Source organism: Pezoporus occidentalis, unplaced genomic scaffold (genome assembly GCF_034315485.1).
Source record: "Pezoporus occidentalis ecotype Australia unplaced genomic scaffold, CSIRO_AGI_Poc_V1 ctg23, whole genome shotgun sequence".
NCBI lineage: Eukaryota > Metazoa > Chordata > Aves > Psittaciformes > Psittacidae > Pezoporus > Pezoporus occidentalis.
The window spans coordinates 1,605,696-1,749,035 of NW_026914180.1; the positions used below are offsets into that span (position 1 = coordinate 1,605,696).

General features: G+C 46.2%; 2 protein-coding genes across 6 annotated transcripts; both read right to left on the reverse strand.

Moving 5' to 3' along the window:
- Positions 1–212: 212 nt before the first annotated feature.
- Positions 213–8,670, reverse strand: LOC134165043 (solute carrier family 22 member 13-like). Of its 4 annotated transcripts, XM_062621379.1 has the most exons (10): positions 6,425–8,665; positions 5,136–5,239; positions 4,235–4,389; positions 3,949–4,117; positions 3,472–3,592; positions 2,873–2,967; positions 2,172–2,386; positions 1,311–1,419; positions 965–1,189; positions 213–848 (listed from the first exon to the last, which is right to left on the reverse strand). In XM_062621379.1, the coding sequence occupies exons 1-10, from the start codon at positions 6,794–6,796 to the stop codon at positions 755–757; spliced, it is 1,659 nt and encodes a 552-aa protein (XP_062477363.1). In that variant the 5' UTR covers positions 6,797–8,665; the 3' UTR covers positions 213–754. The 4 variants fall into 4 exon arrangements, 3 of the variants coding, with proteins under 3 accessions (XP_062477363.1, XP_062477365.1, XP_062477364.1); XR_009965344.1 differs by lacking the exon at positions 1,311–1,419 and having other exon boundaries at positions 745–848; positions 965–1,185; positions 6,425–8,670; XM_062621380.1 differs by lacking the exon at positions 213–848 and having other exon boundaries at positions 983–1,185; positions 6,425–8,669.
- A 14,374-nt stretch (positions 8,671–23,044) lies between these two features.
- XIRP1 (xin actin binding repeat containing 1) lies at positions 23,045–56,983 on the reverse strand. Of its 2 annotated transcripts, XM_062621382.1 has the most exons (8): positions 56,875–56,983; positions 55,380–55,516; positions 54,049–54,103; positions 52,190–52,600; positions 51,734–51,815; positions 34,830–34,990; positions 33,248–33,301; positions 23,045–31,629 (listed from the first exon to the last, which is right to left on the reverse strand). In XM_062621382.1, exons 2-8 carry the CDS (start codon positions 55,505–55,507, stop codon positions 23,992–23,994), a joined length of 8,529 nt encoding a protein of 2,842 aa, XP_062477366.1. In that variant the 5' UTR covers positions 55,508–55,516; positions 56,875–56,983; the 3' UTR covers positions 23,045–23,991. The 2 variants fall into 2 exon arrangements, with proteins under 2 accessions (XP_062477366.1, XP_062477368.1); XM_062621384.1 differs by lacking the exons at positions 33,248–33,301; positions 34,830–34,990; positions 51,734–51,815; ... (2 more) ...; positions 55,380–55,516; positions 56,875–56,983 and adding an exon at positions 31,769–32,393.
- Positions 56,984–143,340: the final 86,357 nt, after the last annotated feature.

Consider the following 143,340-nt stretch of genomic DNA (forward strand, 5'->3'; position numbering starts at 1 on the left):
TAGAGAAAAGCAATATAAATCATCCATCTGAAGACTTGGAAATAAAAAAGTCCTAATTGAACTCAGTCATTCTGCTCTGTTTCTGCATTGTTTGTGGCTGATGGAAACAAAACACGTTTCCATCTGCGTGCTAAATTACAGACTTGCAATTTCTGTGTAGAAAACACTCCAGAGCCAATAGCAGTTACAAAGGCCAACTGTGAAACAGTAGGAAAAAAAGTCAACACCATTTATTATTCACATATTGCATTACAAGTGTCTCTTATCAAACTCGGAGTATAATTTATACTATTCATGTAGAAACTCAACTTCAACACCACATAGAAAGAAAAGCTAAATACGTGTGTGACAGGGTTGCAGTGACATCCTGATCAAATGTGGAGGCTCGGACCGACGACCCGAGCGACTAGTGCAGGAGGGACACAGCCCGGCACTCGCTTGCCCAGTACTACCACTCTACTGGCGATTCTTTATTGCTGTAAAACACGACAGGGATGGTTCCACGGGTACCAGTTTGCAAAGGACTGGGAGACACATCGGGAGGACTCACGCAGCCAGGCATAACAGACTGGGCTTCAGAAACAGGCTGAAGTGCATTGTTTCCAAACACAGAGTGACACACATCTCCTCTCCCTCTGATCACAAATACTTTGTTGATCATCTGAAAGGCCAGTTTCTGGACAGCAATGCCTCATAGGTCTGCTTCGAGAAAGATTGGATTAGACAAGACCTTTAGTATGTGCCTGTCCATTCATCACTTGCTCTCCGAGAACTTGTAGTTGTTCTTCTCCAAGTCTGCTCCAGCCTTGGTGGTGTCTGTCTTGGACAAAGTTTCCAGACTCCTGTTACTGAAGACAAGAAGGAGAGAGGAAGAGATGATGTGGTTTCCATCCTGGTTTCTGACCTATTTCCTTTGCCTTAAATGTGCACCTCTGGCCTTACAGTCAGAGCTCCAAGTACCCACCTCATCTGGGGAGTTGCCCCCTTGATATCCTCCAGCCCCATGTCATCCGCCAGGTCAGTGCCACGGGTCTCTGGCAGCAGGAAGCAGAGCAGCCCCACCACCACGGAGACACTGCCGAAGACGGCCATGGGGATGGCCTGGTGGTACTGCTTCAGCAGCAGCATCAAGGGCGCCATGATCCCCGATAGCCGTGCCGACATCGAGCACAGCCCCACACCGGTCTGCCTGGGGAGCGAGGGGCAGTGCAAGGGGAGGGCAGGGGGCACCATGGGCTCAGCCATGGGAACAAGTGGGCACTGCCACCAGCCATGGCAGGGGGAGGCTCTGGTGCATGGGGAAACCTCACCTGATGACCGTGGGGAAGAGCTCTGCGGAGTAGACATAAGAGGTGGAGAAGGCGGCTGTGGCTGTAAGCTTGCCGATGGTGGCCAGGACGGTGGTCACCACGGGCTGGTCTGAAGGGAGGAGGAGAGACCTACATTGTGATCTCCATGGATAAGGTTTGGTTGGGAAGAAAATTCTCTGCAGTGGGATTTATTAGGGCAGCCCTTTCTAATGGGCTTACCAAGCAAATCTACCACCTAACCCATTGAAAATCATTCCTAGCACACCCTTATCTGGAAAGTACCATTTGCACAACTGACAAAGAGAATCCTGACAATGGGAATTTTCTAAATCTGCAACTGAATTAAGCCACTGAGCGACTACAGGTCTTCAGGGAGTGCTCAGTTGGAAATATCACATTCATGAGATTTAAAGCATAATACAGCCCCTCTCTTTCCTTCAGCATTATTCACAGCGCTAGCACAGCAACAAGGGTGAGGGTATAGAATGTGGCAATGTGTAGGCAGAAACAGGTAAGGGTGAGGGGGGCATTTGCTTTCATCTTTGTCTAAAGAAGGGAGACATGGTGGCTTTTAAAACTCCTCCTCTGCTACAGCCTCCTGAGAGGAAGTGGTAGTGTCTATAGTGGTTGGCGGTGTATAATGGACGCTGCCTGCCAAGGGCCAGGAGCTGTGGAAGGACTAGGCATAGCTCTGAAGGAAGAGAAAGCCATGCAGAGAGGAAGCCAGCACACTGGGGGCTCAGCCCCTGTTAGTGATTGTGGGTCTGTGGCCAGCCGGGCTGGGAAGATGGATCTGAACCAGGACAGAGCTGGCTGGGGCTCTGCCTGGCTGTGCTCTTGGGAAGTGAAGAAGTTGTTCACCTTCAGGGATGCCAGTGATGACGAGACACATCAGGCCAGACAGCAGCAGGAGAACGGCCTGGGTTTTGTTCCTCCCAAACCACTGCAGCAGGAAAATGCAGGAAACTCGAGCTGGTAACTCTACCCCTCCAAAGGCAAGCTGTGTCAGGTAGACGTTCAGACCAAAACCTGACACATTAAGGCTCAGCCCATAGTAGACAAGGCTGTCTGCAAACCTGAAATTAAAGTGGAATAGAACATGTAGCCAGGTGTATTTTCTAGGGGTTTATCCTCAGAAACAAGGGGGGTCAGACCATACATAATGCATTCAAACTCCCAGAAATCTCTGTCTTCTAGTCACCATCTGTGACAATTCTGTGGGACATAATTACATGAGATAAAACAATATAGATCCCCACATGGTCAGTAACTTTTACAATGCACCCACAACTTCTGTGGGGACAGAAAAATACCCCAAGTCCTAGGGGTAGCCAAAACCTCCAGCCTTTCTCACAAAACCCACAGAATTGTGAACAATCAGCTTCTCCCCATGCCAGACGAGGTAGATCTGGTTCAGTATGGGGAGACAGAAAGACGGCAGATGAACACAAAGTCATAAATGTGACCCCAAAAATCAAATGAAGTGAATTTACAGTTCTTGTCAACCCTTAATCTCTTTTTCCCTTAGAAGCTTGGGAAGAGAGGACCAGGACACATCTTACCAGGTGCAGGTCATGATTAAAGTCACCTTCCGCAGGTGCTTCTTCCGAAAGAGATCCAGAGTGCTTCCAGGCTTGGGCTGAGCCTCGGGCTTCAGCTGCCAGATGCAGAAAGGCAGAGTCAGAGCAGGCAAAGGAAACCCCTGGCGGGCTCCTCTCCATCTGCAGCCAAAGGAAAGCCCCAGTGGGACACGCCTGTGACCCTGATCTGCTCTGGGAGGGCAGGAGGCTCACTGGGGCTGGGCTCCTGTGCCTGTGCTCTGCGTGCCCAGTGCACTGCTTTGGTGAGCAAGAGGTTCCTGGGCACGAACATCTCCGAAGTGCAGGGCTTTGGGGTGGGCAAGGAGGTGACCCCCTTCGGGCATTTGTGCATGGGAAACCACAGACTGAACAGAGACCTCGTGCTCGTCACCAACAGCAGCTGAGCCTCTTCCCCAGCCTTGTGTTGGTGCAGCGCAGCTGAAGCTGGAGTCACCCCCATCCATCCCCAAATCACCTCCAGTGGCCATGGAAGGGTGTCCACGGCATAAACATGGAAGGGTGTCCAGGGCTGCTACAAACACAAGCGCAGAGGAAAGCAGCTCTGCAGCCCCTGCAGGTACCTGCTCCAGGAGCTCCGGTGGGAGGGTGCGCTTGTTGATGGATGCTGCCTTCTGAAGGACCTTCTTAGCTTCTTCTATCCTGCCTTTTATCACCAGCCACCGAGCGGATTCTGGGAGCACCCTGCCAAGGGGATGAAATGCAGAGATGCTGCTGAGACCTGCTGGGTTTTCCCACAGCCCACCTCCCTGTTACCACATCCTGCAAGAAATGGGCATTACATGTGATGGATAGGGTCTAAACACCTTCTTGTGTCAGGTTTTCCAGGCCTACCTACATTTTGGCCCAAAATGCCATATTTGAAGACCTGAATCAAAGCAATGTTCCAAGGAGATGTGCTGAGGTCTGCAGAAGTCCCTTCATCACCTGTACTCTAATGGGGAAGACCCAGCCTGCTCCTGAGCTGATACCTCCTCACTGCCACCCTTCACACCTGCTGCTCTCATGTCTTCAGGAAGTTCTGCCCTGCTCCTGCTTACCAGATGTAGAAGAAAAGAGCAAACACAGGAGCAGATCCTGCAATCTGCAGCAGCCTCCAGTTGCGAATACCATAACCCAAGCCAGGGACAATCATCTGACCGATGGCGAAGCAGCAGTGAGTAATAAGCACTGCTTTTGACCGATGGGAGACACCGACCCATTCTGTAGCTGAGAAGAAGAACAAAAGCTTAGGGTCACCCTTTTCAAAACGTGAAGCACTCTCTTTTGTTATTGCATCTTGCGAGGCCACGTCTTTCTGCCTCAGGGCAAGAGCACCCTACTCACCCAGCGCCAAGGCAATAATCATAATTCCTGCCTCCACAGCTCCCACGACACATCTGAAGGCCATGTACACATAGAAATGAGGCACAAAGGCAGTTCCTACACCAAACAAGCCACGGATGAGCATGCAGATCAGAAATACAGGCTGACGGCCTATTCTGTGGAAGAAGAGGGGAGAGACAGTTGGCATCTAGAGAGATCCCATGGGGATGTGTGGAATACAAAGTTATTTAAGAACCATTTGCACCAGAGGAGATTTGACATCCATGTGAGCAAAACTCCTTTTATGTTCCCAGACATAACTGGCAAAAAAAAAAAACGGACATCTCTACTTTAGAACCACCGCAGTGCTAGCAAAGGCAAAGGTAATGATGTAAAAGGAACCAGCCCTTGAAGGACCCCCAAGTCCTCTCTCTTGAGAACTGAAATGGACTGTGTTGTTGGTTCCCCTATGAGGCACCCTGCACACATGCTGTGCCTTTCTCCCTTCCATGTCCCCTGTGTGTCCATGCCCTCTAAGGAGCTGAGAACTTTGGTCCAGGTCACCATAAGCTGAGCAGAGCAACAGGAAAGAGAGAAACATAGTCTGGTTGACATAGGTGTATGTGGGTCCAACTCTGTGCCAGAATTCAGGTTTCTGGGGTTCCTGGAGACACTCTTGGGTAGCTAAGACACCTGTTGGGGCTAGAAGTGTGATTCCTGAGGGATTCCCTCATAAGGCTGTATCTGCTTCCTTCCCTTTTCAGCCCTCAGACATCTACAGACATATCAGGTGGCCGCAGACACCCTTGCTCAGGCAAGGTGGGAGTAGTTCATGCTCAAGTGCATGGACATCCTGAACAGTTAACTGGCCTGTCCCTGGGTGCCAGGCAATAACTCTGAGAAGGTGTCTGTGTTTCCTTACCTGTCACTCAGTGGCCCGAAGATGATGGATCCTAGGAGAAGCCCCAGCATGTAGATGGACTGGGAGATGTCATTCAGGTCCTTCCTGTCACACACCAGGTCAAACTGGAGGAAGAAAACACAGCAGCTTTTGCTCTTGACAAATTCCAGCTGCTTTCTGAGGGTTGGCAGCCCTTCAGGTCCATGGTGGATCCAGGAGGTGGGTGCCTGAGCTCTTGCTCCAGCCCTTGGGAGCAGAGAACCCACCGACAAAGACATAAACCTCCATGGTGTTTACATAGAACACAGACCAGTGGTGGGACAAGCGTATGAGGTTCTCAGCCTGCCTCTTCATTGTGGTGCACATCTCTCGTGTGCTGGGACCTGTAGGACTCCCCTCCAGCCTGGGAATCCTCAAGGGATCTTCCTGGTTGGCAAGTTTTGCTTAAAGTATGACCTTGGGGCAAGAGTCCTGGTAGCTTTCCATCTGGCTGCTAAGGCAGGGCAGGGTGGAAGGAGGAGTGAGGGCAGTGTTGTTTTCTCTCATAAGGGAGGACTGGTGCAGGAGTGGGAAGGGATGCAACAGCTGCTGAGAAGCCTCTGAGAAGCTGGATGTGAAATGGCCACAGTGCTCCAGGGACCCCAAGGAGACTTTGTAAATGCCAGAGGCTGGCCTCTCTCCTCTGGTTTCAGCTCAGGAGAAGGAACTCGTGAGGAAATCCTGGAGCTGGGCATGAGGAAAGAAGGGAGGGAGGGAGATGAGGGAAGGTGAGACAGGAACAGATGTCCAGAGAGGGAAGAGTTGGGGATGTTGACAGACAGATCCTTTGCTCAACTGTCTGGTCTATGGAATGTCTTGTAACAGCCCTCAGTGTCTCTGAAGGCCCCAGAAATATCAATGACAAGCCCTTGGAAGGCAAATATCTTCCATGGAAAAGGTGATGTAACCAGGTCATGAAGTAAGGGAAATTGTGGCAGGGAGACTCAGAATGTCACTCCAGGCAAGATACATCATGGGTTCAAGGGCCCGGTTACTGGAAAGGGGAGGGATGGTGGGCAGAGCATGCGTTAGACTCACACCCCCATGACCTCTGCCTAAGGTCCCCCTGTGCATCTACATCATGGTCCTTCTGCAACGACCTCCCAGTTATTAAAGCTGCAGTCTGTGTGATAGAGCCAAGGTCCCCCAGTGCCTGGTGTAAATCTCAGTCTGACTGCACCATAGCTGGCATTGGCTTACCAAACTACAGGACAATATATGCCCACCCTTTCCCTTCCACATCCCCGGCACATCAAAAGGTGATTACAGACCTCGGTCAGCAGGGACGGTGCTTGTGCTGAGGGGTACACCCAGCCACTGCTGCACTTCTCTGTGGCATTCAGGCCATAAGCCACAATGGAGTCGAGGTCCCAGTCCACCGGCGAGTACATGGAGCACTGCTCGTATGCCCCATCCGCATCCCGGGGCAGGGTGAGGTTCAGCTGCTCTTCCTCTGTCAGGTTGGGGCCAATGGCACGGATCCAGCTGGTGTTGCAGTGATGAGGCTCATCCAGAACCATGAACACTTGGCCAATCATTTGGAAAGGATTAAGAAGTAGGGCGATGGAGATGAGTAGTACCAGAAATTTCTGATACAGCCCAAACTCCCCCAGAGCACTTATGAAGTCTCCAGACTCAGTCATGGTGACTACATCTGTGGACAGGCTGCACTAGGGCACATTGCTTAAATAGGCAAATATTAATGTTTAAACTATGGAAGCACTAAACCCCTAATCAGGTGTGATAAATTTAGCACTTGTATCAACACATTTATCTGCTAAGATGGTACACTGCAGTCTTCCTGGGTGTACTTTGTCACCAGCCCTTCCCTCCCTGTTCTTGATGTTAGAACAAAGGTACCAGAGCATTGCCAGTCTTGCGAGCAGCACGGGGACAGCTTGTCTTACCCCAGCTCAGACTGTCTTCCCAGGCCTCCTAAAAGCAACTGTGATGCAGTGCAAGGCTTTTTCCTGAGATGTGGAGTTGTGACTCTGCAAGCGAGGGCTGATTTTCCTAAGTGTGGTAAAGCAAACGGAGTAAATTTGCTGCTCTCATTAATGGCATAATGGATACATAGCCCATTCTGGAGACTGTAGGAATACGAAGCAGAAAAGCACTTCTCTGGGCCAGGAAATACCGCTGGTACTCAAGCAGACTTCATCTTGACAGCTGTGTCCCAAGATGTCAGTTTTAATTTGCCCTATGTAGAAACTTTGGTTAGTCTTAAAACTGGACCTAAACTACCGTGTTTTGAGGAGAATCCTAAAATAGGTTTGGCTTAGAGAGTACCCTTAAGAAAAGCAAAGCACGTTATGCACACAGACATACAAGAGCACACAGGATTTGGGGATAAGAAATGACACCAGCTTGGCTTTGTTCAAGGTTCTGATGTCACTTGAAAAGCAGATTGACCTGATTTCTGCTGCACATCTGAGCTGCTGCCTGGACAGCCTCCCAGAGTGGTTTGAGTCTTTATTCATGGAAACTGGAAAGCCAGATTGTTCTCAGTGTATGAAATTCCGTGTGCGATTTGTCAAAGGTGTCCTGACTGCTTTCACCAGAGCTATAAGGACACTGTTCTGCTCACTTCGTGTCTTCTCTCAATTTTTTTGCCCTTCAGTCTCAGCACAGATAGTATGTCTGAGCCTGCAGCAAAGTTACCGAAGGATCACACAAGTCTGGGTTGGTGTTTCATGAATGGGTATGGTAATGGTGTGCTCATCAAAGTGCAGAGAGGGGTATAAGATAGGATCTTAAAACATTACTCCCTAACCTGTGGTGGGAGAGGGAGGTCATGCTGATTAATGTCATTGGGAGTAAAGGAAGAAAGGAGTAAAGTTTACTTGAAGTTGTGCAAATGCACACCAGTGATGTGCACATGTCATGTGTTTGCATCACATAACTAAACATATCACTGGGCTCTGGATCCACATCCTTGGATGAGAGAACTTGCTATTATTCAGAGGCATGCCTTGAATAACAAGTTGAGCTAAACAACCTCCAGAGGTTCCATTTACCCTAAAACCACCTCTGACCATGTTGTGGGATGACTTGGCCAAGGAGATCCACTGTGGCAGAAACATTTTGGCCCTGTCCTGATGAACAGGGAGTAGGTGCCCTTTCCATCAGCGTGCAACAAAGCTGAAGTCTTCCAGCTTACCCCATTGCATATGGCTCATGTTTTTCCCCTCCCACTCCTCAGTCACTGTCATGTCCTGTGGAAAAGACGTCAGATTCTGGCTGCAAAAACTCCCAGGTGGTGACCCAGACATGACTGCAGCCTCATGCGAAAATGCAGATGTGACTTCTTGAGGGTGTTATTCCTGATGTTAGCAGACAGACTCTTCTGAAGCCTTGGGAAAGCTTCAGTTGTTTGTAAACTCTGTCACCCTAAGATGACATTTCTTCTAAAAAGACATTGTTCTTATGACTGTCTTCATCATCTGGGCCTGAGTGGGTCAATCCTGCATGGTGGAGCTATCTATTTAGAGAGCAGACTTTGGCCTCTTCAGGAACCTGCTTAGAAAGGTTCCATGGGATATAGCCCTAGAGGGCAGGGGGGCCGGCCCAAGTCTGTTGGTTGATATTCAAGGATCACCTACTACAAGCTCAGGAGTGTTGCATCGCAACTAGAAGGAAGTGCAGCAGGAGGGCCTGGAGACCTCCTTGGATGGATAAGGAGCTGCTGAGGAAACTTCAAGGGAAAAAAGAGGCTTATAATAAGTGGAAGCAAGGACAGGTGCCCTGGGAAGAATACAGGGGCATTGTCCAGGAAGCTAGGGACCAGGTTAGGAAAGCTAAGGCCCAGTTAGAATTAAACTTGGCTAGGGATGTTAAGGATAACAGGAAGGGATTCTATAGGTACACTGCAAATAAAAGACAGACTAAGAGCAACATGGGCCCTCTCTGGAAGCTATTGGGAGAACTGGCTACCCTGGATTTGGAGAAGGCTGAGGTTCTGAATGACTTCTTTGCCTCAGTCTTCACTGGCAAAGGCTCTGACCACACCACCCAGGTCTTGGAAGGCAGATGCAGGGACTGTGAGAATGAAGACCTCGGGCCCACTGTAGGAGAGGATCTGGTTAGAGACCATCTTAGGAACTTGAACATTCCCAAGTTCATGGGTCCTGATGAAATCCATCCGCGGGTCCTGAAGGAGCTGGCAAATGAAGTTGCTAAGCCGCTGGCCATCATGTTTGAGAAATCATGGTAGTCAGGTGAAGTTCCTGACAACTGGAAAAAGGGAAATATAACCCCCATTTTCAAGAAGGGGAAAATGGATGACCCAGGGAATTACAGACCAGTCACTCTCACCTCTGGGCCTGGCAAAATCTTATAGCGGATTCTCCTGGAAGGCATGCTAAGGCACATGAAAATCAACAAGGTGCTTGGTGACAGCCAGCATGGCTTCACTAAGGGGAAATCCTGCCTGACCAATTTGGTGGCCTTCTATGATGGGCTACAGAACTGATGGACGGGGTAGAGCAGTTGATGGCATCTACCTGGACTTGTGCAAAGCGTTCGACACTGTCCCACACGACATCCTTGTCTCTAAATTGGAGAGACATCAATTTGATGGATGGACCACTGGGTGGATAAAGAACTGGCTGGATGGCCGCACGCAAAGAGTTGTGGTCAATGGCTCAATGTCCAGCTGGAGACCAGTAACGAGTGGTGTCCCTCAGGGATTGGTGTTGGGACCGGTCTTGCTCAACATCTTCGTCGCTGACATGGACAGTGGGATTGAGTGCGCCCTCAGCAAGTTTGCCGATGACACCAAGCTGTGTGGTTCGGTTGATACCCTGGAGAGAAGGAATGCCATCCAGAGGGACCTTGACATACTTGTGAGGTGGGCTGATGAAGTTTAACCATGCCAAGTGCAAGGTCCTACACCTGGATCAAAGCAATCCCAGGCACAGCTGCAGGTTGGGCAAAGAAGAGATTCAGAGCAGCCCTGAGGAGAAGGACTTGGGGGTGTTGGTTGATGAGAAAATGAACATGAGCCGGCTTCAGTGTGCGCTTGCAGCCCAGAAAGCCAATTGTATCCTGCGCTGCATCAAAAGAAGCGTGACCAGCAGGTCGAAGGAGGTGATCCTGCCCCTCTACTCTGCTCTTCTGAGACCTCATTTGGAGTATTGTGTGCAGTTCTGGTGCTCTCAACATAAAAAGGACATGGAACTGTTGGAACAAGTCCAGAGAAGGGCCACGAGGATGATCAGAGGACTGGAGCACCTCCTGTATGAAGATAGGCTGAGAAAGTTGGGGCTGTTCAGCCTGGAGAAGAGAAGGCTGCATGGAGACCTCATAGCAGCCTTCCAGTATCTGAAGGGGGCTTATAAGGATGCTGGAGAGGGACTCTTCATTAGAGACTGTAGTGATAGGACAAGGGGTAATGGGTTAAAACTTGAACAGGGGAAGTTTCGATTGGATATAAGGAGGAAATTCTTTCCTGTTAGGGTGGTGAGGTACTGGAATGGGTTGCCCAGGGAAGTTGTGAATGCTCCATCCCTGTCGGTGTTCAAGGCCAGGTTGGACAGAGCCTTGGGTGAGGTGTCCCTGCCCATGGCAGAGGGGTTGGAACTAGATGATCTTATGGTCCTTTCCAACCCTAATTATTCTATGATTCTATGATTCTATCTCAGGGACAAAGGCTGGGTCAGCCCTGTAAAATTCTGTTTCCTGGAGCCCCACTGCTAGAGTTTCTGTTTGTATTTCCCTTTCTCCAACAGTATTACCCTGGTGGACTATTAACACTTGAAAAAACTCTTGAAAATGGAAAAGCCTCTATCAGAGGGCATGAGAAATCATCAGGTCTCAGGAAAGACCTGGATGGACAGCTGGAAAGCCTGTACATCGATGTACAAATGTCAAGGACTAAGGGGAACGGAGAGGGAGCATCCAAGAGAGTAGTGCAGAAAGAGAAGCCATTTCTTGTGGAGTGAGGTATCAATGCCTAGTTAATGACTTGGCTTTTATCTTACATAGCTCTGGACATTAGGAGTGACTGTGGTTGGAGACCCATTTAAACACCTGTATGTTAGGGTAATTGCGGCTAGAACAGATTTGTATCCACCAGCTGTGGTGCTCCTGCATTTTCCCTCTTCCTCTGAGTGCTGGCAGATACTCAGAGTATCTGCCAACCTTTCCCACCACTTCAGTGAAAGGTGCTTGACCCCTGAAAGTCTTGAGGTCTGTCCTGGGTTCAGCAGTAGCAGTCATTTTTCTCCTTCTTAGTAGCTGGCGCAGTGCTGTGGTTTTGACTTTCAGCCTGAGAACAACACTGGTAACACTGATGTTTTTAGTTGTTGCTCAATAATATTTGCTCTGACCAAGGACTTTGTGAGTCTCATGCTCTGCCAGGGAGGAGGGGAAGCTGGGAGGAAGCAGAGACAGGACACCTGACCCAAACTAGCCAAAGAGGTATTCCATAACATAGCACATCATGCCCAGTATGTAAACTGGGGGCAGTTACCCAGAAGGGCTAGATCACTGCTCTGGTCAGTCTGGGTATTGGTCAGTGGGTGGTGAGCGGTTGTATTCTCTTCCCTTGTTATTCCCCTTATCATTGTTAATATTGGTGGTGGCAGCAGTGATTTGTGTTATACCTTAGTTACTGGACTGTTCTGATCTTAACCCGTGGGAGTTGCATTCTTTCAATTCTCCTCCACATCCCTCTGGGAGTGAGGGGAGGAAGCGGGAGGGAGGGGTAGTGAGCAAGCAGCTGCGTGGTTCTGGGTTGCCGACTGGGCTTAAACCATGAGGAGGTCTCATTTCTCCATCTCTAAGTTCAGCTTGACCATGTTTCAGGGAGGGCTGTGAGTTGACAGCACTTTTGTCACAAGTCTCACGCCCCATCCCAAGGTGAGACCAACTTCAGCATCTAAGGAATCATGAAACTTTGAAGTTTCATGACACCTCTCTTGTCCCTGATTTGTGTTGACTGAGCAGTCTTCCTGCACAGATGCAGTCATTAAGCAGCTTAATTCCTCCAGCAGATCAGACAGAGCCAGGGTTATTTTGGAACTGGGGAGGCAGGGAGGTTGTTTTTAATTTTTTTTTTTTCATTTAAAAAATCAATTATATTAACTTTTTCACCTTTTTTTTTTTGTCTTTTTTTTTTTAACAGACAGCTGATTAAAACAGAGGAAATTATATGCTCCACGATCCTTTTCATAATACAGGTGTTCTCGCTTTGGCCCTCTGAGGCTTCTGGTGAGCTTGTTTATTATTTATCATTAGTATAATAGTTAACTCCTATAACAATTTTGTTTTGGCAGCAAAGAACAGTCAGGGACGGTCAGAGTGCAACCATACAGGGAGAGTATGTAGAAATGTCCCCACACCCCAAGACTTTGAGATACGTGGGTTCCCTTTCCTCCTCTGCCTTTCTGACTGTGTGACCTTGGCAAAGTAATTCCACTTATCTTTGCTCATCATTGTAAAATGAGGCTAATGATGGCACTCTTCTATGTGAAGCAGTTTTGTAGTCTATTGAAGTCAAAATATAATGGAGTGAGGTATCATTATTGAGGGTAGGCAAAACACCCACTAAAAAGGCGTCTGATTCATCATGGGTTGGATTTATCTCTGGATGTACAAATGTAGTTGTCTATATGTGAAATAGATACCTAAGGTTGCACTGTAGTTAGTGAAGATGGATTGACACAGTCTAGAGAGCTGCTAGCTATTTGAATGTAGTTGTCTGTTCTAGGGTGGGCTGAATCACTCCCCAGACTGTACTTACTAATTCTCCATTGACTCTGATGTGGGCTTAAGCATCTGATATCTCTATAGCAAACACCTAAACTCTAATATTGCAGACACCTAAACCTGATTTGGAGACAAATCTTCATCCTGCAGCCTCAGCCTATTTGAGTTTGCGTTTTACTCATGCACTTGTGGCCAAGGATTTGGTTCCCTCCTGCTAATAACATTCTCTTCTTGTTTGGGTTTCTAGTGCTTGATTAGCTTGTTGCTCACAGCTCACGGCTTGCTGGTTGGACCTCTTCAGGGGTCTGTCTCCCCTCTGCCATGTAGACTGTGGCCATGCAGACATCCTCTGAGGCACCTTGATTATATGGAAGATCCCTTCTGCAGAAGACCTCTGGGTGCAGGGAATGGAGTGCTGATTAGTTTCTCCTTGGAGGTTCCTCACAGTAAAGCCATTTCTTGTAATGTTCTGTTTTGGGAACTGAGCACTGACCCACTATGACCAAGAGGGATATCATAAGTTTAGCTCCTTAAGTCATTAATAGATCAGCCTATGCCCAACTGAATTTGTCTTGTGCCAGAGGAGTGGGGGATTTCTAAACTGGTTTCATGAACCAATTTTTGTCCTATATCAGCTAACTTGTGCTGCAGAGGTGGGTGTTTCTTTTAGTCTTTTTTTCCAACTATATAAAGAACTCCTGGTCTAAAGGGCCATCACTTAACATGTTCAGGTCTTCAGAAGAGAGATTTCCATAACCTTCTTCAAATCCTGATGGTTTTTTGCTCCTGTCCAGTTTTTTAGGAGCCTCCTGGACCATTTTGGTTAAATCAACACAAAAAGGGTCAAAGATACCCCGAGTACAGGTTTCAGAAGCATGATTGGTCAACATGTGCGTTAGGGGAAAATTATCTTCCTGCATAGGGAGATGCTTGTTTGTTGAGCTTTCAGCACTGAGACTCCATCCAAATGTATCTTCTGCAGCCTTTGGAGCCTGGCACTGTGGATCCAGCTGCTGCAGTAGTGCACAGCTCTGGATCCCTTCTGGGTCTTTAATATTAATCTCACTCTGTCCAGCAGGAAGCAGGGGACTAGAGGTGTCCCACAGCACCAGTGGGGCATTTGTTTCTGCTGAGATTTCCTGGCATAATTCTGAAGGATTCAGATCAAAGCAAGGTGGATTTCCTGCCTCTGAATTTTGCAAGTCTGAATTTTGGATTTCACTTGCTTTGCAGGGAAAATCTTGTCTTCCAGGAAAGAACAAATTATTGTCCTCCAGGAAAACGTCATTGCGTAATTGAAACTCAGCTTCCTTGTGTAACTTTTCTGAATTGCCTGGTGGAAAAAATATCCCATCTTCTATCACTGTGTCCTGGACATCCAAACTCAACAGGTGCTGAATTTCTAGTACATCAGCATCATGATAATTCTCTTCCCTGATGACATTTTTGCTGTTATCAGCTGTAGCCATGAGCTCTGCAGGAGGATGTAGGGGGTTTGTTCCACCTTCTGAGGTTACTGCAGCTTCTTTCTGATTCTCCTGTGCTGGCATGAGAGAGGGCCGGCAGCTGTCCCATTCCCCCTGAACTTGACTGTTTGAAGACAGTTGGTCATGAATGTCAAGTTCAGTTCTCTCACGTTTATCATTGCATGAAATGCTTGTGCCAGGAGCTGACAGTAGAATGTCAGTCTCCTTGCCCTCAGTAGAGTCTAAGGAGCCTCCACAGCTCTCCTGGATATGTTTATGGAAGACCTCCATCTCTCCTGGCTGTGGCAGCTGATCGTTCTTGGAGGTCTTTTGTTTTGCTTGGCTGGAGGGGCTGAGGAGGTTCTGGGGCTTTTCTGGCCTCTTATCGGTATCTGTTTGTTCTGAAGATCTTGCAGGTTTTTCTTGTTGGGTTTGCTTCTTATCTGAGGAGTAACCAAACAGAGTGACAAGGGCTGATTGCGGCTTAGTGTGTTTCCTTTGGGCTGTTGTTTGTTTTCGGGGAGTGTTGCCTTTGTTTTCAGCGCCAAAAAGCCTAGTGAAGGGGGTTTCCTGAAGCTTGAAACCTTTACCCAGCATCTCTCTGCAGGCTTGACTGTTTCTGGTCTCTTTGCTTTGAGTACCAGACCTTGACGTATGCAGAGTGCTTTCCACTGGGAGTTTTAGATCCGCTTTCTCTTCACCCACTGAATGACCTTTGGATTTGTCCAAGGTTATATTCAGTTTGTAAGAGTCTGAAGTCTTGTCTGGTTGCTCAGCAATGTGAATGTTTCCACTAAGAACTTCACTGGGATCCTTTGACTTGGAGTTGTTGGCTTCATCATGTGAGGGCCAAGTGGCACAGGTTCCTTTACAGTCTGCTGATACTGGAAAATCGTTGCCAGGTGATTTTGTATCATGTCTCAAAATATCCTCAGGAGGGTTTGTTATCAGTGAGCCACATGTGACCTGAAGTTCTGTTTCCTGGGGCACACTGTGGTCATCTGTCTCATCTGGCAAACCAGAGAGTCCGCTCTTCTCTGCTTTGCTTTCCTGAGATGTATGCTCAGGACTGGGCTCTTCCAGAAGCCCTGATGTATCTATTGTTTTTACTTCTTGTGTCTTCTCAGATTCTGCCCCTTTGCTCTCAACTTCAGGAAAATTGCTTATGCCGGATGGCTGCGTATTTTCCCCCAAAGTTACTGCTCTCTGTTTTCCTGGGAACTCGGTGTTTGTCTTTGATTTCTCATTCACAAGCTCAGTGATTTCAGGTGTTACACTCAGCCATCCTGGCTCCAGAGAGCCAGAAGATATGTAAGGGGTCCTTGAGACACCAGAGGGGCAATGGGCTTCTTCAGCTTCATTGTCAGATGGATCAGCACCCTCGACTGCACATTTTAGCTCTGTATTTGTGTTGTTTCTGGTTTTGGGCACTCCTGGCACACAGACGGGCTGTAGGTTGTTCATTATCTCTCCAAGGGGATGCTTGTTTCCTGGCGTGGCCATGGTCAGTTCAGGCTTGTCATCTGTCATTGCAGACATTGTGCCTCCTTCGTTGGGTGTGCTTAGAGACCCACAGACCTCATTTTCCTTCACTGGGAGCTCTGCAGCAGAGAGGATGAAGGCCCCTGTGCCCCCCAGGTACCTCCAATTGGTGGGTTTAGTGCTTTGACATGTGGTATGGTGGGCAAGAAGGGAGCCACGAGGCAAGGATTTCACAGGCTCCAGGACTAGAGGAGAGGAGGCAGAGGCAGGTCCTCTCTTCCACTTGAATTTGCCCTGCTGGATCTCAGCTACTCGCTGGGACACCTTGCCCCCTCGCTTCCCTTCAGGCACATCCCCATCCCCACTCTTTTCACCATCTCTCTGTTCTCCAGTCTTGGGCCAGGAACACACGTGCTCTCTTTCCTTGGTATAGGTGATACCAGGTAAGAAGCTTCCCTTCTCCACTGCTGCCCCTGCTGCTGATTTTCCCTCCTGACCCCTGAGCATCATCCTGCCTGCCCGGCTGCCCACAGCCTGGTAGGTTTGCAGGCTTAGTGCAGGCTTTTTCCAGGAACATGCTCCCATTCCCGCTTTTCCATCTGCAGCCAACAAAGCTGTCTCTGAAGGTGGCCAGCCCCTTCTGAGCTTATTCCCCAAGAGGTCAGACCTGCTGTTCAGCTCTTGCCTGTGCTCAGCCAGCCGCAAGCCACACCGTGCATTGAAGGATGTGGGTTTCTCTCTTGTTTCAGTCTTCTTTTTGGCCCTATTGTACCAGTCCTGGGGCTGTGGTCCTCTGCCTACCATCGCCACTCGCTGAATCTGATGGTCTCCTAGCTGGTGCTCCAGCCTTTCCATCTCACTTCTGCTTTTGGCTCCAGTCATCTGCTTGTAGTGGACTTGGCAGTAAAACGTCCCATGGAGGGCAGCATAGTTTTGCAAGCTGGAAAACACACATTGGCATAGCTGTTAGTGGCTATGTGGGAGGGAATCTGTAGTGCTGCAAAACTGTTTTTCTGTGGAAACTGCTGGGAAAAGGAGGGGGTTTGAAGAATGAAACCTTTCAAAAGTAGCGTCGGTTTTCTGAGGATATGTTTGATTTCTCCTTCAAAAGCCAAAACACGTGAAAAATTAAACATTTCCTTTCAATACCTCTGGGAGCTGTAGCCCAGGTTATGCGCAATCCCTTTCTCATTTATGGGCCAGGCTTCATACCAGCACTTCATCTTTCCCCATGTATACACAGCATAGACATATGGGTAAAACTGCACAGGCCTCCCTTGATACAACAACTGCATGATGGAGAAAGTGTCTGTACAGCCTGGGGGCAAAGAGGATGGCAAACAGCCTTGCAGAAAAGGACCAGGCTGTCTTGGTGACCAAAAACAATCCAGCAGTGTGCTTTGTGCCAGGGAAGCCAGCTGCATCCTAGACTGCATTAGCAAGAGCCCAGCCAACTGGTCAGGAGAAGTGACCGTCCCTCTTCATTTGGCACTTGCAAGACCATCTGTAGAGAACTTTTCCCCATTTTGGGCTCTTCAGTGCAAAGAAACTATTGACATGCTGAAAGGAGTCCAGCAAAGGGCCACCAAGGCAGTCAGGTCACCTGAGGAGAGGCTGAGAGCTGGGATGGCTAGGTGTCATAAGGAGAAAGTTAAGAGGGGGGAACTCATTGCTGTGTCTATTTTATGGGAGGTTATAGAGAAGATAGGGCTAGAGTGCTCTTGGAGGTATGTCCTGGTTTCAGCTGTAACAGTCATTTTTCTCCTTCCTACTAGCTGGTGAAGTGCTGTGTTTTGGCTTTAGTCTGAGAACAGTTCTGATAACACACTGATGTTTTAGCTGTTGCTAAGTAGTGCTTACTCTGATCAAGGACTTTTCAGTTTCATGCTCTGCTGATGAGGAGGGGCACCAGAAGCCAGGAGGAAGCAGAGACAGGACACCTGACCCAAACAAGCCAAAGGGGTATTCCATAACACAGCACGTCATGTCCAGTATATAAATAGGGGGAAATTGACCAGGAGTCCCCAGCTGCTGCTTAGGGATGGGATGGGTATCAGTCAGCAGGTGGCGAGCAACTGTATTGTGTGTCATTTGTGTTTTACTGTTTTCCCTCTTAGTTTTATATTCTCTCCCCTTGTTATTTCCCTTAGTAGTAGTAGTAGTAGTAACAGTAGTAGTAGCAGCAGTGGGTTTGTGTTATACCTTAGCCACTGCGCTGTTCTTATCTCAGCCTTTGGGAGTTACATTCTTCTAGTTCTCCTCCCCATTGCCCCATGAACAGAAGGTAGAAGGGGGAACAGTGAGCAAAGGTCTGTGTGGTTCTGAGTTACTGGTTGGGCTTAAACCACAACAAGGTGGACAGTGCTGAAATATAAGAAAAAACCTTTGCACTTGTGGTCAGATCTTGAAAGAGGTGCCCCAATTGAGAGGCTATGGAATCTCCATCCTTGGAGCCATTGACACCCCTCCTTGACATGTTCCTGAGCTACTTTCCTTCCTTGGACCTGCAGGGGCTGGGTGGAGTCTTCCCGAGGTACCTTCCAACCTACCTGACTCCACAAACATGTGAGGCACGCAAATGACTCCTCCAATAAATTCCATATCAGCATTCCCAAATTGTAAATATTTCTTTTATTGTCAGCTCACCCTTACTCCACCATGCAGATTCCTGACCTACAGGTGTCTACAAGCTTGAGGTGAGAAGTCTTGGATGACTTCACTCCTACAGTCTCCATCTCCGTGGTAAAGAGGGAGACTGTATGAGGGAAACTGTCTGACCTTCTTCATTTCCTGAAGTCTGCCCTGTTGGAACTAGCCTTGGACTACTGTGATGGAAACTACTTGGACATCCCTTAAAAATAAATGCACATGGGTCCTACCACTCACCTCAGCTTCCTCCTGCAGACCTGGCAGCAGAAACAGGAGTGGTGCACACAGACTTTGTCAGTGACAACACGCTCCATGGAGTAGACAGGCTGCAGGCATGAGGCACACACTTCTTTCAACATGGGCTGAAGAAGGAGAAAGAGAAGTTAAATAACTCTGAATCATGACCACCTGGAAATGCATCTGCAAGATAATTTGCTGAATCTTCCACTTGTGTTGGATTTTCTTGTTGATGCTCTTTTGCAGATCTGCTGTGAGAGTTCAGATCCCTGTCTGACTCAATTTACTCGTCATATTGGACAGGTCAGCATTAATTTTCAGTCAGGACAGAAAGACAAGACACCCTTGGACCCCCGATGAGAGAAATTATTCATTTGCTTGAGACCAAACAATTCACTCAGTTGAATCATTTAAAAGCTGTGAGTGAGGTAAGAAGCATTGTTCAGAGGCTCTGATTCAGAAACCTTGGCTGGGAACTCCTGAAATCACTGGTATCGTTACGGCTTCTCACACAGACCATACAGTACAAACCCTAAAGAGACAGCAATTCTCACTGTTAAAGCTTCCACAGCTCCATAAACCTGGTGGTTTACTACACTATGTTTACTCTGTGGATGTATTTTATTTTTTGACCTGATTCCTCAAACACCACTTTATATGAAGAGCCCAGGGAATCGCTCTGAAAGCATTGCCAATACTAGCTATTTTGTTGGTGGAGAGAGAAAGAGAATAAAGAGGTTTGGACATCAGCCTAGCTGCAGAAATAGCTCCAGGCTGTCTGCATGGTCAAATAATATAGAGCATGCTAGTTGCAATGTGGGTATCTCTGTGCACTCCTTTTCACTGTGGTCTGAAGCAGGGGCTCAGCTCATGAGTCCTTCTGCAAGTCAAGTCTGTCCAAACCCCCAAAAGGAGTGCATCTGAGCCTAACCTAACTCTGACTGGCCAGGTCAGTGCTCTGGGTACTGATACGCCCTCACTGAGGGCATCTCTGACCCTTTGTTTGGGTAATTTGCCAGAATTTCACTGATGCTCATTGGTACTCTCTGATCCCTCTGACTTTTTGGTCAATATGTGTTCACACTGGTTTGCAGTGTTGTCAGTAAAGAGGAAAGGCAAGGTTACCTTCTGCTCTTACGTGGATTGGGCTGATGGCCAGATTTTAGCTTTGACCAGAGGAAACAGGTTGCCCAGAGAAGCTGTGGCTGTCCCATCCCTGGCAGTGTTCAAGGCCAGGCTGGACGGGGCTTGGAGCAACCTGGTCTCGTGGAAGGTGTCTCTGCCCATGGCAGAGCAAGTTGGAAGTAGATGATCTTTAAGGTCCCTTCCAACCTAAACCTGTGGTTCTGTGACTATATGAAATGTGAAAGGTGTTCATATATCTCAAGAGATGAGTTGACAAGGGAACAAAAACCTCTATTTTTATTTGCAACAGGCACCTGAAGGACCATATTTTTAAAATTACCTTCATTTTGGCTGAACATATCAGTAATGTTGTCATCTTCGTTTTCCTACGGCCACACTTTGAAGAAGAGTTTGATGTCTTCTGTTTTCTTCCCCTTTTCTAGAGGGAAGTATACATACAACCCCCCTGTCTTTCCTTCAGTCTGCAGTGATCTTAGCAGACATCTGCCAGCCCAGTCCTCTAGAGAGGGGAGACCATAAATCTGCAAGTGTCTATGTATGTAATGGGTGTCTAAATTTCCCATACATTCAGCAGTGGTCCAGTTAAGGGAATCTAGAAGGTGATACATTTATGCTAAAACAAGCCCCTGTATTTGGACAAAATCAGTCAGGCAGGCAAGATTAACTTCATCAATGTGACTACACAACTGTGCTAATGTCAATGAGAGGGAAGTACTGGTGAAGGTGAAGCAAAAACTTGCTTTCATGTAAAGATAAGATAGATTCTTCAAGTGGAAAATGGTAGCAGAAGCCAGATGGAAAGTGATGCCATGTTAGTAGGTTACTCCAGGAGAAACTGAAGCTCTGCACCTTCGGCATGGACGTCATTTCACTGGAGGAAACGAGCAGGCTATCTGGCAAGGAGCAGTGAGTGGTGATAGCTGTATGAATGCAGCATCATCTGTGATGATGGAGCAGTGCCAGCCTTGGTGATAATAAATCTCGGCCAATGGATCAACTTTGCTGTATCTAGCAGTAGAGATCATGGCTATGTCTAGATACTCTGGCAGGCACTTCTTCTGACAGTGACGAGCTCTACAGCATGAAAGTGTTTGTGTTGGCAGAGAAGAGAGTAACTGTTGACGTGTCTTTGTTGTATAAAAAAGTAAATGTTTTGCTTTAATCATGACCAAGGAAGGAAGCAGAGCTGTTTAACAAACAAGCAAGATCTTTCTACTTAGCTAGGAATGAATGTATGTACTCCTGGAATGTGTTTCCAAAGTGAGATAATCTGTTACAGGGGATGCAGGTCTCTTTCATCAGGAGATTTATTTTAAGCGCATACTGTCTGATGCATAGCAAATACTCTTGCTCTTCAGAGGTATTTTTATCAGCCCCAGGAACAAGCCTTCCTAATGGTTTGGAAGATAGGGAAATGATTAGCAGCAATTGAATGCCACTGTGGGCAAGGAAGTTGCCTAAAGACCTCTCTGAAAAGCAGTTGCAAAGTGTTCCTGGAAGGCTCTTCTAGCACACTGCTTATTATTGCTATGCTGAAAGTTGCAGCTGCCTTAGTTTATCAGTTGTTGCCTTTTTTTCTCTAGGTGAATTAAAATCTTTATAGTATGAGGGGTCACACAAAATCACCCAAAGCTTTCTGACCTGAGTATCCTCAGAGAGACCAGTGGCTGAAATGGAGCTGGCAAGGGTAGTATTTGATGTAGGCCCTTCAAATGTGGCATATTTCATGTCTACTGATGCAAGAGAACCAGATCTGTAACTGAATTTGTCCTTTGACCACTCAAGGAGGTACAGTAAGACAAGGCCATCTGTCCACTCTCTATTGGTCCAGGTAATTCTTCCAGCCAGTTTGCACTCAAAAACATCTACCTAGGACTGTGTATGAATGCAGAGACCCACTAGGGCAAAGGATGGTGAACAATGTTATATCTTGTATCTAAATATCACAGAGAAAACTATGATAACTCATTAGGGATTTGAAAGTTTGTGTGTGCTTTACTGGTTTATTATTGCAAGGTCTGAAGCACAAGAGAGTATGAGCTGATCCCTTAGCTTGTATTTGAGTTTCAAATCTTTGTATTTGTTTTTTTTCTCCAGACCTTTCAGTGTTTCAGGGAGCCATGTATGGTGCTGAAATAGTGCAGCATCTGTCCCACCATGATATTTCAGCTCCTGGCTGACAGAAAAACCACAAAAGAAACATATCTCAAATGATCTTAGCCTCATAAATGGCTCATTGATACATTTATAAATGCTGTAAAACCAGAAACCCAAACAATAAGAACAGTATTTTTAAGCACTGGCTGTGCCTGATATTTGGGTTGAGTTCTTGTGGAATAATTTCTATTGCACAAGCTGCCTCTTTGCAGCTTAGTAAAACTGCCCTGCAGCTGTCCATATAGAGAAATGAAACAAGCATGTGTTATGGACACCCTGAAGCAAGCCAAGATGAGAAACAAACAAGGGTAAGAAAGCAGTATTGAAAAAAAGATTGAAGAGGAGCTCCAGATTAGGTAACTGTTCCTTGTTTCTGCAATTGGTCCTAGGAAAACCATTGGGAAGGTCTAAATGAAACCAGATGCACTCAGTTTATGGCGATCTGCTCTTCTACCTCAACCTATGGTGCATTTCCTTTGAACTGAAAACAGTGTTATTACTCTTCTTCTGGCATGTCTTATTTTCAAATTATGGGGTCCTAGAGACAAACCAATGAGCTCTGGGTATGTACCTGTGTTTTGGGGAAACAGAACTCCTATCTGGCCTACAACACCTTGAACAATGTGTTGCGTGATGCAAGTTGGTATCTATGTAAAAACCTAGCTAGGGACTCGGGCTCCTCCTTGTAAGGCTTATGGAGGCACAACACCTCAGCATGCCACATGGAAGAAGTGGGTGCAGGCAAGTGTTCACGCCTTTCTTGGTGGCATGAACGTACTACACAGTCCCCACACACTTACACAGGGTCCTGGTTTGAGTGGTGTATATCACCCTCAAATCAACTCAGTTTTAAGACAAGGATACGAACACTGCTTGCTGTAGAGCTGATAATCCACCCACATTGTAAAGAAAATGTAGACTAAATCCCTCCAGTGATTTAGAGTGCTCTCAATATGTGATTCAACTGCTTCACTGAGGGATGATTTCTAGGTACTGTGAAAGGAAACAAGCATTCAACAAAAGAAACTCAACTAGACCAAGGTATTTTTAGAGGTAATGTTTACCTTCAGAATGCAGCAATAGAAGTTAAAAAAACCCAACAATCAAACCACAAATTATCTAAATTCTTCAGTTTAAAATGTACAAAACAAAGTCATAATAAAAAGAAAATTGCTTTACAAAGTCTCAAAAGGAATTTAAACAGTAAACATGTAGGAAAGCATGGAAAATCTAAAATAAGAGATTTGTATATTTTGAATAATAAATTACAATTCTAAAAACAGAGGAAAGCAGTAACCATTCTGACTCAAATAAGTAACCTTTCATAGCATCTTTCTTTGGGGGAACAGTACTGATAATAGCTGTAGGTCTTGGCTTTTTCAGTAGCATCTGGTACTTTCCAGGAACTGAAAAAAGCCCCTAATAAATACCTTCCCCAACCCCAATAAATTACAGCGATTTGAGATTATTTTTTTTCCTTTTAACTAAGATAAAACCAATCCAACCCACCCATCAATATGAGCATGTGTATATATGTGTGTTTAGGATGCCCTTCTTAGGAAGATAATATAAAGGTGTCCGTTTGCTAATGACCAGATTGGTTCTTTGATTGATCCTACCTATCCTTTCTTCTTCATTAGTTCAGAGAAGCCTGATACAACACTGCTCCCACCCCACCCCCTGGCCCCAACACTCTAGGGGGAAGAAGCTACCCGAAGGTGCTAATGGATGGATTTTTCCCTTGTGCTTCTAACAGTGTCAGGGCTCTGGGTTATGGTGCAGCACCAAGTCTGTTGGTTTGGCCAGGTGAAGGCTGTTTTCCTTCAGTGTCAAGGCAGACTGCATTTGTCCTGTCTGTATGCGAATGCCAAGACGATGATCCTGAGAAGTCCTTAGATTAATCCCTGTGTGTAATGTGGATAAACCAGGAGATGTTTTTTATAGTGGACTTTCTTTCTTGTCTTAAACAGTTCTCTTCTCTCCAGAATCTCTTATTTCTTTGGTTTGGAGTTGCCAAAGGTGACAAAGACCACTCCTGGCTCCTGAAAACTGCCATTGGTGTGGAAGTCTTCGCCTGGGCTCTTCAAGTACCTCCGAAACACAGGTGAGGCAGATACCTCATACTGGGGATGAGAGACTACATCACACGTGGAAGATGTTTGTGTCTCAGATTGCTTGGTGACTGTGGTGGATGAAGTGATGATTTTGTTTCCAAACTGGTCCATTTCCTCATACTGCTCCATGACAGTCCGAGTGGCTCCATAGAGCTTGGACCCATCGGGCCCTGTCTGCAGCTCCAGGATGCTTTTCTGCCTCCGTGGATTTTGTGGGCTTGGGACATTCAGGGAGGAGTAGTCTGAAAAGCCTCCTTTCATCCCACAGTGGCAGCTGCCTTTGGAGGTATCCAGAGGGGACCTCTCTTTGTCACTCATTGCGTGGTTAACATTGCCAAGGGTGTGCTCTTTCACTGAGGTCAACCCAGCACTTTTTTGGACAGGCTCTGGACTCTTTTCTTCTGCTGATGGTTGGCTGAAGGAGTTAAAGCTGTCCTGAGAAAAAGCTTCCCTTTTTCCTGGAGTGTCAGGACAGTCTGGTGAAGGGACATCCCGGGGGAAACATGCTGTCTTGGGTGATTCTGCTGGTTTCCTGGCAGCAGACTCGATGGTGATGTAGGAAGGTGAGGATGGAGAGCTGACACGAGATTGAACTAGCCGAGGGACCTCTAGCTCTGTCTTGGTTACCTCAGTCTTTTCTGCCACCTTTGCATCTTCCATAGATGCTGCTTCCCCTGTCCCCAGTGTGACTCCCTCCTGCTTGGCTTTGCTTGAGACAATACTGATTTTACGGATATTGCTGCTGCTCATAGAGTTTTGGGTGCTCCCCAGAGACTCCTTGAACAGCCCTGAGAGCCCAGCGATGTCTGACTCAGACTTGAGACTAGAGACAGAATAAAGAACTTTTCTAATGGCCTCCTCAATGTCCTGCAGCCGGGCAAGTGTCAGCTCCTTCAGGTGGATAATCTCAGCACTTGCTCGTTCCAGGTCCCCGAAAACCAGATCCACTGAGGACACACCATCAGCGTCCTCCTTTGCCAGTGTATCAACCCTGTCCTGTTGCTTGGCCTGATGGGCCTTCTGACGAACAACCCAGTCAGGGACCTTCTCAAAGAAGCTCTTCAGAGCTTTCACGTCCACTTTGCTTGTCTCCTCCTCAAACTCCTTCACCCGAGTCAAGATCTCTTGCAGCTGCTCCTGTCTCCTGAGGTTCTCAAAGATCTCCATAGCCTCCTTGACATTGCCTTTCATGATCTCCTCTTTGTGTACTGACAGTCTCTTCCGACGTTCATCTTCTGTTTCTCTCTTGTTTTTCTCTCTCATAACAACCACTGGCTTCTCCTGGGCAGGTGCCTCTGCTTCTCCACCAGGACATTTAAATTGCTCATTATTCCCCTGATGTTGTTTCTCAAAGGAGTTCATTGTCTGCTGATGGAAGGACATTGAATGACACGTTTGCCTCCTCTCACTCACCTGCTGCACAACTCTCTGACTATCCCATGATCCATAAGAATTAGACACACTTTCTCTTTCCACCTTGGATGAGGAATTTTGTGCAATGTCAACCCCTCTCTTTGGAAAAGTGGTGTGACCCACAGGGGAGGTGCTTGGCTCAGTCTGTCCTGGCACATTAAGTGGCTGTGCTCTACCAGGACAGCTTGGATGTGATCCTGAAAAGCACCCGTTCTTGTCTTGGCACAGCTCTGTATGCCTCCGAACCACCTCACCTGGACATCTTGGAGCTGCTGCTTTCCCACTCATCATGCCCTGCTCGACTTCAGAACTAAGTACTCCATTTTTTGCTGGCTTTAAAGTCTTAACACTGACTGATTCCACCTTTCCTTGTTTTGCTTTGCTGGCCTTGTACCTTTCCTCTGCAATTTGAAGAGGGGTTTTTGGCAGCTTTCTTTCAGGGCTCATACCCTGATCTGTGACAGACTTGTTCACAGATGTCTCCAAAGTGCAGCTCTTTGCCTGAATCTCTGCATGGTTTGATTGTTCATGTACTTCCATGCAGCTTAATCCCAGTTCCATGAGGGGAGGCTTTGGCTTGATGATCTCCCTCAGGCCTGCAGGCTTTGGAGGCAAGGGTGGAGGGCTCAGTTTGGTTGATCTGCTTGTGCAGTTACTTGCAGAGGCAGAATGTGCCTCGTGTACGAGGTGCTCAGGTTTTGGAGGGGGGACAGGTTTTTTCCCGGGTGGGGCAGTAATTTCTGGTTTTGGAGGAGTCCTGGGCTTCTCTGTAGGACTCTGATCAGTGGGTTTGCAGGACAGAGAAGGGAGAGCATGAGAAGAGGTCTGAAGTGGTGCAGAACATCCTGGGGCTTCATCTTTGCTGGTTGGTAGTGGAAGGGCACCTTCTCTTGTTGCTTTGGTTGAGGGTGGGCAATGCTCTGCTTTCATCACAGCAACTGAGGGAGGAGGAGGAGGAAAGTCATTATCAGTCTGTGACCCTGAAGCCACTACAGCAGTCTGGTTACTAATGACTTGAGTCTCATTTTTCTTTTTACACACAGAATAGGACTGCCCTGCATTTCTGTATATCATAGCGGCTTTAAAATCCCCTTTGGAGACATTAACGTTAGACTTTTCCAATGACTGAAGTGTGGCTTTTAAATTACCTCGGACAACATCCTCCTTTTCTACCAGGCGCTGTTCAGTGGCGGCACTTTGCAGTGCTCTGATAGCTGTCTGTACATCCCCTCTGATAATAACATCTCTTTCTTCTTGCACTGATTGCTCTTTGTAATCAGACTCAACAAAAGGGTTTATATAGGTTTTCACGGGTGTGGCAGTATAAAGGCCATCCTTAATGCTAAAATCTCTGCTAGGCACAACTTGGATTTCCTGGCTCAATAGTTGTCCTCCCTTTACTTCCTTTGAAGCACTGACCTTTTTGTGTGATGCTATGCTCTTCTGAGACACACTTGTGTCAGTCTTGGATGACTCCTGGACTCTAGTGGTGGTGGTTCTGGTGGCAGTGCTGGTGCTCTCCTGCGTGGTGGATGCAGAATCTTGTTGGTGTACGGCTGATTGAAGGGTCACTGTACCCTGTGTGCTGGCTGCCTGCTGCCTGCAGGCCATGTGGACCTCCTCCTTGTTCCTCTGTAGCTTGCTCTGGACATGGTGTTGAATGTTTTTTGCTTCTGCTGTTGCTATCCTCAGGCTCTGCATTGCAGTCTGAAGATCACACCCAAGGGCCTTTTCTTCTGGCTGCATCTGGCTGGCTCCCCCAGTCACCAAACTCTGCTGTTTCCCGGGCACTTCTCCTCCTTGAGCTGTGACTTGGGTTGGAAATTTGCCTTGCGTCATAGCTTTGGTTTCCTTCAAATTGGCAGTGGTGGCTTCTTCTTTCTCTGCCTTCTTGCTGACATCTGCAAGCCTTTGGATTGACTTTGTAGTCACTTTAAGCCCTCCTGACAGAATTTCTTCTTTTCCCATCACTGTGGGCAGGGGCTTCCCAAGGCATTGCACAGTGGTGCCTGTCACACCTGCCGCATCCACAACATCTCTCTCTAATGCACCCTCTTTACCCATGCTTTCACATGTGAATACCTTTTTTGCTCCCTCCATAGCCCCTGCCTCACCCTTTGCAATTACTTTCTCTATTTGTTCTTTATTTGGTAAGATATGTATATTAGCCCCCTGCACAACCCATGGGACACTCTCATCTGCCCCCTCCTCTGCTTGGGAAGAGATGAGAGATTGTATCTCTGACTGCTGCTGGAGATTCCTCAGGTAGTCTAGATCTCCCTTCTCAATGCAGCTCGCAAAAAGCTGGACATTTCCTTTCTCATTGTCCTCCCGCTTAATGGTTGCTGTTGCTTTCTGCTCTTGAGAAGAAGCAAGCAGGTTCCCTATTGTTGACTTCACATCCCCCTTGACAACTTTCTGATGGATAAAATGGAACTGGAGGGAGTAGAGAGTCATCTTCACTGATCCTGATTTTGTCTCTTGTAACACCATCCCCTTTTTGATGGAAGCATCTTGACTGAGGAGACCCTGTAAAGCCTTAGCTACATTTCCACTCAAGTCCTCTTCACCTTCACTCTGGTCCAGTAGCTGCAATGGGCTAACTTTGATCTTGCCTCCTCTGTCCTCCTCCACCAGTACACTCTGTGCTTCCACATTGGTTCTGTGCAGGAGCTGCAGCATGATCCTTTGCAAATGGCCTCCCACAATCTCCTCTTTCAGGATCTCTGGAGCACCTGGGCTGCTGAGCTGGTACTTCACCATCTTCACACTTTGCATATCATTGGCTTCAATGAGGATCCCATTATGCTGAATAGCCTGGCAAGTGCAGAGCATTTCTAAAGTCTCCTTCATGGTCTTTTCTTTCAGTTCTGTTTCTATGCTACCTCCAGAAGCACTAAATTGATCCAAAGGTGTGCTCTCAAAAAGCCACGTTGTACTTTTCACATCTGCGTGAGGGATAGCTTCTTGGGCCCCGGCACTGACCATCAACTCTGGATCTTTAAGGGTGTCCATTGGTTGGGTTTCAAACAACCAGGTGCAGCGTTTTACGTCCCCTTTCTGGTTGTCTTCCCTCTGCACTGTGCTGACAGATGAGCTTCTCTCCGCGTCCCCATATAGAGAGTCCACAGGCTGGTTTTCAAAAAGCCAAGTGGATGTCCTCACATCACCCCGCTGAACGTCACTGACACTGACCATCCTCACATACTTCTTCTGGCCCACTTGCTGGGACTCAAAGAGCTGTTTGTTGGACTGAACATCTCCCTTCTGCACATCATCTACTGTTCTGGGCACAGACTTCTTTCCCCCTGAGAAGGAGTCAAGGGGCTCCGTCTCAAACCTCCACCGGGCAGCCTGGACATCTCCTTTCTTGATGTCCTCTTGGGTGACAGCCCTAATCACAAACACCTCTTCTCCCTTCTTGATCTGATCCAAGGGCTTAGTTTCAAACAACCATCGGGCACCTTTCACATCACCTTTCATGATTTCTTCTTTCTGCACTGAGGTGACCTCATGGTATCCTCCCTCTTTGTCCTGTATAGCATATAAGGGTTGGCTTTCAAAGAGCATCGTACAGGACTTGACATTAGCTTTGCTCATAGTGTCTTTCTGGATCTTCTGGAGCTCTGTCTCATCCACTTTATCATGGATTTGGTCAAGGGAATAGGTCTCAAATACGAACCTTTTACCTCCAGCCTTGATATCCTTCTCTGGAGGGATTTCCTGGATACCCTCAGTGCTGTCCTTCAGGGAGTCCATGGGGTAGTTCTCAAAGAGCCAAGTGAACTTATGCACAGATCCAGCTTCAATTGTCCCATCATTCTTTGGGGATGTTGGTTTCTTGGCTGCATCCAAGGGCTTAGCTTCAAAGAACTCCTTCACTCTGGACACTTCTCCAGACTGTATCTCCACACGACTGGAGTACCGCATGTTTTTTTTCTGATCAGCTTCACCAGCAACAATGCTGCCCAAGGGTTCAGTCTCAAATAGGTGCCGGACAGTTTTGACATCAACTCCTTGTAATTCCTCCTGACTGTATGCCTTACTGACTTGTAAATACTGCTCCTCTTGGCCTTTCAGGGAGTCCAGGGGCTGAGTCTCAAACATCCATGTGTATGACTTCACATCAGCTTGGGGCACACTGCCATCCTCCTCCTTTTTCTTTTCATCCTTCTCATACAGAGTGTGGATGGGCTGGGTCTCAAAAAGCCACCTGCAGGTCTTCACATCCCCCCTCTGGGAGATCTCCCGCTTCACCGGGGGATGCCCCTCACCTTTCGTGGCTTGGTCATGAATGACATCCATAGGCTGAGTTTCAAAGAGCCACTTGGCTGTTCTGACATCACCAGACATCACCTCCTGTTTTGTGATCCCCCTTATTATATCCACTTTCTTGATGCTTTCATCAAATTGGTCCAGGGGCTTGGTTTCAAACATCCATTTGTAGTTCTTGACATCACCACTGATAATTTGCTCTCTGCTTACAGAGGTGACTTCATGGAAATTGCCAAAGCTATCCTTGATGGCATACAGAGGTGTTGTCTCAAATAGAATTTGGTTGGCTTTGACGTTGCCAGCTGGAATCTTCTCCTCTTCTTTTGTGACAGGTTCAGCATCGGCCTGCTTAATGCTGTCTAAGGGAAAAGTCTCAAAGAGAGTCTTGAAAGACTTCACATCCCCTTTCACTACCTCTTCCATGCTGGTGGCTGGAATTTCTTCTTCAAATGACTTGGAGATGCTGCCAAGGGGACAGGTCTCAAAGACATGTTTTCTTTGCTTCACATCTCCCTTCTCCTCTGCTGAAAGCTCTACTTTCTTTAAACGTCCCACTTCAAAATTGTCTTTCAGGGTTTCCATTGGCTGGGTTTCGAATAGCCAGAGTGTAGATTTTACATCACCTCCAATGACTTGTTCTTTGGCTACAATGCTTTCAGACGCTTCTCCTTTCAGAGAATCAAGAGTCTGGGTCTCAAAGAGCAGTCGCTGCTTGCTGACATCTGCCCCTGTGACAAAATCTGTTGAAGCCTTGAAATCCTGTTCTTCAACAGTGATTTCTCTGATGGCATCCAGAGGCTGAGTTTCAAATATCCACCTTGCTCCACTGACATCTGGCCTTCCAATTTCTTCCAACGAAATCCCACGGATTATTTGCACTTTGGAAGTGTCCTTGTTGATGGTATCCAAAGGCTGAGTCTCAAACAGCCAGCGAGCAGTTCTGACTGCATTGCTTTGAATTTCCTCTCGGCAGACAGACTTGATTTCATGGATGTTTCCAGTTTGGTCTCTGATGGCACAGAGAGGTTCTGTTTGGAAGAGCCTGACAGTCTTCTTAACATCACCTTTTAGCTCCTGGATTTCTGACTTCAGTTGTAGGATGCTCTTCTCCTCCACTGAGCAGCAGCGTCCTATAGCATCTAAGGACTGTGCTTCAAAGAGCTGTCTGGCACCTTTCACATCACCTCCCTGGACAGGCTCCTTGAGAACTGCCTCCTGCACTTCGGTTTCATCTGAATACAGTTTGTTCAATGAATCTAGCGGCTGGGTTTCAAACAGCCACCGGGCAGTGTGCACATCCCCTCTGGCAAGGTCTGTTTCTGATTCCTTGGCTGATGTTGACAGGCTGTCTCCATTGATTGCCTGGCTTTCAAACTTCAGGGAAGTATTTTTCACATCCCCACTGAGAATGACCTCTTCTTCTGTCAGCTTCTTTGTGGCTTGATGGTCCCCAATGGAATCAAGTGCCCAGTTCTCAAAAATCCAGCGCATGGACTGAACCTCTCCTGGAAGGACTTTGTCTAGGTTCACAGATGCCTGGGTGTTAGGATCTTCAGTATTAAGCATTTCTGCCAGGTCCTCAGTCACAGCTTCTTCCAAATTCTTCCTGAGCTCAGGATGCATGTGTCTGTAAAGCCTCTTTAGCTCATTGACTTGACGCTGCTGGTAGAACTTGGAGAAAGCTTGCTTTGGAGGAGGCACGGGGAGTGAGCTGAGATCCTGACTCCCTGGAGCGATGACCTGGACTGAGCCAAGGGTGGGAGGGGGAGGTAAATCATCTTCCATTTTCTTGATGGCTACTTTAGACGATTTCTGAGCTTCTGACATCTTTAGGGAAACAGTTTTAAACGTCAGCATCATCTCTTACCCTCCTTCTCCCCCCCAACTCCAAGGTTGTTAATAGTGAGAATGACAAAGGAAAAAGCCAGCCAACATGGGAAATCCATGCACCTACTAAGCTCCATACCTTTGGTTCAGTAGCACACAGCACTCCAAATCATCACACCACAGCACAAGCTCCAGGCACGGTGTTAGCTCCGGTTCCACAGCAACACTCTCTAAAGCAAGGTCTCTAATCCAGGCATGTGCAGTGGTTAGTCTACAGTCCCCAGGATTCTGTCCAGCTACAGGATAACAGAGGTGCCTAGTTTGGACTGCATCAACAACAGAGAGTGACCACAAGAGTTACATGAAGAAGGCTGTCTTAGAGTAGCTAGCTAAAAGTTAACTTCTCCCTCCTGCTCCAAAATATCCAGGGCAATGTGAGGACCTGTACAGAGTCTGGGAACATAGGACATGTGTGCGCGAGAAAGCCAAGGAGCTATTTGTGAAGAGGTCTTAAGAAGGAAATGAGGAGGGAACCAAAAAAAAAATGTTGAGCTGAGCTGCTGAGGACAACCTATTTTTGGGTAGTGAGCTAGCTTGATGCACTTTTGGTAGCACCATGGCCTGCCCACTGCACAGAAGTGAGGGCCTGGGGAAGGATGTTTGTCTGATTAATGATTTCTTCTGTTGGACTACTCCACGTCATCATTTGCAGAAGAATAGATGCACAGTTACACAATCAGAGACTTAAATAAAGCTCTTTAGACCTTCAGATTTGTACAGGCATGGAGCTAAGGTTTACATCTGCTGGAATTAGGAGGCCAAATTCTGTGCTGATAGGAGGAAAAAGCAAGGCTGAGGGACCAGAAGTTAGAGTAACACCTATAGCTGGGGGCCAGCAAAAGTTACACCTGTTTAGACTTAGTCCTCCTGAGCTCAGCTGAAATCCACAGCAGTGCTGGTGCAGAAGTGAACAGAGCGTGCAGTCACGATGGGGTGAATTGTGGTTGTTCAGCCTACCTTTGAGACTCACTTTCTGCATTTTTTTTTTTACCACCTCCTTAGCTTGGGAAGCCTGGGAGCTGAACTGAATACCTACAACCTGCCTGGCTTGGCATTTGTGCAAAGGGAAGGTAGCCCAGGCCTATAATCATTATCTAAAAGAGACTGTAATCCTGGTGGCTTTCCTTTCAGTAAACAAATCTGCTGACCCTTGTCATGCCTGTGGAATTACGTCTGTAGAGTTATGCCTGGAATATTATTAGTTGTTGCTCAAAGCAATAGCGCACGGTGTTATTTCACTCTGTTACATGCAGATTGTTCCAGCTAAAAATAAGTATTGAACATTAGTAAAAAACACCTCCCAGAATACCAAAATCAGCATGTTTTGCAGCAAATGTAAAATGCAGATATTTCACGTGAGACAACATAACTTTGAATGCGCTTTTTTTGGGATTGCTTTTGCATTGCTTCTGAACGTGGGAAAGAGCGGCAGAGCAGCTGATAGCTATATTCAGTATGAAAGCACTCCTCACTGCCTTGTATGGGGATTTAAATCACACCTCACTGCAGTCCACAAATATTTGGTTAGATAACGGTGCTTATCTTGAACATTTCTTACCTTGCTTTTTTTCTGTGTGTGGGGAGGGTGATTGGAGTTGTCCTTCACAGTACTCTGGAAAAGACATGAGGAGAAATGCCATCAAACTGCATAGGGAGACAAGTTATCTGTACATATATATGTGTGTGTATATATATATATTTATTATATATATGTGTATATGTCAGCTACAGAGACCTGAAAACCATTACAGGTGAGTGTTTTCTTTCTGGTTCTCTGGCAGTCCTGTGCTGTTGGGAAAACCAATCTTATTCCAAATTGATGGGAAATATTTCTTTCCAAAAGTCTCAGCCAACAAACAAAACCCCAAACACATTTGTTCAGACTGGGGGGGGGGGTTGAACAATGCAAGCACTGATTTCTCCAAAGTTTGATTTAGCCCATATTTTTGTTTATACTCCAATATTATAAAAATAAAACCAATCTACATTTGTAATTGCTTTATGGATTGTGTAATTCTGTGTTTTGACACAGCTTTTTTTTTCCTTAGGCTTCTAACCAGTTGTAATTTTCCCATTACAGTCTCCACTCATTTGTTTTCAACTGGGACTGCTTTAGTCTGGACTCCTCCAGTCCAGAGCCATGATATGTGCTCGAGAGACTGCATCTCTGGTCAGGGACGCTGCAAGAGATTGAGTGGGAGGGAGCATGGATGTGCCTGCAGGAAAGGTCCTGACGTGAAATCACATCCCATGTTACTCCTGTATCGTTAGTGGAGCTGGCAAAATGGGAAAAATGTAGCTCAGTGTCTCATAACCCTTATAATGTGAATTATTATGATCCAGTGATCAGCCTGGAGGGGGTGATTAAATCCCTGGATCCCAGAACAAGAGCTATAAACAGGAACAAAAGGAAGTTGCACTGTGAAGTTATGCCTGAGTGGGACATATATGGACATAAGTATGTGTGTGTGCTGGAATGGGTTTAGCATGGAGATGTATATGCTGCCCTGTGCTGAATATTTCTTCCATGGATGTGAGTGTGTAAATATATACATGCAAATAATGTGGAAATCTTATGTATTAATAAACTGTTTGGATGGGCTAGTGGACGTAGACATTTGTGTGTGTTTGCTACATGTACATGTGTGCCTACATATGTGTGTGTCTATATATATGCAGCTTATCATAAATCATAACATCATAAAATCAGCTAGGTTGGAAAAGACCTTTAAGATCATGGTGTCCAACTGTTATTGCTAAGTCCACCACTAACCATGTCACTTAAATCATAAATACAGTGCAAGTATTTTTGTTGCTCTTTATTTGAGGGGGGACAAGGAGACACCTATTATTTTACAATGAATGTAGGTGGTCAGTTCAGGTATTTATATGTGAAGACCTGGATGTATACGTCCTATACATTTCTATCAGCACCTCTGATAACACGTATACAATGTTTGCAAATGACGAGGGAAAGCTGGTCATTTTTGGCAACCCAGATGCTGTGTTTCTCCAGATTTACGACACCAGGCATGTTCTCTCTCACCCTCTTACAACCACTTGCTGGGACAGGACATTGTTTGGATGCCACTGGTGATCTGTGAGAGGGGAGGATGGCGGCAGTGGCGCGTGGTGCTTACCGGCTCTCTGGGGCTGTCGGTGTGAGCAGCAGCAGCAGCTGTCTGGGAGAGATAGAGAGCCGACAGCTCCTTCACGGAGGGTGCAGAGGACCTCCCTCGTCCTTGGTGAAGTACGCGGCTGGTGTTGTCTGGTGTGCCTAAAAATGACCACGTCCTCTCGTCTGAAACAGGGACAGACGCGCATGGTGAGCTCTGTGCCAAAGACGCGAAGCCTGGACCATGAGCATCACTTACCAAGGGCTCTGCCAGGTGCCTCCAACATCTCCACACCAATTCCCCCAGCAGCCCCCACCCTGGTCCTCCAAAATTTAACATCGTACCCTCCTGGATCAGGAAGAAAATGTGGACATTTCCACGTTTTTCATAGCTGAATTGGACTTTGATCCTGGGTGAGAGTAACACATTGGGCAATGACCTGATCTCTCCATCCTGCCAGCGGGGCACGTGGCCTGCACGCATTCCTGCATCCCATGTCCTGCATGGACAAGGCCATCACCAAAATAAGCAACTTGGAGTATATGAAGGAGCTACACATGGTCTGTGTGAATCAATTCCTACTTTTTTTTTGTCCACTGGCTGCCCCACTGTCTTATCAGTGTGCCTCACAAGCAGCTATATCCATCTATTTTTACCCCTTCCCTGGGAGCTCATTTCAGGGAACAGAGATATGAAGAGTCAATGAGACCTGCTCAAGGATCTAGCAGGGGGTCTTTGGCAGCGCCAACAAACTGAAACCTCCTTTTAGTTTAGAGATCTAATATTTTAAGCTGTACCAGCTGCTGTGGGGCCCCCACTAGGACCCAGCATGACATTGCTGAGGTATTCTAAGACATACAGTGTTCCTCCTACTTTTGTTCAGATGCAACCCATGGAGATAACTACAGCTGAGGATGTGCCTTATCTGGTTAATGGAGAAATGGCTACTCTGGGAGGAGGTGATCAGGCAGACCTCCTGAGGGGTACACAGAGGGACTGGATGGTTTGAGCAGTCACACATTTTTGGATGATCCTCCCATCACAGATGTGTATAGAGCTCTACACCTGTGTGATGCATCTTAGTTCTCCAGACTAGTCAGGGCTGTAATTCCTCTTTTACCTCTATAAAAACATGAGAAGTTTCTCCTTTTATCTGCAGGCTTGCACTGCCGCATTTGGATTTAGTTTGGTATTTGCAATGCTTTCTGTTTGAACAATGGACTCTCTCTCCACAAATCCAGCTATTCCACAGCCAGGAAAGGGCTGATGTACTTTTTAATATGTGCACATTAGAAACAGTGCAGCAATTCTAGTGTTCTTTGCTCTCAAATCTCAGTGTCCAAATAATGAAGGTTGTAAATATCAAACTTAATGACTGTTTTTCTCTTGATTTCTGCATTTTGAGTTCAGATTTCCAGGTTTTCCTCTAAAATACTGAGGGAGGTTTATCTTAATGTGACAACAGCTACTGTTATACCCTAACAGGATTCCAGAAACTGGTGCTTCAAATGAAATACCATTTCCTACAGGGACAAACATGCACCAAAAGCCATGAAGACAAGAGCAGAGGGCCAGTGAGCTTGTCAGACCCAGGCCAACATGCTGTTGGAAGGTGCCAAACTCCAAATTTCTTTTGTTCTTGGTTCCAGCTGCTCCTGCAGATGCATGGGCATTTTGATGCAGAACTGGGGCTGGATACAAGAGGAAGCAGTGGGATGCAATACAGATTTAGCTGCCCAGTTCTGCCAGAGGTCACTAGGGCACCAGGGGAAGAAACAGGAGAAGATATTTCCTTAGTGCCTTTTTTTGCTAAGTCACGATGCAGATATGGGGCCTCTCTTCCTGACTCCTGCTGTCCACAGCTCAAACACTGAGTCAAAAGAGACTATCCATCTACAGCCAGTGGAGACAATGGCACTGCTAAGGTAGATATGGTGCATCTTAAGATAGACTGAGGTTACAACCACCCTGTGCATCAGTTTTTCCCCACTGTGTTCAAGAGACCCAAATATTTTATGAGATCCATGATTTTTTTTGAGATGAACCCTGGAATTGAGGAGGAGACAGTTAAGGCATCACTGAGGTACTGCTTTTACAGCAGCTGGTGCCAATATCTGCTAACACAATCCCTTCTATATGCTGCAGTGGGCTTCTCCCTTCATCTGAGGGCTCGAGGCACTCATCTGAAGGGGTCTACTCTGTAAAAATGGAAACTGCCAGTGAAGGTACCTTGGGTTTAGAATCATAGAATAGTTAGGGTTGGAAAGGAACTTAAGATCATCTAGTTCCAACGCCCCTGCCATGGGCAGGGACACCTCACACTAAACCATGTCACCCAAAGCTCTGTCCAGCCTGGCCTTGAACACTGCCAGGGATGGAGCATTCACAACCTCCCTGGGCAACCCATTCCAGTGCCTCACCACCCTAACAGGAAAGAATTTCCTCCTTATATCCAATCGAAACTTCCCCTGTTTAAGTTTTAACCTGTTACTCCTTGTCCTATCACTACAGTCCCTAGTGAAGAGTCCCTCTCCAGCATCCTTGTAGGCCCACTTCAGGTACTGGAAGGCTGCTATGAGGTCTCCACGCAGCCTTCTCTTCTCCAGGCTGAACAGCCTCAACTTCCTCAGCCTGTCTTCATACGGGAGGTGCTCCAGTCCCCTGATCATCCTCGTGGCCCTTCTCTGGACTTGTTCCAACAGTTCCATGTCCTTTTTATGCTGAGAACACCAGAACTGCACACAATACTCCAAGTGAGGTCTCCTGAGAGCAGAGGGGCAGGCTCACGTCCTTTGACCTGCATGGTCTTTCCTTATTGTGGCTGTGCACTGTGAGGAGAGCATTAAAGCCTGTGCTGAATTTGCTGCAGAAAGCTTTGAAGAGAGCTTTGAAAAATATTGTCTGGTTATCTCTTTTTATCTACATTGCTGGGGAGGCAAAAGGGGTCCAACGATCTGGAAAGCAGAAGCTTTCTTCTTTGCAAAGTTATGAGGTTTGGCTAAGCCCCCCAATAAGAGCAATGGGGAGAGCTGGGGAGACTCAGCCTTGCTAGCTTTAAAGCAGAAAGAAAACCAAGCACAGACTTGCAGCCTTTCTGGCTGGTAAAATGAACACAAGCCCTTTGCAAGGGAATGGCCAAGCTAAAAACTCTTAAAAACTACAACTAGGTGATGGGAGCCCTTCACCCTTCACTGCAAGGCAGGGACCTTGCCTAGGCTGACAGAGCATTGCTGTGCTTAAGTCTTTCGGTGCTAAGTGCTTAACAAAAGCATCCTCATGTCCTAGAGCTGGGCTGGTGACATTTAATGGTCTACACCTACCCCAGGCTATGGGTATTACCACTGAGCTGATAAAATTTGTATTGGCCCATGGGCCCTTGGGTTGGGATGCTGCACAGGGAAGAGCAATGTGCCCCTCCAGCTAAGAAAGAATAATACAGCAGAAGAAAGATTTCCAGCCCATGCAGTGGAAAATAGCATAGCCTCAGTGCTGCCTAATCCTTCACCCATCACCTTCCACGGATGAAAGGCCACAGGGCTTCTGTTTTAATGATGGCTATAATTAGATACAAGGCTTTTGTTGAAGCTTTCCCCTTATCACTGCCTTTGTTTTCTTTTCCCCCCTCTCTGCTTCTCCTTTATGACATTTTTGCATTTCACAGGCTATGCGCAGCCCTCTGCTTGCTTATCACTTCCCACAAAACTGCCTGCCTTAGATAGGGGCTGCTCAAACCCACCGGGCTGACTCTACACTTGTGGAATGTCTGGTGGCTCCATGCAGCTCTCCCTGAGAAAACAGGCTGCTGCCACCCTCTAAATTGCTAATTATAGATAAGCTCAAAGAACAACAGTTCATTCTACTAAGGAGAAAGCCGAGCTGTCACATGTGTTCAGCTGATGGTGTCCAAGCGGCACCTAGGACATCTCAAGGGTTGTGAACCTGGTGCCACTGCATAGCATCCTCAGGAGGAAGGGAGCAGGGGAACTTCCCAGATAGGGATGCTAAAGCAAAGTCAAAGTATGTTGTGCAGACCGGGCTTAGGGTGCTATTTGTTGTATATGAGATGGGTGGCATGAAAGTCCAGTTTGAGACCTGTGCCGGGCTCCATGTTTCTGCCTTGAAGAGCAAAAGGGCGCCACTGGCACATTTGGCATCCATTCCAGTGCTGAGTGATGCATCCCGCGCAGCGCTGATTGACTAGCACTGACTGCGGCCCCAGGGATTTTAAACCTGATACTCCAAGCATTAAAGCATCCGCAGTGAGCTAAAATAGAAGAAAAGAGCTCCTGAGGACCGCCTCGTCCCGTCCCACCCAGCGGCTGGCACCGTGGCCGATGGCGCTGCTCCCTAAGGGAAGGACATGGGCAATGTTCCTCCCTGCTGGGGTTTGCCTGGAAAATGTACTTCACACCAGCGTCTGGCGCCAGATGAATCTGCACATTTCATATGGGGGGCTGAAATGTTAGGACTGTCCGTAGGGAGCAGCTGTTGGGGTTTCTTTAGCTCTTCCCTTGCCCCACCCCATGTATGTGCAGCTTGGGCTCAGTTTACAGCCTCTCTGTCCCACAGGCTGCACCCCAGGCAGACAGGGAGGGCTGCGGGACCTGGAAATGCCTAATGGGGGAAAATCATTTCACATATTCATTTGTACCCACTGATCTTTCTAGACACAGGGGGAAGAGGCAAGGCAACGGGGAAAGAGACTCTTAAATATTCAACTAAAAAGTCACTCATTTCCTTGTCATTATTGCCCATAAATCACTCATCTGCTCTATCTTGTGCTAAAGATAGTATTATAGGCCTCCTGAACTGTGATCATGTTACATCTGACAGCCAACTCCCAACAAGCGGAAAACAAATCACCGACAAAACCTCTTCCCCTGAGAAAACCCTATCTCACCACTAACACATCAGCTCCAGCTTGCTCTGCTTTCTACTTAAACAGCTTTATCCTAGAGAGAAACAATGCTACCCACCTGTTGGTGTCCACCACCTCTGCCGCTACTCCTTCGCAGCCTGGCTCCCACCACAAGCCCCAGTGAGCTACTGAGCGCCTGAGTCGCCTATTAAAAAAGGAAGCTGCAAGCTCAGCACCAGTCTTCTGGGTCGCCTGGCCAACCACATGTCATCGGCTTTGCTCCCAAAATCAGCCGCCCTGAGCAAACACAGCTGCTAAGCAAAGCCCTTTGTGTCACCCTGTGCACCCCACTGCAGCTTGTGTAATGGGGCCTGAGAGCTGCTGGGGCTCACACAAGGCTAGCACAAGCCGGAGGGAAAGGGATAACCCAGTGGTATAAGTTGTGCCAGGGACCCTTCTCTACCCATTGCTCATCAAACGGACCAATGGTCCAGTGAGCATCCCATTACAGACAGCCAAATCCAGCATCCTCCTTCATCTGCTCGGTGACTGTCTGTCACTGCTCCTCTGAAGGTCAGCTTTGGGCTTGCCATGGTGGCTGCTGGACCTCGCATGTTCTATGCCATGGAGCACATGTGTGTTATGGTCTCACTCCTTGGCTGTGCGGTGGCTTGGGTACGGAGAGCCACTATGGCACATCCCATAGTGCAGGACCCAAAGGCCGATACTCAAAGGCCAATGGGAGCAAAGAGACCCATACCCTGGAGCTTTTAGCACTGGGAAAATCAGGGCAGGAAAGCAGCAATTTCTTCACACTGTGAAAGAGACTCTGACTACCAGGGTGACGGAAATGGAAATTCTCCTGTGTTTGTCATGCCCTGGGCTGTTGTTTCTTGGGAATTTGGAGCCATTTCTGCTATTCCTCCCTGCCTGGGATGGTCATGGGTTACTTCTAATTGCGTGGTCACTACTACCCAATTAGTCCACTGACTTAAGGCTGTGTGGCTGGACATGGGTGCCCAATCCCACCTGCGTGTCCCTGGCATGCATGTTGATGAAACCTCAGTAACTCTCTGCTCCTTCTTGAAGCTGGGTCCCTATCGATGGGAACCCCATTTCTAAGAGCCTCTGTTGCTGCATGTGAGAGCTACATGTGCTAAATCACACCTACCCCATTCTCCTCCCAGCTTTGTCTCCCAGAGTATCAGTCCCCTGACAAAAGGGGCTCCTAAATGCCAGCATCTCTCCACAGCTGGGCTGAGGGAATTTGCACGGGTGGGTAAGCACCCACAAAAGCTGGCTGGGAAACCAGTACTGCTGCTTAATCTGGGAGCCTGGCAGCCCATTGGGGGTGCTCAGTCAGCAGGGAGAGGTTTAAATCTCTGCCCCAACCCCTGTGCCGGCAGCTCTGCTCCATGGGGAAGCTCTGTTGGAGGAGGTGAATGCTGAAGGTGGTGTGGGAAGTGGGAAAGGCTCCCTGTTGCCCTGGTTTGGAGGCTGCTGGAAGGGTGAATGGTCCAGAGATGCTGCAGTGAAGGGTATGAGGGGAAGGGTAGTCCTGGGAGGGTGAGGGTTTGGGGAGAGGGGAGCATGTCTAGCTCTTTCTCATTGGCCTCATAACGCACTCTTGAGGCTTTAGCACATGTTAGAATGTGAAGTGCTATTTTTTCCAAAGGAAGGGGAAAAAAGATGGGACAAGGCTGCAAGAGGGAACATCAGTGGAGTTTCAGGCAACTTCTAGTAAAGACTGAGGATCAGTGATGCTCTAAACAATCCTGCTTATCCTCATGGGTACTCCCTCCTGGCCCCCAGATCACACTTTGCTCTGTTTGCAAACTGCAGTGTTTTCTCTCACTTTCAGTTCTACAAAGCACAGCAAGGATTTGAAATTCAAGCTTTTTCTTTTTGCCATAGATTGGCCAATTATGTGAGAGAGTGGCAACTGTAAACATGTTGGTTTGGTTGTTTGTTGTTTTTTTCAAAGAAGTCATCTGTTTTTTGACTGTTTTGGTCCAAGCTAACTTTTTGTTATAACTGCAAGGGCTGGGAATTCACCTTTAAAAGTGAGAACTGAGATTTTCATATGCTCTCCAAACCAACCCTTTTGTAAAAACGCCCATGATTACAGCTAACTAACAAAATCATACAACTTAACCACACTTTTTTTCATGATTCCCAGCTTTCATGAGTAGACCCAGTCCTTTCAGATAGGTTTGTACAGCATCATGTACAATAGATCCCTAATTTGGAGGCTGGGTATCTCTGGTATAGATCATACAATGATCAATGCACATATTTTTTGTGGTTTTTTTTATATTTGTTATGTTTACATTTATGTAATTTATAAATTTATATTAAATTTATAAATTTATAAACAAATTTATGTAATTTATATTTTTTTATAAATCATTATTTCTTGAAAGGGTTTAAGAAAGATTTTGCACTGTCTGCAAGCCATATGTTGCAATCACTTGAGCAGCTCTGGCACGTAAAGCTAATACATGAATTCTGGGGTGGGAAATGGGCTGAAAAGTGCCAGAACCAGAGGAAGGTGCCAAACAAGTAAGTAAAATAACATAATGTAACTAAACACCACTTGTGTTGAAAAGCAAATAAGGTTTCAAAAGCCATTTCATGCTTTAGGAATTGTCTGCTAAATTATAGTCAAACAATTTTAATTTTGCACGTGTATAGAGTTGAATTTTCAAATCTGAAATGGGAGGGGGTGAAGGAAAAAGCGGTTACTGAAGAGTGTCTTGCTTCCTGCACTTGAGTTTCAGGTTCAGATCTCTCTACAATTTCCAGCACCTGTAAACTGGAGATTCATGGTCTTTAGTCACTTCTGCAAATGTTTTGGGCTCCTCACTGTCAACTGGACTTTCCTTTGCAGGAGCAACATCACAGCCCCCAGGTAATTTAAACAGCTCCTGAGAAGAGCTGGGAAAATATAGCCTCAGGCAGGGCTGAGTATCTGCCCCAAGGCAGCTCGGGGCTATTTCTGGGCTTTGCAGAAATCTAGGAATGTGGAGGACTCTATTCCTGGTACCAAAAAATGCCAGGAAGCTCTGCTGAGAGACAGCTGCGAGTGGCATTGCTGGCTGGGGATGTGGACTTCCCGAGTGGGCCAACTGATGTGAGGCTGTGTTTCCTTAGAGAGGGTCTTTGACATCACCTGGGTCAGCTCCCCTGCTTTTGGGATACCAAGTGCCTACACAAGGCAGATGTAATCCTGACTATTCACTCCGCATTGCCTCATTGTCCGTGTTCCTCTGCTATTTGCAAAAGGTTAATAAAGGTTGAGAGGTTGCTTAATAAATCACTCTCCCGGGCTGTGTATCCCTGTGATCTCAGTATCCAGCACTGCCCTCTGACATGCTGGGGATCGTGTATCACACCCTGGTCATGCCAGCACTGTTTTCATACCCTCCAGTAACTCTGTTATTTACACAGGGGTTTTTCAGTGGAATGGTGATAAACACTCCCATCCGATGTCTAATGAGAGCTGTTTCTATTTCCCTGTTTCTCGGTTTCACCTGTCCCTGAATGCTGACTGGCAGCAGAACTACTTTCATCCCTAACTCCTCTGCATGCTCTACCTTCTCCCATAGAGCAGCATCTCAGCCTTTGCACACCACAATGCAGGATGACCATTCATGATAGCAGCTTCCCTCCCTCTAAAATCCCCTTCCCAAGGGAACACCCAACTACCCAGTGGAATAACCTCTATCTGGGGAGAGGGTTTCTTGGCATGCCGTAAATACCAGACCTTTTAAGGGAAGCCCTCTCTAACCACTGTGAAGAGACACCTTGGGAATGTCTGCGCAGGCATGAGCCTTGTGAGCATCTCCAGCCACGCATCCTGCCTGGGATGCAGAACACAGCTGGGATCAGGGCTGTGGCATGCATCTTTAAGCATTTCTTTGCCATGCCATAGAGTTTACGCAGGGACATTGCATGGATACCATGCGGTTCTGAGGAGCGGTTGAGACCGTGCCTCTGCTTTCTATTCTTATCACGGTGTTTCCATGCTGCTGTCAGCTCTTTATCACTGACAGCCAAGAAAATACTGTTTTGGAAGAAAGAGTCACAGCCCAAAAAAATCTATCAGTATCCTTTAAAGAGAAAACCCCAACCCACTTGTAGCTATTGAGTTTCCCCTGCATTTCCATTTGTTTCTGAATAGAGCAAATTGCCAGTGAGAATACTGTGTAGGAGAGAAACAGTTGGCTTTAAAGAAGTAAAATGCCAGGTTGTATAGTACTTAATGCAGAGATTCCTGCTACCATGTTCAGACCCATAACTGGGTGTTTTGCCAGTACCAAAACAGGATTTTCATTCTCCTAGCAACAGGCTAGGGCATCTTTGCCTGTTTACCACCTTAAAAGAGGCTTTTGTATTCTGCAAAATACTGCACCTATTCAAGGGCTGATATCAGCCTTTGTAGGATGTTCCTATGAATTTCCACCCATGCTGGATCCCTTAATTGCCATGAGTGGATTATCTTCACTTTGTCTGAACAAGAACATAGGTTTTCATGTTTCACTTCTTCTTGTCAAGTGATATCTGTACCTGAGACACCAACTCCACATCTTTTTCCCTAAATTCCTGTTTTCTAATAAAAAACTGAATCTAGTGGGTGAAAACTGGAAACCTAGAGGGAAATGGGGGAAGTTAAAAGATTTCTGTTATTCTCACAGCAGCCAATCAGCAGGATGTGTACTTTAGAAGGAAACCTTAACCATCACCGAATGCATGACCAGAAAAATATTGCTTTCAACTCAGGCTGTTGGGGTCAGGCTCTTCACACAGTGACTGAGGGGCAGCACCAAGATCTGGACCTGGAGTCTGGCTCTTTTCTGCTGACACAGACCTTAGAGCTAAAAGGCCTCAGTAAGTGGAAAATCAGGCATAAGAGACACATAAATGCACACACGGGACATTTTCTGCTCTGACTTACAGAATGGCATAGAGTTACTTTCCATACATAAGCACAAATAGGGAGTGGTATGGTAATATGAATGAGGCTAACCCAACAGGCTCAGGGTCACAAATGCGTTTCTCAGCCCCCCCTGAAGACCAGAAGAGGAGGGAAAGAAATTCCCTCTGCAGCTAATCTTACATTGCCTCCTGTTCCCTAGGTTTGTAAAATGAAGCAAAGCTCATTTCCCTCTGAACAGTACACATTTTAATGCCTCCTGCCTATCAGTCCTGAACATGGTTTGGATCTGGAAGATGTCCCCTCCACCTGAGCAACCCTCCAGCTCAACCAAATCCCTTACAGATCATTTCCCCTATTGCAGATCATGGTGACCAGAGTCATGGTAAATAACCCTGTTTCCGGTGGAAAGAGTAGACACTGAAGTCTGGCCTTATGAGTTTAAGCCCCAAAGCGAGGAATTTCAATATTCCTAACAGGAATATTGACAGGGGGAAAGCACACATGTACAGTGCTCTGTTTCTGCCTTGAACATGCCCAATGCTCTGTTTCTGCTGTGAACATGCCCAAGTGCTCTACATGATGATGCTGAACCAAACTGAAGCCACCATCCATGGAATACAGAGACAGCACCTTCTGCAATAGAGGGTGTGATTTACCATGATCTAGGCCAACAAAATAAAATCCATGGCTTTCCATGAGCTGCAACACAGCTTTCATAAGATGAGGTGCTAAACATCCTAATTTGCCCTGCGTTTTAGCATCAGTCTGAGGTTCATATTCACACAACAGTTCACCCTGCTCTAAACTACCCCAAAATTACTTACAGGGAAGTCTCAGTAGTCCCAAAAGCTGTGTCACGCCGTAGACAGCCCCAGTGGAAAATATATGTGAAACTCACAGCCGGACAGCCCTTAGTGTATCCTATGAGGAGCCCTGCTCCACTCCCACACCCTCGGTTCTGTTCACTGCCTCCCAGTGGTCTCTGACAGCTGGTTTTATCAGGGGGTGCTGGGCTATGTTGAGAGGATGAAGTACGTGGTCTATTTTTGGGAAGAGTGAAATTGCTCTTCCACCAGGCTGAGTCAATCATGAGCTTTAGCAATACTACACAGAGGCTGGGGAAGTCTAGGCGCCTGGCTTATTTTCAGAACTTATTCATTCAACGTACCTCTAGTACAGGACAGGGGACGCTTCAGGCAGTGGTGCAATGGGGAAGAGGCATTTCCCTGACTCACTGTCATGTCCTCGGGGTGTGACCTGCAAGCAAGGCTGCCTTTGCCTCTAAAGCTAAAGTTCTAAGGGAAAAGTTGGGCAGCTGTCAGGTATTAGCTACATTTTCTGGTTCCCTATTTCCTCATCAGTTCCAATATTTTAGAGCCAAGAATGGAAAAAAGATATGTTAGGAAAGTGATGGGTAGCGTGTATACCAAGATGGATGATTGAGTTATCTGCTTTATGATCAGATGGGAATCACCCCCATCCCTGCAGTCCCTCTGTTAGCAATGTGGTGCTGCAGGTAACTGTTCTGGGTGGTGTTTGGAGAGGGACAGCAATAAAACACTCAGCCCCAGAGGGTTCTCAGTGCTCTCAAAGCTCAGCTGAGCAGTGCATGCTATTGTTTCTATAAATGGTTGGTACAAAGCTGGGGCCCCTGCCTTAGCCATGCTGATGTACAAATACAGACATCACCAGTGGCTCTGGGGCTTATTTTAACAGTCTACACTTACTAGGCTGGGAGAGCTATATGGCTGAGGTACCCAGAAATGTTCTCTTGCTGGTTTGCTTTTCTGACACCTTTAGAGAGTGAATGTTTGAGTAAATCACCTCATGGCAATGAAAGGAGATATAGGTTTGGCTATGTGCATACCATAGGTCACCATCACCTGAGATAAAACACTCAGAGGTGCTTAGGATCAAATCCAGGGCAAGGGCCACAAAAGACCCATGCTTGGTCACACCCTGTTTGTACCTTCCCAGGCCGTGGGACTGCAGTGATGAAGGAGAGATGCACAGATGTGAGCTGTGCTGGACCAGAGGGTCTCGCAAAAATCCTATTTTATCTGTCAGTGTGGAACTTTCTTAGCTTTGCTGTGTCCCAACTGACAGAGATACAAAGTACTGGTAGTTCCCTAAGGTCTTTCAGCCTCTCTGCAATGTGTCTGTACAGTGTGCAGCACAGGGACATCTCTGTTACAGCCAAGCTCATTGGTCACATAAAGATCTCAGCAGCATTGTGCTGAGTAGATGAAGCATAACCCCGGTCCCCAAAGGTCCATGATCTTTGCTCCAATGGGCCAAGCGGCTCAGTGCTGCTGGTTTTACAGTTTGAGATTCTTAAGATTTTTTGGTTCCCTTCTCCTGAATGCCTTTTCCGGAGTTTTACAGGGATGTTTGGAGAAGCTGCTACCCATCTTGTTTCCCCATGGTACCAGTCCCTGGAGAGGATGCTACACACCAACCAGGCTGCAGTTCCGCATGTGACAAGTTTTCTTCACCAGCTTCACACCACATCACATTACGTCCAGCTCTAGATGACCATCTGCTTCCACAAGGTTCCTAGAAGGGCCTGACTCCTCTTTTCTATAGCCCAGTTTGGTTAAGCATCCTGCAAGGCTATGAATTACAAGTCCCTTGCTGCCTGCATTAAGCCTAGTGCCTAGGAAGGTCATCACCCCTCCCAGAGTGATCTCCATGTTCTTTTTTGCTTCTTTCAATGAATGAGGATTGAAGAAAAGAGTTAAATTAGAATGGGCTGAAATTTAACTATCTGGGGGTGGTGGGAAACACAGCCCACCCTTGTTACTGCTGGGTGCTGAGGAGAAGACCGTACATTGTAGGTGATGGCTGTGAGTGAGGCAGCACTAAGCAGCTGAGGAGCTGCAGACTGAGGTGGTCTGTGCTGAGTATATCCCATGATGTGAAGCCGCCAGTGAGGGATTTTGGTAGGAGGGTGATAGATGGGTCTTTGGTCGCCAGCCAGAGTCAGAGGGCTGGGCATGGCAGGGGCTGCCAGCAAAAGTGTGCCCATTCAGGTAGCATGAACTGGGTGATGGTGGTGTCAGCAAACACAGTGGCAGGCTGGGGACTGAGGTATCTTAGTTATTCCATATGGGTGGAGGGACACAAAGGCAGGAGGTGAAGGGCAGAGCATATCAGCTCAGTCAGCAGCTCATGGTGGGCATTCATGTGTGTCCTTGCAGCATGCATGTGCCCAGCAGGAACATGTATTTATGCATGTATGTATATAATGCATGTTATGTATGTAACTCTCTTCATCTGCAACATATATTTGCCTGTCTGTCTGTCTGTCTATCTGCAACATACAACGTATGTGTTCAGGGGTGGTGGTCTGTCTGCATGCATGGCTGGCTGTCCACATTCCTACTGTCTCTGTCTCCATCCTTAAGTGGAGGACCTGGTCTGCTGTGGGTTGTGACTTCAATCTGTGTCTCCCATCAGTGCCCTGTGAACTGCTCCTGCAAGCCTATAACACCTGAGCTACCTGACAGCTCTGCACAGCTCCCAAGAGAAGGGTTTTGCCCTTTTGTCTAAAAGACAGTGACTAATTAAAAAGCAGGAAATAGAAATAAAAAAAACTGTCAGTGGTGTACCGTGATTTTCTGAGAAGCGCTGAGAGTGTGACAGGGAGAGATCAGCAGCCTTTGACTAAGATGGGGTGGCTCTTGCTGGGAGCTGAGAGAAGAGGGTAGCAGCTGCTCAGGAGGGGATAGGCTCTAGGTTAAATTGAGGGAGAGTAGAGACTAGGGCTCACAGGAAAAGCCAGCTAGAAGGGACTATCCTGTTTTGATTGCTGCTGGCCAGCAGAGCTTTGCCAGGCATGAGCCGAAGCTAATTGCTCCCCTGCTCTCCATGACTGCTTGAGAACAGCTGCACACTCCCATGTCAGCCCTCCAAAAGGTGCCTGTGATCCCAGCATCCCTGACTGGCGGTCACAGGGGTTGGGAGAGGTGAAAGGGGAGCACCTGCTTCTCCCCCTTCTGTTTGTGATGTGAGGTGCTGTAGCCAGAGGGGCAGATGGATCTCATGGTTAAACACTCTAAGTTTCCCTCTAGGCTGAGTTGCAGAGGCACAAAGCACTTAGAGCTGGACAGGTTAGACACTTACAGAAGTCCCGACATTCAATTCCCACTTGTGCTCATGAAAGGCAACTGCTGAAAGGGAAATGAGCTTTTAAGGATTATTTTGGCTGCAGAAGCCTCTATCACTGCAAGTGCCAGAGCTGCCTTGAGCTCAGAGCTGTCTGTAGCATAAGCACAGCCTTTTATCTTAAATCAGCATTTTCCCGCTGCCTTTCAGATCTTTCCAGTTCATTGGTGATGTTCTCCAAACCCGTCTGCTGAACAAGGCGCTGAAGAAGGGGGGATGCTGGCTGAAAGGCCAAGGAGAGATGACTGAGAGGTGATAGCCTCGCTCCACTGATGGGGATGAGACCTGGTGTCCGGTGGGTGCTGCGCAGCTTCATCCTTTCAGAGACCGATTAGGGGACCGAAGTGGGACTGTTTCGTTGTCGCTAGATGGCACCGCACCCCCTTGCAGGAGAAAGAACGGGTGCTACAGCGAGCAGAGGAAAACATCCCCTACCAAGCAGACGTTTAACTGAGCTTGGGTCTCCCTGCACGCAGGATGGGGGAGCCCTCTCCTTCGCCTCCTCTCCTTGCTGTGAAAATTCCCAGCGGGTAGAGGTCGAAAGGAATACAAAATAGAAAGGGGGAGGAGGGAATTAAATGCCTTTTGGAGGCTGCCTGGGTGCTCTGCAATTTGCAGTCATGTCAGGCTCCTGTTTCATCTTTGCACTGCACTGAGGTAACATCCTTGTGTGCCCTTCACCTGAAAACACTGAATAAACGAGCTATATTAATACATACATGCACAAGCATATGTGTGTGTGTAGGTGGGGGGATGGCATGCCTGCATGCATGCTGCTCTTTTTCTTGGCTGTGATTTTACTCTCTTTGATTGCCAAAATTTATTTAGAAGTTGTTAATTTTTAAACCCAGAGTACTCAGGAGACTCTACCTGCAGCAAATTAACTGGTGCCTTCTCCTTTTTAATATTAAAGCACTCAAGCTTTCAACTATTTCCCTTCGGGAAAAAGGTTCCTTGATTTGCCATCTTCCTTCCTTTGAAATATTTTGCTCTACAGTGTAAGTAAGTCAGTGCTCAGTTTAATCTCATTAGTGTGAACTAGAGCCGCTTGGACCTCTTTAATTTGTGACTTGATAATGTCTTTGTTGGCAGCTTTCTCTGGATCATTTGATATTGTCAGCATGGCGGGGGATGTAGCCCCGCTGGTTTAGCTGCCTGGGAATGGGCTTATCTAAGGGATCTAGCAGCCTTCCTACTTCAGCAATGCTCAGGTCTCCAGCAGTGACTCAGAGGTGATGATGCCATGTCTGGGAAGAGGTACAACAACCAGTGCTTTGAATTCATGTGTAGTTATTCGGGTCTGAACTGTTGCATGGGCATGTGTTCGCTGGTAAGCCAAATATCAGTCAGTAGAGCTGCTTTGAACACTGCCAAGCTGTTATCCTCCGTATCACAGCATCCAACACCTGAGAACATGCTCTGTGCTTAACCTTATAACATTGTGTGGCTTCAAACTGTTCAAGACTGCCTTCCCCATCTCAGGTCACTGTATTGGGCAGGTGTCCCCTCATCAGCCTTGAGGAAGAGCTGTGGGTGATGGTGAGTAGACCAAGAAAAGTGAAGGTATAACCCAAGACACGTCTTGTCCCAGAAGAGATATGGGACAGCTGGTTCCTGGACTTTTTTAGGAAGCATTACAACTCCTGTCGCTGAGCAAATCCAGCACCTACATCAGAGGTAGCTGTCATACTCCCAGCTCCCTGGCTGCAATTGCCTCCCCAGAGGACACCACATCACACAAAACCTAGCCCTACCAAAAGAAGAGCCAACACGAAGTGTTTCCTATTACAAGGCCTTTGAGTCAGGGGCTGGAGAGTGGTGTAAGGCTCTAAAATAGATCATGATTCATCATTTGCCAGCCAGAGGAAAAGATGTTCCTCGCACTGTAAAAGGCACACTGCAGCTAATACTGTGATAGTGTCTAGCAAGATAGCATGGTAACTTCACGTGCTTTGACATCAAAATAATCACAGCAGTGCTGTGGAAACTTCAGCTTCTTCCTTTATCTGTGTGCTCATGTAAGACACTTCTTTCCCATGCAGTTAGGTAACTAAATACAGTGCCCCAAATCCAGGCAGCATGTGATTTATCTTTTTAAAATTATTTCCCTTCTTATGTAAGAGACAAGGAAGAGAACAAATCATAGATAGATGGAATATGGAGTCCCTGGATTCCTGATCCATGCCCAAAGAAGGCAGGAGGGCCCACTGGTCTCAAATCCAGTCATAGGATTTTTTTGAGAGCTGTTTCTTCCTGCTCCAAATCAAACAGCAAAGTTTGGTAAAATTCAACCCTTTCCCATGCAAAGCTTCAGCTTGGATCCCTTGCTCTTCACAGATACCTGTTGCCCTGAAATATCCTTTACCTGCTTTAGTCCCGATGATATCATATCATTAGGGATCACTAACATGCTGTTTCTTAAGCCAAGGATTACTGTGTCTAACACACCACTGCTGCCAAATTCAAAAGGAGCCCAGCCAAGACTCCTTAGCTTGGTACAAAGGAACCTCTCCTTTTTCCTTTTCTCAGGGCTGAGGTGCAGGGAGATGTTACTCATCCCAAACTAAACAGGGATGTGCTTTTGCCTTGGTATTTAATACCAGCTATTTTAAAATGCTGGGATAATAGCATAGGGAGAGTCAGCATGGCTCTGTGGACTCATCACTGGCCCAGATCCCAGCTGTGCTGGGATTTGCCAGCTCCATACAATGGGACTGATCAGGGCTGGAAGGCTGCAGTCGTGGGGTCATCTGCTTTCTGTGCTTCCTATCCTTGGCCACACTCCTGCATGGCCAGACCTTGCAGTACTCACACCATCCCCAGCCAGAATTGTCAGTCTCTGCTATGGGACTACATGGGAAATACAACTTTGCGCAAGGACCAAGTAAACTCTTCCCAGTTGCAACTACAGAGCTGGCAGTAGAATAGCAATGATGAGTGGTAACCAAAATAAATCCAACTCACAGCTTTTGCCTGTGGTCGAGTCATCAGCTGTATCCAGCACCGAGGAGATGATTGCCTGCTTGTGGCGGGACAGCTTCCCTTCCTGTGTGGGAATGACAATGGGGAAGCAGGTAAATGCCCATAAATAGAGAAGAACTGCACAAAGCCCCAGTGCAGGGAAGGCATCTTCACCAGAGGCCCTGAAGTTGCCTCCACATATTGTGTGTGTTTTGGACTTCTCTTCCTGTAGACCTGACCCAGCCTTGGGTTTGCCCTGTTCTCCCCAAGGACAGTGCTTCATCTGCTCCTCCTTGCCTCCACAGAAAGTCAGGCTTCCACAGAGCAGCCCGCATGCCCAAGGATTTGTGTCAGTGAATGATGAAGTACCGCCATGAAGCACAAGTATTTATAAGGATGACTCTGGACACCCAAATTAAATAAATGTCCAAGAGCTTCCTAAGAAGAACACCTACTAACCTTTGTGGTAGACTCTTTCCATTTGATGGTGACAGGACTCCTCTGTGCCTTCCTCTGGATGCTCTGAAGAGAGGAAGGGAAGGATGGGTCTTTATGGGCTTTGGTGTCCATGCTCGGGGATTGGATTGTTGTCAACACTCTGGCATCAGCCTCCCTCTGCCTCAAAATGCCATTGGGAGATGGTGTGTTCATTGAAGCAGAAGGTAAAGTCTTACACTGTGGAGTGGCTTTAGGAGTGTCAAAGATAGTCAGGAGTCCTTTGAGATTTCTTGTTGGGGCACTAATGTTACCGAAGGGAAGATCTTCCATGGACTTGCTTGAGCACACACCACTGGGATGGCTTTGAGAAAAGGCATAATTCTTCCCCATTGGACTGACATTAATTTGTGATAGATATCTTCTCTCCATGAGCTAAAAAACCCAAAACAAACATCAAAATAGACTCATTGCTAACTTCAATAATATAGCTTCTGAAATCTTTATTTCCCGCTTTCTATCCAAGCATTACATCTATTGACTTTTGGGGACCAAAGAGTGCCCCATCTCTTTCTGCTCTATGTTCTCTGGAGTAAATGTCAGGGACACATCTAAATTCCAGCCCTTTTTGAAGTGTGGAAGAAGTTTCTGTTATGCCTATTTCCAGTGCAGCCTCCTGATCTGTCCATGGTCATGCAGGGAAACCTTGGAGTAGTAAAAATATGACCAATGGTTATCTTCCCTCCTAGATCATTGTTTTTATCCCCATCTCCATCCTTTTCCTCTAGAAAATTATGTTTCCAAACAGTCAGGAAATTCCCCTCTCTGTAATTTCATAGGAAACCTCCAGTTTCTTAAAAAACTGGATTGAAAACATTTTTTTTCAGATTCTGTCTTTTTGTAATGAGGTGCAATTCAGCTTTCTCTGATCAGTGGGAATCAACCCTGTCTTCAGCAGAGAAACTGGATGAAGTCCAAGCATCTGGCTTCCAGTGTGTGATTTTATCTTCGTTATTCCAGGTTGTTAAAGGCCCTTATCACAAAGCAGGACCCATAGTGCAAACACAGAGCCAAGATCTGCATCTTCTACCAATGAGGCTGCAATCAAAATATGCTATAAAGGACACTGGTAGGGGGCAGATGCACCTTTGTCATAATGTGAGAACAGTACTCACAGCTTCTAGTTAAGGGGGAACTCAGTTTAAGATGTTGAAATGTAGACATTTAAATGCAGTTGTGAGAAAAATCTACTCATGAACTTGATGTCCCATTGCAGTCAAAAGCACAAAAGCACAAATTGCAGTCAAAAGCACAAAAGCACAAATTGCAGTCAAAAGCACAAAAAAAGTGATTTCTGCACTCTAGGGTAAGATAACAGAAATTACACTAAGTATCTATGTTCTTTGATAGATGGTTAGTGTCATTTGAGATACATGGAGTAACCTCGAAAACCTCCAGCTGCTGATGGAGGAGGGCAGAGATGCCTCAGTGTTATGTCTGTCAGCCCAGTGTGTTTGTCTGGGTGCCTTGATGACTTTGTGTGTCTTCGCCTCAGTCTGGATCCTTCCCTTGCTTTCTAACCAGTACTAAATCCTTTGCCAGGTCTTACACCTCTTGACGATCTTCCATTAGTGTCACTGCCTTCAATTTAATCACTCCAGAGCAATCTGAATGTTATATATGAAGCTTACTTCCCATCCTGCAGCATCTTATCTATGTCAGTCCATCTGGACATTCTAAAAAGGGGTTGAATATGACCTACCCTGAGATGTCCCCAGAACAGCATCAGATATTGAAAAAAAACATAGGTTTTTGACAAGAACTGGAGCATTATGTTGTTAGGACATGCTCTGCCCCACCTGCTTTGAGCCTCTGGCTCTCACCTTGGGATGGTTCTGCTTCAACATGTTGCTTTCACAGTCCAGGATGCTCTGGTACCTGCAGAGAAGACAGGAGATGTCACCTTATTCCCTTCTTAGCCTGAATGTATTTTTCCATATAGCAGACAGGCTCTTTCTACCTTCCCCTACTCTCTAGAAAATACCAAATCCAACAGACTTCAAATGCAACCTTGAAGAGTGAGACTATGTGAACCTTCCGACCCCCCAAGCAGATTGGGTTGAGGTCTAATGGGTTAGTTCATTTCAGTGCTGCTAGATCCAGCATGACCCCTCTCCTGCCAAGCTCCATGGAGACGTGTTCCCAGAGCACCCATCTCCCCACTGGTAGAGGATGTGCTGGGGGGGAGGGTGTATTGGCTGAACCTGGTGTATCATTGCAGTTTTCTGATACATGGCTTGCAGCTGGAGTCAGGCTTTCTAGAAGGTCAATGCATTGTTTATTCAGCTTTAACCTAATGTTAAGGGATTTATCAAGTCAGTATCTGACCTAATATAACACCAATGATGAGTGAGACCTTTGTAGAAGCCACCTTCCTCCTCTTCCTTGCTGTGGGAAGTGTCCTTTCAGCTTTCTGTAAAGACCCTGCCAGATAGATGACTATTTACAGTGAAAACTGGCCAAGTTTGGGATATTCAGAACTAAACTGTCCCAAAGGGAAGCTCAAGAGACTGTCTTGACAGCTGCTCTGTCACTCTTATGTTGAGGAAGATGTACTTCAGGTTCTGTTCCTAATCTTATTTGTCTCACTCTAGGCAATGCTGTGGTCTGATCTCAGTTATGGGCTGTAAACAAAAGAGAAATTAGCCCTTAAAGGGCTTGGGTTGAAATGTGTCTCTCCCTGGAGCATTTTGGTTAGAGACAGTTGAGAGAAACCAGGAGGGGATGAAATGCCCATAGCCCTCTTGTTTCCCTATTAACTTATCTCACCAGCATTTGCTTGTTTCCCTCGTGGCACCTTACAGACTATCAAGATTAAAAGTTTTAGTTATCTATCTGGGAATGCTCCTGTCATTAGGGTCAAGGGCAAATTCTTCCATGTCATTGTATTTGGGGAAGTTTGTTGAGTGCGTCTGGCTTTTAAATCAGGATTTGTCTTCCAAGACTTAGTAATGCATTGGTAATATATAATAGGTAAGAGCAGTTATGGCAGGAAAGTACTTGCCTCCATCTTCAGACCTGATGTGCTGGGACACTGTGCTTGGGAAAGACATTATCTGAGTGTGATTTGTTTTTCATGGAGATGGGAAAAAGAAAATCTATCCTGGAACCCCCGAGATCTAAGGTGAGCTGCAACCATAGACAAACCACCTACCTGGCAACCAGTTCAGAAACAGACACAGATTTTCTCAGCACAACTGCTCTGTGCTCTGGATTGCTCCTTGGAGAATGGCACAGAAAAGGCAAGGACTGAGCTGGCCTCAGCTTCTCAGCTTTTTCCATGTTCTCTGTCTGCTGGCATCGAAGCGAGAGAGCAAAGGTTATGGTGCTGGATGTGAAGATCCAGGGAAAAGAGGCCAACAATTATTGCATTCATCTCCACCCACGGGACTGGTGCATCAGTAAAAGGCTGTGGAACAAATGGTGTCTTCACTGATACATCTGCAAACCTCATCATGTAAAATCATTTTTGAAAAAATAAAACAGGGTTAAAGAAGACACAATTTAAATTAAACTACCCCTAATAGAGGGAACGGGTCTTTTCCACCTTTGCCTACCACATTTTTTGTTCTTTTAGATTGCTCAGTTCATCTCTGTAACAGGGAGGGAATAAAAACCAGATGAACTTGAGCTTTAAATAGCTTAAAAATGATTTGATGAAAATTTTGTATGTGTGTCATTGGTTAAAATTTTCTTCTGTTTCCAATGTTGCACAGACCCAAACCAGATCTGAATTCAGGCAGTAACTGGAGAATTAAGCACCTCTTGGGCTCTTCTGCCAAAAATGTTCTTGTTTTCCAGCCTTCAGAAATGTGTAGCGTAAGTCTCAGGCATTGGATTTGCAATGACTGATCTGACACTTGGAAGTACATTAGGTCATCTGGGGTTCATTTTCTGAACTAAGACAGAGCTCTAGGGACCTATAAGTTATATGTAATTGCTCTTTAATTACTGACACAGACATTTGAACTACAGGATTGTTAGATACTTGTACTTAAGATTTTGAAAGTACTTCTTTTAAAAGCCATGTTGCTTTCAAAATATGTTTCATAAGCAACTTCTATTGCACTGGCCTGACTATTTGGCCTCCACCTGTCCACCCATCCACTTCCAGATGGAGTCAGGAGGGGCAGATTTTCTGGGAGATATGGGTGTCATACAGCAATTTGTGAATCGCTGCCTCCACTCCCATGCCTTTAAGAGTGCTGAAATTAAGACAAGAGGGAAGGAGACATATTTGTCACTAGTTGCTTTAGAAATTCCCTTTATTTTGTTTTCCAGGTCACTTCCCATGATGTTTGAGAAGAAAAAGATTTGTTAGATCACAAGCTCCCACCTCCCACAGTCCAGGGGTTGCTTCCCATTTTTTGCTGTGGTGTCTAACATTAAACAATTCCAGGTGAAAAGTCCTCGAGGGATATAGTTTGTGGCAGAACGAGCCTGTTACAAGGGAACCGTTCCTTGATTTTCCATTTATATCCCCCTTTTTCCTTAAATACAGTACAGGCAGTTGATGGAAATGCTCTTGTCAGCCCACCCTGAAAAGTTCCCACAATCAACACAGCATCCCCCAGTTGCTAAGGATTTTTATGGTATTAATTCATTCCATCTTCTGTGATCTGGGAGGGTTTTTATGTAAAATCACTTACATGCTAGAGTGCTTTCCTCCACCCGAGATCTGCCATTTGATAGTCTCCTTGGGGCTCTTCAGTACCACGCTTCTGACGCCTTCCTCTTCCCCTTCTTTACAGCACAGGAGGCAAAGTCCCTTGGCAAAGCTGCAATTAAATATTAAAAGCTGATGTGCAAATGGGGATGGTGTGTGAGAGAGAGAGCTGGCACTGAAGAGCGGAGGAGATAAAGCCTCCTCCCTGCTCCTGTCAGCCATTACTGAGGTCTCATTCTCCCCTATAAAGACACTGGGTAGGTTCAGATCCCAGCTGGGGCACCGACAGCCATCTAGACCCACAGCTAGATCCTGATTAAGGTGGAAATTTGCTGGAATCCAACTCCATCTTGTCTCAGGTGGAATGGAAATTGTCTCCTCTGCATGGGGATTTTAAAATGGATGTTTCTGGCACAAGTCGTATCTTCATCCTCCAAGCCAGTGAGTTTTTCTAGCTCAGCCAGCGGTCCCCTGTGCTTGTGGCTTTGCGGGGGATGCATGACCTGCAGAAGAGAGCATCCCTCTGGGATGTTTACAGCTCAAGGGACTTCACTGCTCCTCCTGCCAAAAATGAAAGGACTTAAGGGAGGCAAGGTCCAGATAAGATGAATTGAAATACTTCACTACTATGGCAACAGAGGGCAGGACTGCCTGAGAGGATCCAATTTAGGCAACATCTAAGTCTGATTAAAGTCAGAGTTTGGTAAAGGTAACCTCTTAGCCCTCTCAAAAAGCATCATGGCCATAAGCAGACCTTCTTTTACACCATCCCTAAGAACTGGGTTTCTATGAAGTTCTTTCTGGGGATTTATTCTATGAAAGTTGACCAAACAACAAAGCCTTGCACAAGTAAGAGCAGATGTCAGTATGCTGGTTTATAATGAACAAGAAGGGTTGTGTTTGACATCAAAAGTTGGAAAATGATTTACCCAGAAATTCCTAAACTAAGCAAGAAACCTTTGGGACAAGGAGCGAGTGAGTTAGGGCAAAGAACAGATCTGGATAAACAAACTGAGTGTCCCTGTCATTACTTTATGGAATAACAGCTTGCACTTCTCCATGTGCTTCTCTATGTGCTCTGATTCAGCTCTTACTGAAATAAAACCTCTTTATCAAGCTTTTACACCAGCATCTAAAGCAACCAAGAAGCATTAACGATTTTAATTCTCTGTCCTGTGAGTACAGTGTGTCTGATTTCATATTGTAAACTCTTCTGATGCTGTTGGTTGTATTCATTACAGCAGTGCAGCTTCGTACAGCCCTGGGTTTGTACATACTCAGATTTGTGCCTGACTTGAATCCTTCACCCTTCTCCTGTGCTTGGAGAGTCTCCCTGACCTGCTGGATATTCCTCACTGAACAAAAGTCAGTTCTTGGAGGGTTGTGCAGGATGCCCTGCATGGTAATGGGAAAGTATCAGTGACTTTAATAGCTGCTGGATGATCAAGAGACAAATCTGATGGAGGCTAGAAGGATTTCAGTTGCATGGGCTAAACAGGGCTCTGAAACTGGGATGCATCCTTGCTAGTTATTTAATTTATAAAACAAGGATTTGGCTGACAGAATGAAACAATTAACATTGCAGTCCATCCAATAGTGAGTAATAGAGGCTGCTGAAAGACCAGCGAATTATGTCTGGAACTACTGTTATCCAGCTCCTCTCTTCATAACAAGGCTGCATGAAACAATTCTGTGCGTAGCTTTAAGGCACACTGACTAGACACAGTGTGTTTTGAAACTGTTTTTGCCAGGTTTGCACTGTCTTAGGCTGGTTCTTCAGCTACTGTCTCTGCTGAGGGCCTTGCTCAGCTCACAGTGATTTTAGTCTTCACTATTAGCAGTGCACTGGGTTTGCTCTGTTGGCAAGCATCTGTGGGAAGATGGGAATGAATTGCTCATGCTGAGGAGTTTGTCAGTTGAGAAGAAGAGGTGAATCCCAGTACACAGAGAGAGAAATGGTTAGAGCTACACACAACTTCACTTGTCAGAGCCATCCACCATCCTGTCCTGCGACTGCAATGCAAGCCTTCCCCCGGGTAAAGGGATGGAGTTTTATTCCAGGCACTATGAGGTTTTATTGCCTGCTCAGGACATCTGACCACCACACTAGGAATAAGGTCTGCTTCTTGCTTTTGTTTGCTATGGTCAGACACCCTGTGATGACACCAATGTTTGGCCAGGGCAGAGCATCCAGGGGAATCTAGGCTAGAAGCTGTGGCTTGGTGTCTGCTGAGCTGCTGAGCTGCTGAGCTCTCCAGCATGGACATGGGCAGAGGTGGGCAATGCTGCCTGCATATTGCCTGGGCAGTATGCAGCATGTGTGCCAGGCAGAGGGAGTACAGGCAGGGGACAGAAGCAGCTACTGGGGAACTTCGAACTCAGAGCTACTAATAGTTAACACAGGCAATTATTTCTAGCTGTGTCAAGTGGACTGACCTAAACCCATATGAGATTTGTGCTGAGCAAACAGGGATGGCGTTTTACATAACCACCTCTATTTTCTTTCCTTCTCTTTTTGGCAGTTGTATAATGCTGTTTTGATAGCTGTATTCCTATTAAAATTGTGCACATTCCTCTTTCTTTCCCCTCATGTGCCCAGCCTGTGTCCCTTTGCTGCACACTTATTTGTGCCCGGCTTGTCAGATGACTGTGTTGTGGGGATGGTGGGATGGTGCAGGGTGTGAGCGATTACAATAGGGAATAAATCAGTTTGGGTGCAAATAGAGATCTGCTATTTGTTATAAACAGATTGATGCATAAGTCTTCTGAAAAACACTGGTTGTGATGTGCATCTACTCCAGATTTGATCTCCTGTCAGTGAATTTACAGCTACAAGCACTGCAGGAAAGAGCCAGATTTTGCACTCTCTCCAGCATGTTCTCCCCACTTTTGGGGGAATAAGGAGAGCTGTTTGCCTCTGCGGTCTCAGGGTTGTGTATGTGGCTGCATAGTAAGTGTTTAATACTATAGCTGAAGGCATTGCACAGCTTCAGGGAGCTGATGCTGGCAGAGATGGTTTCTTTCAGGGTAGGACTCTGAACTAGCAGTTTACTAGGGATGGGTGCATCAGGGGAGGACAAAATCCCTGCAAAGTCTCTGGAATTGCTTTTTCTGTGTTCTCCACCTTTTTCTTGTGGAGAGTATCTGGATCCTCACAGTCATTTCCATAATTATTAGTTTCATGTTACATAACCAAAAAATTATCTATCAAAAGCACATGTGGAACTAATGGGGCTTATTTAAAAAGACCTGTCTTTGCATTTACAGCTGGTGCATCGCTTAGTCCATTTTAATGAGCTTCCATGGCACTGGCATGTGCTGGGGGTGGGGAGGTCATGTGCATGCTTACGCCGGGCTGCCCGTATTCCTCTTGCCTATGGGGCTCTGGGAGGGAGGGAGGCAGGCAGGAAGGAAGGAAGGAAGGAAGGAAGGAAGGAAGGAAGGAAGGAAGGAAGGAAGGAAGGAAGGAAGGAAGGAAGGAAGGAAGGAAGGAAGGAAGGAAGGAAGGAAGGAAGGAAGGAAGGAAGGAAGGAAGACAACTAGAGGTACATTCAATGTTTGAATTTGAATAAGCCCATGCATCTAAAAGCTGTGGGACTCTCCTCATCCTGAACCCTCTCCTTGTCCCATGCACTGCTTTCTCTCAAGGAAAGACCTTTTCTTTGCAATCTTTACTGTATAAACCATCTTATTCTGACCATTCAGAGTTGCCATGTCCCTTTGGGCTGGTCATGTTTTTCATTTTCCTGTGAAAGGGGGTGGTGGCCTGAGATGGTTTTAGGTAAGTGTTCCAAGACCAATGTTTCTTCCATCCTTTTACCACCCAGCAAAAATCCAGATTGTTCAGGCTTTGGTTTCTCATTGAGAAGCATCTCCTCCCCAGAAGCCCTGAAAATTAAAACCAGCAATAATGCATTTCTTATGAAGAGGAAATATATTCTGGCTGCGCATAAGACACCGTGGGGCTCTGTGTGTGTGTCTGCAAACTGCACAGTTTGAAGACATCTATACATGAGAGCTGGGTGCAGCCATAACATGGGGCAAAAGCTTCTGCTTCTCCCCCCTTTTTTTAATGATCTGGAGACATCACACTGCCCTGATCGATGCTAAAGGAAGAGGGAAGGCAACAGCAGTCTCATAGCTTCTCTGCCCTCTCCTTCCTGACATATGCTCCTTTGCACAGTTTGCAGTGTATTTTTGTGCTGTTCAAAAGATATGCAAAGGTTTGGTGGTCACTAAAGTGCCTTTTTTCTTGGTACCTGCACTAGAAGCAAATGGCACTGTGAACACTTGTACCTGAAAGTGTTGACTCAGAGGAAAGGGGCCACTGCATAGCAGAACTGGGTGAGCTGGCTGACAGACACTGCTGCCTCCCAGCCCCGACTACGAGCCTCGAAGCAGATATACTCCCTGCGTCAGGCTCAGCAGAGTGAGCCAAGAAGCAGCTCAAGTCCTGCATCACCGCACTGCTGCTGAAACCCATGCTGTGTATACAAGTGGCAAGCCTGGCTTTGCTCATCTCCTGATTCTCAGCAAAGGAAAATGTGTTTGCTTCATCGGCTTCAGTGGGGGGTCTGACTCTGAGTGTATCTGGAGCATGATGGCTGCATAAGGACCCAAGGGTGCTGGGGGGGCGGTGGAGCACCTCCCCAGGGCCCAGCCCAGACAGCCCTGCTCCATCTTCAGCCTCTCTCCAGCTGGCTGCAGCGCTTGGCAGCTGTCATCGCCTCCTCTTGGTCCCTGGGCTTTTCCCTCCTGGTGCATGGTTAGGAGCAGGGAAAGGGTTTTGGGATAGAGGATTGGGAATGGGGCAGACTTGCATCAGTCTCACATGTGTCAGGACTCCAAACTGCTGTTGTTAGTCTAAAACCAGCTTTTCTTTTTTCCCATCAGGCCTAGTTAGAGGTTCCAGATCAGATACCAGTATATGAAAGGTACAGATATGTGCTATTTCTTTGCAACGGGCTGCCCAGTCTTGCAGGTTATAGGTAAATGGTCTGGGTATTGGTTTTATTATATTTCAGTGCCTGCAAGTCCTCAGTGAGGAACCGTATTCCCAAGCCCTATGCATTTATCTTGAAGTTCTTCACACTGTCAGCTTGATGTGACTGTTAAGAAGTAGATCTGGCTTATACAGAGGAAAAGCTTCACAGCCCATGATGCCACCATTTACTCAAAATCCATGAAGTGATCTGCAGCCATGAGAAATGATGTAGTAAAGGATTCAGAGACTGCCTGTGCATCCCCCAGCTGTCAAATGCACGGATCCCTGGGGACATCTCCACCAGGACAGCAGTCATCTGTCTACAGCAACATTGGGACATATGGAAGAGTGTCATCAGGCACAGTACAGTATGTGCCCTCAGGAGCTTAACATGCCTCTGACAAGACAAAGCCCTGTGGGAACTGCAGGCTGTCGATGGAGAGGAGTCAGCAAGCACAGATCACACAGGGTGGTAGGTTTGATGATGCTGCTGTCCGCTCAACCAGATACTTTTGCTGCCTGTAAGGCAACCCCAGGATTACCTCTGGACAGATGCTGTGTGAATAAACCCTCAGCTGCAGACGCTCAAATCCCTGCTCTGCTCCTCCCTCTCCTCGCTTGTGACCTCTTTATGTTTCTGAGCTTAATTTCTCTCTTTATAACCCTGTTCCCTGTCTCATCCTCACATCTTCCAATGTAAATACTCTGAATATGGTGTTTGTCATGCAGTTTGCATGTGTTTTACATGATGGCAGGGGTTTGGAACTAGATGATCTTAAGGTCCTTTCCAACCCTAACTATTCTATGACTCTGTGATTCTACGAGTATTTTTCCTCCATATGGGCTGCTGTAGTCCCATTACCCTGAAGGTCTGAGGTTCACTGCTTTGCTGACTTCAGAGGATTTACTATGAAATGGCCAAGGGTACCCCGAAAGTGTGTTGGGGGAGTTTTATACACACAAAGAAGGCAGTCCATTGCAGGTGATGGGTTTGGGGGCTGTTGGATTATTGTTTCCAAACAGCCCTATTACAAATAGTTTGTTTTCCTGTGGGGATTGTCCTGAACCACCTGCTCAGAGCTTGCTGCTGCCTGTACATGGGGACCTGCATCTACCACCTGCTTTCCCTGGTGCATCCCAACCACAGCTGAGTGAGCCAAGGGGACAAAGCCAGAGAGATGGCCCCTCTATTTAGGCTCATGGGTCCTGCTTGCAAAGGCATGTGTGTCTGGTAACAAGGCACCTCAAGTCAGAGCCCTTTTCCATGGCTGGCTGCCATCAGTGCCATACACTGCTGTTCTCATCCTCAGAGGAGCACTATGCCAAGCTGAAGGAAAACATCTGGGGAGTGGGAAGCACTGAAGCACTTTTGCTTGTTCAGGGGGTAAAAGCTTTCTTGGAAGATGCCCTAAGCCAGTCTCTCAACCACGTCCTATTCTGAAAAGCACTTATAAAGCAAAAATATGCCTTTAAAAAAAAATCCAGTTCATTTTAACTTTCTTTGCAGCTTATTTTCACAAACACCTTCACAGCTCTTCTCCATCTGGCATTTTCCTCCCCATGGCTCTCTGCCTGAGGACACGGTGAAGTGTGGCAGGCTCTGTGCTGGGTTTCCCAACAGTGCTGTAGCACTGGTTTCCATGCTACCTCTGTATGATCTTTCCCTCTGCGTTTACATCAAGAGATGGAGCTTCTCCCAGGACCATGGTGTCACACTGGAAGAACTCCTTCTTCCCCATCTTCTGCCCTTTAAGCAGTGATGGTGTTTCCTACTTGTACAAAACGGTCTGGAAGAGCATGTACCCAGCTATTTTTGGATAACAAACCCACTTGACCTCCTCCGGGGACACAAGAGGGCGCTTCCATCCTACTTTTGCAGGCGTTTCCTCCTCTTCACCCCATCAGCTACAGAAGGTTGGGCGAAGGTCTTTTAAGAGGGGAAATTGTCTCTCTCTGTGTTTGCAATGCACTCAGCTGAAGGGAGCTTCATCCCTGCAGGAGTTCCAGAGCCTCCCACAGGGTTATTAAATCATGCTTAAGTGTACAGAACAGGGGGTGTTTCCACTTCAGGATCTGATAGATTTTCAGAGGATAACTCAAAGGACCTTAGTGCTGAGATGCGTCATTGGTTTTGCTCGTTCACTGTAACACAGATATGTCAAATGGCATTGCTAGGATCCTCTCTAACTGTAATAAAATTGATGGAATCTGGGGAAGTTTAGTTTAAAAGTGTGAGGTGGGAGCCTGTGAAGGGGGAGGTGACAGGTTTTGTCCTCACTACCCCAGTGGGTGCAGCAGCAGAGAGGGTGCAGTGAGTACATGAAACATCTGGTCAGCCCACCACTAAGTAGGAGGCAGGTAAGAAAGCTGCCGGAGGCTGGGAAACCACCTTGTCTGTGTTCATTTAATAAAGGTAATTCCCTCCCTAGTGTTCCTTTTGTAAGAATATTGTTAAGTGCTGTTGGCTGTATCCCAGACATCATCTAGAGGTGGAGACCACAGGATTCCTGACCTCCAGGCTGACCTGCACTGCACAGGAACATCATAACACTGGGAGTAAAAGCTACTTTTTATTCACTGTTATATCCAAGTGCTCCATACATGATGTCTGAACAATGGCTTGGATATCCAAGTTGCACAGCAGTGATGGTATACAGGCAGTCTAGATGCTCCCTTCCCATGTCAGTTCACTCTTGGGACCTGGATGTAGTCTCCTGTATTAGTGTCCCCTTTCCTTCTTCCATGCCCCTTCAAGGGATACTGTAAGGCTGTTTCCAGACAGGCTGTCCACAGAGGAGCGCGGAGTTAAGGGACATGTGTGCAATGTGAGCATGTCTCTCATGGCACGTATGAAAGCAGTGAGTACTGCAGCTGCACCTAATTACCTACTCATAAATAGCACCCAGTTAGCTGGTGCCCAACTTTTCTTGAGCACCTTTATCCCATCACTTCTGTTTCAATGTGGGGAAAGCAGTTTTTCCTCCATGTGTTTGGACAAGGATGTTTTTGCTAGACAGCTGGCAGAAACGGGCAACATGTTTATAGGAGGGGCAGGGATAACTTAAAGAAGGGCACAAAGCATGCTGCCAGCAATGTCTCTTCATACAATCTTCAGGGGAAAATCAAAGCACATCACAATAGTAGGGCTTTATGTTTTCAAAGGGCCACACAGTCTCTAGAGCATAGAGATAGTGGGCTTTTTTGTGAGTGTTGTGTAACATTGGATGGGTTACTGCCTGGTATTTTGTTTTTTTTTTTTAAAGACTGTTAAATCAAGATGCTTTTAAGATGCCTGTCTTGCTGAAACTGCTGTATGGGAGAAAAGATCTCTCCCAAAAATTAGACGGTTTTCCGGTGTGTAAAGCTGTGTTTTGGAGCAGGATGCTCCCCAAACACTAGTTATGTGTTAAAGGATTTTTAACTGTTCTAGGTTTAAAGAAGCAAGAAAAGGTATTGGGGGAAAAAAATCCTAAAGTTTTTTGGCACGTTTGAAAATAAGAGCACTTCTGTTTAGGTCCTCAAATATGGAGCTTGACACAGAAAGTCTCTGGTTTCCAGATCATCCATAGCTTCTTGGGGATGGAGTTGGCAAGGGAGCTTGTGAGCAGCATTGTCAAGTTCTATAACTATGTGCTTCCTTTTCAGCCAGCTACAAGTGACTTTCAACAGATCATTCTTCTTCATTCTCTCATCCCAGATGGAATTCAAGTGTGCATCAGAAGAAAGAAATTCGGTGTAGTCAGGATGAGGCTGTGTCTGCCTCCTCCATGTCTCAGCCCCTTTCTTCAGCCCCAGCGCAACCTTGGCAACCTTTGATCCCGGCCTGCTCTTTGGGCCTGGAGTATTGTCTGATAGGGCTGGAGGTGGGAGGAAGGAAAGAAAGAGAAGATGTCTTTGATGGAACCTTGCTGCCCTGGTGCCTAATAGCCTCCTCCCTACACCACTGCCTTGTGGGCTTTTGGCCTCAGAGCCAAGGTATTAGGAGGGTAGATCAGGATATATTGTGCCTTGGTAAGACTCTTTTTTGAGTCCAGCAGGTCACAGCCAAGCCCATTTTCATCAGCAACACTCACCCTGGCACTGGTTTGGCCTGGGATAGCGAGACCACAGGTGTGGTGCTTAAGCCTGGTTTGGATGTGGCCACATTGTTCTGGGTTTCACTGTGTGGATGCAATACATGACATGTCTTCAGGACTACAGACTGCATTTTTGTTATCCCAGGACCCTTTCTGAAAGTTGGATATGATTATATGATATCTAGATGGAAAAATCAATGTGGTTAAGAACTTTGTCATTACATAAACACTGCCTTGGCAACCTTACAGATGGATCATGCTCTTGTGCATGAGGTGACATAGAAATGGCATTTATTTCTCCATCATCAGAGAAATGTGGTAACATATCCCTCTTTATAGCCATTCTATCTTTTGGAAGGATTGTCTCAATGGTCTTGTTCCTTTTTCCCTGAAAAGCCTGTCCGAACCCTCCTTTCTTCTAAGCCTCCACAATTTAAAACCTTTATGTTTGTATCAGGCAAGAAGATATTTGAGAATTTCATCAGGGAAACCTGTGCCTATTTGTCTTAGCAACCAGAACCAATTTTCTTCTGGGTCCCTTGAGGATCTACATGTCCCATTTTAGTATCTTAGGCAGGGCTTGGCCTTGCAGCACTTTCTTACTGTTGTTTTCACATTTGCAAGTTGCCTTTTCCCACTGGGCTCCAGGCTAGCACAGGAAAACATCCCAGCTCAGATACCATAAACCCACGAGCGGCGTTGCTTAATGCGATCCATTCTGCAATGTTTCCACCCGTATCTGTTTATCCCCCTTGCCTGCCTTTTCACAGCAGGGTGGAGGCATTTTGCTCCACAGCTCTTGGCAGTTACGACCTCTGCATTCACAGGGACGTGCTGGCCAGGCTTGGATGAGCACAGATGTGAGAATGTATTGCAGATATTCTCCACTTTTTCTTGACCTTATAAGGGAACGTTGCCCTTCCTCATGCTGGGGAACAGGGGGTAATATGAATAACTTGGAGCAGTAAGAATGAAATCTGGAGCCTTTTCCCTCTGCTGTTTGCAGGCCCATGGGCTGGGAAGGATAGTTGCCATCTGAAGGCTGGTGAAATGGGTTGGCTCCTCACTCTTCAGCTCCCCAACCTTATTCCAGCAGTTTGTTGGCAGGTCTGAATGGGTCTGGAGATCCAGCCTGGATGGAGTCCTCCAAACCAGGGCTGAAGGATAATGAGACAGCCTGCACACAAAATCAGCAGTCATTCACTGAGTCCTTACTCTGTGGCTAAATAGGGCACTTGAGTCTGCAGGGCTGAAGTCCATCTGACTCTTCACAGTCACTTAAGCAGTGTTTTCAAACAGCAGCTTCCAGGGCACCCTTTTCTGCTGCTTTGTAGACCAAGAAATAGAAGGCCACCCCTTGTCTACAAGGAACGTGAATTCAATGCCCACTAACTATTCCCAGCTGCTGCTTTCAGCCAGGGAAGCCTTGTGGGTATGGGGAAATGTGGAGAAGATGGTCCCGTAGTCCCACCTCTGCTATGGGAAATTGTGTAAGGAATGGTGATCTGTCCAATGTAGAGAAACTGGGAGATAATTTTAACAACATCCTGGAAGTGAGTAAGATGCAGACAAGGCCTGTTCCCACCGAACATCCATTGATGGGAAAGGAAGCAGAGCAGAGCTCCTCAGAGTTCTGCTGGGATGACAGTTTGAATTGGCCTCCAAGGTGGCCCATGACAAGTGACTGAGCTATGAACTGCGTGTGCTCCTCGTCCATGGCTTTAATGAAGGTTAAGGGGCAGCCCGAGGCACCCGAGTTCAAATGTTATGACCCAGATTTACCTCTGCGATTGGCCACGTGGCTGCCCTGTCCGTGCTGCCCGGTGCTGGCAATATTGCTGTTTCCTGGTTGAAGCTGGGCCACCCTCCTGTGGTTGTATTTTCTGTACCGCTTACTCCCCAGCCTTCTCTCCTTTGTCCTGTCAGCTCCCCCCTGCTGGGAGTTGAACCTCTTTCCAGATGCCTGGCTGGTCTCCCAGAAGCAGCACAGCACCATTGTAATGTGTAATTAGGCTGGAATTCTCCTCCAACCCCTTCTTTCATTTAAATTACACCAATTGTTGAGTATGCAAGAGGTTATAAACCCAAGCAGAGCAGGGTCCTCACACTTTGTCCTTTCTTTACCCAAGATGTAGCCTTTAGCGTTTTACCTGACAACACAGGAAAGATATCAACTGTAATATAGCCCAGCACTGAATGAGGACATATCTTAGAAAGACAGGGTACTACAGTCTTCATCTTGTGAATGAGATGGGGCAGAAGAAGTGTTTGTGAGTTTACCAAGGCTATCTGGAACAAAAACAGTAAAGAGGGATAAAAAAAGCAGAGCTTCCAATGCCAGTCCTAACTCTCCTTGGACTGGCCAACACCAAAAAAACTCCAGCATTTGATCAGGGCCACATCTTTCATGGGCAGTTATTGGAAACAGACTGTAGCCAGACATCAAAATAATACTAAATGCAGTACAGTAGTGCAAACCTGGATCTTCTCTGTAGTGGCTGCAGTCCAAGGAAAGCACTGAAGCATTTTCAGATGCCCAGCTCAGACAAAATCCTGCTGAATGGGCACTTTGGAGATGACCATTTCTGATAACCTCTTCCACCAGCTGGGAAGTGGTGGCTGTCTTCAAGGCTGATTACTGCAGTCACCACTTCTGAATACAGCAACCTTTTGACTTCATTATTATTGGTTTTGACCTAATGTAGGATAGACAGTTCCCATCAAAGAACCCAGGACACTTTTCATACCCAAAAGGAAAAAAAACACCCTCTCTCCTTGGTACCCAGTCTGTGACTTAAGACCAATCTGTCTGCCATTGGAAAGGCTTGGGGCTGCATCTGCAGTGGGATATCTAAATGTAGCTCTATGTACTCCAGTTGCTGATGTGATTCTAGGCAGGCAAAAAAACCATGGAGCTAGGGATTGCATTTGCAAAGTGTTAAAGGGTAAGAGGCATTTCCCACTTCGGCTGGAGACTTTAAATGCATATGATTTAATCGGAAAAAATACAGATCTAGGTAAAGATGCTTGGAAATTGCCAGGTGTCTCTTAATTCCCATTTGCTTTGGTTTGGCTCTGTCCTCTGCATTAAACCAAAATCAACCCCCCAAAAAGGCTGGACTGAGGGTTTTAAACACCATCAGAGCATCTCTCCAACTGTCTGACATTGTTAGACTCCATCCTGCTCCTTGTCAATGTTGATCAAATCTATATTAGAAGGAAGGCAAGTTACTGTGAAGATAAAGCCGAAGTGCTAAAGGGTAACAGCTGCGTGAGTTTTTTCCCTGTGTAGCAGTTTCTGTAGCATTGACAGCTTTTGGATTACAGGTCCAACTCCATGTCTGTCAAAAGGATATAATTCCCCAGTGTCACCCACTACGAAGCACAGCTAAGATCCTCCTGAGTGCATAGGCTGATCCCTGTTTTAGATTTTCACTCATCTTGGCTCCCTGAGCAGACCCTGCTGTTCACCAAGGAGGTGGCTGTCACACCAGTGGGAACTATTCGAGGACTCGAGGTGTTGTAACCCCTGCTTGGTGCCTGCTAACAATTTCACCCCTGCGTCCCTCTGCCAAGGATCAGAGTCTGTTACGCTCCCAGCTGCACAGAACTTACTGCTCTGCAGCAGGAGCTATTTTTGGCTCCAGAGGGTGTTAGTCCATATGCTGAGGTATGTATAAAAGTATCAGCCCTCAGATGAGCTTAGAAAATAAGGCACATTAGTGACGTAGTTCTCAAAACCACCTGCACAGTTTTAGGGTCATGCACAAGAAAGCCTAGATCTTCTTCCTGATGAGGTTTGTCATCTGTATCAGATCTTGGAAAGTCTGAATGCTTAGGAAATGTCACCCTTGCCCTAGCTTAAATTATGTGCTGTCATACTGATCAGTGCCTGAAGCAGGGAAAGGTATAGTGAGAGTGGAAGGCTAAAGGGTGGAAGTACAAGGTCAATTCAGTCCTCCACAAAGTAGTTTGATCTGGGAAAAGAGGGAAAGAAGAGAGATGAGGAGGCTTGGGAACTCATTGTAGCTTCTAGGTACCATTTTGAGCTCATGGTACTCAAGTAGTGATTTCCTTGCTCTTCAAAAGGTCCCTCATCTGGGCATGTGGGCATCACACACAGTGCAGCCTAGATCTCTGCTCCAGCAAACACATCCTAAAATAAGACCTCATCCAAATGCTGTCAAAAGGAATCCCTTGGGGTGAATTGGCCAGGTCACTTGTAGGGACACAGACACACTGTGCACCAAATGCACACACTGTTCCCTTCATTCCTGTGTCCTTTGGCTGCTCTGACAACGAAACGCCCTATGTGGGTAGCTGAGACTTTCTTCAACACATCACCATTCCACAGTCAGACAGACATGTGCCATGTTGGGTGGTGCATCTATAGGTGAATCTAAATGTAGCCAAGAGCTCCTGCAAACACAACCTAAAATAGGACCTGATCCAAAAGTTACCTTAGTCTGGGTATTTATTTCTGCATCTCTGTATTTTTTTTTCTGCTTTCTTTGAGAAGAATCTCCCTGAGATGAACGAGGTTGTCTTGCAGTAGTGTTTATTATAGCCTTTTGCTATGTGCAGGCTGTCTCTAGAGTATCACGATAGCATGTAAACTCTGAGTGGTGTATGGCTGTATTGTATAACACAGTGAACTTCTCCTGTTCTGTGGCTGGGCCTTGCAAAAAGGGAGATATTAGTGAAAAGTCTTCAATTGTAATGTACGTTTTTCTCCCTTAGTGCAGACCAGACTGGTTTTCCAGAATGCTTGAGTTATGCATCATCCACAGCCAGTCACAAAATGACATTAGGTCTTTTTTAGTGAGAAGCAATTGTTTTTGTATAAGTCCTTGTCCTTCGTCAAACACATCTGCTGAGCACCGAAGCCATGAGCTGAAAAATGGGACTCGCCTCTGTAGAATCTTTTTTCCCAATGTATGAGGCAATTCTGCTTTGGGGCTGATAAGAACAACATGGGCATTTTGGTGACATGGTGCTCCACCTAGGTGAGAACAGGCTGCTAGTGGGACCTCTGTCCAGGCAGTGCCAGGCACTGGTGTTCCTCCGATGGAGGATTAAGGGTCAGGGTACTGAGTTCTGTGTGGCACATGAAGCCGGAGGGATAAAAAAACGGACCAAAATGCAGCATTGCAAACACAGGTCTACCTGTGACAAGATTCACATTTGATGCACAGGTCTGGAGCTATGGTAGCTTCTGGAAGGTTGTGTTTTACTCTTTCCCCCCACTCTGTAGACTCGGATACCCAACTGGACTATGTGCCATGAGCAATGGACTCTGATAAATATTGATTCCTTTTGCCAGCACGAACCACCAGTGAGTGCTGCTCAGTACAGAGAAAATCCCCAAAGCAGGAACCTTTGACAAAATCACATTTCCCTTAGAAACCTTTGACTAAACCCATAATTTATGTTGCATTTGAAAAATTTCAAGGTAGAAAACAAATTGTATCTACTCCATTTGAGACTTCTACTCCAGCTGAGTGGATTTAGACATCTGTATTTTATTTTTGAGATGCTGTAAGTGGTTTCGGACTGCAATTCTCTAGTTCTGGGAAGCTGCCCATGACAACCTCAGTTCTTACAGCCCAAATAATTCTTAGGACTGATGCTCAGCATGCAGAATACCAGGATAGGCTAGAGACATACTTCAACTGTTGACATTCCTAGTATCTCCAGGAAACTGAAGAGAAATGGGAAACCCTGCCTTGATTAATTTTTTTCCCAAGCCATATCTGGTACTATTTTTTCTGTTACAGGTCCTGCTGCAGTATTTATGATCATATCATAAATGAGAATGTGTATTTATTGCAGGGTGGCTGTACATCCTGATTTGGCTGGACATTGTTCCAGGAAGTGAAGGACATTCCCACCATCCTGAAAATAACCCTTAGGATGCTTGGCTTTAATCAGCACATGAGCTTTCTTTGCTATCTCTTGAACTCACCCCTGGGAACCCGCACATCCTGAGGGATAGGGAAGCAACAAAGCTCAGTGCTGGTGTTGACTCCAGTTCTAGGCAAATAAACTGAGAAGGTGAATGACCCAAGTCCTGTCATCTGGTGTACATGTCATGGTCCCTGTATATCTCCAGTTTTTTAACGCTTACTCTAATTTGCTATACACCTACTTAGAGAGATTAAACCATTTTGAGGCCCCACTGAGGTTGGCACTGCTTGTAGATTCTGCTCTAGAGAAATCACACTGGATAGGTGAGGCAATTACCCATTTCCTTTTTACCTGTGTGGACCAGCAGGTGGAGAAGAGTAAAGTGTTCGAAGTGGGACTAAAACTATGCTTGCTGGCTCAATGGCAAAGTTAACTGTCCTTAGCTGGAGGCAACTGGGAGACAAAGCTACCTGTGCTGCTCCTGCTGTGAGTGGTCTAGGGTTTGGGCTGGGTACATCCTCACATGTACCTGCTGAAGTGGCAGATGTCCTAAAGCCCTGACAGCCACAGCAGAATTCAGTCTTCCCACAGCCACAGAGAATCCATTGCATTGCATGGGGGATTTTGCTGCCATTCATCAAGTGATATCTCAGCTGTGACTACTTGTCAGAGAAATTTTACCGAAGATGCTTTATCCTCTTATGACTTCCACTGGACACTTTGATTTACAGCTTCCAGCTCTCAGCCCAGATGGAGCAGCACAGAGATGGTATCTGGTGGTGCAGCTCGTGCAAGCTGGGGAAATGCTGCTGCCACCCAGTAATGGGAAGGCAACAAGAACGGTCTGCTTTCCTTTTCCCCTGTGACCATGGTGACACAGAAGTGCTGGTCTGTAGCAGAAGAGTATTAGCTTTGGGGAACAGTTCTCTGTCTGCGCATCACCCAGCATGCACCCTGCTGCCTGTTCATGTCCTGTGTACCACCTTACAGCAATTTCCCCTCATGGGCTCTGGGAAAGGATCTGTCTCTCTTTGCTGACCCATGTTACCCATTTCACTGTCTTTTTCTTGCTCTGCCCTTCAGCAGGGAGGGGGAGGCAGGGATTGCGTGATCCCGGCACTGCCTCCTGTGAGGGCTGCTTGGCAAGGCTTCGGCTGTGAGTGCAGGGGAAGAGACATCCCATCTCTGAAGTGTCTTTCCCCTCGGGAGGCAGAGGCTGCGTTGATGTGGGCTCTTGGCATGCCCACACATCCATGTGCTGGAGCAATGGCCCAGGCAGCGCAGCCCCACCGCAGGCGGCAGAAACCTCTCTCCGCGGCTTTGCATATCCACAAGCCTGATCCATCTCCCTGCCCTCTGGCTCTGGCACACTCAGTCCCACACATGCCTTCCCTGTCACGTTTCCTGGTGGATGTCAGCTTACACAAGGGCTGGAGCAGGCTGTCAGGCTGTGGCTGGCCACAGCAGGGAGGGAAGGGGACACTACCTGAAACCGAGGTCCTCTGGGGCAGGTGAAAAGAAGCTGATGTTCAGCAAAAGGGTAGTGAATATTAACCTCTCGTCAGTACCTGAGTCAGTACCGGAAGTACTAGATGCTATCTATTCAATATACATCTCTAAAACCACAAGGCAGATTCCCTGCTCCCACTGGAGGCTTAGGTCAAATGCTTGTTCGTGCCTCTGAGCCCAGCCTGGCTCTGCAAATACGCTTGTACATCTTGCTGCAAGCCAAAACAAGTCAAAAGCCACATTAACCCTGCAGAGGGGCAGGATAGACTAATTCAGCTGCCAGGATGCTCACTTAGGTAACAGCATTGAGCTGACTGCACTCGCACAGACCTGCTCACCCCCGAGCATGGCTTGCACTTGCGAGCTGCCTAGGAAATACTGTGGACCTCTGCCTGCAAGAACTGGGTTCAGCGGTACTCATATCCCTCCTGAAGGAGCTCCTGAAGACCTTTTAAGATAGGGGCTAAGTCAGAGAGCAGCTGTGTAGGAGCTAACATGAAAGATCAGATTGTATTGGTATCAGTAAACACTACATCAGATATTCAGGGTATGGAGAGCAGTTGATTAATCATTATTAAAAATCTCCGTTCTTTTCTTTCCTTACCCAGGTGCAGGGCATGAGGAGGTTTTTATTGGCATGTGTCTGGGCAATCTCATTATTCATGAATGACAGAGCAAGGCGAAGGGAGTGAGTTATGTTGGCCTCTGCAGACAAGTGGCAATAAAATAAGTTTATGGTACCGCCTCCTGCACTGTCACATATTTATGTCCCATATTTATCTTGCTTTGTTAGCCATTTGTGCTTGCTCGTCTTGTAAGGCCATCCAGCCTGCATTCCCCCAGACTAGTAAAGGGCTGGATCCTGATATCACAGTTCAAGCTGAGCAGCAGTGCCTCCGCTGAAGCTCCCTGGAGACATCCAGGCAAAAATCCTCTCTGGCATCAGTGAAGGCCAACCTGACCTATATGTTGGCTTCCTCCAGGTTCAAGCCAAGCGGCTCTGCAGGACCTCAATGGTGTTTAGCCCAACCTCTCTGTGCAGTCTGTGATATGACCCCCACAGCACACTTCTGACGTCTTGAACAGTAACTGGTGCAGCCCACAGGTACCTGCTGTGGTAAGCAAGCGACCTACTCATTGATTCAAGCTCCCACATCTGAGAGGTTCCACTTTCCCCACATTGCAGTTGCAGTGCCACAGTGTGACTTTTCAAGTATGGCAAGAAGGTAAGTGTTAACAGGTGGCAGTTTTATGAGCACCACTGTCTCCAGTTTCCCTGTGGATGAGGATCTCTTGATTGATTTTCTTTTTAATTGCCTGTATTAAGAGCTCTCATTTGCCTTGAACAAACCTATTGCCTTTTCTTAGACTCCTCAGTCTTGCCAGCAACCATGCTTGATTATAGGAATCAGCCCCTTTGGCTTGCAAAACTATTAAGGACAAATTGATTCCAGGAAATTAATTTCTTCTCTGCCTTTGTTCACGTCCTCTATCTGTCTATGAGGTATCCTCCCCTGCATCTGGCTAACAGGCTCAAAAGTTACTTGATACAAGAACATATGTAGACACATTTGCATGTGTGCCATGCATTTGTTGGGACTGGGGAATGGCATCTTGAAACCCGGGGTAAGAAGGTGTTTTCTTTCCCTTTTTTCCAGATCTCCTTTTGAGGTCTGTGCTGCTGTCTCTCTCACTCCCTCTCTCTCAAGGAAAGAGGTAGGGGCATTTGAGAGATAGGGCTCTTCCCATAAGTGCTAATCTCCATTTAGACTGCGTAACCCCTGAAGAAAGCAAGGAGAGGAGTGGGAATATGTTCCTTGTCTGGCCTGGAATAGAAAGGAGAAGGTTAAGGTGAGGAGGAGCAGAAGCTCAGAAGCCTTGACAGTTTGAAAAGAAGTGTGTATAAAGTCAGTTGTGTTGCAACTTGCAGACTGGACAACTGCATGTTTGCATATCATCGTGTCCCTGTGGCCAAGGTATCTTTGGTATCTGACAACACCAGAGTTTTTGCATCCCATGGAAGGTCCAACACACACATGTTAAAGCTGTCAGAAGGAAGCCCTGAGTGGAGAGGACCTGGTTCTGTCATGTTTAAAGCCAACAATAAGATTTAGACCATGTCCCCAGCCAGAGAGGTCAAATGCATGGTTTTCATTATAGGTCCCTACTCTCTTTTTTCCCCATTTCTCTGTTCCCTGGCCGGTCCATGGTGTGCAGCCACAATACAAAGACATGAAAGCATAGCCCTTTGTAACATGTGACTACACACAGTCCCCCATCCATCCCCAGGGGTTACTCTGCAGCATGATCCTTCCATTGTGCTCCAGCCCTGTCTGAAGGGCAGTGATTTGGCTTTGCAGGTATGAATTACCTGTGGAGTACAGACGTCTGTAAGATATAGAGGACAGGACACTAAATTATGACAAACAGCATTCTGTTTCACTTCATGAGGGTGTAGCTGTAACTCCTCTCCAAGTCATCTCTGCTTCCCGTTTCTGAGTTATTGACATACAGTCCTTTTTGCTGGCAGCTTCAATGGCTGCTGCTAACTCAGCCAGCACCTGTCTTTCAGCCCTGAATAATCAAGTGAAGGGGACAGCTAACAGAAGGACAGTTTTCCTTTAGGACATGATTATTGTGACATACAAACATGTTTAAAGACAATGAGGTTTAAAGGAGCCGGCCAGGCTGGCAAAATGCCAGTTCTGGTACACTGTGATTTTAAACATATGATAGCAAAGGATAACAAAATTTCTACTGCGATACTATTCCTATGTAACTGCCTGTTTCAGTCTTGCATGCTGTGTGGGTCTGCTCTGCCCAGTCCATCTGCCTCCCCTTTCCAGCCCTCTACTCCAGCAGACAGGAGCAGGAGATAACTGCAGGAGAGCCAGATTTCTCTTTTTCATACCCTACATGGTGGTGCTAAGGTGATAAGCTGAGCAAAATAGCGGAGACAGTTCCTCAGCCTCCTATCAAGAGGGAAATCCAATCCCACCAGCAAGGACAACCCCAAGGAGAGCAGGGTTTTAGTAGCATTTGATGTAGAGATTGCCTCCTTCCATCACGACAACCCATCCTAAGTCCTGCTAATGTCTTCCAAAAGGTTGACTGATATCCAGACAACTGGAAATATTTTGGTACTTCCTTTTTGTTGGTACTGTGGAGGATTCACAGGGTATCACTAGATGCTTTGGTACAATCTTGTTCCTCCCTTGATGCCATCTCACGTCAGCTGGCTTCATCAAATTCTCCCCTGAAAGATGTCATGGATATGCTCAGCAGGACTTGCCTACACACAGCAAGTGTTTATGTGTTTGTAGGATCCAAGCTAACACCTTTCTTACCAAGTGGTCAGAGCACAAAACACAGCGGTCACATCTAGGCAGCCTACCTGGAGCTCTGGAAACTTTTAGTGTAAAAATGAAGCCCACTGATTTGGAGAGGGAGAAAGAAACACAAAAGGTCTTAAGATTTCACTGATTTCTCCTGAGACCCTTTTCTGTACACAAAGTGTTTCCTGATCTGTTCTTGGAAGCATTACCCTTGGCTGGGCCTGGCCTTTAAAACATTACCAGCTGTATGCAAAATAGAGTGCAATGTGCCAAAAAGCCCTGCAGGCTATTTACATTTGGCTGGAGCTTGCTGCGTTGGCCAAGCTACAGAGATACTTTGTTCATCGGTCTTGCAAGGAAAGCAGCTACTTCAAGCTGTTTGGTCCTGTTTATACACAGAGTTACCATGGATTTCCCCATGCCTTACAGCTTTACACACTCACATATCCAGGGTGTATTTTCTGGGACCTGGTTTGTCTCCCCTCTCCCCTCTTGTTTAGTGGGGGAGTGGTAGGAAATTCTGAGATGAGGTTCTTCTGTAGATGCGCGTGCAAACTGATTTATGTGTAGAGCGAAGGGCTGTTTGGTGCTGCGTGGATCCTCTCTTGATGCAAGCAAACGCAGGTGGGCAATGAGATACCTGCTGGGTTAGCAACAACAGTTTTCCCAGGGGAAAAGTAGTATGAAGCAAGTGGAAAACCCTGCAACAACAGGCATAAGGGTAACTGGTTTTAGGAGATTTTAGGGAAAAGGTAACAACCTTTGAAATATTTCTGGTTAGGAGTGGCTTTTTGAATCCTCAGCCCAACCAATAAGGATGCAAATTTCTTGCAGTTTCTTTCTGCTATTGTTTGTTACTTTGCTTGTTGTACTGAAAAGGCCTCATAGCTGAAAACTTGTCATTATTCACCTCTTGCAAAAACATCATAGGCAGACTTTATTCACAGGCATGGCAGAGCTGGATGCAAGGTATAGCTGGAGGTCCTCTTCTCCTGGCTGGCTCTAGGTCTCTGGCTTAGGGCATTTTACATCTCTGCCCTGGCAACCAGTGCTGGAGCAGACTAACACATTGCTTCCTTGGCCTTGCACCAAGGCCCAGGATCATCTCATGTGCTTGACTGAGTGGTTTGAAGAAGTGGCCTTCTGTATTCCAAGAAACTGGATCCTCAGCAAGTGCTCAGAGGTATCACTCTTCTGAAGAGAGTGGAGACGCGAAAACTTCACAAGCTGATGATGAAAACCACCTCCCTGTGTCTAAGATCTGATCTCAGAACCTCAGTGAGGTTGATGGGGACTTCTCCCTCCCATTTTTAGCACAGAAAAGCCTAAGCACTGCAGGCTGGCCAAAGGTCTCCAAGACCACCTGGCTGAAGTGGAACCTGGACAATGCCGCTATACCTGTGAAATAAAAATTCTCCCTTTACTTTGGCTATCAAACATCCTCGGTCGGCAGCAGAAATGCTTGGGAGGCAAAACAGCAATGTGTTTGCTGTCTGTGCACTTGCTCTCTACCAAAGAGGGAGTCAGCCAAGCCTGGAGTTCATTCTGTCTTGGCCAATGGTTAATAATAACCCTGCAACAGCTTCTTTTTTTTTCAGTGTAAATTAAGGGTGGATGAATGGCCTGGATAAAATTAGAAATCTCTTCCTCAAAGGCTGAGTTGAATTTACAAAGTTATAAATCCATGGACATCCTGTTGCAGCTGGGAAATCCCAGCTGCTCTCTGAAGGGTGAACAGACGATAACAAAATGCGCACATATTGAATGCTGTTGGTTAGAAGGGTCCTCCCCATCATGCTGCCTTCACATCGCAGCAACTTTGAGGAGGTTGGTGGGGTGATTCTTGATTTTGCCTTCCTTTGCTGCCAAGACTGACAGCTCAACTTTCTCCTGCTGTAGAGGGCAAGTCCGCCATGGGGTGTGGAGGGGTAATGCTAATGGGAGGTTGTCTGAGGTTGTATGATGGATGTGCATTGAGCAGGCCAGATCACAGGAGAGGAAAGTAGCATATGCTTGGGAAGGACTTCTAGTGGGCTCCTTTGAGTATAATGCCCACACACCTGCTGATCAGGAAGCTTTCTAGACACTGATAGCCGGGTGGGAATTTATTAAGGAGGCTGTCCTTCATCCCCTCTGGTAATACACCTCTTTCCAGTGCCTTCTTTGTGACTCTGTTCCACCTGGAGGTCCATCCTTGAAGTGACATGATGAAGTGGCTGAGAGAGCTTGGCTCTGATGCTGGTTTGTGAATGGAAACTTTTTTTTCTTGACTGTGAGACCTAGAACCCTCAAGAGACTCACCCATGAGAGAAGCTAACAGCAAGGGTCAGTTCTAGCTCATTCAATGAGGCTCATTGTGGTAGAACCTACCTTCAATTCCATGTCTTTTGCAGATAAAGGGAGTAAAGACACAACTGGATGTGACTGGGCTGCTGTGACAGACCAGATGTCCCCTTCAGTGGAACCAACCCATGGTTATATGCTCCTATACTGCTCCCACCAGTGAGGCTGAACATGTGAGCTCAAACTGGCATGACACAAGATGAACAATAGTCAACAGTAGCTGCTTAAACTGTGGCAATTCCCACTTGATTGTCCCCCCAGTCTTAGTTAATGTGGACTCTGAACCATTGACTTATGTGCATTATGTGGATTTTCTTGTACCTAAAATGGTCCACTGAGGTCAGCAGCAATGATGTACACCAACTCAGTATTAAGCCCATCACTTTCTGTGTAGTATTAACATTTATATCCCCTCTAGAAAGGCTGGAGAAAGCACATGTTACCTTCATAATGAAATATTTTAAAAAATCCCCAAACAAAACAATATGTGTTTGATTGCCTCGAAGATCTGTCTGTTGGTTTTAAAAGTCGTTCTGGACCTTTACATAACAGTGTAATTAGTTGATACTATAAACTTATTATGTACCTGCTGGAACATAACAGCTCCTTTGAATCAATTCATATCTATTGTGTAATGATATAATTAGGCCACATGCCATACTTGGGAGATTGTGCAAAGGGGGAAAGCTTTCCATTGCAGAGTAACTGAAAGCCTTGGTGGCTATGGGCAATTTTTTTTCTGCTGCCCTGCAATTTAGAAAATGCAGAACTGTTAAATATATCACTCTTCAGCTGAGATAAGCACCCCAGGAATCTCCTAGGGGGTCTGCAGTGTTTTGGCAATGAAGAGATTTCCGTGGACAGTGCAGAGCTTCTCTGCATGCTGTCAAATGTGATGGGATCCAGCACTTCCAGCTCCAATGGAAAGGAAGCAGAAGTCAAATAACTGGTTAAGAGTGCCTCAAATAATCTGGTTGCATTAGTTTCAAGTTTTTTTTCAGGCACTCCAGAATTATTACAGCTGGATTTTAACCTTCCCTCTTAAAAGAGTTTTTATGTGTCTTCCTCTTTGGGTGGGTGGAACAGTCCTGTGTAGGACATGAGACAATGGCTGGTTTTAGCATCTGGGCATCTGGAGTGTCTAGTGGCAGATCAGCCCTATGTGCTGCACTGGTTGCTTGCTGGCACTGTGAAGTATGCAGGCTCATGAAAAAGAAATGATGGGATGAAAGCAAGTTTTCTGGGCCTTAGCTGTGGTGAATCACAGGAAAGGAATCAATTGGTTCATGGTTTTGGTTGTGAATCCTGACAGGCCTCCAAAGTAGGACAAGGTCCTCCAACATTCAGAGCCTGAGCCTGCATACCCTGGGCTTGGGGTGGGATGTCCAGACATAGTCACCTATAAGGTAAGTACAAGCTCTGCACTGGAGTTGGTCTCCTTGCCTCTCTTTAAGAAGTGGAGGTCTTGCTAAGGGTGACTCTTACCTGAAATAGACTCCAAAGCAAAAGAAAGCAAGATATTTTTTGCAGGCATTCATTCCCCCCATTGTCTCTGGTGGGAGTCCCATGTCAGGCGTTCAGAAAGACATCACAGATGTCTTTAACTAGGTGAAACCTATCCCATCCTAGTTTTCAACTCATCAATTGTAGGAGACCCATCTCTGCCATTGAAGGGAAACATTAACACAACAGTGCTCCAGCTTTTTCCTTTGCGAAGCATAAACTTGTCATCATCTTCCAAGCAATCTGGGCTTGGGGAATGATCTTTATCAAACCACTACCCTTCTGGATATGGCTTGGTATAAGGCGCATACAGATTTTGAGCAGGACACCCTGACCTGCAATGCCCACCTTCAAGAACAGTCTTGGTTCAGGTGCAAAGGGACAGTGGTTTACGGTTCTCAGATTTTGAATTTGATGCTGCTGGAGTTGCAGGACTTCTGGCTGACTGGAACATACCTGCTTCTGGAGCAGTGAAAAGCAGATAAACCATGATATGTCTTTGTGGAAGCATTTTGAGGATGTACTATGACAGAGCCTAGGACTCCCATAGTCCTAGTATATTTAGTATAGTATATTTGACTAGGGCTGCTGTGAATCAGTTTCTGGTGCTGGTGTAAATCCTGAACAAGTTCATTAAAGAGATTGTGCCTTAAACCTGCTATTTGTGAAGCCCAACCCTTCTGAACACAGAACACAAAAGCACAATTACTAGGGTCTTACAAAACAATAAACAAAGCATTAAATAATATTTCAGCAAATTCTCCACATCCAAGATTAATTTTTCCCTGTGAAAAGCTACATTTTTAACTTGTGCTTGAGCACAATGTTTTCTGTTAAGAAAAACTGCAAATTACTCACGTGAACAAATCTGACTTGCCTAACACACTGAAACATGACATATATATATACACACACATATACATACACACCTATATATGTACACATAGAACTCCACAAAAAAGATGTTATTTGGAAGATAATACAGCTGGTTCTTTCTTCCAACTCTACTTTTGTCCAGTCAGATTTGATGAAAGTCTTTTTAGTTATCTGCTGTCAAACTGTTTTGGCAAGAGGACCTTGAAGATGAAGTCAAGCATGAAGTTTAACTGTACCCATTTTGGCAGCCCTATAGGGGCCTTTAGTATTTTCTTGAAGCTGTTACAAGGTTTTCTTCTGCCTCATCATGAAGAGTCCTGCAAAGGAGTAAAGGAGTTTTCAAACCTGTTAGGCTGGGGTACACAGAGGAAATGGAAGGCAAATTTCCCTGCAAAAATAAGGGCAGGGTTTGCCTTTTACATTTTTTTAAAGAAAAATTTCCTGCTCTTCCCTCTGCAAACCAAGGTTCAGAGCCACCCTGTGATGTGCACGATGCTTTTGTGCTCTCTGCTACCACCCAGCTGTTTAGATACAGTGCCTGGGAAGGGATTTTCCCTTTGGTAAAGGGGATCCTCAGTTTCTGGCTGCTTTTCTTCCTGCTCCATTGCCTTGATCAGCTGAGCTGGTGTTAAGATGAAGCTTGGCTGGGGTGCCCCTCTTGGCTGTGCTCCCCCTGTGGCAGGGACGGCCATCGGCTCTGCAGTGTCTGGCTGGGACCCAGCTGGAGGATCAGAGGGAAGCTGTGGGCTCCCTCGGGACCCACTGCGCCACTGTGCCAAGCAAATCTCAGCTCAGCACAGAAACTGGCCCGCAACACAGGCTTCGCAGCTCATGCCAGCTGAAATACAGCCATTAAGCTGCTTGCTTCTTGTTTGCCCAACAGCCCCCACGAAGCTGGAGGATGCCACTGGAAAAGCTGAAAAATTGCAATGCTTCATCTTCTACCCACTTCTGCTGTCAGCCTCCAGCTTGAAGCCTTAGTATCCAGGGGAAGGTACAAGTGCTTGGTTTCTATGGCGCTGGGCAACAGACACAAGCTTCTTTGTGTTTAAACAGCATGGAGACCAAGAGATGGAGATTTCATCTCCAGACTGCTGAGGACTCTGGCTCCTGTTGGTGGTGATGCAGCCAGCTCACTGTCGTGCAGGGCAGTGGGGCTGGTGGGTTGCAGAAGCACATGGATGACATGCTACTGTTCACCCAGAACAGAGACCAAGCCTGGTGTCCCAGCACCATGTTCCTAGGATGCAGAAGGATGCAGGTGCTTGGATGTGGCTCCAGCAATAATAATAATAATAATTATTATTATTATTACTTATCTTAGTTTTACTATTTTACTACTATTTACTACTATGACTACTACTACTACTACTACTACTATTATTACTGTTGGGATTGTGAGATCATCTCTGAACCCTGTACCAATACAGGCTAAAAGCAGCCCTTCCACAAGAAAAAATTGTTCTATACTCAGACTGTAAGCCAAGAGGCAGGAAAGCACAAGGCTACAGTAGTTGCAGAGATAGTTGTGGGATAAACTTCCATTCACAGATGGGAGGGTCTTCACCATCCACAGTCTAGTGCCCTCAGAGGGACTTTGCCTGCAGGGCTGTGGTTTAAATCTGTGTTACGACAGCACGTATTTGCATCTATTCCATATTTCTCCAAACTCCCAAACACCAGGACTAGTTTTCTCCAGCAGCATTTCTTTGCTGAATAGGTCCTTGTCTCCTCTGAGCTTGTCTTGGGTGACAGTGGCTTTGTTTGTCGGTCTGTGTTTCACCAGGATTGGCTCAGTGATTCCTGCGCCGTAATACTGGCTGTGATCTCTCCATCTGTTAAAATCTGTTATTTCCTGGTGAGAGTTTAGTTTTCCTTGCCTTAAAAGAAGACAACCTTCACTACTGATAAATCTTCTTCCCTTGCTCCTCGCTGTAGTTTTCATCAACTGATGATACATCTGTATTCCTAGGAAACTAGGCCGTCCTTAACATCTAATTTCTCTCTGTCTTCTGCTCTGCAGGCAGTGATGTATCTTTGCCAATTTACTGAAGAATTAGCTAGGGATAAGGATCTGTGTACACTTTATGCTTTACTTTCCAACACCCACCATTAATAATGAGCATGGCCTTTATAACCTAAGTCTTGTTTTAAGAGAAGGCAAAGTATTGGCCATTTCCTTGATGATCCATAGCCCTTGCAGCCGCGCATTGTTACCTGGAACATTTCCAAGTGTTTTGGAGCAATGCACTGGAATACATCACAAATGAACCAGTTTTGCTTGTCTAAGTTTTGTCCCTGGGGATTTTTGAGGGACAGCAGGGGAGGAAAGGGATGAATATTTATTAGCTTTTAATCAAAGAATGTGCTCTCTGTAACCAGACAGGCTACTGACTGTATCCAATCGAAAAGAGACTTCAAGGTCTCTGGTTCTTTGCTTATGCTGCTATGTGTGCCCCTCTGAGCAGTGCAAATGGGTTGCAAAGCCCTCCAAGGTCTGTCTCTGGATTTCCCTCCATACAGATTTTTCTGGCCATGTCCACCCAGGATTCTCCTGAATAAAGCAGCTGCTGAATAAGTGGAGATCAATGGCAAAGTGCAATGACCGTGAGTGATAAGGTGTTTTTGTATACATTTCCATGCATTCAGGCAATGTAATTTATACATGGACTGAGCATCCAGGGTATTCTGGATAACCCCTCCCAAGCCTCTGCTGGATGTCTTGAGCAGAGAATAGAAACCCTTGTTATGTAGAAAGAAAAGCAGTCAAGGTATAAAGTGGCAGAGACGCAAAGCCATGGCACAGAGCTCTGCACCCTGGGCCAGGAGGCAGGAAAGCTTCTGGGTGGTTTATGGAAGAGGTTGTCAGCTTTGGCCAAGCTCCACACTGAGTGTAGTGGCCCCTGGTACCATAGACTTGGTGTGGTGGGAGATGCCTGCTGGGCGTGGGATGCAAAGCCAGTGGGGATACACCATCCCTTTGCATTGCAGTATGTCAGGCTAAAAGGTTTGTATCCTGCTGCTCCATGGCATGGGGACTGCATGCAGACCTGCAAAATCCTGGGCATCAAGGTGGGTCTCCGATGCTTGGTTCATGCTTGGACATGTCCACTTCAAGGCCTCTATGTTATGAGAAGACAGACGCTAGTGGGGACCTCAAAATCTCTAAGACGACATTCATAATGCTGCACTAACCCGGGCACCAGCTGTGCACTAATTCACAATGGTCTGTACTGTTAAATTGTCATCACGAACCTCGATATGCCTTCACCCTCTCTCAGATAGTGCCTGGGGGTGCTTCAAGGGCTGGTGCGGGGCAGAGGCCAGTCCCAGCTGTCAGCATGGCTGAGGCCACCCTCTTCAGGGCTTGGAGAGGAGGAAGAGAGTTTGGTTTATAGGCCTGTGTTGTGCCATCTGGCTGCACATCTGGCTCTTGGCCTCTTTTATTTACTGGTATAAACATAGCCTCCTTATTGAGCAAAATTCTGCCTATTCCCCTCCTGACTGTAAAACCAAGGGAGTCACATATCCCACCCGCTCAGAAATACAGCTTCCCAGCTGAAAAGACATCTAGGAGGAGCCCTGCTTTTGGGTTAGCAAAAGGCCAAACAGAAAATACAAACAAACTATGCTGCAGGGATCAAATGTTCTCAAGCCAAGTCTAGATCACCTCCGAGCTGTTTGGGGCTGAATTTTACCCTACAAGCCCATTGCAGAGCCAAGATCTTGGACGTGTGCTGTCTTTTTGTGCCAAACTGCTTGCGGTGTCTCCCATGGAGCTGCTGCCTGAGCATCCTGGGAGAGAAGGAAAGGCACGCTGATACAGCAGGAGTTGAGGGGTTAAGTGACAGGAAATCTTTGGCACAGCAGAGAACAAACCCAGCTCCCCTAGATTCCAGGGACTGGAAAAACTTACAGGGCAAAGCATCATTCAGCTTGTACCCAAACTGTAAGCAGCTGATATAAACAAAGCCAAGCTTCCATTTAAAAACCAGCCACACAAAACAGCCCAGGCACTTCAGTGACAACAAATGCAGTACAGTAACACTGTCCCTGAACACTGACTCTTTCAGATTTGCATCAGGACATGCAGAGGCTGCAGATGTCTTGCAAAGACTAGTAGTGTGACAAGAGCATCGTTGCAGAGCTGGGAATGGCAGGGTCAGGTGCCTTCAGAGGTAATCACAGGACAGCAGGAAGGTAATCTCCAGATGTGTGCTTTGCATCAAGTGACTAGAAGTAGAGCCAAGGGCCCATCAACACCTTGCAGGAGACAGGATCAAGCTCCTAAGGCATCAAGGGTAGGTCCATGTCCCTCACAACCGTTCTCTGTCCGCGCAGCCTGAATATACTCCAGAGATATTTGAGGAGCCCCTTGCATGTATCTCTTGTATACAGCTATGCCTTTCCCACAGCCTGGTGCTCAGCCCTCTGCTGCTGCCCTTTCCCACCAATGCTGCTCCTTAAAATGGCCTGTCTCCCTGATGCCTTATGCAGAGCTGCACCGCAGCTCATCCATCTCTTGCCAGGACCACTGTGACAGCTCTGACTAAACAGCAGCTTCCAGCCTCCTAATGAGGTCATAGGGAATAAGAATTTACTGGATCGTGGAAAAACCTCAGACTCTCCTGCCCTACCACCATCCTTTTCTCTACTCCCCTGTCTCCCCTTTTGCTTTTCCAGGGGATTCAGGGGCTCTTTGCTATGCTGCCAAGACAGTGATGTAGCAGAGAAATGGAAAAATCTGGGTGTTCACATGAACCGATGCTGCTTTTTGCAGTTCAGGACCCAAAGTTTCCCAAGGAAGAGCTTCAGCCTTTTAAGTTTTGGGATGGCTCTCTGTCAGAAAGCTGCAAGGACAATGCAATGCCAATGAGCATATTTACTGAGCATGGATCACTCCTTCAGTGAGCACAGTTGCATGCAGACACCTTCAGATGGACATTGTGCCTTCCCCTATGGCTTTGCTTCAAGCTATGGGATTCCTGCCATTGTGTTGGCATTTCTGGAGCTCATGGTTTTGCTGCAGGCAGCCTGTTTGCAGCAGTATCAGTGACACAAGACATGTCAGCTGCAAGACGCCCATCTGTGAAGAGATGGCTTTGTGGGAGCCTGTCCCCTGGGAGGTTGGGGCTCTTGCAGAGGTCTCAGTCAAAGCACAGTGGTTTGTCATCCCTTTGGGCCTGGTGCCAGCTCCTGTCTCAGCAGAGCCCTTTGATACCTGCTCAAGATAATTAGCTGTTTAGGAGCCATAATACCACTGAGAGGCTTTTACCTCTGGTTTGACTGGAGGGCTGAAGCTCAGGTGTGAAATGTCAGACATGAGTGCTAAGCAATTTAAGAAGGTGGTGTAAAAGAGGCTGGGTTTTTCACTGCTGCATTTCCTTTATGTGTTCTGTGATGCATCGGTTTGGCTCAGGGGGCTTTTGTGGCCTCACAGGCTCTGCCTTATTTCCTAAACACTCAGCTACATTCTCTGGACTTTCTCGATAAGGTTGTTTTGACTTCCAAATGTTTCAGCCAAAAACTTTTCCTGAATAAATGTAGGTTTTACTTGGCAGTCCCTGGGAAAAAAAGAAAAAAAATAAAGTAGGTTTGATACAATGTTTTGACTTACTTGGTTCTTCTAAGAGGATAATTTGGACTGGGATGAATTGGTGATGTAAATGCTTGAGAATAAGCCCACACAAATGCTGGAAAATGCTTTGTGCCTCAGAGAAGTACGATCCCTCCAAGGGACACACAGTCAGCAGTGCATCCTCTGCGTAGGGCAGAATGACATTAAAAATGCAAGGCATGCATAGACAGCAGGGTGTTAACCTTGCACAGGGGATTTGCAAACACATCCCCGTGGTGAAGAAGAGGCACGGGGTCAGCCAGGGAAGGAGGGAGGCAGGGTGGAGTTGGAGCTGAAGCAGAATAACACATCCCTCTCCCATCTGAGACTCCTCTGCAGAAAGGCTGACGTTGGTCCAACACAAGCATGCACACGACAGCACTGGGCAGCCCCAACGCTTTTATATGGCCTGACCACCAACGTTTTATCACCTGCCCTCTACCCCTGTGAGAGCAGCTCATGCTGCGACACTGGCACAGCAGCCACAGTGGTAGCCACAGCAGGGAAATATTAATGAAAATAATCTATCATGGGCAAGGGAGGACTCAGGGCAGATGGACGGAGGGTGCTGCCAGTGAGATTGTGCTTCAAAGTGTGGGAGCTTCCGAGTGAAACACTTGCAAAACCCCTCGTTTTCAATGCAAGGCTCTTGAGATTCCAACCCACACTTGGATGGAGGTAATGGTGGTTCTCAGCATAGGGTTTGGTGGTGGTGAGTTGAGGCATGGACACTGCTGTTTCCCAGCTGAAGGGCAGGAGAGGTCCTGCAGCCTCTGCAGCCCATGTGTTTCATGCACTGAGATGCAAGAAACCAAAGGGACCCTGACTCTGCCCAAAATCCCCATGTGCTTTATCCAGCACAATTCTTGTGGCTGAAACTGTAGAGAGTGAGCCTTGCCAGCCCCAACACAAAGTCTCACCATGGTGCTTTCGTACGAGCAAATCTTATCCATAGGGAAAATACTCCTCACTTCCTGGACTGCACAACCTACATGTGAAGGCTCCGTGTCTCCTCACCCAAAAGTGGCTGTGTTTTCAGTGCCACCTTGCAATAGCTTTGGGGAGGAAAGTTAATGAAGAGGCTTGTTTTATTATTCTTCATCTTTTTGTTCTGAGAAGCAGTTGTACTTTCCTGAACTCAAAAGGGCTTTACAGGTAAAATGAGAATGTCCTTAGAAAATGTCAACTTTGGTAGAAACGTTTTAGTACTTTTGAAAACAACAAGCTTAAAAAGACAGGGTTTTCCCCTTCTCTTTCCTCCCTGCTTTCTTCCAAAAACAGGTGGGCAGGATGGGGAAGAAGATGGAACAATTTTCCTCTTCTCATTTTATAAAAAAAAAGAAAATAAAAAAATGAACACTTTGCCAAGAAAAGTGCTATTTTGTTGTTGCTGTTTGTTTTTTTAATTCATTTTTTTGTTTTTCCATGGAAAAAGACCATCTTTTTTAAACCAGCTTCAGTTATTCTATAATTATACCCCAAAGTCTGTGAAGTAGGACAGAGGAGGCAGACAGCAGAGCAAGCACTTCGGTGTCGACAACACATGTAATGAGTGCTTTGCGGGCTTTTGCAACTGTCCTCTCTCAGCCATATGGTACATGGGGCTTGTTCCAGGATAGCATCAGTTCTTTTTCTTTATTTTTTTAAATTATCCATCAGTTTTCATGCTATTTTGCTGAAAGTTGTAATGAAGGAAGAAAAAAAGAATCATATATCTGCCATTAGGATGAACTATCTAATTAGAGTGTGCAAAAATGCTTGCCTCCTGAAGGGAGAAGGAATTAAATGACCTGCAACGGAGGGTGATTAATTTATGCTTTGCTCTTGCATTTCCCCTCTTGTGACATGAATCATTTGGCCACCAGCATGTGCAGCAAGGAGGGCAGAGATCCTCCACTAGCTTGTGGGACTGGTATGCAGGACTCAGACCCAAAGTACCATGAGCATCAAGACAGGTTCTCTCTTTTTTAGCAAGCAAGCCACATTGCCTTGTGGAGGGAGTATTGTGTATCTTACGAGGTATCAGCTCTGATTGAAACGTCTCCAGAGCATTTGTGTCTCTCACCCAGGAGGCTTCTCTGCTGTTTGCTTGTTCTGCAGGTACAGAGATGGTGCCTCACTCCTCTCCCTGCCCACCTTCATTCACAAGCTGTTATCAATTTCATGTCTTTGACAACTTGTAGGCAAATGGCTAAAATTGTTTTATAGGTTTGTAAGTTTTTGGAAAAGTCAGGATGAAGATGTGCACAGACAGACACTACGGTCACACAAGCCCCATTCTCCTAGGGAACTAGAACAAACCATCTCCCAAAGCTGTAATGAAACCTCCCGAAAGGTCTTGGAGATAGTTTTAATGTAGGGTTACCTTCATGTGACTTCCCAAAACAAATTACAGGCCAAATTGTCATCAATGCCTCCATCCCATAAGGCTGGTGTCAGAAGAGGAGCATTTGGCCCTATCTCTGGAGCTGTGGGTGTGTGACCAGTACAGCAGTAGTGGCTGTGATGTCCAAGTCATTCCCCAACATGCAGTCTCTGGACCATATGTTTTGACTCAGAGAACCCAGCCTGCTTCTCCTGCAAGGCTGGGGTGAGCAATGACCACCATCCTCCATAACCAGCAACAGGCAGAACAGGTCCACATGGAAATGGGTTCTCTAATCCTGCATGAATCATGCCAGGTGTAATGGGGATATTTTAATCTCATTCCGCATGAGAAAACTAATTGCTCACTGGAGGATGACACAGTTTTAAAGGGAAAGTCAAGGTCCTTTGCTGTCTTCTGGGGCTGAGCCTCTCTTGTACTATTTCAAATGAGGGATCTGGTAAGGGTAGTTGGGTGGGGAGTAACTCTGCTCATGTGGTGGACTTGGGCAGAAAATCTCAACATCGCCTTTTAGGAAACAAGAAAGGTCAGCACCTCAGAAACCTTCATCTGCCCTCTCTCCTTCCTGCTATGAAAATTAAAATCTACAATCACTGGCTTAACCAGGTCACGCTTGGTGTCCTGCTCAAACTTGTCTCAGCTCCTCCATGGCTGAAAAAATGTCTATTTACAAATGTTACTGTTTCTGAGAAGAACCTGTTCTGGTGGTGTGCAGTGCCTGCATCTTGGGCCCTTGTGTTAAAACCAAGCTGGTCTTCTATCAGGGCTCTCTTCACAGCCCCAGTCAGCTGCCTTTATATCACAGGTAAAAGCTCCAAACCCTAAACATTCAGGAAGAACATTGGGATGTGATTGGTAGCAAAGGTGAGAATTATGAAGTATGGCACCACCATACTGGACAAAACATGCTGTTGTGTCTTTTGTTATCTTTCTTTGGTTGCTGTTGTTAAAAAAATATCTATGGCAGACAAAATGCCAAATTGCTGAAATATCCAACTGGCTGTTTCTGCATCGACTAATTCAGACTTCTGAATGGGCTCGCTCTCCATCTCCTTTCACAAAGGCAAAATTCCCTGTTGTTTAAAGAATATATTCCTCTTCCTATCTCCAGGAAAACTCCTGGACAGCTGGGCAAAACAAAGTTATTTTCCCACTGAAGCTGCTCCAGTTTGCATGAGAGACTTAAATATCTGTGGGAGCATGGACACTGACCCAAACACCCTTATGAGGGATGCTCAGCCACTGGGATGGGTGGTGTTTATCCATTTTGCTGGCCAGATTCATATTTTAGGACTGCAGAAGGGTAAGGGTTTCTCTCATCATGCCAATAAGCCCAGCTGAGAGGTTGAAGCTTTGGGGTCATTAATGACAGTTCCCAGGTACTTCTTAAAGATAGTTCTTATTTCATAAGGGCCTCCCTGTTTAAATATTGACATTTCCATTTCTGCTGTAAAACAAGTGTGAGTTCAGCACCAGTGTACAAGGAATGAGGGTGGACTTCAGGCTTTGGACTGCAGACAATGGTGCTGATAACCAGGTGAATGATGGGGAATGGTAACTTGGAGAGGCAGGAGGCATTCAGTGTGAAACTAACCCCCCCTTGTATGTGCCTACCTTCGACCTGCCTGTCTTAAACCAGACAGCAGTTAAATGCTCCAGATGGGGCCCCGCTAGCACAACGGGCTTAGCTTGGCTGGCTTCAGCATGCCTCTTTCTTCTAACTCAACCAACCTTACCAAACAGCCATCGCTTCCTTTGAACATCAAAGGTCTTCATTAAAACCTGTCAACCACAGGGCTGCACTTCCCCGTCGGGCTTCGATGTGTAACAACGAACACCGGGGGATCCCCAGCCTGCGGTGGGAGGTCAGCCTGGTTTTGGGGGAACTATTCATGTCATGCCACTTTCAATTTAGGACGTGCTCTTGGATTCAGTGAGGTAGAAGGGGAGCTCATACCAAGCCTGCAAGGCAGGTGCTGCAGCTGTAGTACCCCTCTGCTGGCAAAAGAGAGCTTCTGGATGAAAAAGCCCCCATGTGTGAAAAGGCAGCCTTTCCCCCCTAGCTTGGTGGCATGTCCCAAGATGGGTAAGTGGTCTTCAGCCTTTGTCAGCTCCACTTAGATCAGTCATGTCTCATTGGGTCCTCTGATGGATGGAAACCGGCATGACCCATCGCAACAGCTCCCCATCAGCCTGGGGGTACATCCACAGAGATTTCATTTCAGGAGGTCATGTGTTGAGTTCTCTCCTGCGCTGAGATACAGGAAGCTTGCTGTCCTCTCAGGAAGGATCCGTAGATAATATATGACATTCCCAGGCAGCTGATTGATTGCTGAAGCAGCTTGCACAGGGCACAGCATGAAGGAATAATCACAGTGACCATGCCTCTCTCTCTTTGTCTGTGTTTCAGAACCACTGTAACAGCATCTGTACTGCAAACACCTCTATAGGTGCTATCACGGAATAGTGGTGCTTCCAATATGGACGTGCATTCGTACTGCATGTCCTGTGCGTATACACAGAGATGCACATGTTCTACGTGCATCTCTTGAAGCTGCTGGAGGCACTGTCAAGATCCAGCTTAGGTGGTTTGCAACACTGGTGGGCAGCTAAAGCAATGTCTAATGGAAGCTCCACAGCACTTTTCCCTCCTTCATCTGGTGTCTACAAACAGCATGTGGCATGTTGGACCTCTTGTGGCATGGTTCACAAGGCTGATTCATGTAGGAGCTGCTGTTTCCAGGATACTGGCAGGGGTAGTCAGCACTGGCTGTGAGCATGGAGGTCTTGAGAAGTTTCAGGACAGTCCCTACACAGGGATGTATCATGCACTTGGCAGTGGGCTGTGCTCGCATAGGAACAGCTCAATATGCAATCTGAATGCTTGGCTGTTCTCTGAGATGAAGCTGAAAATGGGTCTTCCCACATGTGTGATTAATTGGGAAAGATGCACTCTTCACATAACGTGTTCCTTCCATGCAAACACACTTGTTTCAACAGGCCTGCGGTGCCAGATGCTGATTTAGATACATGTGCAGGAAAATCCTGACCTTAATGCAGGTCTCTTTATTCTTCTCCCTTGCTGGAAGAAACACTTTCAGCTGTGAGGCAAGTAATGTACCATGTTACAACCACAATAATGTTTAACGGTTGCGTCCTGTGGCTGAGGTTAATGGCTAGTTAGGGAAGCTTTTACACCAAAGAATAAAAAGTATAACATAAAGCTGGCAAGGAGCAGGAAAGAGGGTAATGACTCTTGCTGGCAGTTGTGCACCCTAACCCAGCGTCCCAAGGAGGTGGATGTTGTAAAAACCAACCCCTCAAGCCCTTCTTAGTGCATTGACTTGCTAAATATCTGGGAGGGTGAACAAGACATGTAGCTGCATACAAGAAGCCTGCTGCAAATGGGTGAGCATCTTCTCCTGCAGATAGACCTGGATATATTTCATTGGTATACCAGGGACAGGCACAGGCTTCCTTGAGCCTGCTGGAGCAAGCCAAGCTACTCCAAACACCACACAGCGATGTTAACCACCCTCAGTAAGTATTGTGGCCTATCCCCTAAATACCTTCAGCAAGGCTTGGTGATCTCAGGTCTCCTTGAGAAACACCACAAAAGCTTAGTGGAAATGTTCACCTAGTATCTGTGGTCACTGATGCAGGGTCGTACAAGGAGACTCTTTGCTCAGACAGCTGGCTCCAGACCAGTCCTGCACTCTCACACTCTGCAGTCCCCTTTCCCTGCTGAACAGTCAGCATTTTGTAACTGGACTCCATTTGTCTGTCTGTTCAAAAAGAGCCCTGCTGTGCCTGTACGAGTAATAAATGAGAGCCAAGGGAGAAGCTGGCACTGGTCCATGAATCAGGTCTCCTCCTTCCCAGGCTCTGAGCTGTGCCTGTAGCACCACTGTCTCAGCTGCTGCCACATGAGAGAACCCCTTCATCACTGCCTGGTTATCTGCAAGCCACTTCTCTCTTTTGTGGACTTACTGGCTGAAGGCAGCTGACTTGCAGACTGGCTCCAGAGGCTGGGAGACAAAAGCCAAAAAGGGCTGTTACCCTGAAGGAGGAGGGTACCAAGGATGGAAACCATGGTGGCTCTTGCCTTTCTTTAGTAGGTCCCCAAGCAAAAATGAAGCCTGAAGTTCTTGGCTCTGAGGATGGGGAGGTGCTGGTGTTTTCCAAAGAACTGTTGTGGGGAGGAATGGGAGACAGACCAGAGTCAGGAGGTGAAAACATCCTTGCTGCCTGGTTTCTCACACCAAATCCCCTGTGAGATGAAGAAGGGTCAGGCATTGGGACAGATTGAGACCCTCCATTCGTGGTACTGTCTTGCCTGACCCCTTTGCAATGCTCCACAAATTCATGCTGAAGAAGAAGCATGAGCCTGACGCTGGCATGACACTAATACCTTGCAGGGATTGAGAAAGGAGAGCAGGATTGAGGCTGTAAACTCCTGGCCAGGTAATCAGTGCTCTGCACCCTCTCAGAGAGGGTCTGCATTCACAGTCCATCCCTGCTGCAGATGCCCAGTCACACACTCAGTCAGCAGTGCCTGATGTTGTCCCAGGAGGGCTACTACCCCAGGGCTAGCAGAACAAACATCAACCCCTAAACATGTGCTACAGATACCATTCCTCTGAGCCTCAGAGCCTCTCCTGAAAGTCATCTAAAAGGTAAAACCTCTTTCTTCATGTCTGGCATCTCATGAGTAGTGTCAGTGCTGGGCAGAGCTGAATTAGCCTTCATGCATCCAGCATATGGTCAAGATGCCTTGATATTTCCAGTGCACTGCTTAGCTTAAACTAAAATACAAAACCTGGAGGAAAAGAGAATATACATGCAAAGCATGACATACAACCTCATCTGCTTTCTATAAGGCTTTTGTGTGATGAGCCTCCAAGGGAGTAATTAGGGACAAGATAAGACTGCCTCACTGGCATTCAGAACAGAGCGTTTTCATTATTGCTTACTGCTTACAGTGGCTTCTTGACCCTCTTTGGGTTATATTTATTGCTGCTAGTTGTAACTTGGACACACATTGTGCAGTCTGCAGGATAAAAATAGCTGCAGTGCCTATTTCTGTCAGAGTAGAGTGCACCAAACCTTTGTTTACCAGTTGCCTTTGGTTTAAATATAGCAGTAGGCTGAGCACTGGAAAGCAGAGGGAAGCTGTGTGACGTTAAATCCACCCAGCTAATTTTAGATTGCTCTCTGCACAAAGCTGTCAGAGGAGAGGTAGATATAGATGTGCAGGTCCACAGAGCTATGTCTTTGGAGGAAGAAGTGTGTGTGCTGTCACTAACCATGTCTCCTTTGGCAGCCTCTGCCTGGACAAAGTGAGTGTCCCAAAGCTGCTGTTTGGCTTAAGGGATAGCATTCAAAACCCATCATTATCCCCATGCCCTAATTGGGGTGGTGGGAGTGTGCACTGCAGGGTGCAGGGGTCCTTGTTTTGTCAACAACTCTGAACTTTTAGAAATCAGATGCAAATGAAGGAATCAGATACCAATCTCAGTATGTTTTTATCCTATGTCCCATGAAATCAAACTCCATGTAATAATGCCCCCCTGGCCTCTCCCTCATAGTATCATAGAATCATAGAATAGTTAGGGTTGGAAAGGACCTTAAGATCATCTAGTTCCAACCCCCCTGCCATGGGCAGGAACACCTCACAGTAAACCATATCACCCAAGGCCTCAAGGAGGAATGGCATCACAAGAAATAATTTTGCCCAGCGGTAGTAGAGAGAAACTGTGACTTGGAAGAAATGGTTTCTAATGGGTGAACCTGCAAGACATAACACATCCCTGCTTCGGTTTCCCAACCAGCAGAGTGGACAGACTATTTCCTTCCCCAAAGGGATGCAAGGTAAGTTCAAAAGTGCCTTAAATGACCTGAAACAAGAGGATTGTTTCCATCTCTGGGCTTCAAGTCCTGATCTCTTCCTATTCCACAGTCTCCATAGATGCTAAGGTTGTCACAGTATCTTGGTGAGGGGCTGTAGAAGTACAGACAGAAGGCACAGAGATTCGGCAATGATCAAATCAATTTTGGGAAGAAGGTGATTTATATCATGTCATTTCTAATGCCACTCACATGCTTTTGCTATTATAAACCCTCCAGGGCTCCCACCCAAGCCCCAGAGTGCCAGGACCCCCACCTGATGCCAAAAACTGTGTCTGACTGTGAGATTGGACTCCCTGTCCCAAGCTCCGCAGCCACAGTCAACTTGTTCTCATCTGCTCAGGTCAGTGACAGCCACTTGTTAAAGGCAGGCAGCTACTTTCAGTGTTTGCCACTCAAATATATGAAATATTTGAAATTAAAGCCAGGTTCTCAGCTAAGGTAAGTCAGCATAGGCTGGCTTGCTTCAGTGGAGAAAGACTAATTTGCACCATTGGAAGATCCATTCTGTTTCCTGTAAAGGTCTCTATTTTAGGGGAGCTTTAATGCACTGGCTGTATTTATTTATTTGTTTATTTATTGCATGACTATATTTACTTGAATCCAGAATAATCTCATGTCAGAAATCCAGGGAAACAAATAAACTCTTAAAGCTGTTTTAACAAATCTTTTCAATTTGATGTGATTTTGGCGTCACATCCAGTTCCTGTGTGAGCTTTGAGCTGTTACTGTTCCTCTTTGAGCTTTAAAAAATCCCAGTTTAGAAAAGCCATCTCAGCCATCATGTTGCTCATCCAGAGTATAGCAATCTTGGGTGAAATCAAAGAGGCCTTTAGCATGGTTTTTATTTCACACCAGTATCTCCCAGTTAGTGTATGTGCCTGTGTGTTTTTTGTTGTTTGTTTACTCCTGGTCCTCAGTCACCCAGCGGAAGCTCAGTAATCAAATATCTTGAAACTTCAATATATGGATTTGATTTGAATCCTTTTATTTTCCCAGTTAAGCAGTGTTTTTGTGTACTGAAAGACAAAACATCTCAGTAACAGCAACACATGCATTTGGGAGAAGATGGTCCCTGTTCTGTAGCACAAACAGTGCTCCCTGAGCACCAGCTGCATCCCTCTTTGCTACCTGGAGTACATCACCACCCCACAGCAATAGGAGGCAGTTTAGATGACTTCATCTTAGCAAGCAAATAGAAGATGTCCCTTGAATTTCCAAACCTGGCAGGACAGAGGAAAAAACTTGCCTGGCTGTTGGCTAAATATGTCTTTTGCAGGGCAGCATCAGGCAGTTGGCTGTAACTCATCCCCAAGTGCTATCCATCACATCTGCTGGCTGTTATTAATGAGGATGTGTGTGTGCAGCAGCAGCACGGACACGCTGGAAGGGGCTCCCCTCTCCTCTGTGAGAGGCTGTGGAGAGGCCGTCTGCCTTGCAGCTGCCATCCCTCCATGCTGCTCCACTGCCAGTGCCCCCCGCCCCGCTGCCTCCCTCCTGCTCCCTGCAGCACTTCTGCTCCTCTGCTTGTGCTAGCACTGCTGGCATGCTCCCATCGTGGGCTTTAAGAGTCCTCATGCTTTGAACTGCTTGCTAAAGGAAGGGAAGGTTTATAAGGGATGAAGGGGCCGCTCTGGTGGCAGCTGGGCAGCAACTGGGACAAAAGACGTATAGGAAATGGACATATGGATGGTATGGAAAGGCTGGAGGCATCCTGCTTGCTGAGGCTGAAGGACTTTGAGAACATACAAGGAGCAGAATAAATCCTGTAGCAGCATGTCAACGATGTATACACAAGCTCCTGAAAGCCACTGAACACAAGGTAAAGCCGAAGGAAATGTCTCTTCAAGGGCAGATCTGTACCTTGTTGTGCAGCCAGTCGCTGGAAAACAATATCTAGCATCTCTGCTCTCACTGTAGTAATGACAGAGGGGATTTGGTTGGGGATTGCAGCTGCAGGTGATTCATGTACTTAGCATTACTAGAGTTGGTGGGGCAAGAATTTCTGTACCTTTTGAGTGTTTAGAGGGGAAACCTTCTGCCTTTCTTCTTCAGTTCCAGGAGCAGGCACCCAAAGGGTATCTTGGGGTGCCCCTGGTGGGTTGGTAGGGTCTCACCTGCACTGCTTCCATGCAGAAAAGATGGGCTCAAAGAAGCATCATTAAACACCCAGGTGAACAAGGAGTGGTGTTGCCGCAGTCTGTGCTGCATCTGCTGAGATCATTTCCCACATAAAGCTGGTAGTTGAGACTGATGAAGAGCAGGGCAGGGGCCTGAAATGTCTCCTGTCCTCCTTGCAGGAAGAAAACTCAGTGACACTGAGCTGAGCAGCGTTTGTCTCCCAAAACAAATCTAATGTAATAAAAACCAAGACTAAAGAGAAATGTTACAGGCAGAACTCTAAGTAAAAGATTTCAGAAAGGATCTAATGAGACTGGCATTCTCTTCCTATCCACTTCAGTAAGATAAGATTTTATCTTGTGCTGGGCCATGGGATAGCTTAGGAGTTAATGCAGATTTTGATTCAGAAGCCAGCACTTCTGCAAATTCAAATCCATCCACACCAGTCCCACACTGTTGCAGAGCAATTTGCTGGTGGATGCAATTTCAGCAAAACCTACTTGTTAATGAAACTGCTTGGCTCATGGACAAACTATCAGTGATGAAGGGGAAATGGAAAGCTTTTCCATGCCCCCTCCCTGGCAGTGTTCAAGGCCCAGTTGGATGGGGCTTGGAGCAACCTGGTCTAGTGGAAGGTGTCCCTGCTCATGGCAGGGGGTTGGAACTGGATGAGCTTTAAGATCCCTTCCAACCCAAATCGTTCTGTGATTCTATGACTCTGTACCCCACACAGACAGCATAAACTAAACCTTGTCAACTGCATGCCTTAATAGAAACAGGCAGTAACTGAAGGGGTGCTGCTAGATGGGCCATCCATATCCCTCCCAACCCTGTTTACTGTCATTCTGAAAAATGCTCTGAGCAAAAGCTCCTGCTGTGGTGAAAAACATAGCTCCTTTGTTCTCTTCTCCTGAGTCTTCCCCACCCCTGTGTTGCTGCTGCAAATGCCCAATGCATAGTCTGTCCCTGGGGACATGAGAACAGATACACATACACTGGCTTTCAGCTAAGTCAGCCCAGAATTTGGGTTGACCCAGAGAATCTCCCAGCTCTGCAGGTGACTTTTGCAGTTCTGCCATGCCAGTGGGGCTAAACTGTCCACTTGTGACTCTACCAGTTGTGTAGACCTCCACCACCAGCCCTGGACCACACCACAGCTGCTGGGAGTGGTGCAGTTAATACAGGCATCGTGAAGCCATATGCCTCACCACTGCTGAGCTGAGGTGGCTCCACCAGTCCCAGCACACACAGTAAGTCTGGGCACATCCACATGGTGCAGTGCTGAGCCATGCAGTATTGCCTTTCGGCCACCACACCAATGGTGAGCCCTGGAGGGACATCTTAAGGGTTCTGTGATGCTCATGGGGCACATAAGGCGTACATGTGGGTGGGATTCATCCTACCCAGCTTGAGCAACCGCCATGCTGGTGTCAAGGCCTCCTCACTCATATATCAATAGCTTCAAGGTCTTTCTGTTTTGCAAACACAGGCATATACCTGGAAGGAATTTGAGTTTTCCTGAGGCTTTCCAAGCAATTGTCTTGAGTATTGCCAATAGGCAAAAGAAACCCAAATAAAAAGCTTTATTTTTTTTTTTTTCCTATTAAACAGTTAGGTATCCTTCCAGACTACTCTATGACATACAAGCTTGAAAACAAATGCATTTGTGAAGCAGCTATACAAAAGATACGGCTGTGGGCAATGCTGAGAGCTAGCATGTATCTGATCACTGCAACCCAGGTATAGCCAAGGCAGATAGGAAAGATGGTTGCAATCTGTAGGAGCTGTTAAACTGAACTTGGGGAGCTGGTGGACTGGAGCCAATTCCCATTCCAAGGAAATAATAGAAGTTTAATCTGAACTAGTGAGCACATTCATACTTTGGCGGAACAATGATATCTGTAAATGCCCAGCATCTGTAAATCTACTGCTTTTGATGTCAAAGGGTTTTCATGTGTTTTGCAAAGTGAAATATTGACTAAATTATGACCTATTGGAACCTTCTCTGATGACTGCTGGAGTGCTGGCAGGCGATAAAAAGGGTTGCTGAGTTTTTTTGCTCAAGTTGGATTCCAGCAGATATAAAAGAAGTGATTGAATTAATTGGCTATAGAATGAGGTTCAGAGGTTATTTAGAATGACTTGTGAGAGGGGTTGCTGTGTTAGGGCTTTCTTGAGGTTTTTTTTTACTGCAGCCAATGCAGATAGATAAACCCACAATTTTCCACACGTGTTTAAATTTCCCACAACAGGTTAATGGTGCATTTTGCAGAGGTTCTGGCCTTTAACTTCATGCGTGGTAGCCAAAAATTTCATACAACATAACTCATTCAGCCAGCACTTTCTTGATTTTCCAGCTCTGTCTCTGTCCTTCACAGCTATTCAGTGTCATATCTGAGAAGCTCTTAGAAGAGACACCTTCCCAAGCCTGGCTCAGGAAGAAAAGCCCTGAAGGCTAACTCTCCTCCTAGTTGGATGATGTTTTCTTAGAAGGACAGACTTGACCCTTTGGTTGGGTGAGCTGGTGTTGCCTGCTTTGATTCAGATGTCTCCAGTAGTACTGGGTGAAAGTTTTCCGAAAAGACCTTTTTCATTAGGAAATGATGATTTTCAAAGCCAAAACTTTGGCTCCCAAGTCCAACTGACTTTGGGAGCAGAGTAGGAATTACAGCTGGAGGAAAAGACTCTTCCCTTTCCCCTCTTGGGATGCAATAACGGCCAGTGCTGAAAGCAGTCTCCTTTCCAGCTATAGATGCTGGGGCAAATCGCCTCTCTGTCTTGCTCAGAGCAGTGACTTGAATGTCAGCCTTCTCTCACCTCAGGAGTGTTTTCTTGGCATGTAACTATCTGGTGATTCTGGGTTTTGCCAAAAGAATTAAAAGCCCATGGGTTCCTTTTAGTGCCAGATGGGAAAATCGTTCACATCTCTCAACCTTTCTCAGAAGAGGAAAAAAACACCTCAAACACCGAGGACATGATTTTTATTATTATTACTTCAAGACAAGATAATGCATAGCATTGCATTTAATGTTCATTGACCATAGAAGAAAATAAATTGTTTGGAGTGTAATGCAAAAAAAATTCTAACGATGCATGAGAAACCCTGTAATAACAGACCTACTTGAGAATTTGAGTGGCATGAAATGTGAAGTATACTGCTACTTTAATTGTATTTTTATGCAGACATACTCAATTCCTGTTAGTAGCAGAGTTGTGTTTGCATTTGGCCAGAGGCAAAGAATTACTAGTGGACAGTTTAATCAGGATGAAAAAAGGAAAATGAAATTAATGTAGCATGCACTAGGCTCAGATATTTGTGTTGGAAGATTTTTCACATCTTTATTGTGTGAAGCTTGGTCCTGTTTATTTTAAAAACCTGAAAATGGGGGTTGAACTATTTCAGACTGGAGTTACAGTTGCCAGGCATTCAGTGCAAGGGTTGAGGTTAGTAAATGAGTATTTCTAGTTAGCCTAAAAGTCTTTGTTGATAGTCAGTGGTTAAAAACCAAGAGATGAAGATGTTGCTGCATTACTCCTGAATAAATCCACCCATCCATTATTTATATAATTACTGCTTTGAAGCCAAATGCAGATGGGGATCCTGCTGAGCTGGATAGGCCATAAATACTTTTAGGTATTTAGTAAATGCCCTGAAACTTTTCATATCTGCATAAGACAGAGCAGAAAATGGAATCAACTTGCCCATGTCCTGCCAGTGGGTGGCCAGTGCCTGATACAGGAGGGGAGCCCTGAAATGGGTCTGACTGGATGAGGTGTTTGCAGCTGTAAGGTTTGCATCTGGAGTCTCTGAGATGAGCCTTGCTCCCTGGGGAAGGTGGTTCCTCCTCTTAGACACCTGAGATGGATGTATCAGATGAGTTTCCCCATAGTGGTGTCTACTTCTCTGTGAAAAGAGATCACAAACACTATGAAGATAGGCAGGATTGAATGCTGAAACCTATTTTCCAGGTGTTTGAAGTGGGTAGAGATGAATTCCGTTTGAAGCGGGTAGAGATGAATCCCACTATGTCTTCTGACACCCTGGACAATGGCTACGTTGTTAGACCAGCCCTGCCTCTGCTACTCATTCACCCAGACCTCCAGTCAAGACTTGCAGTTGACACCAACTGCAATGACATCAACACCACTGTTAGCACAGTATTTTCTGCAGACACTAAATTGCCTGAAAAAGAAATTATAGCTGGAATAAACGGAAAACTGTAGAAACTTATTCTGGCAAGTGGTAGAATTTGTGTTTATATTTCTATCAGCTCTGGCCTCCCTACAAGAATCCTGCCCTGACATGATCAGTCTGAGAAAAGGAATTTTCTTTTCTTGGCCTCCATTTATTTTACTATTTAATGCTGAGTCTGTTTAGTCAGGAAGGACTTGCTTTCAGACTGTGCAGTCAATGAACAATTCATCTTGTCCAAGAGCAAATTAAGCAGAGTGAATAATTAAATGGAAGAACTCAACCAATATTTCTCAGAGCTCTTTTAAACAATTCCCCACAGTCTCCTTGCATCCTCCCCCATCCTTACCCCCAGACAGCTTCAACCTATCTATTCAGCAGCACTATGTCCGGTGTCAAGCTCAGACTGTGCCAATGTTGGCCAAAGTTTATTGCCATCTGGGTGGTCAATGTGAAAGGGTTGGTGGTCTAGCTCTTGTTCCTACGGGAAAATCTTCGAGACCACAGACCTCCCACTCCATTCAGCTAGTATTAATAAGACATCCTTGCTGGGAACGGGGTCAGGATTGATCGGGCAGAATGAATAAACTTACCAAGGAGATGGCTCTTCTGGGAGAGAGGAGAGCAAGTGGGTTGGAAGCCTTTCATGCTGCTTCCTCTCAGCATTGCTGCCCTTCATTGCTGCCTGAGAGCTGTCAGTCTGGCAGGCTTCCCTGCGTGAGCAGGGGAGGCTAAAAGGAAATGTCAAATGAGTATATTAAGCCAACTGATTGCATTGGGAGGCTTCAGACAAGGATGCTCATGTCTTTTCAGGTGAATATGGGAATGAATGAGATGTGCTGTGCAGATGAGAAAGCATGTAGGGTGTTGGTATTACATGGCGAACACTATTCACTGAGGACAGGCTGAGCATGAATGGGAATCTAAGCCATGGCCTTGGAATTTTTTCATTAGTTTCACAGGCTAAACAAGCAGTAGAGGTTTCTGCAAGCATGAGGAGCTGCCTTCCTCCTCGCCATTTCCTTCAAACCACCTGCCTTGGCAGGGCAGAGCCCGGAGGGGAGAGAGCACAATGAGTTAATTAAAAACACTCACTGACTGACTCCCAACTCCAGTCACTCTGGAGCCAGCAAAAGTCAAAGACCTAACTGGGATCTGAGACAAAGAGCTGAGGCCACCTGAGACCACCTAGCTCCTGAGACCACCATTATGGAGGCCTAAGGTAAAATACAATGAGATGGTTGCTGGGTGATCTTGAAGGTGTCTTGAGAGGTGAAGGGGATCCTGACAGTGATTGCTGATTTAAAGAAGATTTTGGAAAGCGATGACAGCAGGTAAAAGATGAAGAAGGGAGGGGACTTTTTTGCTAATTACCCAGTACATGCTGTGCTTCTGTGCTAAACTGTTTCTAGAGTTGGTTGGCAATTTTTCAGACAAACGTATTTTTAGCAGAAAATGCCGATTTGTCAAAGAAAATAGCACTTTCAATAGGATTTATAATCGTAGAATCATAAAACCTCCTAGGTTGGAAAAGACCTTTAAGAGCATTGAATCCAACTGCAAATTTAGCCAGTCTTGGAATTATTTTAGGGAGAAGCAGGAGTATCCTTGGGTCTGCATACCCTTAGACAGGTTATCATTTTCCAAAAGGTCAGTGCCAAGGTATGTAGAAATCCCAGGATCAAGTTACCGTTTCCAACAGACATTTGAATACAAAATGGAGCACATCTGGTAGAGAATTTAAGGGACCAAACCACTTCAGGACAGCCATATGCCCTCCTGATCCATTTGTCATTTGTCCTGGACACACCAGCAAGACAGTCTTGAGCCGCAGCCTCCCAGAGAGGAGCAGAAGCGCCCTGCCACCATGCTGGGGTTTGGCCAAGATGATAATTTCAATTCCGTCTTACAAGATGGAAGCTCTGGGCTTTGTCTCACTGAGGAATGAGGAACTCCTGGAAATCACATAGTTTTTGTGGGACTCAGAAACCTTTTCCCGCCGGCCTAATTTCCACCACATTATAATAAGCACATCTGAGAGCAGAAGGAGAAGGAAATATCTTGGCTTTCCCATAATGCTGTTGATGTCAGACAGACAATTTTTCACCACCATGGATGTCTCTGTGACACAATTCCTAAGCTGAAAGAGGCCCAGCAGAGTGAACAATGTCCCAGTTGGGAAGATAAGGAGCTGCAGGACATTACCCGGAGAGATATAAATTGTAGTAATCTATTTGTTCTCTTGCCCATGGGGTCCTTGTAGTAAACAGGGAGTGCTGGGAAGTGGGTAAATTCTGACACATCATTTCTCATTGTTCCCAAGGGATGGTGAGCAATCCTAGTGCTGGCAAGCTAGACAGGCAGTAAATGTTTCCTAGAAAACGAACAGTGGGAGCCAGTACATGAAGGCTGCAAAATCACTGTAAAAATGTAATCAACTGAAAAAAAAAAAAAACCAGCAAAAACAGAGAATAAGCCACAGCCGTGCAGCCATGGATGTAATGCCCTAAAGAAGGGTGAGGGAAGAATATAACGAGCACCTGTGGGAAAGTGAAACTTGCCCCTTAAAGGAGGCAACTTATGTAACAGGGGCATGCAGTTCAGCAGGCAGGGAGAGACAGTAGACCTTTCAAGAGGTCCGTCATGCAGTTTTTTGTTTCTGGTGCAAACCAGAGGTGTAACTCTGCTAATGACTCAGTTTTTTGAGTCTGATGACACTCTGGGCTATACCTTTGTGCCCTTTTTAAAGAACCTATGCTTGCCAGTGAAGATTAATCATCCTGAAGCACCATTAAGACCAAGGGATGGAATGGAACCATATTCCAGCCTTGCTTCCAAGTTGGTGGACTTTCACATTTCCAAGCCCTGACAGTGTTTCATGGAAAGGCATGAGAAGCTGCCAGACTTAAAGCTGGTCCCAGGGCTATCTGGGCAGGAATACCATAGTCCAAGGCCTGGCTGAGATAACCACTGACATGCAGACATCACACCTCAGTGCCAAGCAGCAACCAAAGCCAGCTTCCTAAATGCGCATGGAGAACTATGTACCACCTAGACATCATGCTGAGCCAAGCAGTCAGAGGGCTCGGATCAAGCTGGCTTAATTCCTTCTGGACTTTTCACTGCTTGTCTCAGGTGGAAAGTAGACATTGATCTTGGACAACTTGTAGAAATAGCAGGATATCAGGAAGGTCATTATCAGCCCTGGGCTGCATCCTCCAAATGGGCTAAAAAGCCAGCAAAGCCCTGTGAAGAGGATGGAAGCCACCAGCCTGTAGGGTTCAATCTAGCAGGTGAATCTAGACAGTATGGAGAGATGAAAGTGATAAGAAAGAGACTACCTGGAGATGTAAGCTTATACCCCCCCAGCTTAAACTTGTGCTGCTCAGCTATATTGCTGTCCTACTGTCCTTCTCCATGGCCCATCACCCTGTCATTCTGCTTCCCTGCCTGGGGTATAGCTCTGAACAGGCATCTGCCAATTGCAGCTTGCACCTTGATTGAGCTTGATATGGGGAGTTCTCCAGCCTTCTGCTTGACTTTCTGCTTTCCTGTGGCAGTCAGCAGCATCACATTGCTCTGTGACCTTCTGAGGAATGAGCCAGGAAATATTTTCTTGGCCAAATAATGAATCTAAAAATTGATTTGAGGAGAGGCTGGAAAGCAATGAGCATACAAATTAACCAGTGGATAAGTAATACATTTACATTTCATGGATCCTGTTAACTTCAGAGCAGGCAAAATTTATGACCTACTGAACTCCAAGTATGAGACTTAAAGAAATTACTGGGACGAGAATTATTGGGTTGAATACTAGACATCATTCCAACATTCATTAAGGATTTCATGTGCTCTTTAAGGTTTTTCCCTAGCAGTACCCATTTCCAAGGCTAGGAAAAAAACAGCCACTGAGATCACTTCAAAAACACGTTGCCTCCTCCCTTCCATTTCCCCAAGTTGCATTTTTATTTTCCACATAAACCTGATGGTCAGACAAATTACCGTACAAGGGAGATTCTGATAATAGCAATCTTGTTGGAAGCCAAATGCTGATGATCTGCAGATACAGTGTCAAGTAAAAAAACCAACATTTTGAGGGTGTGTGTGTATGTGTTCAGATAGATAGTTTTACTTTTTGGGTGCATTATGACACTTTATGACACTTGTTCTACAGCTGTGCAGACATGCAGCCCAGGCAGACCTCTAGATTGGTTCAGCCTGGTTATTGAGCTCTTCCAAGTGTTTTCTGTGAATAGTGAGAAATTGCATGAAGCCATCATGCCTCCAAGGTTTGGGCTTGTTTGAGATTTCCCAGGCTGTTGGCAAATCCCTGTGAAACATTTTTATGGTCCTGTCGCTTGAGAATAGGCACCTGTGGACACCACGTCCATGGATCATGCAGTCTTATTGTCCTTCAGGCTACAGGGAAACGGCCAAGCCAAACCAAGGGTCAGATCCCTATACTCTCCACCTCTCTTTCTCATAGCGTGCTCTCTTAAAGACAGTGAGGATCTGTCCACCTCTGTAGACAGTCCTAGCCTTTGAGGTTCCCCAGAGAGAGGAGATGGGAGAGGACACTTCCCTGTTTGCTTTCATCTGTGGTAAATTAGCTGCTCTCCTGATGATGGCTGTTCTGTGCCAGGAGGTTGAGGAAGCAGGTTAAGGCAGGCCCAGGTCTGCTGCTGGTTGTCCACACACCTGCATCTGAGACTGAAGTCTCTTTCAATGCTCCAGGTGATGCTGAGCCAGGGATAATTGCAGGTGGGATGGGCTTTTGCACATATGGCCTGATCATAGCCTGACCCTTGTGACATTGTCACATCATCACCATACCATGGCTCTTCCTCTCCAGAGACCTCTGGAGATCATAGAATCATGGAATAATTCAGGTTGGAAAAAGCCTTTAAGACTGTGGAGTCCAACTGTTAACCCAACACTGCCAAGTCCAGCACTAAACCATGTCTATTGTTACAGATTGGGCCCAAGGCTTTGCAATGTGTCTTATTTTGTAAATGAGCTCAGACCTGTGATTATCTGCCAAGATAAAAGGTGCTTTTCTCCTCCAAGTGCCATAATTTGCCTTCTGTTTTCCTGCGTGGAATGGTGTCCTCCGCAGCAGTGGTTCTCTCCATACTGTTGGTGTCTAGGGTGCAGGGTAAGGGCAGTTATGGTCCCCTGATCATCCAGATGGGAGGACACATTGCACCTCAGCATTGTGGCCTGGCCTGTGGAAGAGGACATGCCACCTCCTGTCTCCTCCCAGTATGTGACAGGGGTGTGGACAGGATGCACAGCTGGACCAGGGTGCTGCAAAGTAATCCTGGGTTGCACAGTACTGCCTCTAATTTCGTTTGTCCACAGCAGCAGGGAAAAATCATCAAACGAAGAAGAAGAAGGGGTTTAAAAGCAAAGCCAAATAAAAATAGGTCCCAAGTTGCAAAGTTTGTATCTGAACTTCCTGGAAGCTTTGAGGCTTTGGGTGGGGTTTCATTATGCTGCTCCAGTGAAAATGCCATATGTAAATCTAACACATGAAAGATCATGTACTCCTGTGATCTAAATAGACAGGGACATATTACCGGTGACAGTCCAAACAGCTGCACCAGTGTAAGGATGCTTATTAAAGAAGGGATTGCTGGATATACATATCCTTGCCTAACAGATTCAGCTCTCTTCAGTGAAGGGATGTTAGAATGCAAATTTGGAAAAAACACAAGATAAAGAACCAACGGTTCCAACAAAAGCCAAAAAAGGGGCAGTGCTGCATGCTGGACACGATATGTGGTAGCACATGAGAATGAACAGTTCTTTGGAAATTCCCTTTCCACAGAATCTTAAAGGAGCTGAAAGTGTGAGGATGAAAGCCTGAGAGGTTTTCCACCTTCTGTGGAAGCTGCCAGTGCTGTGGTCTCAGAGCAGGGGTTACCAGCATGTCTGAAAGTGCACAGCAGTGTCTGGGTGCCTGAGAAGCCTTTCTGTGCTTGTTTTGGCGAAGTGGAGAGTGCTTCCCACCATGGCAGGATTTTGCATAGTCCTCTGCTCCTCTCTGCCAGCTCCCTGGGTTGAATATACTTATGGGCTTGGGAAGATGAAGTCAGTGTTCACCGAGCAAATACATACTACATATGTGAACTCAGAGACATGAAGCGCCTTTCTGTAAGAAACAATAATGTCCCACCCTGAAAAAGTCACAAAGACATGGCAGAGGTCTTTGGCGACAAGCTACAAAGCCCTCTTGCAATTGTGCTTCAGCCATAAGATTGCTCCTCATCTAACTGACAGTGAGAGATAGCAGGAACCCATCTGTTCAGGTACAGCAGGCACAGATTTCCCAGCAGAAAACCACCTGAGCTTTGTTTCTGGTGTGTTGCAAAGAAGAGGATGTGACATCCATCATTTTCATAAACAGGATTGCCACATGGAGTGTATTTGTGTGGCCAGATCCTATACACAGGATTACAGCTCAGCCAAGGAATTTCTTCCCTGTTGTGTCTCCAGGCATTTAGACTGGGAGGTCTTTGCATAAAAAATGATTTATCCATTTGTTTTCCATCCATGCTGTGCCCAGCACTGTGGCACCAGGGCTGTAGGCAACAGCCCTACATGGTTGCTGGAGCTGTGAACAGTGAGAAGAGTCATTGCAGCTGGTACCTGCCTTCCCAAAGGCAGAACTCTTCCTGCCCAGGCTGCTCTGCCAAGGTGACACTATCAGCTCCTGTACAGTCATTTGTATTTTAGCATCTACTTCTTTTAAAGGTCTCTCAATAAGACAATTTCCCCCTGTTCTTCCTTTTCCCACCCCTTGAATTTATCCTTTGCACCAATCTCCTGCTTCAAACAGTAAGCTGCAATGTTACAGTAAAGAAAGGCTCTCAAGGACACATTAAGCTCTTGATTCCCAGTCAATAAAAGCCAGGAAAGCACATGCTAGTGAAAAGTGTCCCAGTAAGGGGCTGGGGACAGCTGTCTTCTTCCAAACTGATGTGTTCCTGCTTTACCTGTTCGTTCACCTGCCCTTGTTCCAGCTGCACAAGCTCTCTTGCACTGTGTCCGGCAAAGGGAAAAGCACCTTTGCCCAAGGTGTGAGACCCCCTGAGGCTGATCAGAGGTACTCAGATACTTTGTGCCACCAGAGATGTGGAAGAGAGGGACCAAAGTTCAAGTGATAACACATGCAACACAGCCTAATTTTTTTCTATTAATTTTACATGTACACATTCTACTCCCACAGTGCACAGCTGCAAATATTTTTTCTGCAGATTAAGTAAGGATGTATTTTCTTTTTCTCAAACCAATGAGAATTTTAAAGTAGAACAAGCCCTCATTTTCCTGTCTGAAGAAGGATAAAGGATTCTTTTGAGCCAACTCTACTGAGCAGCCTATATTAACTCTTCCACCATCTGACCTGAAGCACTCCTCACACAGCCTGTAACAACCTCATTTATGATGCAACCATAAGAGAAAAGTAAAGCCCCTGGTTGCATCAGGTTGTGTATATCATGTACTGGTCTAGGTGACAGGCTTTGTGTAGCTCAGCATTTTCTACCTGCTCAGCCCTGACCACTGCTATCCATAGCATCATTCCTAACCTTGGCAAAAGTTAGCACTTCGGATGATCCTCAGCTTTTGATGAGGGCTGCTGAGGTCCTGGTGGACTCTCAGGTTTGCAGCACACGCAGGGAATGCAAAGGATCATCCAAGGGAGGACTTAGCTCTCAGAGTACAACACAAGGATGCTGGGATGCAATAAGGGAAGCTTAGTGCTGGTTCGTGCTGATCCTGATAAATCACACAAGGCTGGGAGGCAGAAGTGATACATACGGTTTTCTCACATCATCTGACACAATTAGGAAAAAAAGGCAAGTTTATGGGCATAAATCTTTTGGTGATGTCTCCTTCTTCTACCAAAATGTTGACTGAATTTAAATAACCCATTCAGAATTTGTGTTTTGCAGTTTACTGCTCCCGTGAATAATTCATTTAAAGGATACCTTCTCCATCCCTGAGGATTCATCATTTATAGATTTTGGGAGCACTTGAGATCTATTAAATTTAATAAGCCTGCTCTTGAGAAGGTTGTACAAACCCCCAGATAATAAAGGCAGAAGACCATACTCATCTAAACTTACATTTTCAATTAGGCTACACAGCAGCCCTTTCTTGCTGGTGATGAGGAATGGGAGCAGCAACTCCATCACTCTCTTGTTAGATGGCATTTCTGGCACGCAATCTGCCCGCATTTGTTGTCTATGAATTATGGTTTCTCTACCAACTTAAACAGTTAATCTTTTTGGAAGTTTCCTGGAGTCATGTTTCCTTTCTACTAATAAAACACCGTATCAGGACTCCTGTCTCTTGATCGGCGTGCTGAGAGTGAGGGAAGGAGGCCATGAATCCTGGGTGAGAGCAGGCCAGTGGGCCAGCCATATGTGATGTCTGGCCTGCAAGTCTCTGTGAAACATGTAAGATGATTGTCTCTAGAGGTCCCAAGGAAGGAGGATTTGAAAGGTGCTATTGCAACAGTACTCTTTTGCACAACCCTAGTTTAGTGTGACTGCTTCTTTCTTTAGGGAATGTCGCTTGGGCTGATGAAAAGCCTCCTTGTAATCCTGCCCTGGGCTGGAAGAGATGACATACAGGAGCCAGAGTACAGGAGCCAGAGTGGTGGATGCTGGAAAAGCTCGTAAACACTTTAAAGCCTATTTGTGCTTTGCTTTTATGTTTATTTGCCTGCTGTAAACATGATAAGCAGGCAGTAGCTAGGAAATAATTGTCCACCCATATTTTTGTGGAATAAGCACCTGGACCCTGTGCTGGTGAATGCTACCAGATAGAGCTGTCAGTAGCTCTTGCAAAACTCCTGGCTTGAACAAAGTGGACACAAGTTAGGGAAAAGGCAGGACAAGCAGGGAGATGGAATCTTGGGGTGAGGGTGAACTGACAATTAGCCTTATTAAAGGCTAATTAGCAGGGATTGTAGAAATGAGCAGGCCTAACTGATAAATTGTTACAGCTGTTTGTAGGAGGTATGTGAAAAGCATTGTTGGACCTCTAGTTTAGGGTGTGACCCTCTTCCAGCAATGGAAACGTGTCATGGTTGCCCCATGCTGTCAGCAGGTAAGGGGGGGGGGGAACGACCACGACACGACACGTAACACCAGAACAAAAAGGACAAGGGGAAAAAAGTGCTCTTGTCCGCATATGATGGTCTACAAGCAAAAAGAGGGCTGAATCTGTAGGTTGTTATTTCTTTTATCCCCCTGCTGTGATTTGGTGTGCTGAGGCAGTGCCTTTTTAGAGGAGCTTACCAGTGGAGTAAGAGCTGAACTCTCATTCCTAATGGATGTAATGAGTTTGCTTCTGTGCTGGGTCTTCTGCCACATCCCCCACTTTGGTTGCTTGTTTTCCAGAAGAGCTCTGGGTGTGTTGGAGAACGAACTCATCTGCAGTGGGTCCAGAAGTGCATGCCAAGGGCTTTGGCAGCTGCTGCATTGATTTTGGCCACAAGACCATCAAGGTCACCTTTCTTCTCATGAGAGCTCACTTTATACCACAGCAAGCCAGCCATGAGGGTAGCTCCCCCCAGTGCCCACAGGGGAAGAGCTGAGGTCTTGAGTTATGACTGCCGGAGCTGCAATATACTTCATGCTTTAAAAAACTTGACTATGTTCTCTGGTGGATGCAAATATATGAGAAAATGGGCACAGGGGAACTATTTCAAGTGCTGTATATGGTGATGGTAACCCCAGCCATGATGAACAGCTAGCCAGGAAAGAAACCCCTCAGCCCTGAGTTTCACAGGGTATCCAGCTTGGACGTTTCAGACTCAGTCAATACTAGTATAATTACTCAATTTACCACCTCAGTAAGTCCCTCTGCCCCTCCACTTCCTGCCCCATCTCAACGACCCAAGTCCAGACTTCCAAGAAGTACTCATACAAGTTATTAAAGCCTGTTTGGTATTGAGAAAGAAAGGTAATTGCTGACATATATCCATTTTCACTTTGCCATTCTTCCATAGGGTCCCCGGTGACAGACCAACTTGTCCATGAGATCAGAGTGTCAGCAGTGGTCAGGTCTTTGCAACACTGAAGGGCTAGAACGTCTTCCTTGTGCCACCTGGCCAGAGACACCATGAGGCTCTATCTGTGCCCTGGAGTATGTCCAGGTAGCATCTCTCAGAGGTGTCGCTCAGACACAAGCTGTGCCAGCCATGGAGCACAAGGCTTTCATTTAATTCTTGCAGGTATGGGATGGGTTGAAGGTAAAAGCTTCCTCTGCAGTGAGATCTCCTTTCTTACTGATACCTGCATGGGTGCCCGTGGCAATGAGGGTAAGTGGTATTTGGTTAGAGAAGGTCACTGCTGCCCAGATGGAGCTGTAGAGCCCTTTCTGCTGTCAGTATCATCTGGAGGAACTGGGTCACCCAACCCAGTCAGGCTCCTTGGGAAATTCCCAAGAAAGCTCCAGGCCTAAGAGTCTTCAAGAAGCTGACACATGTTTGGCAGGCCTGGGGGAGGAAAGCCTCTTGCCCCCTGGATGGCCTTGGCTGGGAATCCTGCTGGTGACTCAGTGCTGTGGGATGGTAAGTGTTTTTTCAGTCTCCAGAGGCTCCCTCCAGCAAAAACCCAGTGATGAAAGGCTCAGAAGAGGGCTGCTTGCGCCGAGGACATGTAAGGTGGCAAGACATCTGGCATCAGACCCTCTTACCCAGCACTAGATGGATATCGTCTCTCATTTCCCTTCATGAAGGCCACCATCACCTAGGCTGAAGGCTTCCTAAAGTTGCCATAAGGAGCACATAAGACAATTTGAGACTAATGACCTCAGACAAGGAGCACAGGTCTCTGATAAGCTGCAGGCCAGGGCACTCTGCAGCCTGCCATGACAGTGGGGGAAGCAGCTGTGTATTTGAGGAGCTAAGGAGAAGGGAAGGGCCGTCAATCAGGAAAGCAATGGTCATTAAAAAAAAATAAAATAAAATAAAGACCTAAAAACCTAGCTCTTTTTCTTAGTTCTGATCAGAACATGGCTGTTGGAGACCCAGGTCTTGTGTTGGCTTTCAACGTGAATGTCAGCTTGGAAGGGCATTTCAGGCACATTCAGAAGTACTGAGCTTTGCAGCAGGATTTGACCACATGTATGCATGGGGCTGGAAGTAAAACAGCTTCCAGTCTCTCATGTATGTTCGTTAGGTAGAAAGCACAGCAGCTTGAAGACTTTACCAGATAGTTTTAATTGGCTAGTATTAAAATACACCAGCAAAGGGGCTTTCTACAAAAAAAAAACATGCATTTTCTTCTCAGCTGGTGTGGGGACAGGAAAGCTGGGCTAGCAGGGGCTAGATGACATTGCTAAATGTCTAGTTGCACTGATTCCAGACAAGTGTATCCTCCAATGCAGTCAGAGCATGGCTCATTCATCCTTACACAGACGTCTGAAATACAGTGGCTTAGTCATGTCCTCCCAAGTGTGATCTTTTACTCCACTGATTGCAAAGTGAGCTGAGATGTACACATCTAAAGCTGAGACATACGTCTCCTCCAGACTAACTGTAGTATAGCATGGAGGCAACCAAGCTTGTGTTAACTCATCACTGTGGGCATGTGAAGAGGTCTGGTGCAGCAGCATGACCCGGGTGATCTGGGGAGAGCATGGCATGAAGGCAAATGTTTGGTGAGGAGCACTCTCCTGCTGCTAGGTCCTGGATGAGCTAACCCAGTGGGGTATCTTTAGAGACACTTAATTCCATTAGCATGACCTGGGAAACCTTTGTATACCTTTAGGAGTTGTCTTTTGCTCCTGGCTATCTGTACTCATGACTGAGACACAACTGATGGTCTGGGTGCTATAAGCTAGGCAAAGTCCCAGCTCAAGTACAACACTGGTGGTTTAAATGCCCAGGGAACATTTCAATGTTCAGGGATTGCCAGGCTTTTAAAATCACCCCTCTGTTGTCCCTCACCCCAGCAACATTCACAAGCTATGTAACCGCTTGCATCTGCTCCACCCAAAGTCATCAAACCTCATTCAAATGCAGCTGGCTTGGGTCAAGTCCTTGTCTTTGCACCGAAGGGGATGTTTCTTTTTGGTATGATTTCATGCTGAGCTAAAGAAGCTGAAGGGCCCTTGCCCCTCAGATACTGATCCTCAGATACTGATTGGGTGCAGAGGGCCACAGCCTGTTGAGAGAGTTTGATGAGGGTCCTGCCTCAAGGACCCGCTAAAGGAGCCTGCAAAGAAAGCAAACATTTGACCTTAGTACCCAGGACTTGCATGAGAGAAGTGGTGCTGGTCAATGGATACTGCATCCTCAAGGAAAGATGGAAGCCTGGGAAAGAGAAGGCTCTGGGGCGACCTTAAAGAGGCATTCCTGTATCTAAAGGGGGCCTACAAGAAAGATGGAGAGGGACTTTTCACAAGGGGTTGTGACAGGACAAGAGGGATGACTTTAAACTGAAAGAGGTGAGGTATTAGGCAGAAGTTCTTCCCTGTGAGGGTGGTGAGGCCCTGGCACAGGTTGCCCAGAGAAGCTGTGGCTGTCCCATCCCTGGCAGTGTTCAAGGCCAGGTTGGATGGGGTTTGGAGCAACCTGGTCTAGTGGAATGTGTGCTTGCCCATGACAGGGGGTTGGAACTGGATGAGCTTTCAAGTCCCTTCCAACCCAAACCATTCCATGATTCTGTCCCTCTCTCCATGGTCTGGGAGCTGGCAGAGCCCACATGGTGGCACTGCGACCCAGCATCCGGGACTGCAGCTACTGCTGTCTGTGGGGATGGGTTGTGATCAGCAGCTGCTAGGCGCTGGGAGGTACAAATCTGGCAGCAGGTCTGATGTGGGAAGGCTTCACCCTATCTGCACCACCCTTGGGCCATACGGGACAGCATGACAGGGAGCAGGAATTCCAGCTTTGAATTTCACTGTGACACCAGCCTTCCCTAGAGCTTGTCTTTGTGTCCATCAATGCTGGTCAGCAACAGAGTCACTTCTTCTGCACGCCACAGGTGACACAAGGCATATGCTGGGTTCACCAGCTGGTCAGAGTGTACCCACTGCTCCTTTTGCTGCCACTGAGACATGGGGGATGGTTTAAGGAGGGTGAAGGCCCTTTCTCCTTCCCTTAGCCAAATGGCCAAGCAGTCTCTGGATTGGGCTAAGGGTCAATGGGTGACCCTGGCTCCTTCATCCTGAGCAGCTCTCACCAAACAGCCCTGTCCTGCATCCATATGTCTAACTTGGAGTCTGTGGCCAAACTCTTCCATCATGTGCAGGAGCACTGAGACCAAACCCACTGACCCTGTGAGATACCTCTACAAAGCAGCAGTGACCCCAGCATTCAGCCTCAGCCAGATGTCCTCACACATTATGTATGTACCACTGGCTGATTTCTAGATAAAGGCAGCAGTGCTTCCCTTCACCCTGGAAGGAGTCAGCTGCTTCCTGCCCCAAGGTTAGTCATCCGCAGCCTGCAACCCCTTCCCAAGGGAGATGTCTGGTAGGGATACCGCTTCTGCCCTACTGCCTGCTAAGGAGCAGATCCCTTGTCCTTGTCTTTGTCTCAGTCATTCCCACATAGACAACTGTAACAATAAAGCAGCTCCCTGTGCATGGGCTGGCTTAGGGAGGGAGCAACCAATACATCACCTGCAACAGAAGCTGGGGACCTTTTGTAACTTCTGCGGCAGATAGGGCTACAGATCATTCCAGATGAATGGAGCCCTAAGTAGTTGCAATTCATATGAATTAATCAAGCTGTTCTCTGCCATGTACATCATTTAAATCACTAAAGCACTCCTGCTGGCATCACTTGGTGGCAGCCTATATTTGTGGCAGGGAGTCTGTTTATCGTGGAGTGGAGAGATCCCCTCCACCCTCCCACCCCAGCACGGGGTGGGGAGAGGGGTGCTCAGCAAGGGTGCTGTGCCACTGCCTGCTATGTTCCTCCTCCTCCTGCCCCACTGTGCTTACCATGCAGAGCTGGGAATAAGCTCCTTGTGGAAAGCATGCCATTAGCTCTTCATGCAGTAAAGCCCAGGGGATGCAGTTAAATGGCGATTGAGCTCTAGATGCCTCGTAGGAAAAAGCCCAACAAAAGCAGCCCCCCTCACAGCAAGTTGTCACAAGATATGTTGTCAAATGGGAGATGGAAAGCATAGAGTGTGTGCATGTGGGGTGTGCTTCTAACTAAATCTTGGGAGGAAACAAACTACAGGGAAACAAACTACAGATTTTCCCTTTACCAACAAGTTCCTCTGAAATGAAGAGACCCACCAGGATGCTTGTGCACAAATTGCTAGGGCAGCAAAACAAGGCAAGAATGAGCAGGACTTGTTCTTGCCCAAATCACTTTTCATCCCCTTCCTCTTTCTCAGCTTAAGTCAGCCTTGCTCCTAAGGAGGATGCTGTCTCTGTCAAGCATAGCCCTGGATCTTACCCCATATCCCACCTTGACCATCCCTTCAAACCAAGGTGAGTCTGCCTGAGGCCGAGTTTGCAGGTAAGTTGTCCTACAAGGCTCAAGCTCCGGGTATAGTCCCAGCAAAGCAGAGGAGGAGCTCATGCCATTGTGTTCCCTTCCTGGGCAGGGTCAGCCCAGCTGCATTTCTTCCCATTTCCAATAGGCTGATGGAGGTAAAGGTCACCTAACCAGAATAACCCAGGAGACGTTGTTTAACAGCTTCATTTGGAGCTTGGCTCAGATGCTGCTATACAAATGACTGTAGCATGGGGAACAAACAAGAGGAATTAGAGATGTGTGCATGTCTATGGGGGTATGATATAATAGGCATCGCAGAAACATGGTGGGATGGCTCCTATGACTGGAGTGCTGGAATGGAAGGTTACAGGCTCTTTAGGAAAGACAGGCCCAGCAGGCAGGGAGGGGGAGCTGCCCTTTATGTTAGGGATAGGCTGGAGAGTATGGAACTCTGTCTGGGGACAGGTGAGCAGTTAACAGAGAGTTTGTGGGTCAGGGTTAAAGGGAATATAGCTATGGGAGACATTACTGTGGGGATCTGTTACAGACCGCCTGATCAAGGAGAACCTGCGGATGAAGCACTCCATAGACAGATAGGAAAAGCCTCACGCTTGCAGGCCCTTGTTCTCATGGGTGACTTCAACCGCCCTGACATCTGTTGGAAGGATGGTACGGCCCAGCACAAGCAATCCAGGAGGTTCTCGATTGTGTGGAAGACAACTTCCTTCTGCAAGTAATAGAGGAGCCGACAAGGAGAGGTGCCATGCTTGACCTTGTGCTCACCAACAGGGAAGGGCTCAATGGAAATGTGACGCTCCAGGGCAGCCTTGGATGGAGCGATCATGAGATGGTCAAACTTGAGATCCTCAGGACAGTGAGAAGAGCGTGCAGCAAGCTCACTGCCCTGGACTTCAAGAGAGCAGACTTTGGCCTCTTCAGGAACCTGCTTAGTAAGGTTCTATGGGATATAGACCTAGAGGGCAGGGGGCCCAAGACTGTTGGTTGATATTCAAGGATCACCTGCTGCAAGCTCAGGAGTGTTGCATCCCAACTAGAAGGAAGTGCAGCAGGAGGGCCAGGAGACCTTCTTGGATGGATAAAGAGCTACTGAGGAAAATTCAAATGAAAAAAGAGGTTTATAATAAGTGGAAGCAAGGACAGGTGCCCTGGGAAGAGTACAGGGATGTTGTCCGGGAAGCTAGGGACCAGGTTAGGAAAGCGAAGGCCCAGTTAGAATTAAACTTAGCTAGAAGTATTAAAGATAACAGGAAGGGATTCTACAGGTACATAGCAAATAAAAAACAGACTAGGGAGAATGTAGGCCCCCTCAGGAAGCTCTCAGGAGAACTGGCTACACAGGATTTGGAGAAGGCTGAGGTTCTGAATGACTTCTTTGCATCGGTCTTCACTGGCAAAGGCTCTGACCACACCACCCAAGTCTCGGAAGGCAGATGCAGGGACTGTGAGAATGAAGACCTCAGGCCCACTGTAGGAGAGGAAATGGTTCGAGACAATCTTAAATATCTGAATGTGCACAAGTCCTGATGAAATCCATCCGCGGGTCCCGAAGGAGCTGGCAAATAAAGTGGCGAAGCCACTGGCCATCGTATTTGAGAAATCATGGCAGTCAGGTGAAGTTCCCGATGACTGGAAAAAGGGAAATATAACCCCCATTTTCAAGAAGGGGAAAATGGACGACCCAGGGAATTACAGACCAGTCAGTCTCACCTCTGCGCCTGCCAAAATCTTGGAGCAGATTCTCCTGGATGGCATGCTAATGCACATGAAAAACAACAAGGTGCTTGGTGACAGCCAGCATGGCTTCACTAAGGGGAAATCCTGCCTGACCAATTTGGTGGCTTTCTATGATGGGGCTACAGAGCTGATGGACAGGGGTAGAGCAGTTGATGTCATCTACCTGGAGTTGTGCAAAGCGTTCGACACTGTCCCACACGACATCCTAGTCTCTAAATTGGAGAGACATCAATTTGATGGATGGACCACTCGCTGCATAAAGAACTGGCTGGATGGCTGCATGCAAAGAGTTGTGGTCAATGGCTTAATGTCCGGCTGGAGACCAGTAGTGAGTGGTGTCCCTCAGGGATCGGTGTTGGGACCGGTCTTGTTCAACGTCTTCGTCGCTAACATGGACAGTGGGATTGAGTGTGCCCTCAGCAAGTTTGCCCATGACCCCAAGCTGTGTGGTTCAGTTGATATGCTGGAGGGAAGGAATGCCATCCAGAGGGACCTTGACACACTTAGCTGGGCTTATGCCAACCTAATGAAGTCTAACCATGAAAAGTGCAAGGTCCTGCATCTGGGTCGGAGCAATCCCAGGCACAGCTACAGGTTGGGCAGAGAAGAGATTCAGAGCAGCCCTGCAGAGAAGGACTTGGGGGTGTTGGCTGATGAGAAAATGAACATGAGCCGGCTTCAGTGTGAGCTTGCAGCCCAGAAAGCCAATTGTATCCTGGGCTGCATCAAAAGAAGCATGAGCAGCAGGTTGAAGGAGGTGATCCTGCCCCTCTACTCTGCTCTCATGAGACCTCACCTGGAGTATTGTGTACAGTTCTGGTGTCCTCAACATAAAAAGGACATGGAAATGTTGGAACAAGTCCAGAGAAGGGCCACGAGGATGATCAGGGGACTGGAGCACCTCCCGTATGAAGACAGGCTGAGGAAGTTGGGGCTGTTCAGCCTGGAGAAGAGAAGGCTGCGTGGAGACCTCATAGCAGCCTTCCAGTATCTGAAGGGGGCCTATAGGGATGCTGGAGAGGGACTCTTCATTAGAGACTGTAGTGACAGGACAAGGGGTAACGGATTAAAAGTTAAACAGGGGAAGTTTAGATTGGATATAAGGAGGAAATTCTTTCCTGTTAGGGTGGTGAGGCACTAGAATAGGTTGCCCAGGGATGTTGTTAATGCTCCATCCCTGGCAGTGTTCAAGACCAGGTTGGACGAGGCCTTAGGTGATATGATTTAGTGTAAGGTGTCCCTGCCCATGGCGGGGGGGGTGGAACTAGATGATCTTAAGGTCCTTTTCAACCCTAATTTTTCTATGATTCTATGATTCTAAGATGCACACATGATATGGTCCAGATCTCAGGTGTGGGGAGCAGCGCCCTTCAGCAGAGGGTGTAACAACCTGTTGAAGAATTGACAACACTTCAGTGCCTCCTAACTATATATGCATAGGAATATCTGCCTCTGCTTGATCTGTTAAGCCCTTGGGAAGAGCACTGCATTAACATGGGTGAGTTGTTTCTTGTCCCCAAGATATTTCTGTTGTCTTTGCTTAGCTCTGCACTGTGCAGAATAAAATGCCTTTAGATGCCAATGTGGGAGGCACTTCATAATCCCCTGAGGAAGATCTTATCTTCCAACCTAATGGTAGGATCAGAAGTGTTCCCAAGCATCAGCCCATTGATCCTGCAGTGGAAGTTGCACAAGATGCATCTATATGCAAGACCTAAGGTGTCCTTCAGGGTAACATGTGCTTTGCCACACAAAGGCTGTAAATCTTTAATAGGAAAGTGCGCTTTGTTCCTCCCTACAAACACAGTAAAAGGCTTTAAATAATAGCTGTTCATGTGGCCCTGAAAAAGGTTGCCATGTAGCTGAACTCTATAAATCTGGACATTTGCTGAATTGATTTTGCCAAGAAACATACTATGGCTGAAAAATGAGGGATAAGACAGTAGTTGCTTGCAGAGTAGATGCCATGCTGCTGATGCTCTGCAGAGAGATTTGTTCCTCATTTAAAAATTATATTAAAGCCCACTGCAGTAGTGGGAGGTGTTTTGGGTGACTTGAGGAATTACAAGATGAAGCTAAAACGTTCTCCTGTGTAGGAACAGGATGAGCTTTAACCCAGTCACTGGGAGAAGAAAGCAGAGTTGAATTAGATGCCGTTACACAGAACTGTGAATCCAGGTCGACTGCCGAGATTCATTCCCTCTCTTGTTATGAGAGCAGACAGCAGCTGCTGTCTCTTGCTTCCAAAGCTGATGAACATGGTGTGGGGTTTTTTGTTATGTTTTGTTTTGGTTTTTTCTGATATGCTGGTGTAATCAAAATGCTCGTTTTGCCAGTAGCTTTCCCTTATGCAGTACTGGTTATAGCAGTATAGATTTATTCAGGAACAAGCAAACCAATAAACTACTTTTTTTCTTTTTTTTTTTTTTTTTTTCCTAATGAGGATATTTATGCACAAAAGGGATCAAGCTGGTAACTACAAGTTTACATTCATGCCTGCACTTTTAGAGATACAACTTCCAAAGCAGATCAGTACTGTACATTAGAAGGCTCTCAAGCCTTCTAATACACTGGCTGTGTTTGCGATCAAACATTGAGCAGCTTCCCCATACACCCTGCAGCCAACAGGGTGTCTGTGCCCCGTGGACATCCACATGTGGGCAATTCATTGAGCACATAGTTATGTATATTTAATGAGCTAAACGGCTCCCAGGCTTCATTGACACTAGATTTGCACTGACTACATTGTGAATCTTTCTTCCAGGTGAGCACAGACACATGGCTGTCTTACTCTGGAAGCTGAACTACTCCCAGGCATTCCTTGTCAGTGCCTGTCCTGCTCTATTTCTTTTCAATCCTAAGATAATGGTGAAGACATGATCCACACACATCTTCTGGAAAGGATTTGCTTGGTTCTAGAGACTCCAGAATCACCTGGATCATGAGCATTCTTCGCTGCTGCTCTTGACAGAATTGGATGGATTTGGGCAAGAAACCGAAAGTTCTCAGCACTTTTATCTGCAGTATTAAATCAAATGTGCCTAGAAAAGTCTACTAGCACAGAACATCTCATTTTCATTTTACTAAACTCAGCCACTATTCGAAGAAAAGGGAGTTGCAAGCTGCCTGTTGGGAATAGGTCTTCCCAGGAATTGTTTTTGGGGCAGTGCTTGTTGGCATAATTGTAAACCAGCCAGGGTCTGTGCTAATGATCTAAAAGTATGGCTCATCGAGTTGCACTAGCAGGGAACATTCCCTGACACTGCTTAATTTACTAGTGCAGATGAAGGCAGGAATAGCAAGAACCCTATGTTTTCCTCCTCTCCTGTTTAGCTGGTAAGAGAGGTATGTCCTCTATTTAATACCTTTGGAGGAACTATTTGTATTCTCATTCACTTCTTTTCTGTCTCTCACATGATGTGGTAGAATATTCATCTTTCATTTTCTTATATCCTTGTTCCTGAGTATTGGTTCTGAATGCAAATTATCTATGTAGTCAGACAAAGTGAAACTCTCCTGAAAGAAGACTTTGAAAAACTGCTAACCAAAGCATGTAATCAGTGCAGAAATGATACAGGGTCACAGCCAGATATCACAGTTGCTAGCTCTTCCTTTTTCAGTGCTACTTGAACCCTTTGGCATGAGGGAAGGAGCAGAGTTTTTAGCCAGCTTTCAGACCGTGGTCCATTGGTCTTCTCCGAATCCTTCACTCCCGTGTTTCATGCTGTTGAGGGTGTTTCTGTGCCCACTGATAGACTTACAGTATGGGATCATTTTTTAAATACTTTGTGGATGATTTTAGCAGCCAAAATATGCCCATCGTTCCAGTAACATAACCTTCTTCATTTCCATCCAGAGACTTTTGTTTCTCTATAAATGTTGACAGGAAGGGTGACTCAAAAGATAACTGCATCCAGGACTGTTCACCACAGCATTACTGCTTTGAATCCCACTGTGGTCACTCCTTACCATCATGATGTTGTTATGTTTGCAACAAAAAATGTTGTGAGCCAAGCATGTTTCTTACATGTCTATTGCATTACCTGTAAGCCAGGAATTGATGCTACAGTAAAGGGGCTTCTGAGTTTGCTTTATCCTCTTTATCAAGGGGAAAGGACAATTTTGTTATCAAAGCTGGAGTGTGCATCAGTTCCTATCTTCTCCTTTCTGCACAGCATGTGGCAGATCCCAGTCCTGTCTCCAGTGGGCATCGAGTCACCAGCAAAGTGGAGCAGTTGCAACAGGAGATCCTGAAGGGCCACCAGTAGGAGAAGCCACGCTGGCAGAGAGGACATGTTTATTCAGATGCTTCCTTGAAAGTCTGAGTTGCAATTAATTGGCACTTTCCAAGTACAAAGGGTTATCAGTTAATTCCCATCCATATGCAGAGTGAATGTGATAGCCACAATGGGACTACTCCAGAAATGAGAAAAGTACTTTGTCTGTGAAAGGACCATTTCTGCACAACACTGACCAGCAGGATGAAGATGGCTTTTATCTACATGGCTGCTAGCATCCCCTGTGGTTTTGTAGGAGAATTTAAATAGATTATTTTTCAAGAGAGAAAGGACTGCACTCTTCTTTCCCTTCCCCCTCTTCCCACTGACATTTTTAGCTCTACGTCTTCAGGCTGTGATAGGTGACAGTTGTGTTTTGTGGCCAAACAGTTTCCTTGTTTCAAATGAGACAACTTTTGAAACCAAAGCACAGCAGTAAAAAGTTGGCAAAACCAAATGTTATTTTCATGGGGGCTTTTCCAAGACCACTGCTTCTCTCTTTGCTGCACTTTTCAGTGCAAGACACAAATACTTTTGACCACAGAAAAGGCCCAAGCCATAGTTATGCAGAATAGTCCTCTCTCTCGCTTGCCTTGCTTTCTTATTTAGAAAAGTAAAAAGCATGTATGAGAGGCTGAAAACAGTAAGTTTTCGAGAGGTCTTGTTCAAGATTATAGAATCATGGAATGGTTTGTGTTGGAAGGAAACTTAAAGATTACGTAGTTCCAACCCGCCTGCCATAGTCAGGGATACAGAGGTGTTTGAATACTAAATACACTAATACATAAGATGTACTTGAATACCAAACAAGATGATCTGTAGATCCTGAACTGATGAAATATTTAGTAGCCCTTTGTGACATTGATTAAACATCCTTATAAGACTGGAAAAGATGGTTCTTACCAGACCCCCCTCCACAACACAGAGCTCTGGTCCAGGACCACTTTGTGCCAGGTTTTTAATGTGTGGTTGAACTACAGCATCTCTGTTAGAACATGCTCAGTCTTCATTTAAAGTCCCTGGGTGATGGACAATCCACTGTATATATAGATATGTTGTTGCAATGGTTCATTACCTTTACCATCAGAAGATGTGTACATCATTTCTAGCCTGAATTAGTTGGATTCATCTTACCTAAATTTAGGTGTTTACAGTGTAGATGTCTGCAGTGGAGCTGATCGCCTGAGAGTCCTCTCAGATTCAAAGAGAAAAAGGCATGTGGTGGGGGGATCCATCTGCCCTATTTCAGCTGTTTGTTTTAGGGTGAGAGAAGTCTCACCCTAAAGTCTATCAGCTATGTTGGCTACATATCTATTGGCAATAAAAAGGCCTGGATTAACTATACTGAGATGCAGCTGTCCACACTTAGAGGAATACTGTTTGACACATCTAACATCTGGCTGCCGTTAGCCCTTTTTCTACTGTTAACCTTCAGAAGTCTCAACCCACACACAGAAAGAGCAGCTGAGACTCAAGTCACTTTTTACTGTCTCAAACAAATTGAAGGGATTGAGATTTCTGTGTCCTTTCCAGACTTCTTGTCACTGGAGCTTTTCCCTAAACTCTTGCCGATATAGAAAGAACCTCTGTACAGAGAGGGTTCCTAGATTGGTCCTCCTACTGTGCCGGTAGGGAAGTGCTCACTGTTGTACACGCTATCATCTGTGTCTTTTCCTTTTTTTACATACCCAGAGTAAATGTTTCTCTTCTGAGCGTTACACTGAACTGGGGATTCATGCTGACTACACACTGTTTGGGGAAGTTGTGATGACTTGTGCCTCTTTCAGCTCTCTGCAGTGTTTTCCCAGGAACTCCCAAATACAGCCCAGAGGGTTTCTGAGAAGGACTGGTCTCTAGGATCATAGTGACAGTGCGTGATATTTTGACATTTATAAATTTTATTACCATGAAATTCTCAAATCTCTTCTTGTACCCCTGAAAAGATGCAGCATCCATAGTGTCCTGTGACAAGGAGACCTGCAGCTCAGCTCTGCAGAGGGCAAAGAACTTTCTCCTGCTTGTTTTGAACAGATCTCCTGCCTCTTCCCTTTAATGCTCCCGAATTCTTATATATAAAAAAAAAATAAATACCCCAACACAAAAAAAAAATAAAAATCCACCCATGATCAATTCCTATTTGTCTTCTTCCTTTCATTTACATTTTGCTGCTTCTGGTCAAGGTCTGAAAGCCAGGCAGAAGAGCAAGGACACTATGAAAATCCACTGCGAAATGGATTTGATAACTCCGTGACTTCTGCTGATGCTGGATGCCTCAGAGAGGTGGCCAGCAGTGGAAGGATTAGTATACACCACAATCTGTTTCTCTCATGCAGACATTTTCCGTGAAGTGGGTGTAAAGTCTAATCACACTTCCACCAGGCCACGTTGTTTTCACAGAAAGACTCGCATGAAGCAAGCAACAAAAGCCATTCGGTGAGAAAAGGATAAAATGCTTTTCATGGTCCCTGTACTGAGTATCTGCTGTGCAACACACACACACCCTGTCAACCACAGATCTTATCAGGCTTTCAGGTTGGTTTCCACTGAGAGGTGTCTTGATCTTCTCCTCTACCAGTGCTGTGCATGCAGCAGTTGTGGAGTTTATAGCCTGCTTTATTTTGGTAAGTAATCTCCAGGTCTCTGCACTGCAAAAGGTTATGAATTCCTGACTTCTTAATAAGAAACATGGCTTCAAATGTCACTGTGCAAATGAAGCAGAAAACTCCAATGAATTTGGCACGCTGTGCCAAATCGGGGAGATGCAATGAGACCTGCTCTGGAATAATTGATGTCCTGGTGGCATCCAAGGTCGTTTCCTCTTCAAGGATGGGATATTCAAATCAATCAAGAGAAATTCATCCGCTCTAATCTGGATGACCGTGAGTGCCTGTGAATCTCTGTATACCAGAGTCATGACAAGTGACTGGTATGGTCAATGCTAAGAAATAGGTACTGTAATCATATTTAAGCCTACTGGAGTCTTCTCCATCTATAGGCATTCCTGCCCAGGCATCATGGGCATTTGGTAATGGGGTTGCCATTGCAGCATTCTAAAATGAAACAAAAATTGCAGGGTTGGCAACTGGAAAATTCTGTGCCTCAACTCCGTTCTCAAAAACATTAATAACTGCCCCATTTTGTGTGTCTGGTTTGTTATGTTAAGGACTAACAGAGAGGAAAACTGGGCCTATTTCTTAAATATCCACCCCTCTGCTTTCTGAGGTCTCCAGCTTGTGTCTCCCCTAGCAGCCAGGTGCAGACAAAGCTCAGAGAAAGGACAACCACTTTGTCATCTATGTTCTTCAAGGGCTGGCTAGACAGGAGATGCTCAACATGTAGGTCTAGCTCCCTGTGCCCATGGAGGGAAAGGGATGAGGATTTAAGGACACCTGAGCACTTCTGTAGTCTCAAGTGGCCAGTCCCACATATCTATCCTGGCTGGAAATACCAACCTAATGTGTGGTCTCCCAGGCTGTTGCTTTTGTGGAAATCAAAAAATCATGAGCAACCCCATCCCCCCTCCAAAGAAGCATCTAAACAGCTTTCTTCTTAAAATAAAAGCAGAACAATGACCTCCGGTCTTGTATGGTGCTGACTTCCCAGTGACTGCTCCCTGCCCCTACACTGTGCATTTGCCTGTGGGCTGTCAGATTAGACTAGACGATGCTTAGTGGAAGGAGGGGAAGAAAAGAGAAACAAAGAAAGAATTTCGCTGCCCAGCTTACAATTTCCTCACACCAGGGCTGAGGGTGGTGTCAGATACTGTGTGTTCCTACAGGAACCAAACTGTGGTCCCAGATAGAAACAAATGTTCAATGATTGCGCAAGCCCATCGCCTCTGAGTTGGTATTTGAATTGGAGCATGAGTGGGGAGCTGGCAGACAGGTGGGGAGCAGCGGGGAATGGCAGATAATTTATGGGAAAGGTCTTCAAAAGAGCTCTGTTCCCATTCAGGACAATGGGAGCTACTGGGGGCTTCACATGCTCTTGCCAATCTGGTCACGTAAGCACAAACTCCCTGATTTGGTTTATGAAGAATACCCTTCAGTCTGACACTGACCTCTAAAACAAATAGAGTATTGCAGCACGCTGATGCCCCATTCATCACCGGGTGACAATGGGAGCCAGGGCCCGTGAGCGAACAACGTTTCATTCAGGGGAGCTCTGAATTGCTCTGAAACACTCATTACAACGCTGCCAGTACCAGTTCTGTGCTGCCCGACAGGGATGCTTCTGTGCCTGTCCTAATTGAAACCCCCTGGGAGGCCTTGGGATGCTACAGCACCATGGGGGCTCCTGTTTCACAGCGCATGGTTGGGTAAAGAGGCAGGATGGGACAGCTGGAGTGAGCAGGGAGGACCCAGCAAAAGGAGGGATGAGGAGGTCCAGACCATGGCCTTGCCCAGAAGGAGTGTTTCACATTGCAAAAGGTCTCTCCTCACTCTGGACTGAGCCAAGGGGCAAAGTTGTCCTGGAGGAAAAGAGATGCCTGAGGGACTGTGGATATGGTCCGTTGTGCCCTGGTGGAGACCAAGAAGTGTGAGTATAATACAGTCGTGGTGAAAGGTGATAGAGAAGTAGGGAGGCAGGGATGAGCAGCAGTAAGGGGCTTGACATGAAGCCTAGCCAGCTGTACTATGCCATTGCCATGGATTCAGCCATCAGCTCCAGGATGAGTTTTCTCCAACTATTTCTTCTGCCCACAGCTCTCTGTTGCTGTTCCTATGCATGAGGACAGAGGAGATGGCTGGTGGCGGGAGAAAACCAACATATTAGGCTTCAGAGGACAGTGCAGGAATAATCTGATGGGCCTCTGTGGAGAATCAGACCAGAAGAAGGCTTTCCTTCCCCTCCATAAACCAGGCTGGGCTGAGTGCTAAAACACGAAGGTGCATATGCTCGCTTAGGGTGTTTTTTCATTCACATTCTCCATCAATGGTTAATTCCTCCTGAATGAGCCTTGGACTGTCTAATGATTATGTTTGCTGGTCACGTATCTAGATCACAAAAGCAATCACAGTTCTACATATGTTCCTCATAAGGACCTCTGCAAATGACCAAAGTGAATATGCAGCGAGTCATTCCCATGTGCAGATATTAGCATGAAGTGTGCAATTATAGAGATTCCTTGAGCAAATTGCCTGTGTATGTACAGATGTGTACGTTCACACTTTCAGCAAACCCAGTCTTTTCTAGGGCATCAGGCCCGGGAGAAATGCTCCCACACATTTTTGGAGGGTGTTGTTTCAGGGTCTGATTCTGCCAAGGACTTGCCTCTCTGATAAAGTGGTATTGCAAAGATTGCAATGTGCAACATTATCTTTCAACAGACATCTGTGTTAACAACTGAAATGAAATGATGGCACATTAAAAACTTAACAGCACTGTTGCAAAACACTTGCCAAAAAAAAAAAAAACCCTGAGCTGCTGTAGGTTACTCTGAATTATGCCTGAAAATAGCATATCCAAGTTACTTGGAAGGAGACACATGGTCGCTAGCAAATCTAATTATCTCCTGGAAAACAAAACACCAGTGCCTGTGTGAAAGGCTCAGGTTGTGTGTAGGCATTGTCCCAGCATTCTGGGGAATGATAGGTGGATTTGTGATTTCTGTAGGTCATGAAATCACAGTGCGCTTGCCAAGTGTGCAGTTGCCTGATCATGTGAAGATCACCTACCTAATGCTGGCTTGGCCTTCAAGGGATCACAAATAAAGCAAGCAAGGGCAGTGCTGTGAGAATTCATGTCTTGATTTCTCAGCTCGCTGCTCAGAGGGTGACAGTGTTACAAGGGTGAAATGCCTCGAGGCAAGTCATCTGGTCAATCATGGCTGTTTCAGTACCTTTGATACTGGTAGGTAAAACCAGCATCTTCCTTCTCTCCTGAGTTGTCCCCAGGAGGTGTCCGCCTGTCTCCAGGATGGCAGACGGAGGTTGGGGTCAGCTGGCTGGAGGGTAGGAGATGGGGCTATAGGACAGGATACCCTACTGTGTCAGCTATAGATGGAGCTACATTGCTGTGGCTGCTCAGGCAGCACAGCACAGCCTCGATGGCGAGCACTGAATTAGGGACCAAAGGCATGGGCTCTACTGTGGAAACCTCTCTGAGATCTCCTGCAGAGGTAAAGGACCTGGTGAGACTGCTTCTCTCTGGCTGGTCTGCTGGGAACCAGCATGACCTAGACGTAGGGCGTTTCAGTATATGCAAAAGAAAGTTGTCTCCCTGCAAGACAAGAGGACAAATTCTGCTTTAAAATCTGCTAATAAGTATTTAAAATCTGTAATAAGAAGTAATACTCAGGCCCAGAGGATGCCTAGCCAGACTCAGAAGATACAATGCATCTGGACCACCTTACAGATCTCACTGTTTGTGGGGCAGAACTTAACCCACCTCTGGGGTCTGTTCTGAACCCAAAGCTGACCCAAGAATCTGTCTTGCTTAGGAACACCATGTGAACCAGGGCCAATGTGACTGTGCTTGTGAGCATCAGTGGTTAATCATGCAGCAGGCACAACTACAGGATTTCCAAAAGAACTTCCAGAAGGATTCAGTCCAGCTAAGATTTGCAATGCCTTCTGGGGATGACTGCTGGCTCAAGCAGAAACATAGGGTGATCACTAGGGTGATCACTATCTCAGTATGTCAGGCAACAGATACTCAGATTTGGATGGACAGAGTCAGTCCTTCATGTTCAGATATACCTGGTGTAAAGAACCTGATCTGTGAATGAATACTCAGCCTATGGGCTCTCATGTGTCACTGTATAATAAGTGTATGCAAAAAACGCAAATATTTGCATGGGTTTCTGTTTCAACAGAGTTTGTGTGTGGGTCAGCTCTGGAGAAGCTGAAAGGAGACTGGCCAGACACAGGCCACTGCCAAAACGAAGATGAGGTACCCAAAACATATTCCAGCATATTGCAGGTTTTTTGAACTGATAAGCCTGCAGGCAGAATGTAATTTTGGAAACTGTGCAGTAAATGGTGGAAAGAAGTTACTTAAAATAGTAAGTTGTGCCGTTTGGGTAGCTCTAGAGTATGGGATGGAAAAAGAGGACCAAGGATTTACAGGAGACCTGTGATGTTTTGGAGCAGCAGCTGGAGACCAGAGATGATATGCAGAGCACCTGAAAGGACACTGCCTGCCAGTACATGGGCAACTGAATGTGGCCTCCAGTATCACAGAAAACATAAGTGGAAGTCAGCTCAGAGGTTATAACATCTGCATGAAGATGTCTACATGCATGTGGAGAACTAAGGCAGAAGTTTCTAGTGCCATTTGAGATGTCCGATTGCATCTCATCTGAATGGGATGAAATGACATGTGACACCTATGTCTAGAAGCTGAATGTCAATTCATGCCAGGTAAGTTCAGAGATGGCTTAACTGACCAAAGGCAGTTATCTACCCCAGGGGACCTGAACAGCACTCCAATTTCTCAGCAGTATTAACTGGCTTTTCTTGCACTACAAGGGGAATTTAGGTGCCAGATCACATGCAGACACTTAGACATATTTGCTTGAATTTAATCTATGGCTATCTTAATCTCAGGGAACTGCTGTTCAGCAGCGTGAAGACCAATGGGCTAGACCTGCAGAAGTGGTCACAGCATGGAGAGCTCACAGCACGGACAACCCTGCAAGAGGGAGGATGTGATATTTTGGGGAAGGGATTTTCCTAGTGGGGCTAGTGAATAGCATGTGCTGAAGAGCTCACTCCCCTTGCAGTGACATCCTCAAGAGTTGCAAACACAAACCACAGAGAAGGTTCCTAACTGACTCCATCCCTTCAAAATCTCATGCAAGAACCACACATTGTCCAACACCAGACAAAATGTTATTTCTCAGAATTATTTATTCTCAGGATTTCCACCCCCCACCCCCAGGATTAGTTCGTAAGGATCTTACAATAAACTGTGCTAATAGCCCTAGTTGGAAAGATGCTGTTTGGCTGAGTGAAAAGGCAGCTCACTGTCCTTTGAAGCTTTGCTACCAATGTCAGTGAGATTTATCTTCTGAGTATTTAATGTGGGAGAAGCCCGCAGTATGGTGTGCATGACTTGGTAATGTGGCAGAAAACAGCACTGTAGAGAATATTCAGCATTTGGTGCTTTTGCAAAATTCAAAGGACTTTCAGAAGCTCTCTGACTTGAGCCTGTATGTTGCTGCGATCTGAGAGGTTGCAAGTGCTGTGTTTGCTCTGTGACATGTTCCATGCTCATTCTTAGGGGAGGTTGTGTCCAGACTATCTCCTGGCCTCTGGTCTATTTTACATTAACAGAGCCATGCCTTCAATGCCTTAATCCTTTGACAAAATTTCTTGAGCCCTCCTGTTTTTTTGGCTTGTGTACCAAAGGCTCAGTTTAACCTTTTGCAACAACGCAACACTCCCTGGGATAATGCCTGAAGTCTCTGCCTGGTTAGCAATTATTTAAATACTCTGTTATGAATAGGATCAAAGCCTTCTCTTATTGAAACACTTCATTCCCAATGCCAGGAGTTGTCACTGCATGACAAATGGATTGCCTGTTCTCTTCTCACAAGTGTGCTCTAACCAGACAGGGCTGGGCAGCCTGTGGAATGAGGAGTTTAATTAATAACAATATTTAACTTCTACAATGAAGCACTTAGGGGAGGATGAATACTGCAGCAGCTGCTGCAGCGCAGGCTATGTGCCTGCCTCCAGTGGCTACCTGAAAGCAAGCATGTGAGCAACAGCTCTGTCAGCAGAATACACGGCTGCATGCACCGTGCACTGTGCCGAAGTGCAAGCTCGATAGCACGTGTCTCCAGGAGTTGCCTGAAATATTTCAGCCAGGCCAGTTTTTCCTCAGTTACTGAGCAGTATAAGTATCATCGTTCCTCCAACTGATAGTAGCCATGGAAACCGTGACATCACCGACGGAATAGTGATACATAAAAATTCAAATGGCTGGGGACCGGTTGCTAGGAGAGCTCCGCTCGGGAAAGTCATCGGGCAGGCAGCCAAGGGACGGGAGTCTGCTGAACATGTTGTACTTCACCCTGGTGATTTTACCCTCCTCCTCCTTCTCCCTTTCACATGCAGAGCTTTTCTCTCTTTTTATTTTTCTTTCCTTCTTTTTTCCTTTTGCTCCCTCACTATAGTCACCCTTAAATTATCTCAGAGATTTCGACAAAGGGCTAGTGAGCTGGTGTAGTAGCTGAACGTTACCACAAAGCGTGCAAGGTCAGGGAAGAAAAGCACCTACTATACTTACCACCGAATAAAAGCCAGCAGCGGCCACCTTCATAGCACCCAAGTTATTATAAATGTGCATTTTGGATCACTTTGGGGCAATGGTTTTCCACTAGGCTTTATATATACACAAATCAGTAGAAAATCTTTGACCAAAACCATCAGAAATGAAGGTAATCTGAACCAAGGACCGCTACCCCTGTAGTGGGTAAAACTTTGTATTGCAACTGCCCTGAATTTGGGAATTTGAGTGTTTTCCAATAGCCTGAGTAATACGTGGTTTCTGGAGAGCTGGTGCTTCTCATCTGGTGGTTTCAGACCACTGGTGGTCAGAAACAGATGAGTCAAGTGTTGTAAGGCAAAGTGTTGGTTTTGATCAGACCAAAATTGTTTTATTAAGCCAAAATAGTCAGTGAAATCCACCAACCAAGGAAAGCTTTCCTTGGGCTCTGAGAGGGTTTGGTAAGGGAGCTTTTTCCAGCATTTTTTGGGTTGTCTAATGAGGGATCTTGCACACTGATCTGGTCACATGCTCGTGGGTGCATCCCCTTTGGGTCTACCTGCAATAAATGTAGAATTGAGATGTCCATTCCTGTATGCAACAGATTCAGGGGTCTAGGTTTAAATTCTTGTTTCTATGTATGTATAAATAGACACATACATATTTTTTTTATTATTCTCCCAGACTGAAATGTAACTTGCAGAGGAAATTGTCCAAGTAGATTTTCCCATGACCACCCAAGTACTAACAAATTACAAGATCTTAATAAAGGCAATATTTATACTGAATAGTCCTGGTAACTGACCAAACAGTGAACTATTGTTGGGGAGCTTTGCCTAGAAATTACTCATCAAAATTATTTGGTAGAAGGTTTTTTTCCAGAAACTGGGTGTGCAAAATTCTTAGAGTGTAACCAGAAACTAAGAAGGAAACAAAGAAAAGAAAAAAAGCCACTGAATAACTTATTATCAGAAAGATTCTGATTTGTGAGAAATGCCTGCGCGCTCAACATACCCCAGCCACCCGCATGAACCCAGACACAACATGAAGGTGCAGATGAGCATCGAATGAAAACAAATTTATTTTCATTTTCATGAGCTGAGTTGTGACCTATTAAACAGCTAGTATAGTCCACTCAAGACACAGCTGCACTTTTAACCTATTCATGTTTATTAAATGTACAGCATAATGTGCATTGGTCATTGAGGTCTTCTTGATCTACAGTAGAAGTTTGAGTTAAGAAGACGTCTTCTTAATGTTCACCGTAAGTGCAGCACACTGTTTAATGTGTATTTCACTTTCTTTGTTGTACTGACATCCACTCCAAAGAGCCTTCCTTTTCTCATCTGCAGTAGACCCTGGCTGGTCTGCCTTGGAGATCCATAGTTCATTGAATTGGGCTCTATATCTCTGAGTTGGAAACCTCCCTCACACTGACACCTACTGACACCTAAACTGAAACATCTTCAATTACTAAAGGCTAATCCTTCAAGAACTGCTAAGCATCATTGTGATATGGGTTTAGAAACACATTTCTGGCTCAATATATCAACTATGATGAAGGAAGAATAAGTATAAACGGAACAAGACCTTTGAAGTTTGGAAAACATCTCCTCAAAAGCTCAAGTACTCGGTAAGAATGGGCTTGTCCAAGCAATCAGTACTATCTGGAGAGACTTCCAGTAGTTAAGCCAGCTGAGTGTAACCAGGGGTCCTGGACTCAGCTCAAGCACTGCAACATGCGAATTAATCTTGATGGATTAGGTCCTGGAGCTATCTATCTCACTCTACTTAAACTCCATTAGGTTCCCCTGCATAATGCATGGTGGGTACATGAACTTTGCTTCCACATCCCCAAATTGAGTGGTACTGAAGAACAAATGCAGGGCTTTATGTTTATGCTGTTGCTGATTCCTGGGTCAATTGGTGCCTCCAGTAAAAGTATTAGAGTTGCGGATATTCTGATGCTCTTTCATCTGCACGCTGTCACTTGAACTCATTTCATAAAAGCTGATTGGCACAAGTGCTCCACGAACTTGTCATATTCATTATAAAGATACTACTTTTCTTGGTATTCAACTATTCTCCTCATTTCCCATGTATTTTACATCATAGTCGCCAAATTTGCTTAGGATGCTTAATGAAGGATCTGGGAAGAGAAAGGAAACTCAGAACTCTTTGAGTTTAATTGAACATTTTCTTGTATAAACTGTGGCAACAGAAGCACTTGGTGATTTTCTTATCTAGGGTCACCTGCAGGACGAACTTCCTCAAAAGAAGGTGGAGGATCATGCAGGTATAAATGTAAGCTTTGGGACACCTGATCAGGGTAAGGAGAGAAGTCATGGTGAATTCAAGACAAGTGAACAATGTGAGTAGGTTTATTCTCCCAGTATATGGATCTGAGCAGGTATGAAATAGGAGACCTGAGGTTTTTCAAGACCATACAGGTTATTCCATCAATGCAATAGACTCAAAAGTTGGTTTAAATTGCCTGCACTAAGAGGAAAAAGACTACAACAAAACACAGAACTAGTTAGTCATCAGTGTGCTAACAAACAGCATTGTTTCAGATGGTGTACTTGGTACAAGAAGCACTCATGTAACTGAAGTCGTTGTCAGAAATCCTGAGAGAAGGAGGTCATGGAGGTTGCACCTCCCACCCAGTATTTGCAAGGTGAACTGTCCTTTTAAGATCAGAGTCTGGCAGCTCTGGTAGAAGGGAAGAAGTTCTAGACTGGCCATAGGTCTGCCGAGCGGTGTGTTAGCCGGATGTCTCCTCACCAGGTAAGTTTTCTATCACCTTTTGGGAGGAAGGTGAGATAGACTTCAAGATCTGTGCCCTTCCAGTGCAGTCAGCAGAAGATTTGTCATCATATTCCACAGGAATGAAGAACAAAATAATAAGTCCCTGAACTGGAGTGAAGATTTTGCACCGTACTTAACAAACATCCATCTGCTCACACACCTCTGTGTGGCGTTTGAGCATGTTTACTGTAAGAACCTTTTTTCTTCTTGCTTAATATGAAGATTACAATGATAATTCTCTTCCATTTTGTCTGAAGATGTGTGTATTTCTATGGGATCAAGTTATCTTTTTCCTATCTTACCTTCAGGGGATGTGAAATACTTTGGGGAAGTTTCTGGCTACATATTTTAGTGTCATTTCAGTCTGATGAGCAAGGATTATTCTTTAGTCATCTTGTTAGAAAGCAACAAAAAGTTAACCAGCAGCCCCTTTTAATACATATAGCCATAGCAGGATTTGAACTTGCCTCCCTTAAAATAAAGTAGGCATTTTACTATCCATTAGGATACAAGATCTTTGGCTACCTTCCATGGGGATTTAAAGGCAATAAATTAGCTACAGGAGGGCTTCGCTATTGTTGGCTAAATGTATGGGAGCAGATTTAAATTTACAAGGGGAAAAGCTAATAATTAAAAATTGAACATAAGGGCTATAAAGTACAAAATGGGTTCCTTTGGATTGGCATACAAACTTTGTGAAAAGTAGAGCTCCTGCCCCAGATCTGGCAGACCTTAAGCAGTTAGGGTACAGATCACAGCTGTCTCCAGTTCCCTCTCAGATTTCATGCATTTGCCCCTTTTCCATTCAATGTCCTATGGGCCACTGACAGCCACTCGATCTGGTATATATTATGGTTCCCATCTGAGTGAGGTCTGTGGGTCATAGGGATCTGTTGCTTGATCTACCTGTGTAAGCCTGCCAGTAAAGAAAAGAATACTCCTTCCAGGGGTCCTTTCACACTAGAAAAAAAACATTGTACTGGTCTGTTTTAAGCCCTTTACCACTGAATGAGAAAGACTTATTGGTATTTGTGCCATCCAAGTATTTTACTTTGGGAGATGGCACTGGGATCAGTTGCTGTTACTGTAGCTTTGCCAGGTTCATGTAATGGAATTGTACCTGCCCTTATGGCAGATCATATGTCCAAGCAGGTCTTGGACATGAGTATTTGGGCTAGTAGTTTGATCCCTCAGCAGACACCAGAAAAGGCAAGCTGGAGAAAGGTCTGCTGGCAATGCAGGACCGGCCAGCAACCTGGCAGAGGATGGAGAATGATCAAAGCAGCTCATCCTCACTTACCTTCTCACCAGGAAGTCCAAAGATCTAAGTGATGTGAAATCCCAGCAATCCCAGCTGCCCATGTAGAAATGCCACAGTATCCCAGAACCCCATTACTGGGAACAAGGGTTAACAGAAAACCTTGTTCTTGGTGTCGTTTTCCTCAGTGGGATTTTCCTTTCTGAATTTTAGCTTGTTCATCTCAGACAGTCCCTTTCCCAGAATCACCTGCTGCTCACATCTATTTCATCTGCACAGTCTCGTTCATGTCCTCATTTCCTGGTTCTGCCACCAGTTTGTTATTGTTCTTATAATTTTAAACTTCTGATCACTGCAAAACCCCTGCTGCATTTTCTCTGTCGTGACACTTTTGCCAAATAAGCAGTTGAATTATCCTGCCTTCTAGAACTGTCCTCTTTCATCCCCTAGCCCTCCTTTTTCACTGAATTTTTTTTTACTCTAAACTTTTGCCTGCTCAGACTGAATTACTTCCTACCTTTTCACTCCTAGTCTGATTTCAGACAGGTAATATAAACTCCAAGTCTCCTGGGACAGGTAACCTAATATGAAGAGCATCACACTAGTCTATTTGTGTGAGGGTTATGAAGTGCCTGTGGGGAAAAGAGAGCTATCCAGGCAGCCACTATTATGGCTTCAATAGCACTTCATCCACAGGAAAATTTTTGAAGGGGATAGCGATTTTAAGCCTATAGGAACACAAAAAATGGGATGCAAAACAGGGTGGGGTTACCAAGGGTAATCCTCAGAGCTTACTTACGTAAGGTAAGGGTGTTTATAGAAAGGTTGTACATTGGAGCTAATCCCTTTGGGTACAAATGTATTTGCTGATTTGAAGGATGCTATGAGACACTAACATTAGTCAGATCACTTATGGCTATTGGGCTAGGTCTCCCACTGATCCCATAACAAACGGGACTGAGTAAGGTATGGGGAGCTTTTTGCTGAGCATATGTGAAAACTTTGTTCCCCTGTTTTGCCAGGGACTCTGTTTCATTTTCTTTAACACTCCTCTGCAAATGAGTGGTTTGAAAATAAGGGTTTCCCTTCTCTTTTTGCAGAAGGACAACAAAAAGTTGCAAGATTTTCAATTTCAGCCTAAATTCCAAGAGGAGGAATGAAGGGAGGGAAATCTGTTATTTACTGTTACGTTGCTGCTATATATCAACATATATAGCTAAGTGGGACAATCTGGGCTCAAACTTGCATTATTAAGAAAAGATCATTTCTGAACACAGAAAGTTTTAACAGACCTCTTGGTCCCTGGCACAAGGACTCGGTGCTTACAGAGAGTACGGACTGAGAAGTTGGTGCAATTCTCAAACAAAACTGCTGGCAGTCTGCACGGCTGGAATTGTGTTTTGCAATAGACTCTGCTCATTAAAGATCAGCTTCTACAGTTTGCTTCCTCAGCACATTAATCACTAGCTGTAGATGGGTGGAGGGAAAATGATATGCATTCAGGTTTTAGCAGAACTTTTAAGTGTTGAAATTGTCAGTTAAGAGATGTCAGAAGTTCAAATTAAAGGCTGCATTTGAAATGTTTTCAATGGCATTGCAGTTCAAATGGGCAATTCTTTTCATCAGAGACTGACTGATAGTGCAAGCACCCCTACATCAGCCAGGAGAGATCCTCTAATTCACTGTTCAACAACTACTTTTTTCCATTGACTGAATAAGGACCAAGGATCTGGTGGCCCAAGGTTGTAGAAAGTCTCAGCTTCTCACTGATTTATTGAATTCTGGTTGCACACTCCAAACATTAGGCTCTCAAGGTTATTATCTCCACCTGGGCTGTCTACTTGGATGAGCAAAGTGGTAGAATGGTCAGTTTGATGCAGAACAAGACAACTTCTACCTGGAAAGTGAGTATATACAGACATTGTTCTAGTGTCTCCCATGGGCTCTTTGCGTTGCCACTTCTCCTTGTCTTCAGTTTCCTTACATGCAGTAAAAAGGCAATGCTCCAAAGCCACTTCCTCATGTAACAAGGAACAAAGTCACCCAACAGCCTTTTTGACATCACATGGGTGCCGTATCACATCACTATCATAGATGTGTGGATACACTGAAGCTACCAGCTTCATTCAAACTGCCCATTCCCAACACACTGGACTTTTCCAAACCCACATCACTGGCGTGACACTCAGGCTAGGGCAGCGGCTTTTGGACATAAAGCCTGAGATGATTTCATTTTGTAAAGTGTTCCAGTCGGCAGCCAACCCAACTCTTACTGAGTATTCAGCATTTTACTTTTTATACAGAAATAAATGGCAAAATTCCCACAATCTTCAAAGGGAGAGCACAGCTCTAAGTCTATATGTAATATATTACTATTAGATGAAAATACTTGCTTGGCTCTGTTATTGACGAGATTGTTTTATTTTTAACTGTTTTATTTTATTTTATTTTGGCACTGCAAATAAACTTTTGGTTTATTCAAGGAAAGAAACAAAACCTGGTTCAGGAGAGTTTAGTCTATGGTTCTTTCTATAATATGAAAATTCAGAGATTTGGATCAAGCTGTCTTCCTGAATAGAATTGCAAAAGGAGGGGTAGTGGTGAACTCAGCTCTACTTCACAGTGCTGACCCCAATTTCAAACATAATCGCCTCCAAATGTTGCAGATTGAATCTGTGCTGAAACAGAGAGGTGGGTTTGATGGAGAAGGAGCAGCCAGAAAAAATAGTTGACATGATCAGGTGAAGCCATGCTGGGAGGAAGGGGAGGCAATTGTGGTGCTCTTTGGCATGGCTGCAGCTCCAGGCAACATGGGAAGGGGTTGACTGAGCAGCAGTTTTCACAGGCCATGGCTGAATCCAGCCCTCATGAAACCACTGTGCTGCAACCGCCAGGCTGCCTTAAGCCCCACGTGTGAGCGTGGGATCCGTGGATGTTCCTGGAGCCAGCATCTGCGTCCATAGCCGGCTGCCTTCCCCCAGGGGCCTCCTCACCTGTGCACATACTTCATTGCAAATGCAAACTGCAGACCAGGATCCTCAAAGGGGTTGCCAGCAACTGCAGGCTGATTTATGAGTTGCTGTCAGATGTGATGCGATAGAAGGAGGTTTGCAAGCTTCCCAGGGAGACCAGGTGGCTCTGAAGAAATCTCTCTAGGTCAGAGCTGTTGGTGATAAGTGCCCTTGGCTAGTTACAGCTTGGAAGATTGTACTTTCTGCAGCTGAACATCTGAAGGAACCTGAGACTGGGAGGAAATGGATGGGTGGTGATTCTTCATGACCCTGTCTCTTGCAGACGGGAGCTGGATTGCTGGGGGCAAGTTATTCCCTAATTGTACATTAGTGCTGTAGCTGACCCAGTGGGCCCAGTTAGGGACCACGACCATGTTCAACCACGTGAACAGAAAACAAAGTACTTGTGCACTTTGGGAGACAGCACGAAATACAGTGAGCAGATGTGAGGAAGAGGGCAAAAGAAAAAGCTGCAATAGAGCCTCTCACTTTCCTCTGCAGCACCTGCTTGTGCTCACAGCTGCAAGTGGAGTGCTTGACCCAGGGGCTGCTCTAATGTAGTGATTTCTTTGTGCGTGGCCCAAGACCAACCAGCTTTCCTGGGTCAGCAGCCAGAGGTAGATGTGCAGCACACCAAGCAGAGGGAGAGGCAGAAGCCCCACGTGTGGCTCTCTGCTTATCTCATTTGGGAGCAGTGTAGCTGCCCAGAGAGAGATAAATAAATCCTACCCCCTTGTCCATGAATATGCATCCAAGGGTCAATGCCAGAATTGTGTTTTCTCAGCACTTTTGCTGAAAAGCTCCAGAGGAGCACTGTAAGCAGGATGGGCAGATGTCATCCAGCAGAAGGACTCCACTTTCTTTTGTCATGGTGAAAACGTACTAGGCTAGAAGCAACCTTCTTGGCTTATTGCAGCTCTAATATTGTAAGTGACAAGGCTATATATATGCTGTCTCCCACAGCCTGTGAGTCTGCCCACATCTCATCAGGAGCTGCGCAGAGATGCTATGAGAACTCCCTATTTATACCATGTGGCTTACAAGCTTCTGCATTTGTCACTTCACATGTGTGTTTCACTCCAGGTTTCAGGTCTGTGATAGGTCTCTGGTTGCTCAGGAAAGTGAGGATCCTTCTTGGCCAAAACTCTCTTCCTCAGGTTTGACAATATTTTCCATTCTGGTTTTGGTGCAAATCCAGCTTTCACACAACCTTTTATAAAAATGCCTTTTTCTTGGTCTCCCTCTCTCCATCTTTCATTACATTTCAATTAGAACAGGCCTAGACCTTCCACACGCTAACTCAGGCACCGATATAGACCCAGTGACGGTCACACTGGGATCTGACCTACAGCAAGCAAACACCGAGCCCAGGGCACACAGAAATGTTCCCAGAGCATAAATCCTAGGACACAATGCTCTGTGTAGCTTGCCCAGAAGTGGGAGTTCTCCTCCCAGGGAAATTTTTCCTCCAGGGGTTCAGGCTGCTATAAAAGAAAAGCCCTTTTTGCTGCAAGTGTATTTGTGCGTCCACGTATCTGTAGATGTGCAGTAATGACAGCTGTGTAAAAATAAAATATTCACCAAAAAGGAAGTATTCCCCCAAATCCATCCCAGCCATCTTTGTCAATTGGCACTGCCCAGCACTGCTTTGTGTAAGGGCCACAGGGACCGCTGTGAGTAAGACAGTGGGTGCTAGCATGGCTACATCCTCCTGCACTCACACCAGAGGGCTGCTTACTTTGCAAGGAAACAGGGGAATCGCTCACATTAAATCACTGAATGATACCACAGGCAATGTAGGGCAGGGGGTGAGCTGTGCCAGCCCATGAGAAAACCTGAATGGCCACCCCTGGCACTGCCAGGAGATTGGATGCTGCTCTGCCATGCCATTGCCCTAACAAGCCAGACTTGTGAGTGATGGATGCTGGCGTGTTCCACTGCCATGTCCCTCGGAGTGAGCGAAGGGGACTCAGCTGGCTAAGCCATCCCTCCTGGGCTCACGTGGAGCGAGGGGTGGCCGCGGTTGGTCCCCATAACATCCCTGTGGCTGCCACTGCTTTGTCACTAATAGGATAAGGGTGGGGGGGATCCAGGGTGGCATCTTGACATAGGCCCATGTTTCTCTGCCTGAGGAAGAGTCAGCTCATTGCAGGGCATGTGAGAGAGAAACCTGAGCTGCCTGTGCAACGGAGCTGGATGCAACGCAGCCAGAGAAGGCGAGCACCCAGGCTTCCCCCAGGTGCTACCTGACTTCTTCTGCAGGGTTGGCCTCTGGAGTTACTTCATGCCATCCTTACGTAGAAATCCCTCCTCAAAGAGGTTTGCAGGGGCTTAGAGATAAACATGACTACTTCTTGGCCGCCTGCCCACTGCTGAGTCTGAGCTATGAGTCAGGGAACAGGGGAAGAAAGACAAGGGATGCAGTCATGCTACCCCAGAGCCTTCCTTACATGTGAGTGATGGTTGGACGTCACTTTTACAGGTGGAAATACTGCCACTGAACACTGCTGCCAGACTCTGCTCTACTAGAGACTCTACCTGGGAATCGTTACAAGGTGAGGAACCCAAGGAAGGGACCCCGACATTGAGCTTAGCATTGATCAGCAGAAAACCTCCGTCCCTCACTGTGTCTGGGAGCTCTCTGCATTCTCTGGGATGCTAAAGATAGCTCATGTGCCCTTACATCATCTGGCCAGCATCATCTGCTCCTACCAAGGGGACACACAGACCTGTTGGACCTGCCAAGCCCCTGGATCACCTCACTAACCACCCTCATGACAGATTTGGACAGATGAAGGAGGTGTTTCAAGCCCCTTACACATTTCCCTGGGCCTGGTTGTGAAAAACCAGCTCTTGGCAGCCCTGCATGGGACCAGCTGGAGATTCCGAGGGAATCTGGGAGCTGAGGTCTTGTAACAGTTGTCTATCAGTGCCTTTACTTCTGTGGCTGCTAGGTAAAAGGGAGAGGACTAAATAGCGATGTGGGGCAGCACCTACTCCAGTGACTTAATTTTGCTGAGGACAGACTTTTTAATAGGGCCTGTAGCAATGGGACAGTAGGGCAATGGTTTTAAACTAAAAGAAAGTTCAGACTAGATATAAGGAAGACATTTTTTACAATGAGGGTGGTAAAACACTGTCAGAGGTTTCCCAGAGCAATAGTACATGTGACATCCCCAGGAACATTCAAGGCCAGACTCGATGTGGCTCTGAGCAACCTGATCTAGTTAAAGATGTCCCTGCTCATTGCAGGGGTTTGGATTTGATGACCTTTAAAGGTTCTTTCCAGTCCAAACAATTCTATGATTCTATGAAATGCACCTTGGCCTGCTTTGTATAAACCAAGGCAGAGTGTATGTGTGCTAACTGGGGACCAAGAGGTGAGACCCACCTATGGTAAAGTGGGAAGCAATGAAGAGCTGCTCCCAGCATAAACAGGGAGCTTGGATCTGCAGTGGCTTTGGGAGTGAGGTACACAGGGTGCTATGCAGCAACAGATTGGGTCCAAGTGGGGCTTGACAGCAAGCTACAAATCAAACCTATACTTCTGGGGCATGTAGCTGCTCTAAGACTCACCAGCTTTGCCTTATTTAAAAATCCCCAAACTGGGACACCCCACAGCCCTGACCCCTGCATAATGCTCCATTTAGAAAGAACACTGTGTCCCCATCATGAAATCGCATAAACCCCAGAAACCAGGGATGCTAGCATCTGCTTGGATAATTTGGCTGACTGAGCATGACTTTGATTCATTTATTTTTTTGAGAGGGAAATATCTGGCTCAACCGGAGGCTAATTCCATTCCTCTCCTGAGATTGTCTTTAATTGCTAAATCTCAGCTTTCTCGCTCGCTGTTATACCTCTGGAAACAATTGAATCAATTCCTTGTTTATGAAATGCCTGTGTTTGTGTACAGTTGACAAAATAAAATCTGTCTTCTATTTTCCTGTCAGATCTCAACAGCATTATTCTTTGAGGAAAATTTTCACTTTATTTTGTGTGCATTTCTCGCTCTCTAGCTACAAGAAAAATGCACCTTTAGAGAAATAGGAAGTGAAGTCCAGAGTTAGATACACTAGTCACATTAAGGAATTCAGGTCCTGACCTAAATCCATTTTTCATCCAAACCTGAATCCAAATGCGCCTGATTTTCAGAAGCTGATAGCTGGAGCTGGATTTGAAACACATGACACACACATCTCTATCACAGATACAGGGCCTAAAGATCTGCTTTAATAGCCGTTTTTCAGGTGTGTGCTCAGCACCCACACCCCTCTAGCTGAGATTAATTTTCTCTGACCTTAGACATCCGATGGTTCAGAAGATCCATGCTCTTTCAGCCTGAGCAGCAGGATGGCAGGAAGCAATCTCTCCCTGCAGGAAGGGTTCCTGTGATCTATTTTTGACATCTACTCTGGGTGAAAAGAATTACACCAGGACCTCACAGACTTTAAAGGGGACCTGGGGGAAACTTGCTTTCATGAATATGTTTGCCTCTGATCCAAAAATGCCATGACTTGGTGCTGGAAAAGCACCGAACAGCTCCATCTGACAGGCACATTGTGACAGCACGGCAGCCAGAGCTCACCGTAGGCCTGCAAGGAGAGTGTACAGGGGGGACCTGAGATGTTCCATGTGAAGGACCCACAAGCTGTGCTTCTATGAAGCATTTCAGATGAGCCTTTCTGTTCCAGAGAGTGCCAGATTTATATCAAGACCAAGAAATGAAAGAAGTACTTGTATTTGTCCAATATAAAAAGTAATACTGTGTGTTTTAATCAGTTCATCTCCATGTTCTAATGTCAGGCTGGTAAAATATCCCAGCTTCTCCTGGACCCAGGAGAATCACCCTTGGCAAACACAGCTCAGCACTGGCAGGAGTTTTGGCTCTC

Bases quoted from the DNA above. Each gene is read 5' to 3' on its own strand.
- LOC134165043 (XM_062621379.1), bottom strand. From the start codon at position 6,796: ATGACTGAGTCTGGAGACTTCATAAGTGCTCTGGGGGAGTTTGGGCTG. The intron at 4,118-4,234 runs GTGAGTAGGGTG...TCTTCTTCTCAG, and splicing joins GATTATTGCCTTGGCGCTGG to CTACAGAATGGGTCGGTGTC. The intron at 1,190-1,310 runs GTGAGGTTTCCC...CTCGCTCCCCAG, and splicing joins CTCTTCCCCACGGTCATCAG to GCAGACCGGTGTGGGGCTGT.
- XIRP1 (XM_062621382.1), bottom strand. From the start codon at position 55,507: ATGGAAAAAGCTGAGAAGCTGAGGCCAGCTCAGTCCTTGCCTTTTCTG. The intron at 51,816-52,189 runs GTTAGTAGGTGT...ATTCCCACACAG, and splicing joins GGAAAGAGTCTACCACAAAG to GAAGGGAAGCTGTCCCGCCA. The intron at 33,302-34,829 runs GTAAGCACCACG...TGTCTTTTCCAG, and splicing joins CCGACAGCCCCAGAGAGCCG to AGTACTGTGAAGGACAACTC.